The sequence below is a fragment of the Topomyia yanbarensis genome, chromosome 2, assembly GCF_030247195.1.
Source record: "Topomyia yanbarensis strain Yona2022 chromosome 2, ASM3024719v1, whole genome shotgun sequence".
Taxonomy (NCBI): Eukaryota; Metazoa; Arthropoda; class Insecta; order Diptera; family Culicidae; genus Topomyia; species Topomyia yanbarensis.
Window position 1 is genome coordinate 343282162 of NC_080671.1, and position 127937 is coordinate 343410098.

General features: G+C 38.9%; 6 protein-coding genes across 9 annotated transcripts; 3 read left to right on the plus strand and 3 right to left on the minus strand.

Moving 5' to 3' along the window:
* Window positions 1-258: 258 nt before the first annotated feature.
* Window positions 259-74174, minus strand: LOC131684116 (katanin p60 ATPase-containing subunit A-like 1). Of its 4 annotated transcripts, none has more exons than XM_058966686.1 (5): window positions 73972-74174; window positions 16518-16855; window positions 1262-2207; window positions 964-1197; window positions 259-908 (listed from the first exon to the last, which is right to left on the minus strand). In XM_058966686.1, exons 1-5 carry the CDS (start codon window positions 74043-74045, stop codon window positions 710-712), a joined length of 1791 nt encoding a protein of 596 aa, XP_058822669.1. In that variant the 5' UTR covers window positions 74046-74174; the 3' UTR covers window positions 259-709. The 4 variants fall into 4 exon arrangements, with proteins under 4 accessions (XP_058822669.1, XP_058822668.1, XP_058822666.1 ...); XM_058966685.1 differs by lacking the exon at window positions 73972-74174 and adding an exon at window positions 64680-65470; XM_058966683.1 differs by lacking the exon at window positions 73972-74174 and adding an exon at window positions 49951-50393.
* A 15879-nt stretch (window positions 74175-90053) lies between these two features.
* On the minus strand, window positions 90054-92318 carry LOC131684119 (DAP3-binding cell death enhancer 1-like). Its single transcript, XM_058966690.1, has 3 exons — window positions 91846-92318; window positions 90636-91253; window positions 90054-90571 (listed from the first exon to the last, which is right to left on the minus strand). The coding sequence occupies exons 1-3, from the start codon at window positions 92203-92205 to the stop codon at window positions 90203-90205; spliced, it is 1347 nt and encodes a 448-aa protein (XP_058822673.1). The 5' UTR covers window positions 92206-92318; the 3' UTR covers window positions 90054-90202.
* Window positions 92319-94977: 2659 nt separating this feature from the next.
* On the plus strand, window positions 94978-99364 carry LOC131680654 (uncharacterized). The gene is made up of 2 exons (XM_058961367.1): window positions 94978-95476; window positions 95523-99364. Exons 1-2 carry the CDS (start codon window positions 94978-94980, stop codon window positions 99362-99364), a joined length of 4341 nt encoding a protein of 1446 aa, XP_058817350.1.
* A 5110-nt stretch (window positions 99365-104474) lies between these two features.
* Window positions 104475-105504, plus strand: LOC131684121 (UPF0545 protein C22orf39 homolog). Its single transcript, XM_058966692.1, has 2 exons — window positions 104475-104711; window positions 104772-105504. The coding sequence occupies exons 1-2, from the start codon at window positions 104634-104636 to the stop codon at window positions 105168-105170; spliced, it is 477 nt and encodes a 158-aa protein (XP_058822675.1). The 5' UTR covers window positions 104475-104633; the 3' UTR covers window positions 105171-105504.
* LOC131684120 (another transcription unit protein) lies at window positions 105156-107577 on the minus strand. Its single transcript, XM_058966691.1, has 3 exons — window positions 107410-107577; window positions 106871-107337; window positions 105156-106810 (listed from the first exon to the last, which is right to left on the minus strand). The coding sequence occupies exons 1-3, from the start codon at window positions 107438-107440 to the stop codon at window positions 105215-105217; spliced, it is 2094 nt and encodes a 697-aa protein (XP_058822674.1). The 5' UTR covers window positions 107441-107577; the 3' UTR covers window positions 105156-105214.
* Window positions 107578-115596: 8019 nt separating this feature from the next.
* Window positions 115597-117538, plus strand: LOC131684123 (histone acetyltransferase type B catalytic subunit). Its single transcript, XM_058966693.1, has 6 exons — window positions 115597-115727; window positions 115938-116182; window positions 116248-116751; window positions 116818-117009; window positions 117073-117312; window positions 117371-117538. Exons 2-6 carry the CDS (start codon window positions 115946-115948, stop codon window positions 117425-117427), a joined length of 1230 nt encoding a protein of 409 aa, XP_058822676.1. The 5' UTR covers window positions 115597-115727; window positions 115938-115945; the 3' UTR covers window positions 117428-117538.
* The last annotated feature ends 10399 nt before the right edge of the window (window positions 117539-127937 follow it).

Sequence of the window (127937 nt, forward strand, 5' to 3'; positions counted from 1 at the left end):
GTTACAGCTAGTCTTGATAAATAAATACAAAACGAAGAAAAAAAATTCAATCTTCGCAGACCTGAATATAGGTTTGCTCTAATTACAATGAAATAGTCACCGAAGAACGTTCTATAATTTTATTCAATACACAAAGAGAAATCGGTGCATCTCGTGTGAAATAACATCGATAGAGTTTTGGAATTTTGCGTAACAACTCTAGAAATTGGATACCATAATAAAATGATTTCTCTTGCACAACACAACACAATAATTACGTAAGGATTATCTCAGCGATTTCTTTATTTGCAATATTTAAGGACAACATTATCAACATTACTTTACAATTATATTTAAATGATGGTATGAGTAAAGTGTAAAGCATATAATAATTCAAACCTCATAGTAATAAACACAAAACACTACATTTGAAATATTGCCAGCTTTGTCAGATATAATCCGAATGCTATGACCATCGACCGCCGTGGAAATCGCAGGACAATTGCACTATCACTGTCAGTTTAATCTAACAAATTTGAGATGGAGTATAACTTAACATTTGTGGTCGCTTCTGAACATTATTAATGAACACAGTGGTATTGGAGAATCATTATGTTCGCTTGAGATAGTCGATTAAGATGTTAGACAAAGTATAAATAAATTAAGTAATCAGTAGTCATCGCAGCGATCGAACAACCATGCAGATCACTAATTGAGCTTAGATGTAACACTAGCACGATCCGTACTCATCCATCCACGTTTCATAACGGGTAACGTCATTAGCAGAAACCGATTTACGGGTCTTCACCATCGCATCCTGGAAGTCCTGCGCGGTAACTGGAAGATCTACCTCTTCACGGCGGATCATTTTGATTTCCGATGGACTTAGCCCGTTGATGTGTCGTCTCATCGCCATCATGGCAGCGTCCCTAAAAGTACGATTGTTCGTTAGGTGTACCAAACTAAAATCCTAAAATTACCTACCGACAAACATTAGCAATGTCCGATCCGGTATAACCTCTTAGTTGTTCCGATATTCCCTCCATATCGAGATCCGGTGATACATTTACGCCTTTCAGACAAAGTTCCGTTAAAGCTTTTCTGGTGTTATCATTCGGAAGACCGATGTAGACTCGTTTCTCGAATCGTCGCCTGAAAGCTTCGTCGATATCCCACGGGTGATTTGTTGCTGCTAGTACCATGATGATCTTTTCGTCACTGGATAAACGACCGAAAAATATAAAGTTCCCCCACTAAGGTTACATAAATAAGAAGGACCTACCTGGAAGCATTCAAACCATCCATTTGAATCAACAATTCCGCCTTGAATCGTCGACTGGCCTCGTGTTCTGAGTCGCTTCCCCTGCAGGCGCACAACGAATCAATCTCGTCGATGAAGATCGTACTGGGCGCGTAGAAGCGAGCCATTTCGAACAGTAGCCTAACAAGCTTCTCGCTTTCTCCGCGATATTTAGAAGTTAACGTACTAGAAGACACATTGAAGAATGTGGTCCCGCATTCTGTGGCAACTGCCTTCGCCAACATCGTTTTACCCGTTCCCGGGGGACCAACCATCAAAACTCCTTTCCAGGGACGTCGAATACCGCGGAAGAAATCGGGCAAAATAACAGGAAGCACAACTGCCTCCTGCAGAATTGATTTAGCTTCATTTAATCCGGCGACATCGTTCCACTGCACGTTGGGATTCTTTTGAAGCATATCTTTCTCTAACGTATCTACCAAATGAGACTCGTACCCGAGAGAACTGAAGATTTTCGGTTTCTCAATTCGCTTCATTGGCGAATGCTGCTGCTGTGGAGAATTCTCCTCTACCGAGGTAACTTCTTGATCGTCAGATCCGCCCCCCTCCTCGGATGAAGATTTTTTCGGGCGCTCCTTTATTTTAGAAGTAGCCAGCTTCCTCGCTCTAATCCGTTCCACGGATCGACTCTTCCGGAGTGAGGACTTCTGGCCACTGTTCCGGCTACTTCGTCGCTCGCTAAGAGTGTTTGTTGAGCTGGCATATCCGACACTGTTCTGATGCGTCAACGACGAGGTACTCTGGTGATTGGAATTGTTGATTGAAGGCAGCGTAGGCTGAAGTTCTGGGTCTCGACGTCGCAGTGAAGATATCCAGCGGGAGTCGGTTGCCGTGGGTGGAGACGAAGCGTTGGAAGCCGCCATACTGGCATGCCGGGGATTTGGATGAACTTCTGGAAGTAGAGAATCTTTTGTCAGAAATGAATTTAATTTAGTTGAACAATCGTTTTAGCTACACAACTAGAAGAAAATTAATTTTGCATTTGTTGTAAACAATGTTGAGCCATATTTTTCTGTTTGACCATAAATGTAAATTTGAACTTCTAAAATAAAGTATTGTGTCTCGTTCAATGAAGCATGTTGCGGTTGCATAAACTGTGGAATTGAGAATGAACACATTTTTACATGTTCTGAAACGAAAATTCGTGTGCATTGTGATGCTTTTTTATGCATCTTTTAAGACATAGTTGTTTTCTGAGGCATTAACTATTGTTATTCGTCTAGCTTGTAAGACTTAAATTTTCACGATTTTTTCTAAGACTGTATTGCTTTTAAGCCCAAACTACAAAATGAAGGGAAGAGTAAAGGGTCCATTGTCTTATAAAACCAAGATTGTAGTGAATTTAGTCTGATTCAAACCCATCGAGATACAACATGAACAGATTGAAACGATGCTAAATGTACTATATTTTTATATTCCGAATCTATTCAAGAACATTTCAAGATGCCGAATCCAGCCAAATCTGAACGGAATACTTGTGTTCTTTGAAAAACATTTTCCTAGGCAATCCAGAACAGAGATTTTCTGTTTCCCAAGCATTCCTGAACAGAAATTTTCTGGTTGATGGTCATGGTTGCGATGTAAATGTTATTCATCAAACCACAGAAACAGGTGGCCATAGGAGATATTTCTTTGCAAGCTTTGAAAGTTTCATATTTTGCAAAAGCTCTGGTACCTTTCCTCTAGCAATCGACATATAATATTCTTATCTTTTTCGTCATTTTGTGGGGTCCAGCTTTCGATTTCCCCCTGATCCAGTCTTCCTGGCTGTCAACAAACGTTTGCCGAACACTTTTATTACGTTGGTAATAGTTGATTTGGTGATTTGTTACTAATTTCAATTTTAAGATTACTCATGTCATGTACTAAAATTCTTCCAAATATTAATATTCACTAGCATGTACTGTTATGCCATATCCAAATCTGACTCAGACATCACTTTATTAAGGTTGGACAGAGAATGGGCAAAAATCGAAAACGAAAAAAACAGTTTTTTTCCACACCGTGTGTAAGATCATTATAAAAATCAATCAGCTTATGTAGAATGTTGTTACAGTACTGCTGATTGATTTTTATGAAGATCTAACACACGGTGTGGAAAAAAAACTGCTTTTTTGGTTTTCGATTTTGGCCTTCAACCTTAAATGTTTAATAGTTTCTTCTAAGGAAGTTGGATTGATTTTCAGTCTTCGACAAAGTCATAGACCATAAAATTATATTTATTTATTTTCACTTGCGGTGTTAAACTGATCCTAGAGGTGAAAATGTAAATTAGTGCGCTTTCTCCACGTAAATTATTCTAACATCCCACACAAACCTTGAACGCGTTGGTCTGGTAGCTAAACTTGTCCGATTTAATTTAGATTTAGAGCAGACACTCCTGGTGGGACTAAGAATCGACTCAGGGATGACTCGATCGGAGATCGTTTTTTTTTTTGTTGTCACTCTGTACCCTACCAGATTTTCGAATAATTCAACTAACTCAACTAAATCATTCGTACCGTGACTCTCAAGCAGTTCGGGTATTTTCTTATCTCGGTACGGTGTGTGATTGTACGCTTTGTCTCGGTTTCGCTTTGTGTTTTATTTTTCAAGGCCATATTTCTCCGCCTTTTGTTCGCTCAATGAAGACTGAACAATAGCCACCTATATAAGCTGGATTGGTACATCGTGGGAAACAAATATAAAGATAAGTGATCTCAACCTTTCTTGACACATTTACTATTTTTTCCGGATGCTGATCCCATGCGTTGACGGTATCAATGGCTCCCTCTTCGGACTACCAAATGGAAGTCGAATCGACTCCCAAGGCTCCCTCCGATCCTAAGAGTATCCAGAGCTCGAGAGCTCTGGTTCCTTCCTTCTTCATCCGGCCTAAAACAAAATCGCTGAATCTCTTACAGATTTCGAAAGACATTACCAAACATATGCAAAATACCCAAGTGGGAAAATTTTTGGACAATGCCAAATTTTTTGTGCATAAGGATACAAGACCTTACATAAAGTATGGTTTTTTGTTTCTCCTCGTCAGTAACTAGCACCACCTGGGTGCCTAGTTAGACTATGTATCTAAACTAGTACTCAAATTAGCACTAGTTAGACACTAAAATCCAAAACACGAGTCACATGAGTCGGTATAAGCCAATGGTTTAGCGTTCACGCAAGACGTGTGACTTTTTGGAATTTAGTGTCTAACTAGTGCTAATTTGAGTACTACACAGAAAAAAAATATTTTGTAATTTTAAATGGGAATTTTGCCTACTCCCAGGCGTTTGGTACTTATACCAAAGGACAGTTTCGGTTCATATTCCTTGTCGGCAAACAGAAACTCTGTGCTTACTATCGAGACATCACTCGGTATAAGCCGGTGGTTTAGTATTCACGCAAGACGTGTGACTTTTTGGATTTTAGTGTCTAACTAGTGGTAATTTGGGTACTAGTTTAGATACATAGTCTAACTAGGCACCCAGATAGTGCTAGTTACTGACGAGGAGAATCCAAAACACTCAAACAAAAAAAACATACATTACCAAACAGTTCTCGGTTGTGACCGAAGTAACTAAGGTCCACTCAAAGCAGTGACATTGCTTGCTGCGAGCACTTTATGAGGGACTAGTATGTGTATATTCCAGCAGTGAAGGTACAGAGTGAAGGCGTCGTCAACGATGAAAGTTTGACAAGCGAAGAGCTGCTGTAGTACGGGGTTGGATGTTTTAGAAATCGCTTACTTCAGCCGGTGAAAATACTTGAGTGCGAGCGTTTGCATTCTATATTAGTAGTTTGGGGAAGGTAAGAAAATATAACCCCCATCAAATTCCTATCGGGTGACCTTCGTTGGAACCGCTTTACCGAACTACATCCTCTTGCACAAGGTCCGTTTGCCTGCCTGTCTGTTCGTACCGCGGGTCATGAATTGCTCTAAGAGAAAACAATTGGGTCACACAGCCATCCAATGTAGCAATAAGGCCCGTCTTTGGAAAATGCGACGCGAATCATGACGACATACACTCGTTGAGTAGTAAAATGGCACATATAAACTTCACACTAATGACGAATGAGATAATATCGTTTGGTACCCCGCCGCACAGTGGGACGGAATCAAAAAAAGCCGGACATTGATGTTAGCGACGAAACTATTGGTTATGGCACTTTGATGTCTTCGGAAAGGTTTCTTTATTTTTCAAGTAGTTTACTATAATTTTAATTTTAATTTAAGGGGGTATATACGCAGATAAAAAAAATAACTTTGCAAGTTGTTGCCAAAATTGATAGTCATGTATGAAAAGTTTGTAGATGAAATTATTTTATGAAACTTTGTTGAAGTAGTGAAATGGCTATCTGTTAAGCGAAAAAAGTTATTGGGTGAAATTAAAGTACAGTTTTTGGCTAACTTTAAAGGGCTATGGTTTGTAGAGTAGCAGGTAGTAGCAGCTAAATTTATTTATTTGTTGTTCAGCAAGAAATGCCCTTTTGATACATATATAAATCATGAGGCGATTTAAAGGGATCCTTGAAATAATGTGGGGTATAATGGACTAGCGTTTCAATAAATTATTTGTATTATGAAGCATGAAAAATAAACCATTATGCGAAAATAATAAACATTTGAAATATTATAGTCCATTCCATATATTCCAACATTCAAAGCTAATTTTTTTTTGTTATTAACATGCTCATAAGTCATCAGTGTCCTTCCAATCGTCTTCTTCGTCATTGAATGAACAAGGTATTTTGTTGCTTAGAATACTCGGTTGTATTAATACAAACAATTTATTGAAATGCTAGTCTACTTTATCCCACATTATTCCAAGGATCCCTCTAGATAGCCCTATGATTTATATATGTATCAATAGGACATTTCTTGCTAAACAACCATAAATAAAGCTGCTACTACCTGCTACTCTACAAAACATAGCCCCTTAAAGTTTGCCAAAAACAACCAAAAACCAGGCATACATCCTAAAAAAGAAGAGACAGCGAGGTGGTCTTTTCCGCAAAAAGGTGTGTTTTGAAATCATCTACAACTTTTTAGAACATCGAAAAACTGTAAAAAATCAAATAAAAAGGTTTCACTAAAAACTTTAAGGGGGTATTTCGACATGTACTTAAATATCACCCAATAACTTTTTTCACTTAACAGTGAACATTTTCAAAATTTTCTGACATTATATTAAACTACTTAAAACATAAAGAAACCTGTCCGAAAACATCAAAGTGCTATAACCAATAATTTCGTCGCAAATAACAATGTCCGGTTTTTTTATTCCATCCCACTGTGCGCCATCGGCATTGACGCATTTTGCTTTGTACCATTTTCCCGCTATTTATTAATATTCCGTTTGTATGTATGAGTTAGGAATTAAGCCACAAAAATCACAAAAAACATTAGCGGGTAGTATCAGGACTTGAACCGACAAACATCTGCTCGTAAAAACGCCTACTCACACCCTCAGCAATTGCAACACATGACGAGTAGCCGTGCGAATGAGCTATATAAACTTTTCATCATTGTAGCAGCGTTCACAAGTGAAACAGCATGGAGAGTTTGGTATGTGTTATTCAAACTATTTCTGCACTGTGTAACCAACAACTTGTAGCAATGGAGTACGACATTATATGGCACAAGTATGAGGATTGTTGAAAACTAACGCATCATTTAGTAACTAACAGTTCGAGAGCGAAAAAACAGATGCATTTCCGCTCCCAATGATTCGTTTTGGGTGCAGGAATTGAAGTTGTCGCTTGCGTTTCTTCCACCTATATTCCCTCTAGAGCCTCAGTTGGTCTGCGACAGCTTCGTGATATTGCAAAGCTCTTCCCGCACCGAGGCATTATATGGCACAAGTATGAGGATTGTTGAAAACAAACGCATCATTTAGGAACTAACAGTTCGAGAGCGAAAAAAACAGATGCATTTCCGCTCCCAATGATTCGTTTTGGGTGCAGGAATTGATGTTGTCGCTTGCGTTTCTTCCACCTATATTCCCTCTAGAGCCTCAGTTGGCCAGCGACAGCTTCGTGATATTGCGGAGCTCCTCCCGCACCGAGGCTAGTTTTAGGTGATTTTAACTCCCACGGGAATGCCTTCATGAAGATAATCGATCCACCTTACTCCACAAGCTTGACAACAACTTCGATATGACCATTTTGAACACGAGTGAAATCGCACGGATTACGCCTCCCGCATGACCGTCCGCTCGACATCGCTGCAGTTAGATTACACATTAAAGATAATCCCTGATCCCCACGGTAGTAATCATCCACCAACCGTCAGCTTAGGACCACCGAATATAATTCGTTTGACCTCACACGCAATATTGATTGGAAGAGCTATGCGTCCGCGATATCCCGCAATATCGAACACACAAGAGCTTCTTCCAGAGGAAGAGTACGGGTTCCATGCTGGCTTGATTCTCCACACCGCGATTCAAACTCAAGCTAAACGCTTACTAGACGCGAACTCTTGCGAACGCTCTCCCAACCCATGCACAGTGGTCGGAAACGCCAAAAACATGATTCATGGCATGGTAGGCTGCTAGCGGATTGCAAAAGTACCAGATCATGCTGTGTGGGGTGCTGTCCCGGTTAACAATGAGGCGAACTAGATATTTGCAGATACGTTATTTAGTAGGACAACTGTCAGTTTGATGGTTGAATTTAATTTGTATTTTTTTTTTTTTATTTAAAAATCAGAAAAGAATAATTAAGGTTTAAGAATCATAACAGTTTTTGCAACCGACCGAGACGGTTGTGCCTCCAGGTGGAAGGTTTTGTTCTCGAGAGAGTGACGGAGTGCGAGACGCTGTATGCGTTATTGTGGGAGAGAGAGAGACCAGTTTGTTAAGTGTGAGTCGACAGTTGATACGTCGGAGGCGTGGTCAACGGCATCCTCGACAAGTGGTGTTTTGACAGCAAACCGCGGGTAGACGAATTTGCCTACCGCGGTGGCAGAAATCGACAGTGATCGTGCCTGTACACACAGAAAAAAATATAGTGTATTGGTGTCGTCGGGCAATTCTAATCGACGAGAGGGAAGCGTCACAGGTAGACCCATTTGCTCTATTTGTCTACCGCAGAAGTGGTACGACGAATAAGGAAAACAAGTGGCACCGAAAAGTGGCGCATCGACAGTGGGATTTTCGCAGCAAGCCACAGGTAGCCACATTTGTCTACCGAGGTGGTGGAAACGGAGAGAGCGCGCTTGTGGTGGTGATACCGACGAGCAGCTTAATCGGAGAGAGTTTTGAAGTGTTGCAGGTAGGACTATTTCTCTACTGAAGAAGCAACGCGACGAAGAAGGACAGCAAGTGTCACATTGTCAAACAACGGGCACCGAGTTTACAACGTAACACATGAGGTGTGTTCTACAGGTATAACAGGTATATTTTTCATTCCTTTTTGTGATAGTTTTTCTTGCTAGGTAAAATGGATGAAGAGATGGGAGAACGAGTACCAGACCCTCCCCCTAAGCCTTATGCTGAAAATGTAAATCCGACTAGAATTAAAATTTACCCAGAGTCGTCAACGGGACCATGGATTGTATTTATTAGGCGTAAAGTAAAGGCGCTAAATATTATTCAAATTTCTAAAGATTTGACTTCGCGATTCTCGGATGTAAAAGAGATCGTCAAAGTCAATAAAGATAAAATACGCATTGTCGTTGGTAGTCTCAAACAAGCCAATGCAATTGCTTCTTGCGAGCTTTTTACGCGTGAGTATAGAGCGTATATTCCTTCAAAGGAAATTGAAATTGATGGGGTCATCACAGAATCGAGTTTGACTGTTGATGACTTAGTTAAGCATGGGGTTGGTCGTTTCAAAGACACCATACTTAAAGACGTAAAAATACTTGAATGCAAGCAATTGCATTCAGTATCACACGAAGGAGATAAAAAAGTTTATCGACTGTCTGACTCATTTCGAGTGACTTTCGCTGGGTCTGCGCTGCCCAACTATGTCATTATCGATAAGATTCGTCTCCCTGTTCGCCTTTTTATCCCTCGTGTAATGAATTGCCTTAATTGCAAACAGCTTGGCCACACAGCCACTTACTGTTCCAATAAGGCACGGTGTGGCAAATGTGGGGGTTCTCATCAAGAGGATACATGCAATGAAAATTCAGAAAAATGTTTAATGTGCGGAGAAAACTCACATGAGCTCTCTGCATGCCCCATTTATAAATTGCGTGAGGATAAAATTAAACGATCCTTGAAGGAGAGGTCTAAGCGCTCCTATGCAGAAATGTTGAAAAATGCTACCCCTAAACCCATCTTCTTAGAAAACACTTACGCATCTCTATTTTCGGAACAGTCTGACTCTGACGGAGCGTGCGAAGGTACATCATTTGTTTTACCCGGAAATTCCAGAAAAAGAAAACAGTCTTCTTTTCCCAAGCTGCCAAGAAAGGGCCTTAAAATTTCTCCACCAATAGATAAACTGCGCCCAAAACCGAAAAATTCCGATTCAAAACCGAAATCAATTCCGCCCGGTTTTGGGAACGTACAATCCAAACAGAACACCATTACTGGAAATAATAAAATTTCGACTACCTCTGAGCCTCAGCCGGGGGTAGGATTATTGAAATTTTCTGAAATTGTTGATTGGATTTTTAAAGCATTCAATATTTCTGAACCACTAAAGAGTATACTTTCAGCTTTCCTCCCAACAATTAGAACATTTTTAGAGCAGCTGATTGCTCAATGGCCCATCCTTGCAGCGATTGTATCTTTCAATGGGTAATTCACCTCCTCCAATGAAAGATTCCATCACTGTTTTACAGTGGAATTGCAGAAGTATCATACCTAAAATTGATTCCTTAAAAATTTTACTGCATAATTTAAAATGCGATGCTTTTGCTCTATGTGAAACATGGCTTACCTCAAACATTAATTTCAACTTAAATGATTTCAACATTATTCGCCTAGACCGAGACACCCCGTATGGAGGAGTGCTTCTAGGAATTAAAAAGTGCTATTCTTTCTATAGAATTAACATCCCCTTGTTTGCGGGCATTGAGGCTGTAGCTGTCCAAACGAACATTAAAGGCAAAGACATGTCTATCGCTTCTATATATATACCTCCCAAAGTTCAAATTGGACAACGTCAAATTTTTGAGGTAGTGGAATCCATGGCTGCTCCGCGTCTGATACTGGGAGACTTCAACTCGCACGGAGTATTGTGGGGTTCCCTCTACAATGATAATCGATCCTCTTTGATATACAATGTTTGTGACGAATTTAATATGACAGTTTTAAATACTGGCGAAACAACACGCATCCCCAGACCTCCTGCACGTCCAAGTGCATTAGATCTATCTCTGTGCTCGACATCACTTCGGTTAGATTGCACGTGGAAGGTTGTACCTGATCCTCACGGTAGCGATCATTTGCCAATCGTTGTTTCAATTAACAGTGAATTAGGCCTTATGAATTCAATCAATGTTCCTTATGACTTAACACGAAATATTGATTGGAAAACATACGAAACATTAATTTCCACTTCTCTTGCTTCGACAGAAGAGCTACCCCCTACCGAAGAATATGAATTCCTAGCGGGTTTAATTATTGAAGCAGCAGAACAAGCCCAAACGAAATGCAATCCTGGAATGACAATAAATAGACGGCCCCCTAATCCTTGGTGGGACAAAGAGTGCTCTGATGCATATGAAGCTAAACAAGTTGCCTACAAAGAAATTATGAAACAGAAAGGGGGTATACGTGAGAACTTTGAAAATTATTTCATTTTGCAAAACAAATTTGACAGTATACGTCGTGCCAAAAAATCTAGTTATTGGAGACACTTCGTTAATGGCTTGTCAAGAGAAACATCAATGAGTACTCTTTGGAACACAGCCAGAAGAATGAGGAATCGAAACGTGACTAATGAAAGCGAAGATTTTTCGAATCGTTGGATATTTAATTTTGCCAAGAAAATTTGTCCCGATTCTGCTCCTGCGCAGAAAATCACTCGCGATGCTCCCACAAGTAACGATTTCATAGATTCGCCTTTGACAATGATGGAATTTTCAATTGCACTCCTCTCATGCAACAATAATGCTCCGGGACTAGACAGAATTAAATTCAACTTGGTGAAGAATCTGCCTGACCTAGCAAAAAGACGCTTGTTGAATTTATTCAATAAGCTTCTTGAGCAGAACATTGTCCCGCACGACTGGAGACAAGTGAGAGTTATCGCTATTCCAAAACCGGGAAAACCAGCCTCCGATCATAACTCGTATCGACCGATTGCAATGTTATCCTGCATCAGGAAATTGTTGGAAAAAATTATCCTACGACGTCTCGACAATTGGGTTGAGGCGAACGGCTTGCTATCAGATACCCAGTTTGGTTTTCGGAGGGGAAAGGGAACGAATGATTGTCTGGCGCTACTTTCGTCAGAAATCCAACTAGCTTACGCAAAAAAAGAACAAATGGCGTCTGTGTTCTTAGACATAAAAGGAGCATTCGACTCTGTTTCCATTGATGTTCTCTCAGAGAAACTACATCAATGTGGTCTTTCACCAATATTAAATAATTATTTATACAACTTATTGTCAGAAAAGCACATGCATTTTTCATATGGCGATTTGGCAACATTCAGAATAAGTTACATGGGCCTCCCACAAGGTTCTTGTTTAAGCCCCCTTCTCTACAATTTTTACGTGAATGATATTGATAATTGTATTGTCAGCCCATGCACTCTAAGGCAACTTGCAGATGATGGCGTGGTTTCTGTTACAGGACCAAAAGCCTTAAATTTACAACAACCACTGCAAGATAGTTTGGATAATTTATCAAGTTGGGCTTTGAAGTTAGGCATCGATTTCTCTACGGAGAAAACAGAGTTGGTTGTTTTTTCAAGGAAGCGTGATCCAGCTCAGCTTCAGCTTCAGTTGGTTGGTAGAACGATAGCCCAAGTCCTGACTTTTAAATACCTTGGAATTTGGTTCGATTCTAAAGGCACATGGGGAGGCCACATTAGGTATCTAATAACGAAATGCCAACAAAGGATAAATTTTCTGCGAACAATAACTGGATCATGGTGGGGTTCTCATCCAAGTGACATGATAAGATTGTATCAAACAACAATACTTTCAGTAATGGAATATGGATGCATCTGTTTCCGTTCAGCTGCGAACACTCACATTATTAAACTGGAACGGATACAGTATCGCTGTTTACGAATTGCCTTAGGTTGCATGCAGTCGACCCATACGATGAGTCTTGAAGTACTAGCGGGAGTTCTTCCTTTAAAAGACCGATTCTGGGATCTCTCTTCTCGTTTACTTATTCGATGCGAGGTTATGAATCCACTGGTAATTGAAAATTTTGAAAGACTTGTCGAGCTTCAACCCCAAACCAGATTCATGACAGTGTATTTCAATCACATGTCACAAGAAATAACGCCTGCTAAGTATGTTCCCACATACGTCAATATACTAGATATTCCTGAATCCACTTTATTCTTCGACACGTCCATGCAAGCAGAGATTCGTGGAATTCCGGATCATCTACGCTCGCGGGAGATCCCTAAAATATTCACAAGTAAATATCAACACATAGACTGCCTTAAAATGTTTTACACTGATGGGTCACGAATCAGTGAGGCCACTGGTTTCGGTATTTTCAACAATAATTTTTCAATTTCTCTCAAACTTGCAGAACCCGCCTCTGTTTATATAGCGGAACTAGCAGCAGTTCACTATAGTTTGCAAATAATTAATACTTTACCCCCGAACCATTACTTTATCCTCACTGATAGTCTCAGCACAATTGCAGCTCTACGCTCAAAGAGGATTGATAATCACGATCCATTCTTTTTGGGGAAGATACGAGAATCTCTGAGTAACCTGACAAGAAAATGTTATAAATTTACCCTAGTGTGGCTCCCCGCCCATTGCTCTATTGCGGGCAATGAGAAAGCTGATAATTTAGCCAAGATTGGTGCACTAGATGGTGAAATATATGAAAGACCCATCGCTTACAATGAATTTTATAGCGCTTCTCGACAGAGGACACTTGCTAGTTGGCAAACATCTTGGGACAATGGAGATATGGGACGATGGCTACACTCAATTACCCCTAAAGTATCAACGAAGGCATGGTTCAAAGGATTGGATGTAAGTCGGGACTTCATCCGTGTGATGTCTAGGCTCATGTCCAATCATTATACTTTAGATGCGCATCTCCGTCGTATTGGGCTCGCTGAGGGTAATCATTGTGCTTGTGGAGAAGGTTACCATGACATTGAGCATGTTGTTTGGTCCTGCACTGAATATCGTGAAGCCAGATCACAATTAGTAGATTCTTTACAAGTCCGAGGAAGACCAATCCATGTTCCTGTTAGAGACATTCTGGCGTATCGCGATCTTCTATACATGGAACTTATCTATCATTTTCTAAAAACAGCGTCTGTCAAAATTTAATTAAATTCATCTCCTCATACTCTCATCCAAGGCTAATCATTCACCAATTAAAGGGTCCTAGAATATTTAGTTTTTAAATTTAGACAATAACAGAAAAAAAGTAAATAAATACACCCGAAAATACTAGATCAGTATGAAATACAACAATGTAAGGAAAAAAGCAAACAATAAAGTGATTTCAGTGTTAGTTTTAGACAAAGTACTAGTATAGTTAAAATTAGTCTTAAGGATTTTTGTAACGTGCTATGTAAAAAAAGAAACTGGCGTAAAAAGCTATTGCAAATGCCGTGTCAAATAAACGTATGAAAAAAAAAAAAAAAAAAGGTTTAAGAATAATATGAGTGTACTCGTAAGGACACCCGCTATCAATACATATGAAAAACTGATACAATTTTCCCAAATTAATGATCCCTATTGAAATTAGGCATGGCCTACCATGATCGAACTAAAAAAATTAATTTTTTATACTGACGAGGTAGAAAGTTGGCGTCTTCGACAAAGATTTAGAAATGCTCATAGTAAAGAATTTTGTTGGGGAACTTGAGCTTGTAGGACTAAAAAGGTTGTAGGCGTTTTCTATGGCAACCCCCTTAAATCTAGTTTTTTTTCTATAATATAACTTTATTTTATTGTGACTTTTTGTGCAAACCATGTTCTAGACAAATATGTAGGTATCAAAACTACATAATATTGTCGAAGATTGTATGTAAAAATACTCATTCATTTCAAAGTTATTGAAGATTTTTACATTTTTTTACACCAAATTCAACTACATATAAGAACGAATGGTGCAAACCAAAATACACGAACAGACACTTTTTTAACTGTCTAAACTATGCACAATAAAGCTAAGAAGGTTTGGTGCGTGGCACTCTGGAACCCTATGAATAAGGTAAGCTTACTTAATCATGTCTTTTGACTTTTTCCATACAAAAATCAGCAAAAAAGTTTTTTTTTCGTTTTTTTCCGTAAAATTTTGTAATTAATAGTATGACATCCTTTTGTAAGCATTAAATTCATTATGACATGTCTATTTGAGTATATATTAGTGTGGCATCTGCAACGATATTAAAAACTTCACATTTTTGCTCCAACGTTTATAAAATCTGAAATATTCAGGTATAAGTGAAAATAATACTTGTAATTGAATATCAAACCAAGAATTTCAAAAATTTGGGCAAAAAAACTTAAAATTTTTTTTTGTTGATTTTTGTATGGAAAAGGTAAAAAAACATGATAAAGTAAGCTTACCCTATTCATAGGGTTATAAAGTGCCACGCCCCAAACCTTCTTAGTTTTATTGTGGATAGTTTAGACAGTTAAAAAAGTGCCTGTTCGTGCATTTTGGTTTGCACCTTTCTTTCTTATACTAAAATGAAGTTGGTGTAAAAAAATGTAAAAATCTTCAATAACGTTGAAACGAATAAGTATTGTTACATACAATCTTCGACAATATTGTGTAGTTTGAATACCTACACATTTGTCTAGAACATAGTTAGCACGAAAAGACAGAATAAAAAAGTTATATTAAAAAAAACTAGATTTAAAGGGGCTGCCATAGAAAACGCCTATAACCTTTAGTTCTATAAGCTCAAGTTCTTCAACAAAATTCTTTACTATGATCATTTCTAAAACTTTGTCGAAGACACCATCTTCCTACCTCGTCAGTATAAAAAGTTATTTTTTTAGTTCGATCATAGTAAGCCATGCCTAATTTCAATTATTATCAGATTGTAGGGAATATTCATACGAACAAGTCCTCCAAAGACACCCTTTGAATAAATTCAATGGTTTGGCCTCGAGTGAATTAAGTTCACGTTTTTGGCGTTTCCGACCACTGTGCCATGGTGAGGCAGAGTACTCTGATGTATATGCAGAAAAGGCTACCGTATAAGGCCTACCGCGACAACTGGTTACCCGCTAGCTATCAACATTATGCGGTACTAGAAACGCGAATGATAAGTTTGATGAAAGCCAACAAACGTGGTTACTGGCGTCAGTTCGTTGATGGATTAACGAGAGAAACAGCAATGAGCACTAGAGTGGGACATGGTTATATGCAAAAAATAAAATATGGCTCCGAATTGTTGATCTATATTCGTTGTTGGGGTTTTTAAAACAGCTTTAAGATCTTATGAACTGCATCATCTGGCAATGTTGATGACTCTCACAATACCGATAGAAATTGTGGTGACTAACAAAATATTCAATAATGTCCAGCACGCCAAATAGTTTGAAGTCAGCTTTAGTTTCATGTTTTAAGCAAACGTTCCCTGTGAAAATAGGAATCGAGACGGGAATGAGTTGATGGACTCATTTCTTTTTTTGCCGCCCTTAAGTTTTATGCATAAACTTGTGGTGGCTACGAAGACATACACTCTGTTGAGAACATTTCAAGCGGATTGAATCCAATAGTTCCAGCTAAATTATGTACTACCTTAAGAATAGTTTCTCATAAGCAGGTGTTTATCATCATAATTTGAGTAAACTGACAAGCAACCATGAGAAAGTTTAAGTTTTCTGTCCAGTGGCTTGAAAGGACTATGCACTAATTTAGGTTAATGATACCGAAAGGTGTAAAATAAGTACAAATATCGCAATAAGAATAGCCGCCTCAGGTCACATAATATAAGTATCCAGGCCAATGGTTCCATTCATTAAATCTCGAAAGATAGACGTAATATTAGCCACCCCAATTGACCTCCTTTCTCCCATCCATTCGCAAGTTCTACGGTAAGAATCCGATTTCCCTACAACGTCGTCGTGTAAAAGAAACATAATTTCCATGCTGACCTTGTGTGGGAAGTTTATTCCTCTGCAGGTTGACACGGATCGACGAGCTGCCGACGCCTCCTCCTCCTCCTCCTCCGCCACCACCACTGCTACTGCCGCAACTGGTCGACACGTTGGATGTGCTAGTCGCCTTCTTCACTCCTCCTCCCATGCCGGGAACACCACCTATCCCGGAACCACCCGACGATACGTTCGCCGGTCCGAGGTTCGTTGCAGCGATCCTTGATGGCCGATGAGTGGTAGTAATTTTGGTGAACGCGAATGGCGCTAAATTATCCAATATCAGCGTATCCATCATCCGGGCCATATGCTGGAAACTGGACGTGGAAGGCTGTGAGCTGAAATGGAAGAAAATTGGAAACTTGCAGTCAACATGAAAAATTTGCCAACATAGTGTAACTATGTGAATGTAAAGGCATAATAAATGAGGGCAATCAGTTTTGTAGCTCACAGGCACTTAATTTCGAAAAACATGTTCCTAATTGGGCTAGCTGAGAAAACTGTCTGTGAAATGGTCGAGGCGACTCACGAATCTTCCGTAAGTGTGCGAGAATGTGTAACCGAGTTCGTGAAAATTTTCAATTAATCCTCAATCACGACAGCTACACCTAAGCGCGGATACCTTGACACCAATAGCCACCGAAGTAGTTTGGTCAGTGTGCCACTTTCTTGCGAGTGGATAAGTCTACGACCGAACATTGCCTGACTGAACCAACCACAGCTCTCTTATGTTTCTAGCAAATCAAGAAATTATTCCAACGTGAAAAATTAGACACGACACACTGGACTTAGCACCAGTTCACTGTGACATCAATGAACAAAAGGGCGCCGATCAAATTAACAATCTGATTCGGGTTGCTTGTCTTGAAATGAAAAGATATCTTTGCATTGTTGCTTTTAAAACATGAACAATAGAATTCCATTAAAGCATTTACTGAGCGGAAATAAATCAACTTAAAAATAAAATAATAAAACCGTATAAATATTAAAATGCAAATGCAGACAATCACTCGATTAATTTTAAATTCATGACTCAAACTATGCAAAAGAAATCTGGGCAGAAACTATTAACCTATCTGATGGCGGTTTTTGGAACAAAACAGGAGAAATATTTTCTAGGACATCACAGGACTAGTGATATGATTCTACTGACACTAGTTGCGGTAAGCTTCGGATATCAACTTTAGTAAAATCAGATCAACTTTTTATCCGGATTAAAATATTTGATATGCTCCAACATGGTTTACATCAGATGATGCTGTTTGTATGGCTGCGTTGTGGTCTTTTGTATATGGTCCAAAAACAACAAACTCAAATTAAGGAAAATGAGTTTATTGTACAAAGCGGTGAATTAACCCATTCATGCCCATGTTGTTTGTGGACAACAACGTTTTTAAACAGCTATAACTTTTGATTAAGGCAAAATTGGCTCACAAAAACTAGTAAGGCTAATAAATGTGACTATTGCCTTTCATTTGAGTATTAATAGTTGCAAGGACCAGTTCTAGAACTGAAGTTATTGCAATTAGTATGATTGGATTCCGATGGAGCAGTGCTGCCAGGAACAGTTTACGTTGACGACGGAAAATTTTTCATATATCATCATTATATTGCAATATTATTGAAAATTGATAAAACTTATCAATTTAGACTGTCTTTGGCTACATTTTCCACGCAATTGGACTATTGTAAATATTCTAGGAGAATTGTATTGAGCATTGGAAGATAAAAATTGAGCAGCTTCTAGCACTGCAAAGGAAGCACCTATCTTTATGAAAAAAGGCTTTTCGTGTTTCTTGACCCCACCGTTCACAAGGAAAAATAGTTTTGAAACCCTGCATGCACTAGAAAAAAGTTGGGCATGAAAGGGTTAAGCGGTGCTACAGTGATTTTGTACTTCACATCTCATCAAATTGATACTTCAGTATCTCATCAAATTGAACTGAAAATAAAGTATGAACAATGTTGTATACCCTCCAAACCTTGATTTGTTGCAAAAAAAACACTATTTTTCGGAATTTTCGGCACTAAAAAATTTGCTACGCTATCATTTTTAAGCCGATTTTCAATTCATTGAATGTTTTGGAAAGGAGAGGAATGAACTTTCCAACGGTATGCTATGTTGTGTTCGTTTGTTAAAAATACTATGCGGTTTTGTGACAACAATATGAAAACAACCATTATTTTACGATTTTTTCATGAAAATTATGAAAATTACTCAATATCCTTCTTAGAAAGTGTATTTGGTTCAATAAAAATTTAGAGAGAACATTTAATTCCTTACCTAAAGACCTATTTATCCTCAAAATTAGTTGAAGAAGTTTTTTTTTCAAATTAGAAACTTGCTTGCATGAACTCTTAATCCTCAAAAAGGCAAGCTAAAACTGCGACTTCAAGAAGCATCGCTCCTAAGCCTCAATGAAATCAATAACTTCTTTTTTGTCGTTTTATCAGTAAGAGAATCGAAAGCGCGAAAACGCTCGATCATTTGTATTTCAAATTATAGGTTCATTGAAACTAGAGAACTGTAACTAGCCGGGTTAGTAAGACACTATAAAATTCTACAAGCTCGTCACCATTATTTTTTTTTCTAATTTTAACTTCAAGGCTCACATATATACTTTTGACTGCATGCATAATCGAGTGAAAAAATCGATTTGTTGACAATTTCATATGGAACTGTCCCCTTAAAAGTTCATGCGAGCAAGTTTCTAACTTGAAAAAAAAATTAATAACTGCCATTTTTGACCGATTTTGATGATAAATAGGTCGTTGGATGGGAAAATAAATGTTCTCTTTAAAATTTCATGAAAACAAAGACGCTTTCTCATAAAAATTTTGAGCCATTTTCATATTTTTCATGACGAAATCGTGCAATAATGGTTGGTTTTCTATTGTTGTCCCAAAACCGCATTGTACTTGTAATAAAAAAACATAACCTAGCATCACTGAAAAGGCAATTTCTCCTTATTTCCAGAACACCCAAAAATTTGAAAATCGCTTGAAAAATGACAACATAGAAAATTCTTTAGCGTCGAAAATCTTGAGAAATAGTTTTTTTGCAATGAATCAAAATTTTGAGGGTACATTAAATTGATGAAACGTGGTTTGGTGCTGTATTTTACCAGACCTACAACCTTTAACAAATTCGCGGCGTTCTGTGAGTGTTTATATGTTAATGAGCATGCAACGTGCTTTATACGATGGATGAGGAAATGTCGTCCAGTTTAGTTTACGAAGTGCGTACAAAAGAAATTGTTTTTGGACTGATTCAATGGGTTGTATGGGTTCCATACTACGCTGCAAAATTCCAAAATTGGCCTGACATATATATTGTATGATGATTTAATTGTGTAGGGGTCTTCAAAATTATAGCTGAAGCGTTTAATAAAGCCCAGCATACTATTTGCTTTATTTATTATTGTATTGTAATGTTCCACAAATGTGAGCATGAAGTCTAAGATTACGCCTAAGTCTCGTGCAATTTTGCATTTTTCTACTAGTTGGTTTCCTAAGTGTATGTCTATGCGAATAGTTTTTCTGCTGAAGGTTATTGTGTTACATTTCTTTACGTTAAGTTGGAGTAGACTTTTGCTACACCATGTGTGGAATATATTGTTTTCGTTTTGGAATACTTCAGTGTCTTTGACATTTCTTATTTCCATGAAAAGTTTCATGTCGTCTGCATATATAAGCACTTTTAGATGTTTGAGTATAAAGGTAATGTCATTTACGTACAAAATAAAAAGAAGAGGGCCTAAGTGGGAACCCTGGGGTACGCCAGAGGTAGCTGGTGCAATGATTGTCGTTTTAAACTTTGACTAAAAAGAAACGAATTTCTCCAACTGAAATTTAATATAAACTGTCAAGGAGATGAGAAAATATTCATATTTGTTATAAATCAGATGGAAGACTACAAATCCTCATCTTGAATTTTCATTCTTTTCTTTAATATTCACTATGGGTTTTGTTCTACCTATTCCAACGCTGTTGCTGTTGCCGCGTTGGAATACATAGAACAAAATCTATGGTGGAGTGTGTTTTGTCGCCTCGTGTGCGTACAGCTTTAATATTTGACCAAACTTGGCGAATTCGGATCGGCAAGGCTTAGTTAAAAAGATAGCAAAGGATAAGCAAAAGAGTGCAACATTGACAATGCGCTACGTCTTATGTAGTATATTCAGATGCATTTTAGATAGATTTCATACTTTTGTTGGTAGGTATTGTGCAAATTCGAAGGGCAAGACAGCTTTATACTACGTTCACACTACAGAGTTAAACACGTTATAATAATTAACAACAAGAAAAATGTCATCAAGATAGCGTTAAAACACGTTTTAACTCGTAGTGTGAACATGATATTGTACTACGTTCACACTACGAGTTAAAACGTGTTTTAACGCTATCTTGATGACATTTTTCGTGTTGCTAATTATTATGACATGTTTTAACTCTGTAGTGTGAACATGGTATTAATGTGAGATAATCTTTATCTTCAGAGTGGCAATTGAAAACAAGGTGAAAGCGATGTTATTGAAAAATAATATTATCAGCCTGCTTGATTGGAAATACTGTTTGACAGTCTGGTCTGACGACTGCAGAAAATAAATTTGGTTCCAGTACCCAGTCCGGAATAAAGAAAGAAATGCAAGACTATGCCGACAAATTATATACGACAAAGCTAGGTAAACCGAATACCGAGGAGTCGGAAATGCAGGTTGTTTGAGTGTTTATTTGAGGCTGCCAGACTTCCTGCAACATTTGTTAACGACAAAATGTGCTTCGCCCGTTGGAGCGATTTTAGTGAATTTTAAGTGAGTGCTCACGAAGTTTTGTGGTACGATGATCACATCACACCAGAAAGTTGAGAAGTTTGGCGGGAGACAATAAAACAGGAGTTTTTGAAACGAGTATAAAAGATGGTAAGATTCAATAGGCTTATACTACGTTCACACTACGAGTAATAACGTGTTTTAACGCTATCTTGATGATATTTTTCTTGTTGCTAATTATTATAACATGTTTTAACTCTGTAGTGTGAACATGGTATTAGCTTTCATGATAATATATTTATTGGTGTTGCTTGCAGGTTCCAAAGTATATCCAATCCTTCAGCAGGGCTGACGGATGACGTGGGTAGTATGGGTAGAGCTATCCAATCGAAAATATTCGATGGGGTAATTACCCACTCGAATCTTTGGAACAAAGCTAAAATTTAAAATCTGCCATGTGGATGGGCATAACGTAGTTGGTAAATCGGTTGCCTTGTACGCAGCTCACCTGGTTTCGAATCCCAACCCCCCATAGGGTTAGAAATTATTCAAAAGAGATTTTTCTAGCACGAAGAGGCGAATGACCATAAGGTCATAATCAAAATAAAAATAAAAAATCTGCTACATATGTATTTTCCTAGAATTCTAATGAAATGCTCCCAGCATTTTGACGGGATAATGTTTAGGATTGTCATACAATTCTTCCCAGGATTCTGCTTTACTAGTTTTCAGAATTATGATTGGGATTTCGATAGAATCCTTCTTAGCATTCCGATGGAATCTACCTCAATTTTTTCTGTTCAGAATTTCGATGAATATGCCTATAAATTTCCGAAAGAGGAAAATCCAAGAGTTGAGTCGCTTATAACAATGTACCATACACACTGTATCACCTACGATACCATGATATAAGATTACGATTCACAGTAATACACGATCATTTCACTCGTTACCACAATGTGTGGCACAATGAGGTACACTTCTGACAACTCAAAAACTGTCAACAAAGTGTAGTTAAATAATCATAGGAACCACTGCTTTTGTTTTACTGAACACCATGGCACATTGCGGCACAAGCTACCACGCTGTTTATTTGTGAGCACAATTCGATTTGTGCTAAGCGACTCACCCCTTGGTAAAATCAGTTTTCCCTCCTATGCTTCTTCGTAAAAGCCTGAGAGTGTCCCTTGAAGGGTGCTGTTACAGAACCGAAGTAAGTGGTTCCTGGTCTCGGTAATCTTAGAAACCAGCAGGAATTTCCACAAGTGTCCTTCTATTTCCCTATATTTTCCCCCAGGTTTTACACTACGCATTTGCACTACGATTAAAGGTCTGACGAAACGAGGACCCGACGCGAACAACCGTGTACTATCTCCTACTTCGTGGTGGGCAGAGATTGCTTAGAATTATACGCAAAAGGGACTTTTGAACGTCCGAATTTAACCCAATATACGCGACACTACAAATGCAAATGAAAGCTGAAAATGCGATTATTGGCACCGGTCCGTCGACGGATTAACGGACGGATCATCAGAGAAACAATGTTTCGTCTAGTAGCTAGGGCCTACGTTGTGTATTCGATTCGCTCTGTGATTGGAGTGCACGGAACGTTCGTCATATGATTACAGCTATGCATCGCTTTTATGCTAATTAGTATGACAGTAGTGGTGAGTGCAATCATAAAAGAGACTGTGCTGCCAACATTCTCCCACAAAACTGATGGTTTTATATTTATCTATCAACGACCATACCCGGATCGTTTCAGTTACAGGAGGCTCTCTGTTTAATGGAGCATGGAAAGCACTCTTTATATTTCCTGGAAAAAACATGGGAGTTTTTGAGTACTTTATCTGAAAAATTATAGCATATTACCTTAGTTTGAGTTCTTTTGCAGTGCTCCATTCTGGGTAATGAGAAGGCGGACAATTGGATTAGAATGATAATGAGGAAGATGGACAGTTAGGCATTAGAAGGTGATACTTATGAAATATCGCATAGCTTCAACGAGTTTATAAATATTTCTACTCAGAGGACGCTCGAAATTTGACAAATTACGTGGATCGATGGATGTTCAGGGACCCCAAAAATATCAACAAACCTTGGTCCAAGAGAATGGATGAGAGTCGTGACTTCATTCGGGTGATATCTCGGGTCATGTACAATCATTATACGTAGAATGCCCATCTCCGGAGTATTGGTGTCGTGCAGAGCGGTCTCTGCGCTTGTGGTGGCGGTTATCGTGACATTAAACATGTTGTCTGGTCGTGCGCTAAGTGTTCTTGTACCAGATCTCCGTTAAACGAACCCTTCGGCCTCGTTCCAGTACAGTCCGCGATGCTATACCAAATTCGTTACTAATAATTTTTGGATGTATCAGGTAACTAGCAGTTGAGAAATTGGATACTGAGATGATTATGATTTTCATTGGTGTAGTTTTTAATCAAAATACACTGTAAAAAATTCAGTTTGTACAAGGAAAAGTTTTTTTGCAAATAACTCTTTTTCTTTGGAAGTTCCTAATTTAAATTTTTGACGGTAGGTAGGGAACGTAATTACCTATCTTGGAACAAAATTTCATCCAAATCAAAGACGGGCTTTGTGTACATCGACTTGAAATTTTGAAAATCAATTTTTTTTTTCAGTGTATTTGTCGAAAAAAATTTTTTTCAACATTTATATTAAAAAATTTGACTAATTTTGTGAGAACACTCCTACAATATTTTTTGTAGGATTTGTCATTTTTAGACGTCTTTTTTTAAAAAAAAATTGGTAAAAAAAGTTTGCCCCTTTTCAAAAGACAGACTAGATCATTTTTGGAAAAACAAAGTATGCAAAGTGCCTTTTTATGACAAAGTCCTCATGTACAGCAAGTTTCATAAAAATCTGAGAAAATGCAGTCAATAGAAGATTTCAAAAAGCTATTCTTCGACTGAAAAGTTCAATAAATTTGAAGCCGTTATGCATTTTTGCCATACAAATAATATCGAACGCACAAAACTCTAAAAAAATATAGGGGAACCGGAGGAAAGTCGGACACCTTAACAACAATCTAATTTTTCTAAAATTCCACATAGCTCCCAAAATTGTATATTCTGTGTATAATCCTTGTTTAGATTAGATTCTTAACAAGATACAATTTTTTCAGCGTTTCAAAAAATTGGATTTATTATTGGACACCCTTTTAATTTTCTTTTTGTCCAATTCTCTTCAATAAATGTGTGTTGTGTAATTATGTGTGACGCTAATGCATGCTTTCTGGAGTTTCATCGCGTAGCAAGAGGAAGAGCATTCGGAATGCGTGGTGTTATGAATAAATAATGTTTAGGGCTTGGTTTATATTATGGTAGATGGTTCAGCAAGCAGAATATATCCCCTGTGACTAGGATCATTCACTTAGAAGTAACGTACGCTTCGTTGTAAGCTATCCGGTTCGTGTCGATTTTTTTTCGGAACTTTGTCGATCAACAATCCGCGGTCGATAAAAACTGTTCTTCAATATCAGTTTAGAATTTTATATTAGAAATAACTGTAGTATTAATATCCTGTCATTATTGTATGATTTAAAATTTTATATCTGGGAAAAGTCGTGGGGTGTCGAGCTTACTACCAGTCCCCCTACGGAATGCACTATGATGTCATCGTATGAATACTTTTCAATGAATGTATGCAACAGGTGACTGCAGCCAGCAGTGTAGCAGGTTGCTGTACTTTATTTATATGTGACAATGCAGTATACCGGAAATTTTGCAGCGTTTTATGACCTTGTCAGTTGGAATAACTGTCGGCTGGCATACAGGCCCGCCTTTACACCTTGGGTAGAATAAAACGAAAAGCACTGTCAGCGATTCATAGCGAAGAAAGAATGATTCAACTGTTAGTGTTAGAAGTTTTGAAGATTAAAATATGTGGGAAGTTAATAGACAAATTTCCCTTTGTCCCCACGCATGGTGGAACAGGATGCTTCGTCGCTGTTGTGCTATCTTATGGCAAGCGCCATTTAGCACATTTCGAGAAAAACGATTTTTAAAGTTTGAGATTGAATATCTTGAAATTTATAAATGGTATAAACAATCCAAAGAAGACAATTGATGCTTGTATTTATTCTGCATTAATCTCTCAAATATTACCAAGATCGGTTGACTATGTTGCGAGTTTTTACTATGAATGTAAACAAAAGTCACACTCACACGTGTCATAGGCGTGTAATGATGACAAAATTTGTATGACGTGTCATTATCGTGCATGGAAAATTTTCCATGGAAAAAAAATCAACAATTTTTAATTTTTATTCATATCTTTGCGTTCATATGGTCTATAAACAATCGGTGAAATGTATTTTGAAGGAAATGAGTCAGGGAGTCTAGAAAAAAATATTGTTTTTGGTTACAGTGTTGCCAAATATCCTTTATTTCCAGTTTATAACTAAAACTGTGTTTTTCTCACAACTCGTGTAATTTTCTTTTGAAAATGTTTATACCATTTTGTTCTTCAGACATTTTCACACATAAAAACATCTAAAACTTCAATACAACTTGAGAAAATCTCTAGATATAGTGGTTTGAAGCAAAAAACTCACAATTTCTCATCATGTTTCTCGCTATATCTAAGTAACCAAGTAGAATTTCAAAATTCTGAAACGCCACTTTGTAGAGATTTTTCAAACAAGTAATGTGGCATATCTAACTCAGTAATTCCATCGATAAATCTTAAACGAAATTTATATTTATAGGATAACATTCAACATCAAAGTAGTACAATGCATTGGAAAGAGGTTACATTTAACCAACGTAACCGACAGACCAATTGAATATTCAATATAAATTTTCACAAGAGAAATCACAATTGAACTCATAAATCGATTTCAAGAATCAAGCATAGAAACCGTCCGATTCACTAGTAAATGCCAGTTGCCTCATTTCTCCTTTGTTTCTAATACTTCACTTCCAGCTAAACTGAAATGACACCTATGTACATATGGAAAAGTAAAAAATATCCTTATATGCTACGTAAAATACACGATACTGCAAATTAAGTTTGTAACTTTCTACGCAATTAATTCCTTCAAGCCATTTTGTTAAAAATATGTTTAAATAATAGCAATAAAGTTGTCCAATCTCTAGCACAGCTCCATATTCAATCAAAACGTCTATAAATAATATTACGTTCGCTTCCTAGTCAAAAGGATTTAATCATCCCATTCCCGTGCATGGACGGTGCATACACGATTCAGAAATATAACTCGGACTACACCACACACTACCACTCGGCTTGTCCTGCACTATAACCGGCGTTATTGTTTGATTTCTACACCCACTATAGTAATAATGGAGTATACATACGTATGCGACTTGTAACCATAACTCAGAGGGCAACGACCTCGTCGAGTGTGGAAAAAAGCGGTTTTCATTATTGTCCAGTTCCGTTGATCAATTATTTAGCATAAAAGAATGTCTTTGGATTGAGGTGAATGGAAAAACTAATAAATAAGTGACAACCGAAAGTAGGGCAGGAGTTTGTCGTTCTAGCATGCATCTATCGTACGCGGATTCGAACAGTGATGGTCGATGAGAAACTTGAAGGGACGAAAATTACAATTTTTGTCGCGCTTCCGTTTCATAGTTATTTCCTTCCTGTGTAATGTTGTACACGTAACTACCGACTTGTAAAAGCATTTTCTCACGTTGTTCTGAAGCACAAGGCACAATAAATATACCTTCATTAAGGGATCTCATCAATTGCGTATTTAAGCCACACACACATATACAGCCCCTTTCAACATTTTTGTAAAACTGGAAGGAATATATTGAAACAAGTCAGTTTTCTTTCATTCCAGCCTTTAAGCATATTAGAGAACAACATTTGAACAACATTTTATCCAATGTTTAGACGTTGCTATAACTTTTTAACTGCCACTTCGATTATTATTGTTATTGAAAAATCTGTGTATTTTGATATTCAACCAAGCGACTCCGGTATAAGTTGGCGGTACGCTAATAAATAAGCAACGAAATGAAAATAAAATTGCTTCATAAGTCCTTATATGGATTATATAGATGTCCTTTCGATAAAACTGTATATCAATCAATACTTACCATTGTCCTCTTCATGCCCATGTTGTTTATAAACAATAGAGCATTGCCAAAAACCACTCGTTTTTGAATTATCAAAGTCCCCCTTTCATATTGTGACAAATGTTAAAGTGAGCTTAGATGCCAATTTTCACATCATTTGGACAATTTCAGACCCCGCCCACTTCGCTTGAAGTTTTTGAAATTGGTGCTATGGGAAAATACATTAAATACTATAACTTTTTAAGTAGCACTCAAAAAATTACAATACATGCCTTGTTTAAAAAAAATAACCTTGGTATTTAAATGGAGATATTTTCGTTTCTCGAAAAATGCAGGAAAGTTGGGTACTGGATCATTTTGACCCGAAAATCTCCCATTTTTCAGCTTCGTGTCGCGAATAATACATATTAAGCAGTTTTCCCAATGCAAAAAATCTCATAAATCGAACGGAATTGATTCGTTACCGGTAAAATTCAGAAACATTAAATTTTTTGACATAAACTCTACAAACCACATTTATTTCATTAAATGTCCCAATACCCCAACTTCCCGTATTTTTCCAGATATGAAACTTTTCTCATGTGTTCCCCAAGCATATTTCACGCTAGAAATCGTAAATTAAATAATCATTTATTGTTAAATGGAGTTGATATGTGCAATTTAATGATAAAAATGTGGAATAGAAACTAAATGTCAAAAATATGATAAGGATTTTCAACGTTCAACAAGTTACATTTTATTAAAATTAATTGAAAAATAATTCAGATATATGCACGATGATAAAATTTAATACGAATGACAAAAGGCTCTATAACTCTAACTTCTCGTATTTGGATAAAGGTCGCAAATGTTCCGTTCGATTTCTGAAATTCTTTCACATTAGAAAAACTGCAAAATATGTATGATTTGCAGCACAGAGTAGAAAAAATATGAAAAATAGGGGATTTTGGTGACAAAATGACCCAGTATCCCACTTTCCCGTAATTTTCGAGAATTATCCCTAGTCAAATACTGTGGTTATTTCCTTTAAAAAGAGGTACGAATTGTAATTTTCTGAATGTTATATCCCCTTCATTTGAGCACTAATAGTTTCAAGTATCAGCTCTAGAACTAAATAAATTGCAATAATCTGATTGGATTCCTATGGAGCAGTGCTACCAGGGACAATTTACGTTGACAATGAAAACTGAAATTTTCACATATCTTTGTTATTTTGCAATATCATTGAAAACTGATAAAACCTATCAATTTAGACTGTCTTCGACTACGTATTGTACTGAGCATTGGAAGGTGAAAATTGAGCGACTTCTAGCACTGCGGGGGACGTCGAAAAAGTGAAAAAGTCGATTCGAAATGGTTCCCTGATGTCGCCTAAGGTTTTATGTATTTCTTGTCCCCACCGTTTTCACGAAAAAATAGTTTGAAATCCCTACATGCACTAGAAAAAAAGTTATTTATCAGGCAGAATACCCCGGCATTTTTAGATTAATGCGTACTGCATATACAAAAGCAAATTTTCTAAGTTCTTCGAAAGTTCGTAAATGTCCGCTGCATTGACGAAAAACACAATATTCTTGGATATTACTAAATGCTCTGACACGCTTTTCAAAGGGAAATCATTCGATCGTGCTGAAACCTAGATTTTTCGACGAAATATTTGACCATAATACATCTAATTGGGGTACTATCTAAAGAATCTAAAGAACTTGAAAATGATAGAATGAAAAACGAGTTGGAAAGAAACGCTGAAATAAACGTATAATCCTAACTTTACTCTAAAATTCCTTAATGCGAATCTATCCTCAATTATGTTTTTACAAAAAGCTGTAAAATAAAATCCATTTTTTGTACCGATTATAAAACGAAAGAAATCGACGCCAGAGGTTGAAAGGTAAGCGTGACCACCACTAACTTCAGTGGGTCTGGGTTCAATCCCAACCGCGGTAATTGAAATTTTCTGAGATGAACAATCTACGATAAAGTCGTCGTTCGGAAGGGAAGTACAGCCGTTAGTCGCAGTTTATGTTTTGAAGGGCTGATACCTTGTGTCAGAATGGTGCAGTCACCTGTCTGGCGTCCGCGATAGAAAATCAGTGCGGACAGAGGCCGACTGAAAAGAAACAAACAAACCGAAAAACTATTTTAAACCCTTCCCGAAACTTTTTCAGAAGGAAAAACTAAGCAGAATCACATATAATCAAGTAAAACGAGACTTGGAAAGATTTTGAAATTGAATTCATTTCTTCGGACCAATTTTTAATGTAATATTTGACCAAAGTCCGTCCCAGTCATGCACTAAAAATCGCTGATCTTTTTTGTCAGAATCGGAGAACGATACGAATCAATACGACCGGCGACAAAATTTTGAAAAACTGCCATTCGATGTAAATTTTGTTCGTAACAGCTGTATCATCACTGGAACTATAAAAGCAGAAACAATTTCTCAGATCTCTGGACAAAATTCCAAATAATGTTGATTTTTTTTGAGTATTCGAAAATACATGATAGAACATCATCAAAACTGACAAAAGATTGGTAACCAAATCGCCGAGGTACCTCGATTTTGTAAAAAATCTATTGTAAAAGTTAAGCATAAGTATAAGCATAAGAGATCGCCCGTAGTTGTTACACCGTTATTGACCAGAACCAAATTAGGTTGCAAAATGTTCATTGGAACAACATGCTTGGGAATAACATGATGAGCCACATTGTACAATCTATATTGATCCCTGCATACTGATCAATATCGTCGCCGGCCACGTCCGAATGCAGATGTTCTGCGAAAGGAAGGAATGTTAGTCCGATACATGCTGCTACTAAAGACCGAGGAATCCTCTGCATCTCCACATGTATCACGGGAAGGGTAGAGTTGTTAGTAAGTCTGCCAATAGCGTTATCATGTAATAATTGCTCTGGGCAGCCGGCTGCCGAGATTTTGGGAAAATTATCATTTGTTGTATTAATATGATTAACAAAATAAGTAACTTGAACTCTGGATAGCCGGCTATAAGGAGCACTGCTTACATTTTTTAACAATATTCAATCACGCGACGATTTTTTTGTGGTTTCTATCGTGTCGGTGCAGATTTTACCCGGAGATCGTTTGAATAAAATGCGGAATCTTATACAGAAGGTATAAAGGTGGTACTATAACAAACATATTGAATTATTTATATAATATCTAAACATGCATTAATTATAACATTTAGGTTTATTCTGTAATCCCAAATATTCTTGCTAATCGATTTTGATATTATGACAATATTCTAAAAGGGTGTTGAATTATGTCATATTTTTCGTCTTTTGCCAACTGGATCGAATCATTCCCTAGTCGTGCGTATCTAGACACTGCGAAACAAAAACATACACAGTCAGCACACCCTTCCTCCCCGTCTCCCCTCCTCCGATGTGACTTTTATGCATTTTAATGTATAGGAGAGCCCGGGGCTATTCGGACCTACCTAAGCAAATCGTCCTTTTTGGTGGATAGATGTGAAAAAATTAATCGGTCAAAAGTTCTAATTGTTAGTTTGAAACCTAAGCTACATTTTGGTGCCATAAACGGTCATTTGCACCACTCCATGGCAGCGCTAGGTGGCCATTTGCAAAACTCTACGTTTTTCCATCCTTTTACAATGTAGGGGTAATTCGGACCTCCCTACGGGTAATTCAGACCGTCAATTTTTTTTTTTTAGTTTTTTTACAATGTAACTATATATACCTATGAAATATTTATTAGAGAAACTCCTTAAGAAAAAAAAAATTCCGATGCAAAAACTTAATCTGGTTAGTCACAGCTGTCGATTGGCGCATCATGTATTTTCATTGCTATGCCGTGTGCAATCGCTTCCGAAGCCGCTAAACGGTGTTTGATAGAATAGGGGGTCCGAATAGCTCCGTACGCTCATTTCGCACAAAAGTGGTTAGCGTCTTGAAAATATCTGTGTTTTCATCCAAACAAAAATCATTCCATAGAATAAGTGCCTCAAGCTTTCTTAAATACATACCTTTCATTTTTTCAATTTTATTTGTTACTTTAATTACGGTTTTTGTGTTATAGTGATTTTTGTTTTGAAGGTGGCAAAAAATGAAACACGTTGTATCGCCTTTCTAAACAAAACCAATAATTAGATTCTACTGTTAAAATTAATGTTTTAGAATAGCGGTTCCACGAATATGCACGACAGTCAAAAAGTCTTACGATTTTTTGAGAAATCGAGGGGGTCGGAATTACTCCCACTGTCTTAATAACCCCGGGTTCCCCTTTGCTTCTAGTAAGCATTCAATGAGTGGATAGACCGAATTAAATTTAAAGTTTACATGGGATTTTGTATGGGAAAATTAACTTTTACAAAATAATTCCTCCAGGAGTCACCCATTACTTCCTAAAAATAAATCGTTATGTGGCTTTTATAGGAAATTTAACAAAGAAACAAAGTCTCGAAAACCACGAAGCGATTTGACGCTTGGGAAAAAAGTTATTAAGCAGAAACCGATTGATGCTCTGACGATTGATGAAATATTCATTTTTTCTAGCACCACTGCACAGTGGTCGCAATGGTACCGAAACGTGCGTTTAATTCATTGCACTCTAGGAGTTGATTTTAGTGATTTGGTGTGTTAGGAACACTTTTTTGGAATGTAAGCCCTCTTCTTTTGATATACACTGAATTGTGATTAATTCACCTAAAAGTGAGATTTGGAACCGTGTGTGCGGAACTAAAAAATCAATAAGTAGTTCAATCACAATAGGATCGGTGCGACACCGATAGCTTGGTGTCGATTGAATGCATACGTCAAGGGGAAAGAGAGAAGAATGATCGCATGGTCGTTCTAGGCGAGGATTTGTGAAGAAATTTTTGCCGGCGTCGGCGGTAAAACATGATGATGACTTATATTCTACCATAGACCATGCGGTAGACTTGGGTGTAACGCCCAACTCCTACTTAGCAGAAGGCAAAAAATTCTTCACATTTCCTTTCGATCATGTCCATATGAGCCTGCCTAGTCCTAGTTTTTCGTTCTAAGTATATAACTGATTCGCTCTAGAATACCTATCCGTCTTTCAATTTCATTGCTTTCGTTTCTCTTAGTCTCAAATTTGCCGAAAATAGCCAACAAAATCGATACAGTAGAACCTTGCGGCAATTAAAACATAGTAACACGTAATTTTTACATACAGGCCAGTTGATGCCCGTCGTGACTAGAGTTTTTTCTTATAGTACTTTTCATTGTCTTTCTCATAAAATTGAAATGTCTTCCACATATTTCCACATCTTCTGGTAATTGACATTCAAAATGACGGTATTTTTAAACTACTTTATTCAATAACTCTTAAGTTTTCAAATGAAAAATGTTGACGTCTTCGATAAATATTTGAATTTTCTCAATTTCAACAACTTCTTAGAACTTTTAAAGAATTGAAAAAATCTCAGAAAAAAGTTATAATGAAAAAATGATTTTTTGGGCGCCTTCCACGAACAACGCGCTTTATCTCAACATCGTTACATTTTGGAGAGTTTGCATGTTTAGTAAGTTTTCTCGTAGTAAAATTTTCTACAACTTTGTCATTGACATCATGACTCTATCTCGAAAGTTAGCAGAAATAAATTTTCTATCTCACTTTTATGTGGATTAGTCACAATTAGGAATATATCAAAAGAAGGGGGCTTACATTTCAAAAAAGTTTTCTTAACACACCAAATCACTAAAATCAACTCCTAGAGCACAATGAATTAAACGCACGTTTTGGTACCATTGCGACCACTGTACACTGCTGTTGATTGTCCAATTATACGCAATTTTGTTTTAATCCTCTCTTAATGTGTCTAAATCGTTTATCTATACAATTTGGCCACTTCGCAAGGTCTTGAGGGATAAATTTAGGCTTCTTTTGTACATAATAAGAGAAAGTTAAAAATTTTGTATATAATTAGACCTGAGAAGCAGTGATGCTACGAAAAGTGAAATTTTCATCAATCTTCAGGGCATCAATCGGTTTTTGCTTAATAACTTTTCCACAAGCATCAGATCGTTTTGCAGTCTTCTAGTCTTTATTTCCTTGATAAATTTCCTATAAAAATCAGACATCTATTTATTTTTAGGAGATAACGGGCGACTCTTGGAAGAATTAATTTGCAAAAGACAATTTTCCCATACGAAATCCCATGTAAACTTTAAACCGTGGGCGCAAAAATATAGTTTCACCGATTGAGCTAAAATTTGCATAGTTATTCTGAGAGCTAAATGGGACCCAAAAAGTTACTCGGAGCCAAATTTTATTTTTTTCATATAACCATGTCCCACTCTAATGAACATGCCTACAGAGTGAACGAGGAAAAGTAAGATAGAAGAGACACGCACACATTTAGAGGATGATATTTAGGAGGCCTGTGGGAATATAATATATATATGTTTTTCTTCATATGGTTGGATGTTGCACTTTATATACAAACTAAGCTACTTATCTGCAATTGAAGATTTTTCGCTACATAAAATGCACTCATTTTCGTACATCTATGTTCCTCCAGAACGCAATACCTTTTATCCATCCTTCCAAATTTGTTTTATTCTCATTTTTACCATTTTTTGCATCATCTTTTTTGTGATCGCCGCACAAGACTAGAGACGCTAAATGTATACTCCTATTCACATCAATCTCCCACATAGCTTCGATTTGAGCACCACTAACACATTTTGCTTCGCCATTGCGGTCACTGCGAATAATATAACACAGCAATCATAATATGCTTAATTTTATAAAACGCTTCGGATATCACTTTCAAGATCCTTACACAATTAAAACTCTTTACGTAGCATATGTTCGGTCTAGCCGATCAGAAGGGCATAACTGATTTATCACACCTGGAGTTATTTATTTCAAAAATATTTTCAAACAGAACATGTTATAAATCGGGCTGGTTAGTTGTTAAAATAACAAAAAATAAAACAAAAACCTGGCTAATGGTAACAAATTTGTAACAAAATTTGATAAGATTTTATCAAAGTTAAAACTAAATGAGATATGATTTTTTTCCAAAAGTTTATACACCCGATCAGAATGAAATAACAAGATTATAACAGAATGCAATTTTCGTAACATATCGTGTTATAAATTTGGTCTCGTTAGTAGTTAAAATAACAGAAAATTATAACAAGTAACAACGGGAGATATAGTTTTGAAATATTCTTGTTATGTGTTTCTGATCGGGCATCCTCTGTGAGAGAACTGTATTAGATATAATCATCTAATGACAGTGACCTAGTAACAAACGATAAATTCATAAATTGATGGTGTTCGCGAGGAAGAATACCCCTAGCCTACAACCCTGGATAATAATCCTCTCAACATGTGATGATCATCTCTCCTGTACCATCAGCATGTGGACACCGATCATCATGATAATCCGAAACAGAACGAGAGACTGGAGTGAGAGATTACTGCACATCACGCGAAGGAAGATCACCGTCAGCACCATCTGTATCGTTGCCCGTGCTACTACCCCGGTGGGGTGATAAGGAAGGCTGATAAGAGCGTGATCGATACTCAACCCGAGATAAAACATCGCAGGAGAGCGATCCCGATCGTGCTACACTGGTCTGCTGATGACGTGCTCGGATCAGTAGCGGCAGTTGGAATTAAACCAGGTCACGGACTACCACGGGTCGAAGCCCGCTCGTCGGAATTTTAAATTGTATAGTCTTAAGTGTAATTTAGTCATAAGAATAAATTGCATGGAGTTTGTGTTCGTATAAATATATTGTTATTAAGAATAAAAGTGTTGTTCGGAAAGTAATCCGGTGGCCGTTTTAAAAGTGCGTTTGGTGTGGTTCCTGCGGAGAAACCCTTGTCCCTTTGGAAGGATTTGGCACTTGGAGTGACACAATTGGTTTTGCATGCTGGATGCATGCCCCTTTCCCCATCCACCTGAAGCTTCACCCGCTCGATGTTGGTTTTGGTGATTGCCTGCGCACCCGCTATCGAAGACCCTGCCAGGTAAAGGACTAGAACCCAACATTTTGGTCCTTCGAGCCGGATGCTGGACCATATTCGCATTCCGGTATTCCCAATCGTTAGCACAGGGCTGACGCTACTGGGTGGCCCGACGCTTCAGGACGCCATCGCACTTTCAACAATAGGCTATTGAAATACTCCATCGCGCTTTGGGTTAGGCGTCGCTTGGGTTTGATACGCCATCGCGGTAGAGGTTGGCTTGGACTTTGCCACCTGCTGCTCGGAATTTGGTCGTCATTTCTGCATGCTAAATCGCCAGTAGGTTATTGCATGATACCTACTGCATCGCCAGGACTACCTTTTGATCATCAATAGTCGGATTTTCCTGGAACTGGAAAGGACCTTTCTCATCATTTCCCTGGATCGCTGGACCGGCGCAACATTTTCCTTCTGAGGTAAATATTAAAAGTTCAGTGTATGTCCAGTCGAAGCAACCCTCCAATATACTAACGCAAACATTCCGACGTTTCTCTGGCTACGTGACCAACATTTAAACGGCAAGGGAAGCCGATTCGCTAATCCTGGTTTGGCGCCATTGTCATCTGCTTTCGCCATTGTGCTGGTGGCAACCGAGGATCATCGAATTTCACGGAGATAATTCGGTGTTACACCATACTGCCCTGCTGATGTGCTGAAGGAATTTTTCGCTTGCATATCGTTTCCCCAAGGATCATCACAGCACTTAGTGACTTTCGACGCATTACGCTGCTGTATCAGCTGCAGTTTGCTGAACAAACCATTCATCGGATGATTGCTGGCACGAAGAGGGAGCTTCACAACAGTTTTGCTTTGGTGAGTGAACATTTTAGTATACTGCCGAAGCTAGAATTACAGAAAATACACATTTTAATTGGAATTCCATCCTCTTCGACTTTGCCACCAATTTTACTGAGCCCTGATTGCCCGTTGGGCTATTCATATCTTCGATTGATTTCGGTTATTGGATCGATTGTCGGCGCCGGGTCTTTGGTGCCGCTGCTGGTTTCTCTGGGTGAGTTGCCACAGTATATGCCCGGCCGAAGTCGACCATATTTGGTTATTACACCACATCCTTTTCCTCTTCGCTGTTTTATATTTTGTCGTTCGAGCCTTTCCTGCATTTGGATCATTTTGCTGAGCTTATATCGCCAGTTAAGCAACAATTATCATTATTCTGAGAATTTTGAGGTGTCTTCGCTGGGATTTCTCGCCGCTGCTGGTTTCTCTGGGTGAGTTGCCACAGTATATGCCCGGCCGAAGCCGACATTTTTTGGATATTACACCAATCGCTTTCCTCTTTGCTTGCTGCCTAAACTTTCGATCGAGCTTACCAGCTTTGGACTTTGCTGGACACCGCGAGGATTAATTACTGTACTGGAGTACAGTTACCTTCTTGTCGGGTAAAATAATACAGTATATGCCTAGCGAAGCTAGGTCACCTTGCAGAGCACTACACCGCCTCTCTTTCTTCCAATTTACTGTGACGAAATACCATGCCTGCTGCCGGCACTACAACTTCCAAGAAGCCACCGTCGATGAGGGCATTGACGGCCCGGATGAAGGAGATCCAATTGTCCTTCAATGACATCTGGCGGTTTGTGCAGGTGTTTAAGGAATCCCATACCGCTACTGATGTCGATGTACGCCTGTGTAAGTTAGACGAGCTTTGGGAAGGTTTCAGTGAAACTTTGGTTGAAATCTTTTCCCATGACGACTACAATGCTGAAGGGAACTCTTGGGAAAAGGAGCGTATGGAGTTCAGTGACCGGTACTACGAGGTCAAGTCCTTCCTTATGGACAAGGCCAAGGAGCTGCAGGAGCCGAATCTGCTGGAGCAGTCCCTCCGAGCTGGCGATTCGTCAATGCGGGGCGGTATCGATCATGTCCGTCTACCACAGATTAAGCTGCAGACATTTAACGGCGACATAGACGAATGGCTGAGTTTTCGGGACCTGTTTACCTCGCTCATCCACTGGAAGCCGGATCTTCCCGAAGTGGAGAAGTTCCACTACTTGAAGGGATGCTTACAAGGAGAACCCAAGAGTCTGATCGATCCGCTTCAGATTACTAAGGCCAACTATCAGGTGGCATGGGACTTGCTGTTGAAGCGGTACAACAACAGTAAGCAGCTGAAGAAACGGCAGGTGCAAGCCCTCTTCAACCTTCCCACCCTTCCTAAGGAATCCGTTACCGATCTGCACGTTCTCATTGAAGGTTTTGAAAGAATTGTGCAGACTCTTGACCAGATCATTCAGTCAGCCGACTATAAAGATCTTCTACTGGTCAACATCCTCACTACACGATTGGATCCGGTCACTCGGAGGGGTTGGGAAGAGTTCTCAGCTATGAAGGAGACAGATACACTTGCAGATCTGTTTGACTTCTTGCGGCGTAGACTCCAGGTTTTGGATTGCTTGCCAACCAAGTCTGCTGACACTAGGGGTGCTCAGCAGCAGCAGCAAATTCATTCGAAGCAAAGGCTTCCACCAGTGAAGACAAGTTACAGTTCAACCCATATGTCTGGAGGACGCTGTGTAGCTTGCTCATCAAATCATCCGCTTTACCAGTGCAGTGCATTCCAGCGCATGGAAGTTACGGAGAGGGACGGCCTTCTGAAAACTCATTCCCTCTGCCGGAATTGCTTCAGAACGGGACACCAAGCCAAAGAGTGCCAATCCAAATACTCTTGCCGGAGCTGCAAGGGTCGGCATCATACTCTTGTGTGCTTCAAGTCAGAAAGGGATACGGATAAGGACACGAAGGTTGCGGCAGTTGCTAGGGGCAACAAGCCTTCTGTTCCCACTGAATCATCAAAAACTTCATCCCAAGTGGCTAACGTGGCAGCCACAGAAGTTTTGGTTGCTGGTGCGGCTCACCAGTATTCATCCCAGGTTCTTCTGGCTACAGCAGTCGTCGTGATCGAGGACGACGATGGCAATCGGTTCCCGGCGCGTGCGCTGTTAGATTCGGGATCGGAAAGCAACTTCGTGACTGAGCGATTAAATCAGCGCATGAAGGTAACTCGAAATCGAGTGGATATTTCTGTCGTCGGAATTGGACAAGCAGCTACCAAGGTCAAACACAGGATACAAGCGGTTTTACGGTCCCGGGTTTCTCAATACTCAAGAGAGTTGAGCTTCCTAGTCCTCCCAAAGGTAACGGTCAACCTTCCGACCACCACTATTAACACCGATAAGTGGGCAATTCCGGACAATATCCAGTTGGCAGATCCTGCATTTTTCGAATCTAAGGTGGTGGATCTTGTACTCGGAATCGAAGCGTTTTTCGGTTTCTTCGAAACCGGAAGGAGAATTTCCCTGGGGGAACAATTACCGACTCTTAATGATTCCGTATTCGGCTGGGTCGTATGCGGAGGATTTTCGGTTCCTAGTCGATCACTGCACATCAACTGCAATATGTCGACAACGGAGAATTTGGACGCATTGATGTCTCGATTTTGGTCATGTGAGGAAGTCGAGTCTGGCAACATATTTTCGCCGGAAGAGAAACGCTGCGAAGAGTTGTTTCTGAACACGGTTAAAAGGGATGAATCCGGTCGGTACACAGTCTCCCTACCTAAGGATGAAGACGTTATCTCAAGGTTGGGCGAGTCAAGGGACATCGCACTCCGACGCCTTCAAGGAACTGAGCGTAGGTTGGCTAGGGACGGAAATCTACGGAAGCAGTATACTGAATTCATGGAGGAGTATCTGCATCTGGGTCATATGCGGAAGGTCGAAGAAGTTGCTACTGATTCAGTTAAACGGTGCTATTTGCCACACCATCCAGTGGTAAAGGATTCCAGTACCACTACCAAGGTACGGGTGGTATTCGACGCTTCCTGCAAGACTTCTTCCGGACTATCACTAAACGACGTGTTACTGGTGGGGCCGGTAATACAGGAGGACCTCCGTTCCATTATCCTACGCAGTCGGACAAAACAAATCATGCTCGTGTCCGACGTGGAAAAGATGTTCCGACAAATCAACGTTTGCCCAGAAGATCGACCGTTGCAGTGTATTCTCTGGCGCAACTCGCCTGCCGAGGAGATATCCACCTACGAGCTCAACACGGTAACATACGGTACTAAACCAGCGCCATTTTTGGCCACCAGAACACTAAAACAATTAGCACTGGATGAGGAGGAGCGGTGTCCACTAGCGGCCAAGGCAGCCATCGAGGATACCTATATGGATGACGTCATCACAGGAGCAGACGAGGTAAAAACAGCAATTGATTTGCGAGTGCAGTTAGAAGCAATGACGTCAAGCGGAGGATTTCGTCTACGGAAGTGGGCGTCGAACTGTCCCGATGTACTGAACGGAATCGAGGAGGAAGAGCTTGCCATCCGATCACCTGAAGGCATTGTTTTGGATCCAGACCCTTCGATAAAAACCTTGGGACTGACCTGGATGCCAGTAACCGACACACTTAGGTTCCAGTTTACCATCCCTAATTTGAACACAGAAGTTCCTCTTACCAAACGGTGCGTGCTTTCGGTGATTGCTACACTGTTCGACCCATTAGGCCTGTTGGGCGCTGCTATCACTACAGCGAAGATCTTCATGCAGCTGCTGTGGACGTTGCGAGACGAAAATGACCAACGACTAGATTGGGACCAGCCGTTACCTCCAACGGTGGGTGAGGCCTGGAAAAAGTATCACGAGCAACTTCCACTGTTGAATGAAATCCGTATCGACCGCTGTGTTATCATCACAGACGCGGAATCTGTGGAGATCCATTGTTTTTCGGATACCTCGGAGAAGGCATACGGAGCATGTCTGTATCTCAGGAGTGAGAATGCAGTCGGGGAGGTAAAGGTTAGGCTTTTGACCTCAAAATCAAAGGTTGCCCCCTTAAAATGTCAGACGATTCCTCGGCTGGAGTTGTGTGGAGCACTTTTGGCAGCACAACTCTACGAAAAGGTGGACAAGTCAATAAAAATCACGGTAAAATCCTATTTCTGGACGGATTTAACCTGTGTCCTGCGTTGGCTTGCGGCTAATCCAACGACCTGGACCACCTTCGTCGCCAACCGAGTGGCAAAAATACAGTCCATTACACAAGGATCAAGATGGAGTCACGTACCTGGTATCCAGAATCCGGCAGATCTTATTTCGAGAGGGATTTCACCAAACGACATCGTTCTGAATACGTTTTGGTGGCAAGGACCGAGCTGGTTAGAGAAGACGCAAGAGCATAGGCCTCTCTTACCAGATAATCTCCTAACAGACGAGGGAGACGAGGAGAAGCGACACACGGTGATAGCTGGAACGGTTTCAACAATCGCTGAATTCAACCAATTATACATTGGCAAATTTTCGTCGTACAGTGACCTTCTTCGTCGAACTGCCTACTGGCTGCGTCTGATTAAACTTCTACGAACCCCGCGGAAGGATAGAAAAGCCCCTACGTTTCTGTCTACTGAAGAGTTAACGAAGGCGGAAAACACTCTGGTTCGATTGGTTCAGAGGGAGGTGTTCGTTGAGGAATGGAAGGCGCTCTCCAAGGAAAATGCGGTTTCCAAGAGCTCGCCGCTTCGATGGTTTAATCCGTTTGTCTCCCATGACCAATTGATCAGACTTGGCGGTCGTTTAAAGCATTCGATGGAGTCTGAAAACACCAAACATCCGGCCGTTTTACCCACTCGGCATATATTTACACGCTTGCTGTTACGGTATTACCATGAACGACTTCTGCACGCTGGACCACAGTTGCTGTTGGGAGTTGTTAGGCTTCGATTTTGGCCACTGGGAGGCAGGAGTGTAGTTCGACACATTATCCATCAGTGTCAGATATGCTTCCGATCGAAACCATCGACCGTACAGCAGTTCATGGGGGATCTACCAGCTTCACGGGTCACCGTATCCCGTCCATTTTCTCGCACAGGTGTCGACTACTTTGGACCCCTCTATGTGAGACCAGCTCCTAGGCGAACGGCAGTTAAGGCTTACGTTGCTATATTCGTGTGTCTGTGTACCAAGGCAGTGCACCTCGAATTGGTCACAGATTTATCCACAGATCGGTTTCTACAGGCTCTACGGCGTTTTGTTGCCAGAAGAGGACGGTGTACAGATATATACTCCGACAATGGCACTAACTTTGTCGGTGCTCGTTATAAACTACAAGATTTCCTACGATTGCTTAAAGACAGCCATCATAATGACGTTGTGTCCAAGCAATTAGCCAAGGAAGGGATTCAGTGGCACTTTAACCCACCGAGTGCCCCACATTTTGGCGGTATTTGGGAGGCCGCAGTCCGATCTGCAAAAAATCATCTACTAAAGGTGGTAGGCGAAACTCCAGTATCCCCAGAGGACATGAACACGCTACTAGTCCAAGTTGAAGGATGCCTGAATTCTCGCCCGCTTACACCCATGTCTGATGACCCGAACGATCTGCAGCCATTAACCCCTGCACATTTTCTGGTTGGAGAATCTCTTCAGGCTGTCCTTGATCCAGATTTAACAGTAGTTCCCATGAACCGTCTCACCCAATGGCAGTTAACCCAGCAGAGACTGCAGAATTTCTGGAAAAGGTGGCGCAGAGAATATCTGTGTCAACTTCAAAGCAGAACCAAACGATGGAAACCGGCTGTTCGTATCGAGATTGGAAAACTAGTCGTCATTCAAGATGAAAATCAACCTCCAATGCGATGGAAGATGGGTAGAATCGTGCAAACTCACCCTGGTGACGATGGAACCGTTCGAGTAGTCACACTGAAAACCGCTACTGGAATGCTAACTCGTCCGGTCGAAAAACTTTGCCTGCTACCCACTTCGGATGACAACGATGACACACAGCCAACAGAAGTTGACAATCAGCAATCCTAGCTCCCTTCCCAATCCCTATCTTACCGAAGAGGATTTTCTTTTATTTTCAGAAATATACGGTATTTCTGGGTGGGTGAGGATGTTCGCGAGGAAGAATACCCCTAGCCTACAACCCTGGATAATAATCCTCTCAACATGTGATGATCATCTCTCCTGTACCATCAGCATGTGGACACCGATCATCATGATAATCCGAAACAGAACGAGAGACTGGAGTGAGAGATTACTGCACATCACGCGAAGGAAGATCACCGTCAGCACCATCTGTATCGTTGCCCGTGCTACTACCCCGGTGGGGTGATAAGGAAGGCTGATAAGAGCGTGATCGATACTCAACCCGAGATAAAACATCGCAGGAGAGCGATCCCGATCGTGCTACACTGGTCTGCTGATGACGTGCTCGGATCAGTTGCGGCAGTTGGAATTAAACCAGGTCACGGACTACCACGGGTCGAAGCCCGCTCGTCGGAATTTTAAATTGTATAGTCTTAAGTGTAATTTAGTCATAAGAATAAATTGCATGGAGTTTGTGTTCGTATAAATATATTGTTATTAAGAATAAAAGTGTTGTTCGGAAAGTAATCCGGTGGCCGTTTTAAAAGTGCGTTTGGTGTGATTCCTGCGGAGAAACCCTTGTCCCTTTGGAAGGATTTGGCACTTGGAGTGACACAATTGGTTTTGCATGCTGGATGCATGCCCCTTTCCCCATTCACCTGAAGCTTCACCCGCTCGATGTTGGTTTTGGTGATTGCCTGCGCACCCGCTATCGAAGACCCTGCCAGGTAAAGGACTAGAACCCAACAGATGGTCTCATAATAGATTATGTTATAATATTGATAGTAAAAAAATTGTCCGCAATCCACTTTCAATTCCGTTATCTAAATATAACTCCAGTTGTTGTAAATATCAACCATAGTTATAATAGTGTTATTGTTTTGTTATGCTCTTCTGATCCGGTATTTTAGAATATTGTAGTATTGTTTGGTCACCATTCATAAAAACACGAAGTGAGAATTGAGTCAATCCAAAAACAGTTTCTATTATATGCACTACGCAAGTTAAGATGGACAGTATTCCCTCTTCCATCTTATGAAGCACGTTGTATGTTGATAGATATTCAAACATTAAAAGAACGTCGGGACTATGCTATGATCTCGTTTCTAAACGATATCGTCATGCAGCGTATTGACTCATCTTACATATTGTCAAAATTAAATTTATATGCTCCTACTCGTCAATTATGAAATAGAAATTTGTTCGCGATAGGTCATCACCGTACAGACTATGCTAAATTCGGACCACTAAACCAGATGATAGCTGTGTATAACGAGCATTGTGAAAGTATTGACCTTACCATGCCCCGAACAAGTTTGAAACATTTTTTCAACTATTTACGGCATCGTAGTACATAGAAATAGTATACAGGATAGTATATGGGCAATTAATATTTGTATAATGTAGTCTACAATTGATTGACGAATAAATAAATAAAAATAGACACTGATACTCCAACGCACTCTTTCCTTCTAAATCAGATTCATAACACTCAGACTGGGCTTGACAATAAATAAACAACACCAGCGCTACACCACCTGGTTAGCTTAGCTGCTAAAACAAAAGGCACAGGATAAAATAAAAACCACTACCAATGCGCTTGACTTTCCGATTCAAACTCTGTAAAAAGTCTATTGTAAAAGTTATACACAAATTCAAAAAGTGTGGGTGACTTACCCCGACAACGTATAAGGTTTGGCCAAATATTGGAAATCCAAAGATTGACTAGCCTATTTTGAAAACAAATAAATATAATCATGTCTTGTAAGCTCCTACGTTCGTAAAGCAGTTCGATAATAAACTTGAAATGCAGTTGACATCGCAAACAATTCGGAATTGGATGATTCAATACGGTTTTCAAGGGTAGCGTTGCAATTAAATATCAAATGTTTTACTAGATGAATTTGATGAATAAGACTAACATATCGTATTTGTATTTGTATTTATCATATATACACCAACAGGTAATTCAAATCCCCAATGATGTCTTAATGCTAAACTTATTGCTAACAGTCGAATCGTAAAAAAATTTGGTAAAAATAATAACAATACAGTGAAAAAAACAACAATGAAGGAATCCGAAATTGAGCTAGAGATCAAATTTCATGGACCACAGACATCTGGGAAAGGAAAATTTCATCGAACATGACTAAAACAATGCTTTTGGGCTTGATTATGATGGTAGACAAAATTAAAGAGCATACAGAAACTGTAAATGATTGCTTAAGGTTGGACAGAGAAAGCGCGAAAATTGAAAACGAAAAAAGCAGTTTTTTTCCACACCGTGTGTTAGATCTTCATAAAAATCAATCAGCTTATGTAGAATGTTGGTACAGTACTGCTGATTGATTTTTATGAAGATCTAACACACGGTGTGGAAAAAAACTGCTTTTTTCGTTTTCAATTTTTGCGCTTTCTCTGTTCAACCTTAAGGCTTGCGTTTGAACATATCGTAGATTTCCTATTTTATACTTTTAACGACATTTCATTAGCTTGAGATTAGTTAGTAGGAAATGTTATGAAAATTTACTCAAGTGGAGCAAAGATGTGAAAAGTACAGATCGGAAAACTAGAAATAGCAGGGTCATTAGAAACAGGCTTAAAATGTTGCGGACTAATCTTTTGTCTTCAGCTGGCAGGAGTCGAATTTAGTAAATGTTACTACGAATGACTCAAGTCTACCAACATGTCTCACGGCAAAGACAGACTTGTCTCTCTTTACCATGACAACTGACAAAAGAGAAGTCGCGTAAGAGCACCACCCAAAACCTGTCGGCGATTAACAACATCAATGAAAATGCATATGTTCCTCTCTGTATGTCTTTCAAATATGTACCGGAGTAGGCTTTTGCCATTGCTCTTACAGTGGTAGCGGGTCTGATATTACATATGTGTAAGTTTTTTTTTCAATTTGTTTATTTGATAAGGCACGTATGCGTTAGCTTAAAGGTGCCATTTTTTATTGTTTTACATTTTGAATTTCTTAAAACTAGGGGGTTACACATTTCAATATTATTTTGTTTTATATAATGAAACTAAAAAAAACTTCACAGCTAACTTATACATATAAAAGAGGGTATAATATAATATTCGTAAGATTTGGGGGACGGGTCATTTTGTGTGTTCTTTGTATAGTAATTCACTTTATGATTTTTAGAAGGGAGATTGTAGGAGAAATTAATTATTAACTAAGCGGAACATTTTACAAGCTTATTAACTAGAAATAACTAGAGAGAGTGGTTCAAGATTAGGGGGAAATAATTAGGGCTATTTTAAAGTAGTGGTACTGTTGTGCATTTCTTAACGAGATTAAATATTGATCAACTAAAACTAGATGATAAGGGGGCACATAAGTTTTGGGAAGATATTCAAGGGGAGAAGGGGGTGAAGTCATACATCTGTGTATCAGAGACATGAGAGGGAGGGTGGACAAGGCTGATCGGGGGGGAGGGGGGGTAGATATAAACTTTCAGTTTCCGGCATCAGGAATCAACGGCCAGGATTACAGATTCAAACGGATGCATCAAGTATTGGGACGCCGGGCGGTTTTCCTCGAGTCGGCAGGGGTTCCTCCAGACGATTTCGTAGTACGGCTCAGATACGGATATATGTGTAAGTTGATAACGGTGTCTACAGCGTTTACCTCTTCCAACTCTGGCCTCCAAATAACTCTACATATTTTTACATTTTATTTAGAAATATACAAAAAAATTAGCCAATTGTAGCAAGTTATTTGTGGTATCAAGTGAATTTCATACTCATTATCCATTATCTTAGCCATCATAGTTACTTATAAACATAATTTTGCTTTGTTGTATTCAAAATAGTTTAACCAGTATCTGGATTTTTAATATTTGGTCCACCTTTATGCTGTGTTGATATAAGTAAACAACACATTTTGAGCATGTGCATAACTTTTGCAATGTAATTCTCACGAATTAGAAGCATCTCGGGAATTGCGTTGTCATTTTCCAGTTTTGATGATGTCTCATTATGTATTTTCAAATACCTCAAAAAATTCAACATTATTTGGAGTTTGGTCTAGAAATCTGAATAAAGTTTTGTGCTTATACAACTTCAGTGATAATATAGTTATTATGTACGATGTTTACATTAAATGAAATGACAGTAACTTGTTTGTGTAAGCTAATATGTAACTAGGCTCATTAGGGTGGATAAACTTTTTTTGCATATTTTTATTACCTACGACTATTTTCAATAATGAAAAATGAATCTTGTAATGAATTTGATGATCTAGTGCACAAACAATAAAACATGCAAATAAAAATCTTCCTTTGAACGATTTTGTCAGAAATCTTGAACAGAAAAAAAAACAGAAGGCGGTGGTCAGCTATTTTCGATCGCGTCCCTTATCACCTATTTTATAAGGTAATTCATCAACAGTGCTATCTTTGAAAATGAACTATCTTGGTTATGTAACTAATTTCCCTGATCTTATTTTATTGCAGATGATTAAGTAGGCTTTATTCCAGAATTGCACATATTTTATCGCATGTTATTTTAAATGTTCTTTGATTTGATGGCATTGTGAGGCAACACGTATCCGCCGGTTGATGCTAATCAAGCTGGCATTTCTTTGGACTGATAGAACTAATTTCTTTGTTTGTTTAGTGTTTATTTGGCCAACTAGGAAACTAATCCACGGGGAATTTAATGTGCGCGGGGAATACGCATGGTCTTGTCTGAGTGAAATGATGAGTGTTTATTCATATATTAGGGTTTGAGAATTGACAGTTCATGAGAAGAATCAGAAGCTATTTACCAATTTGCGGCAGTTATATCAGCACGAAGACTTTTAGCTGATTTGAAATATGTAACAATAAGCAAGAAATTTAGCAAAAATTAATTTCAAATTATAATGTAAAGGATGCTGCGATTCAAACTTTAAACTCGTTTTTCTCGAAATCAATACAATGTCACTTAGTTCGGTCTGACTTAATACCGACCATTTGTTTTATTGACATATTCATTGACTTGCTTTTAGTCTCATGAAATAGTTTAATGAAATCAAATTAATTAATTGTTCTCATTGTATTGAATACTTTCAACTTGTCATGGTAACTATATTTCTTCATGAGTATAAAAATTTTCTAGCTTGATTATTGACGTAAAAGATGACAGGTTACTTTTCGTTCTTATTGTCTTCAATCTTGTTCTAGTAATTAGTGTGAAAATTAGCGTCATCGGTTGCATATTCGATATACAAAGCTAGTCGCTTCAAATATATCGGTGGTGCTTGTTTTATGCCGTTTAAAATGCGCTTTAATTTGCTTAACAACGCGCGCGAATAATGATAACATAACAATCGGCACCTTATTCAATTGTTCGCGGAGAAAGAAGCCAATATATCATTGTAATTTCTATTTCGACGAATGTCTAGAAACACTAAGGTAATCTGTTTACGTGGTGTTTTATTGTTTTTAGAATGTCGTGATTCGCCGGAATAAAGAAACACGGAATAATGAAATTGTAAACATACCGTTAGATTCAATTAAACATGGGCAACACACCCGACTGTCGGCAGTCCGGAGCTGAATTAGTTTTTTACAAACCGAGAATTTCCAAATTAATTCAACAAACGATAAATCTATCATAAACTCTCGGCTGCCGGTCGCCCAGAGCGAGAGTTGCTGCAGATTGTATCACTTATCAATGTGAATCCAGATTTGTGTGACTCTTTAACCCATCCTACTAACAAAAATCCTTCCCGTGGCAAACTTGGAGATGCAGAGGTATACATGGTCTCCATATCAATGTTTGCTGCACTAACATTCCTTTCCTTCCTCCATGACTGTAACGACGTGGCCGGCACCGTTATTGACATTGCAAAGTATAGAACTCTCGAAACGTGCACATTTAGAATGGATAGCTACTCCCTGGCCCCATTTGTTGATTCTCTATGAAATTTCGCTTGTTCTGGTCAATCACGGAGTAGCAACTACGAATTGTTCGGTCATCATGCTCATGCTTAATCTTGAACACAAGAAAACAGATGCATTTACGCTCCCGAGGATATATTTTGGGTGTCGCTTTTCTTGTAACTGGGAACTGTTTCGTTGTTTATGATCTTCCAAAATAATTTCATTAAGAATTTTTCAAAATTTCATTCAATTTTTAATGATTATTTCATGTCATCAAGATTAATAAATACACAACGGCCTGACGACCCAATATGAAGATTATTTTGGGTGTTGTACCCTAATTCACAACCAAAAATTAAATCGTGATAAAAATTTGATGAAACATGAATCGGTTCCACACGTATAGTCGAACCGCAAACAATATTTCAAAATTTATGTATAAAACTTCGCATAATCTTTTCGATTATGAGTAATGTTCATAAAGTTATGAAACTAGTTCACGGGCAGAAAAACGAATTGGTAATAACATAGCTGAAATTAACTAAAGTGCAGACTAAAAAACAATACCATCTGAAATAAAAGCATTATTCAGGCGTTACAAAATAAATGTTCAACACAATTACAAAACACACGATTTTTTAGCACGGTCTTTTTTTCCTAACGGAAAAACGTGATTATTACTATATTGTACACTTGTATACTATTATTATGTGATATAGCGATAGTAGCGTTAACAATTTATTTTTTCCGTTCGAGTTGTCCTAGAAAATATCATTCTCGTCGTCAACCACCATGTATCAAAATATACTACTTGACCAAGGATGCTTTTGTTTGAAATGATAATAATTCATGTCGTCTGTCCAGACATTTCAACTGACAAGAAATCGTTTTATTTATTCAATCTCTTAGAAACAGAAGCGAAAATAGTATTAAGTATACAAAACGTACGAAGGGCATTTCCAAAAGATTACTAGAAATACCGGAGATATTTGCGAAATATCAGCACTTCCTTCTGTATATATGGGAGCACATGCTACCTATCTCTAGATCCGCCAGCACCAACAGACGAAACACTATTTACATACACTACTGGTAGCAAAATTAAAGAGTTGAATACGGGCAATATAACAACGCGAAGAAACTTGTTTAGCCTGCAAATTGCCAATAAAGTCCAATTATAAAGCCAAAACAAAAAACATTTCTCTCTCCCGTAAACGAACAGACCGCCAAGTAGCACACACATGCAGTGGTCAGTCTAACTTACAGGGACTTGCAAAATACTGCTAGAAGCAATCGTCCAGTCAATTCAAAGGGTCATCAAACTCCGTCCCTTGCTTGATACAAAGAGAGGGAGACCACCTTTGACCCACACCACTCGCGGACCCAAGCTAGAAACAATCTAGCGTGCTTGAGTTCATTTTGTTGTAAGAAGTTCGTCCACTCGGAGTAAATATATATTCGATTCTTTTTTGTTGAAACTTTTTTCTAGTATCACTGTCGTGATGCGGGTTGAATTTTTTGCATGCCATTTTTGCGAGATTAATGGTGTTTGCACCCTGCAACTTACAAAAGATCGGTTGTCTTCATTATCTAATACAAACGACTATGCGTCCCCTTTGAAAGCAGTACACCCTACAAAACGAATACATTAGTTGTAGCTTGCGAGCACTCTAGCTTTCTTCATATTTCTTTTAGCACACTTCACGACAGGGACCGTTGCTCTATAATTACGGTATCGATTTGAATATGAAGTAGCCGTGCCTGCTACTGGGTGGCCAACTGCCTTACGGCACCACACTTTAAAAAAAAACTGGATCAAATCCCTTACCACTCGTGCAAATTCCAGAGCGAATGATACGGCGTATGCCGTATTGACTCAATACTATGGATCGGAACGGCCACTTCGTACTCCACATGGACATCTGAACGCTCCAGCGCCGGATGCGAGTTGGACACATTGCGTGACATTTTGAACGCACTGCTAGAATTGTTGTTGTAATGTTCTATCAGATTGCTACTTCCGGTGGTTCCACCGACACTTTCGTACTGCTGGTTGTAGCAGCCGTAACTGTTCATTGCACTATTACGCGATGCGAGCTGTAACATTTGCTGTTTCCTACTATTCAAACTGGTCCGGCACTCTTTGTTCGTTCCACCATCACCCTTATGCTGACTCACAAAAAATCACCAAAAAGATCTTCTACCCTCTCGCCAGGTGACCAGTGCAACGAAAGAAGGCACAACATTCAACGACCGCGAGCAAACTTAAACTGACCGACGCCGAGACGGTCACCAATGGAACCGTGGTCGAAACAAAACTGCCTAGCGCATGCCACCCTCCGGTGCTGAATAAACTATACTCTAGAAATTCTCATCCCTTCGCGGGGACCACGGATTGTTTGACCAGAGTGTGTGGTGCGGTCACATCACGCAAACACAGACGTTCGCTCCCCTATCATTACTATACCGGTGCTCCACTGGGAGGAGAGTTTTTTTCTATTTACCACCCCACTCAGTAATTCACCTTCCGGCTTCGAAGCCCGCAACGACATCAAATGTTGACCAAATTTATATATAAAACTAACACTCCATCGGTAGTGTACTGCACGCACCGCACGGCTCGAGGTTCCCAACTGGTCCACCAGCAAGAACTTCAGATCGAACCAGATTAGTATAAGAACATGCAAAGGAAAAAGTCTTGCGGTTGGTGGCGCTAAGGAAATCGAAAGTAAGTCAAGATGGCTGACACTCTCCACCACTTTTCGGATGGTTGAAAGCAGTGGAGTCTTTGAGTGTTTCACACATTCTTGAACTCAATAGGCACACGTAGTATAGGATAGTGCACATATTAGTTTTTTGGTTTTTTGTACAATATTATAATACGTACTATTCGAATTTATCATGAAGCTTTCTTGAGTATATGAAAATTTCGTTGCACGGTTGCAACATATTTTCACCATACTCGAAAGCATGATTCGGAATTCTACAACTTTAAACTAACGATAAAACTTCGTTTTATAGCGCACAACTTTGTTTCTATGGAGTCCATCAAACATTTATAAATCGATTTAAAAAGTTCATGTCGTAAATCGCAGAGTTCCCGATTTATTCGAGGTTATGCTAACAAAAATCAGAACAATCATTTGTATAGAAACAACGCAATTTGAATAGCTCAAATTGTGAACCACCTTAACGGGTGGGAAATAATGAAGTAACAGTTGTATTTGTATGCATAGGTATATGTATTTACTTAACCAGGTCATTCAACGCGTCAAATTGCCACTTAAACATATACCGTAAACCGGGGTGACATTGATCACTTTTCGAAGTAATCATTGCATATTTTTAGACGTAACACATTTTTTTCAAGTTTAATATTTTTAAACCATGTACTGATGTAAGGAGAACAAGATTGGATGGTTTTACCTAAAATTGTCCGCTTACAGCTATTTTTCCAAAAATAATTTCAAGTTGATGTCCGTTTTCGTATTCCGGGGTGACTTTGATAACCTGCATGTTCACCCACATTAAGTTATTGATGTCAATGTTTTTCATTCAAATGTTTGTTTAAACTAATTCTGGAAAGATACTCATTTTTAAATAGAAGTTAATTGGTATTATACAAAGTATTCAATGTACTGTAAAATTCGAGTAACCAAAATTCGTATAATTTGTGTCCAACTAGAATATAAGATTCTGAAAACATTTAAAACTGCTAAAATTGTTTTATTTCAGTGCTTTATCAATGTACAAAATGTTTCATCTATTTTAACACGTTGGAATATTGAACAATAAAAAAAAGTTGCGAGTTTTAGCTTAAAAAAAATTGAAATAATTGCCAACTAGTTTCACAAAAATTGTATTTAAAATAAACAAACTCTTAAGTAAATTTGGTACATCCCACTCTAAAGGAAAATAAAATCTCCCTTTTAATTTATTACTCTTGCTCAAATCTGAGATTTATTTGTTTTATAAAAAATAGACACTTTATGAAGCTTCGTAAAAATAAGGTAAAGTCAAATTTCGGTTTTTTGTAGTTTTTGTACCCAAAAACCGAACAAAATACTCAAAAAGTATAACAAACCAGTATTTCATAAGTTTAGAGTAAAAATCATTTCAAACTAAAATGATTCGGTAGGCTATTCTGGTTTGATAAGCGATCTACGAAAAAAGTTTCGAGTGATCAAAGTCGCCCCGATGATCAAAGTCACCCCGGTTTACGGTAGTCAGTAAACATCCACTAGAACGCAAAAAGTTCGCATTGCTCTCGTTTGATGACAAAACAAATAGTTTTTGGCACAAGGTTCCGGTTTGATTTTATGGCGCTATTGTTATTCCGAAGTTCGGAGGGCTGGATCACGTCAATGAATCGTACCAATATAAAATATCTATTATAGAAACAAAAATGAAATGAGACTTGCTAGAGTAAAAAAATAAATGGTTTGATTAGTAATCGTGAGGTTGTCTTCATATTTCGCCAATATGAAATCGATATTTTTGATTTATTGGATTTAATGTCATCGCAACAGCTGCATTATTATCGAAAAAAGGAAAACTTCTCAACCTTTTGTTTGTGGTTGCAACACTGGTTTTTGGAGGCGATCTCCTGGTCGTCTTTCAGGAAATTCTGATTTCACGCAGAAGAATCCATGCAAATTATTATGCAAGTTTGCAAATTTTCGTTGTCCTTTTCTACAACTTTTCTGCAATCATCATAAAAATCATCCTCAGGCCCTAATTGATAAGGAAGGCCCGTCTTGGTGTTGGCCAATATATGTATGTAAAAAGTATTTACCACCATTTGGGTTCAGATTTACTTTACCCCAACGGACATTCGCTTCAATGAATCAACGGATTATATGTTCCCCAGGATGATTCTCCAAAGACACTGAAGTGTGCGTTTACGCTCCTTGTTACTGTGGAGCATAGCAAAGCTTGCTCGGGTTATCCTTCACAGCGAGGGTAGCTGGTGCTTTTGGGTTCTTTGTGGATATCCGAGGAAGCGAAACAACTAAATCAACAAAACTGTTCACAAATGCAAAAAATAAACCTGAATGTGAATCGCATAGAAAAGGTGTGCTTTATTATTACAACATTACATTCTATGGTGAATGTGAAGAAAATATGATATTTTTTTCTCCTAGTGCTACGAGCACATTTATTTGTTTTTAAGCTTTTATATAATAAACAGCAAAGGAACCGTTCCAAAACTCTGTCGAGTAATCACTTTAATTCGAAATTCTAATAGATTTCAGCGCATGTGTCTCTTGAGGTCTATCCAGGCACGTAGCTAGAGGGGGGGGGGGGGGGGGGTAGGGGGCTAAAGCCCCTCACGAAATGTTTTAAAAATAAATTTAAAAATCATTGTTATCAGTCAGCGACTTTTAACAGCTCGTTTGGTGTGATCAAATAATTGAGAAAAAATTGAGGAAGATTGCTGTTTCCAAAAACCAAAAACAATGGTCACGAAAATCAGTGTGGTTTATGCTTCTGCCCGAGCCAGTGCGAAGCGAGCGACAAACATAGTTATCTTTATATTGTCAGCCTTGTCTGAAGAACAAAAAAAAATGCTACTAAACTTCTTGCCCTAGTAATCTGTCGAGATGGGTGAGCCGAAGAAGTAAGAAGTGGTGCGCCGGTCAAATACTGTGATTAGTGATGATTCCCATAAGACCGAGTATTTGTGATGAGGAACATTTTCGAAAGGTGAAAATAGAGGTAAGACTTAGACGATCGGGTTTACCATTTCAAGTATTCAGCGCTCATAGCGTTCAACAAATTAGCCCAAGCGAAATCATTCATTTTGAATAATTTAAAACACATGGTTGTATATGACAATGCTATAATAAAGAGCTTCATATATATGGACGGGGAGAAAATCAATGTTGAGTTACAACATCGGATACCGCTTACTTGCCGATACATGTAACATTTGGGAGAAATGCAGTACAAAACATAATGCGAAAGAATAATTACACATTGTATTCTTTGCACTTTCCTTATTTTTTCCTGATCAGAAACCGCTGAACACAAACAATTACCAAATCTGTGGTACCTGTTCGGGAATATTGAGAACGGCTGAAGCTGCGCCAAGTATCTCAAAATCTACAGCCAGCGCAATCATTGAGGAAATTCACACCAATAAAGACAACAAGCAAGAAAGAAATCAAATGTCGCGAACATAAAGGCAGCAACCACGATGATGACACGGATGTGTTCAATAGCGAGAGAGATATGAACGACCCCCTATACGAAGTTGGCGAGAAAACAATATTTCCCCGCCTCGTAAAGAGGTATGGTGCAATGTGCAATGACTGTGAGCTTGCGCGAGATCTGCTGGACAATGTTTGTTATTTTTATTGTTGCAAATAGATATACTGATCCGATTGACTAAAGCACTGAACCGAGTTCCCTAAACGAATCATTTAAAAAAAGAAGAAAGTTTATGTACGACTGAGTACTAAAACTTTCTAAAAGTGAACGCTGACGTTTAACAAAACTCAGATGTAACTCGATATTGGCGACTCTTTTTAAATTTAAAAGTTTTTGAATCGGTCCCAATTTGAATTTTTGTATTAGGTCTATGCGCTCTGTATTTTTAGTATAAAACTAGGCATTGCATTCAAGCGTACTAGGTAAAAGGTATATTTTAAATTACTGAGAACGATATAACCAAGACTACAGTTTCTGTTTTCGCGTCATTTTAACGCAATATTTTCATTGGCACTTCATTTCATTTAAATGCGAGGAATTCTTTCCGTATTAAAACAATGTAACAACTAAAATGTTGTGACTGATTGAATCTATAAGTCCAATAATTTCGAACTCATGTCTTCAGTATATGGCAGTCACTTGGTCTGTTTTTGTTCGTTTTGAAGTAAAATGAGAGAGAGATGATCAGTAATCACTGAGGAGGAAAAAAGAATCAGCTAATCTAAGTCGCCTCAAGAGCATCTCTTCTATCTTTTCGACCATTTTCGAAAGAACCCTAATATCTTTATTACCCGTACAACGTTCAACGTTAGGCACAACAACTTAAATTGAAATTGTCTCCCAAATAATGGTAAAACAAATCTATAAACAAAAAGCGCTTCAAGAAGTTATGCCTCTCTTGTAACCTTGATGATGATTATAAAAAAACTTGAACAAATTAAAAACGAACCAATTACTGAGCACATTAGTGCCATCATGTTCGAAATAATTTATAAAGTGTAACTGCAAGCATCCAAATCCAACTACCAGAAGGAACTAGACAGTAGGCCATGTACACTGCCGCTGACAAAAATTTTGCAAATGATTCGTAGGAATCGGATAAATTACAATAATTTAAAAACAGAGAAATTTAAAAGAAAGTCCATTCGGCACGAGAGAAGCAAGTGCGATGTGTTTTCTTTGATTTGTTGGAAGCAAGTGTGATGCTAAAATTAGAGTACTCATCCAATTATTTTCGCAAATTAGAAGATAACAGAAATCAGTACTAAGGGATTTCTTTTCGATTAGTGAAGAGTCCTTTAATTGATAAAATTCTCGTTTGTTTAGGAGATTAATTTATTTAAACATATCTTTTGCATTGTTCAAACATCCATAAGTTTAGAAATAAAACCTATAAGCTTCGTGTGCTTAAATATAATATTTACTTAATCTAAGTAATCTCATCGAGTCCAACAGTTTTTCAAGATTTTGAGTCAATAGAGCTAATGTTCTTTTTTATGTTAAAATTAGCCTGTCTAATGATATCAATTTCATAAAAAATAGGATCTGTAAAAAATCTAAATACTTAAATAGATAAATAATTAGTTGTTCTCTCTTGACCGATAATATTGCCAACAATAGTCTTTAATGTATAATCATTAAAAATATTATAAATTTGAGTTGAATATAAGTTCAACCGTTTCTCCGCACCTACAAATTGCCTGCCTGATCAGAAATTTTGTAGCGAACTTCGACATTATCTTGTTTTTGTATTTAACCCTCCGGAAGTCGCGCAAATGGCCCACTTAACGCGCAGCCACTGGCGCGCTAAGACGATTTCGCTAGATTTTCAGAGCAGCGTGCACTAGCGCGACTTCCGGATGGTCAAATAATCGAAGTCTAACTGACACTGAGTCTAAATGAACTAAACTAAAAAGAAATGACCTAAAGTGGCAAAAAAGGTTACGAAACTGTGTAGAACTTATGACGAAGTCGAAGCTGTCGCTATAATTGTTGAAGTGACTGATCATTTCTAATATGGCTCTGTTGACAGCGTGGTTAGTGTTGCGCACTTCAGTCTGCAGAAGCGTTCGAGGACGATGGATACGGGTTGGTGCGTAGAGCTTATACTATGTTCACACTACAGAGTTAAAACTTGTTATAATAATAAGCAACAAGAAAAATGGCATCACGATAGCAATAAAACACGTTTTAACTCGTAGTGTGAACGTAATATTAATGTGTGATAGGAGATCGGGAACATCATATACAGTAAGAAGAAGCTTAGACATGAAAGTAGCTTGCGACGCGATCTTCTAAAGTGTGTAGTCCTAATAATCGACAACGGTTTTCATATAGTGGCAGGTTCAGCAGGTCGTTCCAAGGCAATTGACGTTACGCATATTGTATGAATCTGCGCTGGACAGCTTAAATTCTTTGGCTCCAAGTTGCATGATAGAGGCCTCCGCCAGACGACGTTTGCAAATTCCAATGGTGAAAATTGTAGCTTGAAATTATTAATAAAAATCAAATTCAAATTCAAAATCAAATTAAGCAATAATTCGTCGATGCACTATAGCCTCTTTTATATCAGATAACGTGTTGTCTATTGCCTTAGCTTTGGAACTATTTTCTTTAAGAACTTTTCAACATTACATTCATTTTCCAGTAACTATCTCAATTCACCAGAAATAACACATTTATACACCAAGTTTAAAGCCCCTCCCGAAACAAAATCCTGGCTTACGGGCCTGGGTCTATACCCTGGTCAGTAAAATTATCCTGGCCAAAGTAGCACTAGATGCGGTAACCCTACCTCTATTTGAGAGCCCAGTTGGTCAAATGAATCATCCAAAAATCTTGATATACTAAATTAATTCGATATAACTCCAAAAATTTAAAGAAAATTAAAATCCATGGTTTGCCGTTCATTGTTACAAAATCCTTAAAAAATCAGATTCAGATACGAGATGATACCGAAACTTTTTTGTCAACTAATGGAACATACATATTAACCAATGCATTGAACTCTAAGTGATTTGCCCAATTCCTATTTCTTATCTCGCTATGATTTTTCTATGCATACCCATGGAAGACGAAAATAAAAAAAATCTAGAACCGGATTTATTTTTTCGCTTTTCACATCGTTTGTTTTTCGATTGGTTTTCCAATAAAACAAATCATAACTTTGATATTTGCCAATGGTTTACCATTAATAAATGCTTACTTTATGAACGTTGAGCTTAATATAACTGAATGATTTGAACAGTTATGATATCATCTTTCACCAAAATCCTAAATTTATCAACTTTTGATGAGCATTCTTGGATTAATATATCGATCACAAATTGAATATTTCTGAGCTGGTGATTTCAGGTTTGGTTAAACCAGTTTAATGTCAAACGCAAAGACAAATTACGGCGACAGGCACTTCAACAACGAAAGAATTGTTATTCCCTATTTTGCAGCAAGAAACGCCAAGCTTTGAAAATAAATCATCCTGATTCTAAATCATCTGAAGCGGACTCACCAAGGCAATATCAATTGATTTCACAGCCTTCTGTTAGCGTAGTGGTATATTTATTGAAAAAACAAAATGTGGCTTTTCCGAAGCCATATTATGCCCAGTTTCATCACATCAGAAACGTGGTACTGCTCACATTCAATATATTATGAACTTTTATAAGCTCCTTAATTAAAAAATAAGGATTTGTTTTGAAATTCATTAGTTTAAAGACATATTTGTGTTGAGATCGTATATTTTTTTAAATTGAATGTTACTGGTATATTGTTACTTGGTTTTCGGCGATTGTTATTGTTTATGTCAGCCTTATTGTCGTGCATGGTCAATTGGAACAGACAAATGAATCCTCGGCACATGCACTTCTCTCTCAGCTTTCTTTTACTCTCATTACATTTTCATTTAATTTTTAACTACATCTGATTTTTTAGCGGCAGCTTCGTAATTGCCCAGTATCTTTCTGTTGACTGAAGTTCCGGGCAGTTTGACGTATTGCAGTCTTTGAGCACAAAATTTATCTTGATGACTCTATACAACTCTAAAATTGATTTTTCATAATTGCACGATGTAAAATCAGACAAAAAAAACAAGAACCACAGTCTTGTCTAAAAGAGATAGTCGATGTATTAGCAGGCACTCTTTGTGATAAGTTCCCTTCCCTGGTTCATATTCCCGATTGTGACAAAAATCTAACTTCGTTTGCCGCAGCTGCAGATTGCTTGCCAGACCAAAAAATCTTGAACGATTTCGATATATTGTTTGTATTTTGCTGCAATATTGAATTAACGGTAAAATATCAGGTACTCTCGAAGCCGTGGCGTTCTCTGCCCCGAATCCTTTCGAAGCTTGCAATGGGATAATTTCGAATTCTTGCGATATGCGAGCTGAATTTCCTTACGCTTGCTTAGCTATATATACATTTTCTGGTTATGTTAATTTATAGTCAGAAATCTCTTGAAGTGAAATACGATATACTGGTTTTATCTCTGTGATGTGACGCTGTTCAACTATGAAATACATAACCCGATTTGGAATTTCAGTAGCTGGAGGAGCCTTCTGCCTTTTCATCTATTTCCATTGTTACCATACTTTTATTTTATCCATCTTTTCATGTTCTTCATTTTTGCATTTTTGTCCATTTTGATCACGACCACTTATTTAATTTATCGTCATTTCTCTGTTATTCCAGTTTATTTGCAATTTTTCGAAGTAATTCCACTTTCTTTATTTGATTTTTTATATTGTTTCATATTTTAATACCGTGCTTTTTATTTGCTTCTTTTGTCAACCCATCTAATTTTTAAAATTTGTCTATTTGTTCCATTTATTCTTATCATACCATTTTTTATTTTCTACTTGCCTTTCTCCTACAGAAAGGCGATGCAATCACTTTGAAAACCGAATGTTTAACCGAGGCCCGGAGGGATGAATCTCTTATACCATTCAACTCAGTTCGTCGAGTTAGACAAATGTCTGTGCATGTGTGCGTATGTGTGTGTGTGCGTGTGTGTATGTATGTGACCAAAAAAGCACATCGGTTACTCAGGAATGGCTGAACCGATTTTTTCAAACTTAGTCTCAAATGAAAGGTACAACGTTCCCATAGGCTGCTATTGAATTTCATTTAATTCCGACTTCCGGCAGGTTGAAGAGTGGGGTCACGCATGAAATTCCCATATAAATCGGAATCAGCATGGTATCTAAATGATGCAAAACTTCATAAAATGTGTTCGAAAATGTTTGGATTTATAGTTTCAGCTCACTGATGCTACCCAATCAAATCCACGTTGAAGACATTGGACAACTTCGGCAGAACCGGAAGCATTGGGAAAGTAGTTATGTTCCTGAGTTGAACTCACATCTGCTTCTCAGAAATGCCTGACTCGATTTTCACAAAATCAGTCTCAAATGAAAGCTAGGATATTCTTATTGAATGCTATTAAATTTCTTTTGAAGTGGAGTTCTGGTTCCTGTGTTACGGGATGAAGTATGCGCCCACATGCGAAATTTCCATATAAACCGGTAATATGTGTATGAATGATGCAAAAATAATTAAAATGAGTTACAAATTGCTTGAAATTGTTGGCCGACACTCTTATACCATTCGGCTCATTTCGTTAAGTTCGGAAAACGTGTGACCAACAATTGCGCATCGGTTACTCGGAGATGACCGAAACGATTTTCTGAAAATAAGTCTGAAATGGAAGGTATAATATGCAGTTTGGTGTAGTATCGCCCCCCACTTACCCTAACACCCCCACCTTTCATCAAGCGTCCTCCCCCCATTGGCCACCCTCGCGCCCGCATTAGGGCATTGATAAAAACCACTCATTTTTGACATCTCAAAGGCCCCCTATTGTGACAAATAGCAAAGTAAATTCAGATGTCAAATTTCATATCATTTGGACAATTTTACACCTCCGCCCACTTTGCTTTGCTTTGACATTGGTTCCATGGGAAAATACAGTGTGTACCACATCTATACGTTCACCCAAATTTTTCAGAATAACTTTTTTCTATTGAAACAAACTGCACCATTTTTTAGCGCTTGTTTTGAAGCTTAATCAACGATGTTTCTCGAAATTTTGAAGTCCTGGTGCGTTTTGTTCGTTTGTTATGGTAGTTTAAATGAAAAAAGTGATGTCCAATATTTATAAGTTCACCTTACTTTTTTGCCTTTCTTATATAGAAAGGTTTACTATCGCATTTTTCTGTCAGATTAACGGGGTTAAAATTCATGATTTCAGGATCTTTATCGCGATTTTTGTAATTTCTATTCACGTTATCGTGATACTTTAGTTATGAGTAGAAGGTTTCATGTTCATGATTTCAGGATCTTAGTCACGATTTTAGATATTTTTGTCGCGAGTTGTGTGATATGTGTTCATGATTTCAGAATCTAAGCCACGATATTTGTAACTGCTGTTCATGTTGTCGTAATATTTTAGTCATAAATAGAGGAATTAATTTTCATAATTTCAGGATCTTAGTCATGATTTTCGTAATGTTATTGTAATGTTTTATTTTAGAACTTACTTCCAAATTTGACACGAAAAGTAATATGACTAATGTTCATGATATCAGCAGTTTTACCATGGTATTTGTAAATTCTTTTCGCCTAATTGTGTTCTATTACTTTTTGGTTACTATCGGTTTTTTTATTCGGAATATCGTGACAATATGAACTGGATCACAAAAATGTGACTGATTCGCGATATCTTGTTCTGTGAATTATATCACGCACACTATTTGGGATTCTTAGCGCAGTATTCGTTTTCTATCCAGACATCACCATTAACCGTATCAAACGAATAACGATGTTCGAGGTTCCTAATAGTTTTTTTATATCTAATACTCGCGTCTATTACTATGGTCACTAGTAGCTGGACATTTCATAAAACAGTGCATGGAATTAAAATGATTCCTCGAATAATTCTCCAAAGTTTTGTAAAAGAGATCACGTGAAAATTTCATTATCATGTTGCATGAAATTGTAAATGATTAGCGATATCTTCTAAATATCACCAGCACACAAAATAGATTGTAAATCATGTACTTGGAATCACGAACCAGCTCGCGAATACATGAATAATATTTAATGATTTCGTGAAGTATTTCACAAAAATGAACGTGAGTTGTGACTTATACTAGATATCATGAACCAGTTCACGAATACATGATTTTGAATTTCGCGAAATAGTTCACGAAAACATATCCAGAATATTTGGATTTTGTGAACTAAGGCTCCTATATCTATGAATATCGTCATGCCAACCTTTGGATTTATGTTTTAATGTTCATAAAGTTGTGAAATAGTTCGCGTACTGAAAATCGCATTAGAAATGACTTGGCGGAACCCGTGACTGAAGTGGAACAAATAGTTCCACTAAAATAAGCGATATGCGGGCGTTATTGAGGAGAAATTGAACATAATTGTAAACCACATGCTTTTTGTTCATGGTCCTGTTTTCATAACGTAAAAACGTGATTGTTCCTGGATTCATGGCACTTTATTCACGATTTTAAGAACATTTTTTTCGTGTAATTTGGATTAATGAGAAAGCCACAATTGCACCGCTAGGTGGATTAAAACAGGTTTTTTTCATATTTTTTGCATTTATACAAGCATTTTATTTGTTTTTTTTAATTTATCCTAATTTGTTTTATTGTCCCATTGTCCCTTTCTCGTATTTTGTTCCATGTTTTCTAGTTTTTAGGCTTGCGTTTTCCATATTTTTCCATTGGTAATTTAATATAATTTTGTTTATTTTTTACATATTTTCCTGAATCTTTCATTTCGTTCATTATTGTTATTTCTTCATTTTATCAATTTAACCTATTTTAAAATTACCTTTTCTGTAGACCATTTTCCTATACGCTTACTTATCTTTTTTGTATTTTTTTTATTGTCCTAAAAGACATTTAATTTATCATTTTTCCCATTATGCGCACTTTTTATTCATTTTATATTCAGTCTGTTGTTTGAATTTGTATCAAAATTTATTTGTACTGTTTTTCTTTCATTCTTTAAATAATTTAATCCATTTTTTGAATTTCTTCATGTTTTTCTCAATTTTTTGTGTTTCTATGGTATAACATTTTAGTTTTTCTGCTTAATTTTGCTTTCTATTTTGATTGTTTGGAATAGCAATCCTTTTAACTTTTTTTCAATAATTGGTTCACACCAAACGAGCTACAAAAATGTTGAAACTCGTAACAATCATGTTTTTAAAATTTATTTTAAAATATTTCGGGGGACTACGTGCCTTCTCAGGGTGGCGCTCTCTCACCTTTGCTATGGAACCTGGTTACCAACGGCTTGTTGAAGAAACGAAATGAGTTTGGATTTCCAACCTACCGATTTGGCGACGATTATCAAATACTAATTACTGGACTTTGTATCGGAACAATCTTTGATTTAATGCAACAAGCATTAAGAGCTGTCGAACAGTGCTGTCGACAAGTTAAATTATCAGTTAACCCAAACCAAACTGCAGTGGTTCTTTTCACGAAGAAGCGAATAACAACCGGGGTTCGTCCCTTGCAGTTCTTTGATTCTGAGCTACAGTGTGTAGATCAAGTCAAACACGTTGGAGTTATATTGGATTCCAAACTAAATATATCTGCTCACATTGAGTTGAGAGTCATGAAAGCGTGCATGGCCTTCGGGCAGTGTAGACAAGCTTTTGGAATATTGTCTATGTTACCGACAGTCGAAATAACTCTGGCTGCACAGATAAATAACTCTGACTGCACAGACCTCCGATATAAGGCACGCGTCAATAACTTTATTGGCAGGAATACATGCACGAGGCATTTTACGTGGATTAGTCATGCCTGTGTTATTGTAAACAATGATGGCAATGTTAAAAAACTTTCCAATATAGAAGTTTCCTTTTTCAAAATACGGTTCTCGAACCAATACTATGGAAGCTTTACTTGCCGTGTTAAGTAGCAAACTGTATATTTCATTTCCAAAATATATTGCCTAAAAACTAGAGAATACCAAGCATGTTGGGATGTAAACGCATGTAGAAGCCATATCAAGTTTAAATGAGACGCGATCATGATAAGATTCCCACGATTAGCGAAGACAAAAAACGGTCCACTGTGACAGAGATTCGAATAACAAAGTAAGGGCAAAACCCACAATGCTCCGTACGCGACTGGAATATTGTTGGCCCTCTATTAAGTCCTCGGCACGAAACTACACCTTGACTTAAGAACTCCTGCCTCCCTGTCGCCTCCTACGACATGGGAGTAGGAACCCAGTGGTTCAATTCTTGGCTTGAAACCACACGGACTCTGGGCAGGTTCGTCTGTACATATCGAAATTTGATAATCGAAACCCATGAAACTTTACCGAACTACCATCAACCGAAAGTCTCACCAAACCAACCAACAAAAATTCGGCAAATGATGTCGAACATCGGCGAAAAAACTTCGGTGGATAAAGTGAACATTCCGCTGCGTAATGCAGCATACTGGTGCGTTCGGCCAGCTCTTCCCAGGCTCCGTACGCCATTGAGAATATTTTAAACACCCTCAACAATTTTACCCATAGAACGGGTCGCATGACACTATGGAATTGGGGTTCCCTGTTTGGTGGGTTTTCAACCACCGGAACAGGTAGTCCGTATTGTAATTCTTAGCCGGGTGAAATACTCACTACCGATACGCGGATAATGAAGCAGGCATCGATGGCCGAACAGTCGTGAAAATGGAATAAAATTATTAAAGCCCTCTCTACTGGCCAGAATTCGAACCTTAGGGGCACACTTCCGAATTTAACATCTGAGATCCAATACCTACAGTACTCATACGCAGTCACAGTTGCGAAGTTCGGTTCGGTTCCAATCCCAGCTAGTAAAACAGAATGTTTTTTCCGGGTTTAAATCTATGTTATTCCTGCACAAACTTCCTTTTATTGTCGCATTTTCCTTTTGTTCTACAGTCTTCTAGGATGCAACATATGTAGTTATTATGCCATCTGTGCGCCAGTTTACCTTACGATTCGAGCACTAAACTGTAAGGTGTGTAGATCCTGTAGAGAACTCGGGCGAGAGAAACGAAATGAAATAAATAATGCAAACTTCTTGGAGTATTTGCAAAATATACTTGTTCCAATGTATAAGTAAGTAAGAACATGTAATAGGAAAACTGGCTTGCAGAGAAAGCATAGAACTATAGACGAAAATGTAACTTATAAGTTTTGAAGGTACTTTAAATTTCACTTTAAAGAGGTACCAGCGATAATAATCAATGTATCAAAATAATTTGATCCTTTCAAAAAATAATTTTAATGACATTGAAAACGTGTATAATGCTGAATCGTAAATACTTACGTGTCTACTATAGGCAGAAAGGATACGGTAGAATCAAGCGTCCGAATAGTGGTATTACCTCTTACCACCACCTTTTCCCGAGTAATTCGCCTATAGCTTTCGTCTCGCCGCATATTTAATTAGATGTTGCACTTTACCTTGATTCAGCACTAATCAAATTAAAATAACAGTGACGATTGTGGGATACTGATATTATTTTACACACTGTTATTGAAACTAGTTATTTGGCACTTAATATTAAATATTACTTTATGCTTATTGATTGAACATAAATACATTGCTTGAATATTATTTAATCCAACTGTAACACCATGAGCAGTGAACTCTAACAATATTCCATGACTCCGGCTGCACAGGTTCTGAACTTGACAGTGAAATCCACTTGTTTAAAAAAAATCCTATCCAATATTGTCAATAAACAATTTTGGCTTTTTAGCTGGATTCAGAAGTAATCACTCCTGCATCCACAAGCAGATAACAATCTTTAATCAGTGCCAAAACTGCTGGCGTCTCACACTGAAATTAATTGACTCTCCACACTACATATATACGCTATGCTCAAATAAAACCAAACTATCCAATATTTTGACGGAAAAGAACTGGCGGTGTTCCTATCTGGCGTCTCGAATTGAGGTCACCCGTATGTACAAAAAGGACATATGTCGGATGCTACACTGACAGACTGGAGCCTGAGATTCATCTTCTGATCACGGATGAATGTCTGTAAAGGTACCATGTAGGAACAGCAACAACCTATACAGGATGGCAAATATGGGACATGCGCAGAGATATCGTGCCGTTCTTGCCGGAGTGTAATGTACCGACTGATGACAATTTCGCCAATCGACTCGGGGTGTTCTGCCTAGAGTCTTTCAATTTTCAACCTATAGTCTCCTAATCCTAGTACTGAATTTAAATTATTTCAGTTAGGGATTTAGCATAGAATCTAACAGTAGAGTGAACATTAGGCCATTACTCGAATGTTTGTACAATAGGTAATGCTTTGATACCTCATAGTCACGTTGAATGAGTTAGAAATAAGTTCAGAGCCCTATTGCTACGAAGAACACGCTATGTGCATCTAACTTCGTACATTTGAAGCTTCCTTATTAGAGGCACTAGACCGGCCAATGAAAAAAATGTTATTCAAAAATAGCGTTAATGAAAAAAATGCTTCGAATGCATACGTCGATAGAGTAAACAATTATAAATCTAATTAAACATTTTCAACCCTGAAACTTTCAAACTATTTTTGATCATTTTCGTATGGAAATATAAACAGCCCTTGTTAGGCGGTCCTACTTGTCAACGGTTTCAGTCAGAGCATCTTCAACAAATAATCCAGCAAAAATATATAAATTAACAGGGTTAAATCAATTACATTTTATTTTTTAAAATTTCTATTAAAAGGTTTTAAGGCCTCTTTTTCGGGTTAAAAAAATCTATAACCTTATGTGCGTGGTTGGGAATCGACCCCAGGTGAGCTGAGTACAAGGCAATCGATTTACCAACTACGCTATGACAGCCCCTATTTTAAAATTTTATTAATAACTGAGCGTTCAACGTAAATGAATAAAACAGCACAAGGTTCAAATGATCATATTTTAGAGGTAATTTTTTTGCAAGCTATTCGTTTTTTTTCTTTTTATGTAGAAAAATTGGAGCTTTGGCCGCTTTGATTAAAATTAAATTCCATATGAGCGCTTTGTACATTGTAAATAAAAATACAACCGTCAAAGTCGAAAGCCCTATATTTTTCTGACCAGTCTAGTCGACATGCATATTTAATGAATGAAGTTTACGACAGTTACGCTGCATGAAAAAGTAGAAGAATGCAATATGAAAATAATACTAGTTGATGGTGGGAATATTGAACAGGACGTCAATTGAAAATTGCAGTTATGAGAGTACCAGGAATCAAAATGTATAATGTAGCACCTTATTATCTCGTATCTTCATTTTCTGCTTTCCTAATTCATCATACCCCCACTATTGATTTATTTCAACGTATTAGTTATTTCAGCGTCTGCTATTTATATTCAGGATATTTATCTTCGCTCTGACACGAGTGTTATACAATAATTAATATACATGTTTCAAATCAGTTTGGTTATTATACATACTTCTTCATCGGGGCGGTTCAAATATACTAACCCATTCCCCGTAAGAGAGAAACGAAAAAAGCATGGCTTTTTCTCAGTTTTTTTTGGATTACGAAATGACAGAACGAATTGTAATGCATTATACATCAAAAATATCATTATCTATGCTCAGTTCATAAAATACAGGAACCAGTTCGAATATATTCAAGTGAGCTATTACGATAAACGGTGACGACGGCCAAGGCGTTAGCTTCACGGAGCCGTGAGTATTCTATATGTTCACACCTAGAAAAAATCGTGTAAATTTACGTCTTCTGACACTGACATATACGAGCATCAAATTTATGTTATTTCGTATGTAAAGTATATATTTTATGTAAAATTAAACGGAACACGGTTATGTTTCGTCATTTCGTGAATTACGAGTTGTTAAATTGCGTCATGTTTGCAATTACGTCAGCAATAAAATTCAGATTTTTTTGGTGTATTTACAAGATGTAAAAAAAACTATTATTAGCGAGATTCCGCCCAATCCTATGCGCGCGATTCCCCATTGCGTGCAGAGATCATTGGTCGCGGCGGGTAACTATTGGTTTCCTCGCCAGTTGTGCCTTAGGGGTATTTCATACATGCTCGTATCATCAGCATGGTTACTGTCTTGATGTTCGCGATCAGGTGTTCTTCCAAATTTCTTTCCCTTACGGGTTACCAACCCGGTGTCATTGGCTGTAGCTTTCTCACTGATGGCACTGCTGACTTTAGAAGTTGATCATATTGTTTGAGAGCCATAATACTCAAGGAAGAGCAAGGATGTAAAACAAGAAAGTTTAGAAAAGCGTGGAATGAGGTCATATGAACAAGCTCAGAGACTTCTGACGACTTAACCCTTTGTCTTCTACCGCAGGAGTCACGTTGCAAAGTGCGTAAAGTGACTTAGCACTTTATGCTGTCGGAACCAATTAAAAGTTAAGACATGGGAAGCTTCCAAATAAGCATTTTACGACGTTGAAACACTTGAATGAGCTAGTTTTCGTCCCTCACATATTTTTTTTCCTTTTTCATATCGACTATGTTAGTCACATTTTCTTTTTTACATTTTAACGACATTCAATTAGCTACAGATTTCTGGGTAGGGAAAGTTATGAAAATTAGAGCCATAGTATTCAAGTGAGAACAAGGATGTGAAGTATACAGATCGGAAAACTAGAAGTGGCAGATTAGAACAGGCTTAATATCGTACGGGCTTAACTTTTGTCTGCTGATGAGTGTCAAGCTTAGGCAGCATAACTACGAATCACTCGAGTTCGCCAGCATATCCCTTGATATAGACAGACTTGTCCATCTTTACCGTGAGAACCGACAAAAGAAAAGCCACGCAAGATCACCATTGAAAACCTGTCGACGATTAGCATCAATCAATGATGATTGCTGCTGTTCATCTCTGTTTGCCTTTCGAATGACGGGATAGATATTTAGCCTGTTCTAATGACCCTGCCACTTCTAGTTTTCCGATCTGTATACTTCACATCCTTGCTCTCACTTGAGTACTATGGCTCTAATTTTCATAACTTTCCCTACCCAGTAATCTCTAGTCCCTCACATATTGCATGCCGGAGTGTTTTATTTGATCGACTATTGTGTTTGTCTCAGCGGCAGATTGAAATTATGAGTTTGGTATCTTTCCCAATTCGCTTTGTGATAATTAAACGCCAACCTAATGGGATTGGAATCTGCTTCTTGAGAAAGTGAAAAGGTTACTGTAAGGTAAGGGATCATTCATAAATTACGTAACGCAAAAATTGCCCAAAATTGACTCCCCCCTCCCCCCATGTAACAAATTGTCACAAATTTAGTTATCCCCCCCTCCCCTATTACGTAACAAATTCCTTGAAAAAAAAATTTTTTCTTCGATGAAAACATGTTACGTAACGATCTAGCTTACTCCCCCTCCCCCTATGTCACAATAGGTAACAACTTCTCGAACCCCCTCCCCCCTAAAAGCGTTACGTAATTTATGAATGGTCCCTAATCAGACTGAAAGCCAGCATATGTATAGCTACAAATGTGACTTTGAAATTAAATTTTTGATGGATTCCTTACAGACGAATAGCGCATAGGTCCATTTGGAGACAAAACTGAATAATAATCAGCAGATCAATCATTCAAAAGTAGTTCACCGTTGGAATTGCTCTCATTTCAAAACATCAGTTTACTCCCAATAAAAACGACACCGAGATGGTTTCAACTTCAATACCCAAACTCTTGATCAGCTTAGTGCTAAAACAGCGTAACCAACCATCCGAGTTACTCTTCAATTTAATATTTGTCTTTTAAAGAGTTTCGATCACAACGATTATATGCACATTATATATCATCAAGAAGCTCGAAAAATTCGTCTTTGCACGTTTTTAACAAAGGAAGATTCCAATTTAAATGCTTATTTAAAGTCATTATTAAACTTTAAACTCTTTACAATGTTGTTATCAAATTTGCACTCAATTTGAAATGCTTCAAACATTGAAGTAGAATTTAGCAATGTAGTCATCAATTGAAACATTGATTGCTGCAAAAAAATCAATGTTTCTTTCGTAATGTTACTTAGATTGGATGAAGCAAAGGAAGCATTGTGTGGAGATGAAATTGGAGGTGTGGTAGTGATCGTTCTTTCATCCGTGTTACCTGCAACTGAAGCATTAGATGACGCAACATTGTAGGATGGTGTGCCGGAGATAGAAGATCCTTATATAGATAGAGAAGTTGTAATTCTATTTTGAAGCGAATTAACACATTTACACTTATTTTTGAAGTGTACCTGCAGAAGTAATTTTTTATTTGTTGTTTTTGTTTCTTTGACCGAGAGTTTATAATTTTTTCTCGAATGGGACGTGCTCAGATATTCCATTTATGCTTTTCGTTACAATTAGCGCATTTGAAGCTTTCTGCGGTTTCCTTTACCGGACAAGCGTCCTTAATGTGCGATTTATCACCACAGATCATACATTTTAAATGCAAATGACAATTTTTGTGCCGTGCCCAATGCCTTGGCATCTACGACACTGGGTCAAATTTTGAATTCTGCCCCCTTGTCGTCTATAATGTTCCCACTTTACTCGTACGTGGAACATAAAACGTGCTTTTTCTAATACTTTCAAATTATTAACCTCATTACGGTTAAAATGAATTAAATAGAGCTCCTGAATAATTCCAGAGCATGCTGGCGTGTTAGCACCGCTAACCTTTCTCTTCATAAGAATAATTTGTGAATGAAGAAGCGAAGTATATTTTACAATTCGTTGGAAATTTTATCCGCAGACTTAGATGGTCTATCTGTCTTGAACTCATATTAATAAAATTTATATAACTTCTCTGTAAGATACTGGACTAGTCGTTTTGATTATTTTTAGTATTTGGCACAGAGCCTTTCTGGGAGGACCCAGACATGTTGCAAGAATTAAATATTTCTTTGGGCTGAATTATTTGTGAAAAATGTTTAAGTCTTGAAAAAGACTAATTGAGTAGAAAAAATAGGTCGTCTTGAGAAAGAGTGGTTGTCGAAAGAATGTAGGTAGTCTTGAGGAAGACTTGTTGTCGAAAGAATATAGGTAGTCTTGAGAAAGAATGCTCCTGTTGAAAAACTCTAGGTAAACCAGGAGGTCTCAAGATTTGTGTCCGGATCGAACGAAGCTTCAAGCCGGATTGATGTAAAATTGTTCATTATTTAAACCGGAAGTCATTGTAATATACATTACTTCGTTGAGCGTTGATAAATGTCACAAATTTCAACAATTTTTTCACCTGCGTAGGTCCGTAGCATACAGTTGGCTTGGTTGGCAATCATCAAGGACACCACACTGATAATATAAACTCGTAAATATAATGAAATTGATTGTGCAATGCACGAATTCATTCGTCGTTTTCTGCAACGAAGTATTTTCGTGCATTGTAAATAGTAGGTTTCGTTCATTTTATGAACAAGAGTAGCCGCTTGCTGAACGAAAGCTTTCGTAAATTTTACACATTTAATGTACACTGCACAGATATTATTTTTCGTGAATGAAACGAAAGGTTTTGCTTATTTTATCAAACGTTTGTGTATATTGCGAACGATTTCGTTGGTCGCACGAATTCATTTCGTTTATCTTAGAAAAGTTTGCGTATTTATTTGCCCCTTGTTTTCAGTCGATCTTTGGGGATCGATGTTTGACAACATCGATTTTTTTAATTTAAAAAATAGATGTGGCCAAATCGATTTTATTGTGGTACGAAGAAATGACCGCTTGATGAACGAAAGTTTTCGTAAATTTTACTTATTTAGTTTACATTTCACGAATGTTATCGTTGATAACGACATTATTTTTTGTGAATGAAACGAAATATTTCGTCTATTTTAATAAACGTTTATGTATATTACGAACGATTTCATTGCTCACACGAATTTATTTCGTTCATCTTAGGAAAGTTTTCGTATTAATTAACATATTATTTTTTCAATCGATTCAGTTAAGATCGATGTTTAACAACAACGATTTTTTAACTAACTAAAAGGATCGATCTGGCAAAATCGATTTTATTTCGACCTGCTCACCTCTATTGGGAACTAGAAAGACTCTGGTGTGAAGTAATGGCCGCTTGATGAACAAAAGTTTTCGCAAATTTTACATATTTAGTGTACATTGCAGGAATGTTATAGATGATAACGACATTATTTTTCGTGAAGTAAACGAAATGATTCGTTTATTTCCATAAATGTTTATGTATATGATGAACGATTTCGTTGGTCGCGTTTATCTTAGAAATGTTTTCGTATTTATTAGCCTCTTATTGCTTCAGTCGATCTTTTTGGATCGATGTTTGATAACATCATTTTTTTTTAATTTAAAGAATCGATGTGTCCAAATTGATTTTATTGTGGTACGAAGAAATTGCCGCTGGATGAACGAAAGTTTTCGTTAATTTTACTTATTTAGTGTACATTGCATGAATGTCGTCGTTGAAAACGACATTATTTTTCGTGAATGAAAAGAAATGTTTTGTTTATTTTAGTAAACGTTTGTGTATATTACGAACAATCTCCCTGGTCGCACGAATTCATTTCGTTCATCTAAGAGAATTTTTCGTATTTAATAGCATATTATTTTGACATTGTTCCTGTAGAGAAAAATTCAAACTTATTCATACAAAGCCAACGAGCAGTTCGCGATGGCTCAACTGAATCCGTACTGCTCCGGATTCTGGATCAACAGGAAGCGGAAGAGGTTCAGAAAATTTTGTTGAAACCGGCGGGTACGGCTACTAAATAGTCAGACCGAGACCGTCATGATGATCGACAATTATCTGACATATAGCAACAATGACTCCATATTCTAACTTTATTGAAGCTCTTTCGACGTTCACGGTTTCACAAATGGTGCTCGTAAATATAATAAAGGTAATCGTATATAACAGCGAACAATTCGTTTGCCGAACGAAGCTGTTTCGTAATAAGCCAACGAAAGTCGTTTCGTGGTTTTCACGAAAAACTCGTAATAAAAAATAAAAGTGTTTCAATAGAACTACGAACGATTCATTATATGTACGAAAAATTCGTATATTTCACGAAAATTTTCTGTACGAAACTAATTATAAGCGATTTACGAATATATTCTATCAGTGCAGCCTAAGTAGAGTGCTGAAATCTTATTCTGCTTTATAAACTTGATAAGGATATGTCATAAAAGAAGTAATAATAAGTGCACAATTTCCATGTACACACCAAATTATTGTTCTAAAGTCGAACTGAAGAGGAGCTAAAGTAAATACCAACTGGACGGAAATCTGATACCCCGCCAAGGGCGCCAGAAGACCACGTTACGGCCCTGTATACAGCGAAAGTAAGCTACCAGCAGTAAAGCGCAATTCAGCGAAAATTGTTACAGGAAACAAATAAAAAGGATAATTTGTACGTAAGTAACCCTTCCGAGTTCAGACAATTATGAACCTTGGCTCGGTTCCCTCAACTCTACCAGCGAGTCACGGTATTAAAGTGTTTTTCCCTCGATGATACTGGCGGGACCTTGACATACATTTTATTTTATTTTGGAAAGCACCGCACTTCACCGTGTGATATGGGAAAGAGGCTCCGTCTAAACACGCGTATAAAAATATGTTACCACCCATCGTTAGACAATCGAATTGAGGAACGACCTTCAATAGAGGCACGGTGGGTCATCATCATCAAACACCGTACTGATCGTCTATAGCCATAAGTAAAGTGTTGCCGCATTTTTTTTCTGTGCCTGGTGTGAAAAAAATCTTTTCTATCCACCTTATTTTAGAGAAAGTATGTACCAAAAACTGGACCAATAAAAAGAGTAATATGTTAGTTTTAATAGTTGCATAATATTTAATTAGTTTGGCCGTTTGATACCCCTTTCAGAACTCACTTTATTCTTCCATCATTAATAACTACAGAATTAAATGCAAAATAAAAATAAGGACATTAGTTCCATATCAATAATCGATGGATTTGTTTGAATTCCTTTTGCCTAAAGTTTTTTTTTGGAGCAAAAACCATTTGTTTTTATTGTTAAGGCATGAACAAAAACTTCATTCGCCTAGTAAGCCATTTGTTTGGAATTTAATGTTTTACACTCAATTAAATCGAATTTTGACAAAATTTTTGACAGTTCCCTTGTACTATTTACACGGACTTAGGGAAATTCATTGCGGCTTGCTTAGAGCGAATCTAATCGTGCAGAACATTTTTCTAATCGCGTTTTCGTTTTTACCTGGTGCTACACCTGTGCAGGGCAAAAAAAGAGACAGACTGATTACATCCAAGAGTGTAGCACCGATTACCCCGCACTCTCAAATACGAAAACGACATAAGTCTATGTAAACAGTACTAGTGAATTATCAAGAAATGTTAACTGTGTCAATAAAGAACCCAACAGTCAAATTATATAATCCGATAGAAAAAAATTGTTTCTGATCATTACTATACACACTTTCTCGATGATACTTATTACGAGACTTTCTATTAGAAATATCAAACAAAAATTCCGTTTTACAAATCTGTGCCGTTTTACACTGTTCCACCAAAAACAGTGATCTGTACCGAACAGAATCTGTACCGATAAAATACGGAAAAACTGCACTTTTGTAGATAGATCTGTACTTGTGGTAACACTGCCTAGGTCATTGGTACTTACAAGCATGTCCTTCCTATCATGACGGAATCGTCGTTCAATATAGATGGTAGAGATGGTATTGCCGAAATGAACATGTTTTGACTTGCTAAAATACTACCTATTACAGTTTTAACTTTTAACAGAGGCTTTTAACCATAAACTTGAACAAATTTATCAATACACGACGAATTCATATTTCTATTTAATGGTATCGCTATCGTAGGACATGTTACTCTGTGCGGATGTTGATTTCTACTAAAATCAGTATCGAAAAGTGCGTGGTGCGAGCTGACATGGAAACTGTTTTTAAACGTTCAACAAGTTACCATGGCGCATGAATTGCATTACCGTAAATGCGCGGAATGTTGTCGAGTATAGAATTAGTTGCAAGTATTTCAAAGAACTACAGCTGATTAAGGGGGGGTGTTAAGGGGTTTCAACGTAAAAAAACACTTTCTTGCGAATTTTTTAGAACTTTGTGTGAAGCGAATTGATCAAATCTTTTGTACATTATAGTGAATTATTTCAATAACATGCTGTAATTTTTCTATATAATAATATCGACAAACGATTCGGTGACGAAGCTTTTTGTAGAACGTCTCTGGAAAAAAAAACATGATTTGCGGTGTTACCTGCCATTAAAAAACTACTTAACCGATTTCTTTCAAACTTTTCATAGACATTCTATGTTAAAAATACCTAACCCTTACGTTGAGTTTTTGGTCTAACAATTGTTGTGTAGATGCACTGAATGTACTCGGATTTGAGTCTCTAAGATTTGTCAAAAACCCGTCGACATTGGTCGAAGTCCACGCAAGCTTTCTTGAATCTGAACTTGATGTGAGCTGTCCAATTAAGTTTTGAGTGAAGAATTACCCAAACTTACTTAACTTAACCTGCGATAACAGTATCCAAAAGATTGCAACGGACAAGCTCCGGTTGTAGTCCTTCGTTGTGTTAAAAGCACCAACGGGAGCTCCACCGTGCTTCTCTTCACGACCGCTCAGCGTTCTGTACAGAAATTGTCGTTCTGGTTCTGTACCAGGATGTTCCAATAGGACCTGTCGATGCTGTCGGGAAATACCCGATGTAAAGCGCGTTTTGGAATCTGAGTCACTTCAACGGGTTCCAATCAAGTTTCCTTACCATGGCTTGATCGGAGCTGTGGCACCCTGCAACCACTTAGCTGTATCTTTGTCTGCACAGGCGATCCCGAAGTATTCCTGTGTGTATGTGCACTTCCTAAACTTGGGTCTTGTATTGCTTGAGCTCTGCTCCATGACGCTATCGAACAGCACGCATCGAGTAGTATTCAGCTGTTCTTGGCTGAGAGTATTCGCAGGGTATTCAACCGGAATGATGGCCATTGAGTTCGACCTGACCATTTGGTTGAAGGTTAGGCTCTGCTCAGTTTTTTGTGTCGGTCTTGGATCCTGCCCCTTGATCATTTTATTTTTTTTATCACTATTATTCGGCGACTACCCTATTGGGGTTTTTGCCAATTCTAGCGCTTTAGTGGGTTTTTGGCCGTTTCCCAGCAGCCACCTTTAGCATTTCTTCGTCGCTCCGCTAAAGTAACGAGTTCCTCGTATTCCTGTTTTATTCTTAGGACCCTTCGACCCACCAGTTTCTCCACCGGCCTGATCTGTGTCCTTGACCACTGTCCGATCCTTATCTCTACCTGGAGAGTTTGGAATGGACATAACACCCACCAACGAGCCACTATTCAGCAACTCCACAAGTTTGCTTTCCGCGCAATCCTTCTCGTGTCTTTTGAAATCCTGTGCAAACATTTTGAAAAAGATTTGTGTCTACGCAAATTGTCACACAACGGCAAAAAGGAGATAAAGGGCCGTACACAAACGACGTATCTGTTTTCGGCGACTTTCGACCCCTCTAGAGTTGCCACCCCTCCGGAAACTCCGGTTTTCGGGAGCAATCGCCGGGCCTCCGGGTTTTATATCAATTTCTCCGGGTTTGGTGCGAAGAAGCATAATTTCATTTTATTTGGAATTAATTGACCATTAAAAAATGTTTAAAAAGTAAGTTAACTTGTAACCCGTCAGGGTAACAATTTAACACTGGGTGGAAATATACCTATTTGTACGCATTCTCTCTGTAGAGTGCATTGTTTATGTAACATAATGCTCACCGCTGTTCCTTATGATCGTTCACTTTTTCTCGTAAATTTTGTTTGTTTTAGCTTTTGTGAACGATTTTATTGGTCTAGATAGGTGTAGAAAATTTTGTTTCATATTTCTGTATAAATAACATAGGGCTTAGGTAGGTCACCGCTCACCTCTTGCTGTTTAATTGGTTGCTGGTTATGCTGCAAGGGAGATGACAGCTAGGCATCGAGGCGGTGTGTCGTTTTGTTTTGGTCGTGCAGAAGACGGCCATCGTGAAAAGGTTAGTTAGTATCAGACCACGTTGCAGTTCGGTTTGTTTTCGGTAGTGACCGGTTTGTTGTTGGAAAATCCAACCCGCCGAATAACGCGTGTGTGCGGAAGTAAATTCCCGCAAAAGTAACGGCTCGTGGTTCGAGAACTCTGGTCTGGTGTCGGGTCGCCGATTAGGAAAGCTAATCATTAAGGAGCCACTCGCTTCCCCGGTTAACCATAAAGGACCCAGAAGACACCTTTCCGCTCTCGCTGTGAAGGATCAGCCGAACGATCCTAGCTCTCCTTCACAGCTAAGCGTCAAGGAGAGCGAAGCAGGGTGGTCAAAGGTGCTCCCTGGGAAGTACACTGCGGTGACTTCTAGGATCCGGCGATAATTCGCCATCGTCTCTAGGGAGGTTCCAACAAAGGAGCTAAGCTCACCTCCCTAGCTAATTGTCAAGGACCGCTGCCGGAGCAGTCAACCCAAATCGGGAGAACTCGGCCGTAGCTGTCCCGGCCGGTCGGACGGGACCACCCGCCTTTCCGCCCAGCAGTAGCAGATCAGCAGCAGTGGAGATAGTTGGAGGAAATAAACACGGTAAAATTAAATTTATTTGTTTTTTTACCTTTTTTTGTTGTTACGAAAATCCGAAATTCTGTAGAGGCACCTAGGCCGCCCTGAAAAGAAGGGTACCCGGGCAAATAAGAACCCGAGTAGCGAGCAAACCCCTACTTACAAACTATTGCTCTGGTGCAGATTTATTTTGCCCGACTAACCTTTCGTTTCAATGTGGAGAAGATGAGTTCACCAAATTGCTGAGTTCTTTCACAAAGCAATGAAAATGCAAAACAAATCAAATTTACTACAAATTAAAGAAAGTAATATTTCGCTATATGTTACAATTAAAATGTTGCATCCCACTAAATGCCTCAAAATGGTGTAAACAGTTATTTTGCTGCAATTTTACCAAATTACTTCACTGTTAGCTGATGCTTATCACCAGCTGCACCAAGGTGTGGCAGATTTGTTCTAATCCAACTGACTAGGTCAATATCAAACAAGTTCTTCCGGTGTTGTTGCTACTCCTGCAGTGAGCCTTAACTGTTGGCTAGGGAGGTGAGTTTTGCCACTTTGTTCCGACCTCTGGTGATGAATAACCTACACCACATAGTGCTTCCCATGTGATACCGCAGCACTGCCTCCTTTGCTCTCCTTTTCCTGTTAGTTGTGGAGGAGAGGAATGCTCGTTTGACTTATCCTCCACAGCGAGAGTAGCTGGTGCTTTTGTATTCTTGGCACTTAGTCGGGGAAGTGAAATGCTACACCAGATCAAACCGATAAAACCGTTCTCAAACGTGAAAAGTTTACAGTTTTACTTTACCGCAGTAATAAAATAACTGCTCTAAAATGCCGAGAAATCGCTTTGATTTCAATTTCAAATTCCACTTAAAATCCACCACCCCCAGGTCAATTAAAATCAGAGGTGGGAAAATACCGGTTGAGTACCGGTACGGTAAACCAAATTTTCACAAGTGTTCATGTTTCCTTTACATTCTATGCGGTCTTATCGCTGGTTGTGTTTATACGAGACACGAAAACCAAACCGAGTTTCGTTTACACAGCACCGCGGTTTGGTTTTGATTTTCGTTTACCGGTACACGAGTATGGGAAGGAAGCACCTGAACAACGAAACCAAACTTCGGTTGTGTTGCGGTTGTGTATTCGGGTTGATGTTTTTCGGCTATGCTAGTGCTGCTAGTATTTTTATTAAGAATTCTAAAAAAATTCTTTTGGGTATAATATAAGGTATTTTTCCGGTAATTGAAAAAATGTCTTCAGACATATTTCTGTTCAAATAAATTATGTTCGTGGTCATAAATGGCGTTCCTTAACTCAATATTGCGACATTTTCATAATGATTTATCATCAGGAAGTTTACAATATGGGTGTGTTTGGTATGGGAAACTGCCCAAAAATCGAAAGTAAAAGGAATTTTAATAGCCTCCGCTATTTTTATACCTATTATAGCAGATCAATATTTAAGATGACGGTATATTCAAGATATTCTGTCATCTAGAATCACGCGACATGGACATTTTAAATATAAGAAATATGTCAAAAGATCGCAAATTGATGCCTGCCCTCATTTAAAATCTGAAATAGCGAGCTATATTCAATACTACTGGTATTCAATAACGTTTTAATGGTAAGAAATATCATGAAACAAGGGTATTTTTGAAATCGAAAACTTGTGTAGAGATTAAAAATTGTTATTCGTCGTCATTTTGCATGCCAATATGGTGTTATTTTCACGACTATTTAGAATTTAAAATCATGCATATTTATATAAGCATATATTTCCAAGGAAACGAAACTTGAATTGCGTCGTAAATTAGAAATTCAAAATGGCGGCCTATTCATGATGATTTAACAACTAGCATGGTTACATTGTGGATCAATATCCACATTAATGATTGAAGGTTGTTTTACATGTTTTGTTGTAATAAGACAGACAACTTCGTGATTGGACACAATGTGAACAATTTTTTTATTCAAATTATTGCGCAGCATTTTCTAAAAATTTAATTGCTCTGCAGTAGTTTTACATACACACATCGACTGGTATCGCCGGAAATATTTATTACCTAAAGAAAATTAGTTTTTAATTATAAAATGAAAGTGTTTTTGCTATTCGTTAGTTGGTTACTGTTCTCAATGAAATATTTTTTTGTAATTGAATAATTTAGTGGTAGTTTTCTCTAAACTCGAATGTTCGCGAGCAAACCTTCTAGATGTTTCAAAACGATGTACAGTAACAGCAAAAATAACAGAAATACGTATTACCAGCACTCAGTAAATAAGGACCTAATCGTGAGTTTCCCCCCACTTGCCAATGAAGTATATATAGGTGTGGCAGAACACACGATTTGCTAGTGTTGGCAACCAAAAATATGTAAACAATCCAGAAGCACAACGGGTCGACGTCATAGCGTTCACACGATTCAATGGGAGCGGAACGACCGGTATGACGAAAGCACCCTCTTCGCCTGTATATGTACCTGTATATACGACATTGCCCACTTGTGTCTGAGTTCCCACTGGGACGTCCAAAAAATTGTTTCAAAATCGTTCAACACGGGTCCAACGATGGGCGTTTGTTAAACGGTTATTTGGACGTTGTCCAAATTGGTCCAACGAACGTCCTTCATTGGACGATTTTGCAACCAACCGTTCTTAGAGGGTTGCTTACCATATGTGAATAACACACACATACACGCAATTGCCTCTGTGCAAGGCTAAATGTATCAATAGATGTATACAAAATGCGAGTGTGTGCTTGAGATTATTCGAGAATCGCCTAACCAGCGGAACCAGACGTGGATTAGATCTCATTGATACGACTATTGGCGATATAAATACAGGCCACTTTGAATGCATTGAGTGTTAATGTGAAGTTTCAAGTGATTCAAGTCATGTTTAATTGATTTTATTAATTTGTTTTCCTTAATTTCAATTTAAACATTTTGACATTAACATCAATTTGTATGCTCTAGACAACTTTGCCAAATCAAGCATATCTACATTTCATGGTTCAGCATTGAAACAAACATCAATTGTTGAACTTTTAACAACTGCTCAGAACCAGCCATTTCGATATTACCCCATTGACTCTCAACAACTAATTGAACTCAATTCAGTTGTCTATTTGGCAGAACTGCAGACGAATTTACTGATTCTTCTTTCAACCGAAGCACCGTGTACAGAAAAAAACCGGGCTCGGTTTTCTAAAACCAAACCGAAACCGCTGCTGAGAATCCATCAACACAAGTTGAAATCCGTACACACATGTAAACGGTGCTGAGTGGCTCGGTTTGGTTTTAGAAACAGACTCGGTGGAGGTTTTTCTTTCGTTTACCGTGTGAACGAAATCCAAAGCGAATACGATGTGCATCACTCGTTTACACGTGTTGAGATTTTGGGACCATACCAGTGAATGTACGTACCGGTTGGTTTTCTTACCCACCTCTGATTAAAATCTCCGGGTCAAAGCCTCTCCCTCGTAGTATTTTGTCACAAAATTCTAACCTCCTTCCTTTGTAACTAACGTAGCTACTTCACCCCCTCCCGCAACACGGCCGGTGATGAAAGAAATCAAATGTTTTACAATTATTTTAAATTCAAGTGTTGATGATGATATGATCGACCAAAAATAAAAGTCGCATGGACAGAACATGCTTCGTACAACTCGTTTCAAGGTACAGCGCAAATTCGTTAGTTGGGTCACGACTGCGCCCCAACTAGCGAATCGTATCCGTTAATTGGGGCAACTGACAGCTGATAAAAATTACCCAAGGGAAACGCAGATTTTTTGTTTTCTTTCATAAAAAATAAACAGAAATATTTTACAATTCACAAAAGTTGGCTGTTTCCTTCCAGTTTAAAGTTGTTTTTTTTGTGACAAAGTATATCATTAGTGTTCTTTTTGCCATCAATTATTTGTTGATAAATTCCTTCACATAAAACAGGAAATGGATACACCGTCGGGAAAAAGCCGATAAAGCACAAACATACTACGTTGTTACTAGCTAAAAAGATTGGATAATGTGATTGAATACATCAGAGATGACCTTCAAACTAATTGATGTTGAATGGAAGAAGCGAAATATTTAACACATTTATTTCACTAAAGTCATTCCGAAATATGAATTTAAAAAATAAAATTCCATTGAATTTCAAAGTATGATTTTTTCTGGATCGCCACAGAAATCAACCAATGAACCCCTTGAAATCAATGACATTCAAACGTCAATCAGTTTTTGACTTTCAGTTTTGACATAAGAGTGTCTTTTAGTTGGGGCATGCCCCAACTAGCGAACACCCAACTAACGAACAGCCCAACTAGCGAACACCCAACTAACGAATTTGCGCTGTATTACAATATAAAAAATCGAAAATAAACTTCAAGCTTACAAATCTGACAGAGATCCTGCAGCATAAGAATCGCCTAAAAATGTTCACTCGTAAAACTCAGTAAGAATCCTCCAGTATAAAAACCGGTTAAAAAATCGTTCGCAGAAGCATCCGTATATCGTGATGTTCAAGATTAAAAGTCGGCTAAAAACTACTTTGTAAGAATCGGATGTATTTTTTCCGGTATATATATATATATATATATATATATATATATATATATATATATATATATATATATATATATATATATATATATATATATATATATATATATATATATATATATATATATATATATATATATATATATATATATATATATATATATATATATATATATATATATATATATATATATATATATATATATATATATATATATATACTTAAGGTTTTTTTATTCGACACTTACAAAGGAAAGTCCAAGGCCGATTATTATGCTTGAAGTTTATATCCGGATTTTATATTATAATATACTACCCATGAACCCATATTTGTCCCATTTTCTACGGGATTTCCTATCTTTATGGGACTGATTTGCGATCATGAGCAGTATATTTGAAGCGGGTTTTGCGAAGCATGTTCTGCCCTTGCGACTTTTATTTTCGGTCGCTCACTATAGTAACCTACCATCAGTGCATGGAATACTCCGGTGGCTACAGATGCTTTTCACAGCGAATGTAAAAATTATGTTATCAAATGATATTCACATTAACGCTGTAAGAAGAGCCTAAAAGGAGTGGATCCATAAACAGAGTCATTTATGCGCAATCCGAAGGGGAAGAGAATCTCCTTCCAATGATAAGATTCAGCCATTGGAATAATACAATTTACAGTACTTGTTAAGGCACTGCCTGAAAGCAATTCTTTTAAATGCATGCCTCTACAAAAGATTAGCTAACTAATGTAGCAAGTTAAATTCGCATACAAAATCTTTTCGTTTTTTTTGCTAGCTTGCATTTCCGCAAATCGAAAAACTTACCACATGAAAACCGCGAGAAAAGTAACTTGTGTGGATTTAAATTCATTTCTCATAGGAATGGAAGAACATTAAATTGTCTCTAATCAATGGGTTTTGATGCCTTCCAAAAAAATTAAACTTAATGCTACGTCGCACAACTTCTGACCCTGTCCTCCCCCCATCAACCTTTGTCACAAATATGGTATACCCTACCCCCCAAATGCTGCGTCATTTATGCATGGGCGCCTGATTTGATGTAAACCCGGTAATATTCTGGATTTTCAAATCATTTCTTTTAAAAAAATCCGCAACTTTTGGTGTATATATTGTTATACTTTTCCAGTGACATCCAATTAAATACCTTTATGATTGGATTTCTTGCACTGTGCAGTGGCGACGAGAAGCTGAGCTGGTGGGTGCTTGTACCACAGAGCAGACTAGCTTATATAGCTAGAACAAGCTTTCCCTAAAAACCTGTGTAAACATTCAAATAAAAATACGTTGAAAATCACCATCGCATACAGGTTCGCACGCGTGAGTCACCATTGTATCCAAGTTTGCACACAAGTCCCGTATAGCGATTAGCGATTTCTGGCCGATCGAAGCACCGGCCAGTGACAAGTTGCTACTTACTGTTGTCATTTCAAAGCGACAGTTTTATTTCTTACACAAGTCGAAAACTTTACTTGTATGTCAGTTATCAGTGCTTGTACTGACGTCTGTATCGGCCAAACTTCTGAACGTTAGCAGTAGGAAACGGTGGAGAGTTGTGAACACCGTCAATTCACGCTAAGCTATAGATGATAAAAATGTGGTAACTACTGTTAAATATTTCTACCACTGAGAACTGACATACAAGTAAAGTTTTCAACTTGTGTAAGAAATAAAACCGTCACCACAGAGAACAGACTTATAAGCTAGAACAAACTTTCCCGAAAAACCTGTGTAAACATATAAATGAAAATACGGAGAAAATCACCATCTCGTACAGGTTTGCATACGTGAGTCACCATTGTATCCAAGTTTGCACACAAGTCCCGTATAGCGTTTGCTGGCCGATCGAAGCGCCGAACAGTGGCAAGTTACTACTTGCTGTTGTCATTTCAAAGTGACGGCACTGAGAACTGACATACAAGTAAAGTTTTCAACTTGTGTAAGAAATAAAACCGTCGCTTTGAAATGACAAAAGCAAGTAGCAACTTGCCACTGTTCGGCGCTTCGATCGGCCAGCAAACGCTATACGGGACTTGTGTGCAAACTTGGATACAATGGTGACTCACGTATGCAAACCTGTATGTGATGGTGATTTTAATCGTATTTTCATTTATATGTTTACACAGGTTTTTCGGGAAAGTTTGTTCTAGCTTATAAGTCTGTTCTCTGTGGTATTATGGACTAACATCCTCAAGTGGATGATAAATCAAGGTTCAAAGTTCGTCAGGAATCTTCTTGTACTAAATATTAATTCAACGTTTTTTTGTGAAAAGGGCGATACTTACAAATGTAAACATAAGGCTTTTTTCATACATGCGAATGAGGGCTTTAAAACGCAACAAATTAACCTAAAAATTTGGATTCTACGATATTGCTTTCTTAAACTACAGCAAAAAATACATCGGGCGAAACTGTATTTTTGTTTATTTAAAGTTTCGCCCTCCACGCTCCATGCAAACAAGAAGGGCGATACTTATTTTGCTAGCAGTTTAGAGGCGAAACTGTTTTTTCGAATTTTTTTGGATAATCAAGCTGATACCAGCTGTAAATAGTAACAATGATCGCTCTTGAAAAAACCCGGACGAAATCGGTGGTGTAATACGGTAGTTATTGTAAAAAAACATAAGGGCGATACTTCAATGCTGATAGGTGGGACCGAAAAAGTAAACAATCGCCAAAGGGGCGATACTATCATTTTGTCGATTTAAATAGCAAAAACAAATTTTAATCTAATAATTTCAAATACTTTATGCAGTTTTGGGTTTCGATCACTGAATCATGCAATCTGGGATGTAAAAAACACAATAGTTCTTAAATAGGAAATAAAACCAAGCCTTGAAATATTCACTGTTGATTTTCTGCGAATGGTGTCACTGCTAGTATCGCCCTTTTCAAGAAAAAGCGTTGAATTTTTAATTCTTTTGTTTACGAGGTTTCTTGTTATTCTTTCAAAGCTCAGTTTTTCTTTGTTTCTCTTCCTTTACTTTCCTTTTTCTTCAGTTTTCGCCTTGGGGTTTTCAACTGTTCGGCGCCATCTTAAAACAGCAGGACTAATCGCTTGAATCGTGATGTTCCTGTTCGTGTGAGTGTTTCAGGCGATTCTAGGAATTCAGCAAGCACACTCTTATTATCATTATTTAGCTGTGATATGTCTCTTAGATTTGTTAACATATAGCTCGTCGAATTCCACAAATTCGAACTACAAATGTTCTTCAACATGGATTTCAGAAGTCCCCTCTTTGGTCATATTATGGTCTTCAATGAAATGTTTCTCAATCGTTTGATTTTCGACATCCATTGGTTTGAACATTTTTAAATAATTTGCCCAAAAAGAGCAGGCGACCTACCGTTACGAAATTTTTCACTTTTTGATTATTCTAACTCGATAAACAAATAGCTGTCAAGAAAGAAAATCGAGGGGTGTCCAAAATAAGTTGATATAAATTTTTAAGACATATTTTGGACACCATTTATTTAAGATTTTTTAGATAAAACATTACGAAGAAACCTTTTCAAGCACGTAACATACATAATACCAAATCAGACAAAGTAATTAAATCGATAAAAAATATTATAATTGTACATTTAAATCCAATTTGAAAATGTATCATTTCCACCGGTTCCTCTTGGCTATCGTTGAAACATGAAACGTTTTCGGTGATATTTTTGAAAACTGTGAATTCTGTTTAATTTTAAACAATTAGAGATGAACTAATGCTATTGAAACTTAATAGGAATGTAATTGCTGCATCAAACCAAACAAATGCAGAGAAACTTGGCAATATAGGAGGCAAATACATTAACAGGGTCCAAAATATGTAGGGGTCCAAATTAGGTTGGTTACCCTATACCAAACAGAAAGTTTTTTTTACTCAATTGTATATGTGGTATGTGGGGTCCCTTCATGTAGCTGATTTCAAAGTAAATTAGTGCTAGGGTGATCATATGAGGCGAGTAAAAAACCAGGACAGACGAAAGAGGACTCCCTCCCCTCGTTACCTATCAATCGACTGTGTTATCTCCACAGGTTTTCGGCAGTTACAAAGATCTTGGGTCGGGCAGGCAGAGCTTCGGCAATAAAAAAGCTCTACCAGATTTTTTTTCGTGGGAATTCGATCACCGTGCTTTTTAGGATTTACACACACACGAAGTTCTTGCTACACCACCGCCAGCGAAAGTTTCATGCTGTTGTTGGAGAAATTCTGAATTGAGCAAATGAGACGAATTATTATGAGATCGTCTGTGCAGGAACAGGCGAGGAGTTTCCAGCACTAAATACACGTCATTGAAGCAAAGCAGAAACATAAACAGTCCCAAGTAGCCATGCCCATGCGCGAAGCCATGTAAATCACTTAGTCCGCTTTCACTCGGTTTATCGTCCATGCTGTCCTCTTGATGTTGTATGGGTTTTCACGATTACCTTGTTTGAATCGTTTGTGGGACCAACGGGTCCCGATCGTGTATCCGTATTTTTTCTCATTTACTTTATTATCAGATGTAGTATGTAGCATCACAATGATCGGACACGCTGTGTGTAGATTCTGTTGTTCCAGCATTCGTTGGTGGCTGAGTTGTAACTCCGGTTGTTGGTGATTTTGTTAATGTTGTTAGGTTTGCTCGCAGTTGATCTTGTTTCATTAGAGGCTTTCGCACATGACTTGACACGTAGGGATCTGTCCTTCATATGAGCACAGCGTGATTTAAGATTTGCTTACACCTTCTATTTCGTATTGAATGTTCAGGTATGAAGGAATTGGTTACATAACTCGCATTCCCACGATACGAACACCATTGGATATACCTAGAAAAAAGTTTCTCCAGGTTTCAAACTTTCACCGTTACGTACTTCGACATCAATAGTGAATTTTTTGGTTGTACGCGGGGATTGATCGTGCAGACGCACACCAGTCTTATCATCGTCAATCTTAATGGGTATCTTGATTCTAACATTGTCATGTGCAACGACGTGTTGCATGTTGTTTCCTTTAGCCAAACTTTTCACCATGGCCAAAGTTTTAAATGCTACCAGTACCGCATTACGAGCACCAATAACAATAAATAACAAAAATATTCCATCTCTTCTACTTTTTGCGATGGTTCACAACTCCCCACCAAACAAAAATGCCGATTCCACGCATTATGTCATATCTCAAACAAGACAATGATTATTTTGAATTCTTTCATGCCCAACTTTTTTATAGTGCATGCAGGGTTTCAAAACTATTTTTCCTTGTAAACGGTGGGGTCAAGAAACACGAAAAGCCTTTTTTCATAAAGATAGGTGCTTCCTTCGCTGTGCTAGAAGCTACTCAATTTTTATCTTCCAATCCTCAATACAATTCTTCTAGAATATTTACAATAGACCAATTGCGTGAAAAATGTAGCCAAAGACAGTGTAAATTGCTAAGTTTTATCAATTTTCCATAATATTGCAACATAACGAAAATATATGAAAAATTCATTTTCCGTCGTCAACGTAAACTGTTCCTGACAGCACTGCTCCATCGGAATCTAATCAGACTAATTGCAATAACTTCAGTTCTAGAGCTGGTCCTTGGAACTATTGATACTCAAATGAAAGGCAATGGTCACATTTATTAGCCTTACTTGTTTTTGTGAACAAATTTTGCCTCAATCAAAAGTTATACCTGTCTAAAAACGTTGTTTATCACAAACAACATGGGCATGAATGGGTTAAGGTGTCCTTAGCAAATACCAGGTCTAACATTGAAAATCGGCCAATATTTATGGTAGTTATGCCACAGACTAACAGACATAACACTATGAGGAAATTCCTTAAACTAATATCGATCCGCTAATTTTACTAGAACACTAGCTCCACCTTTTATACACGGTCCCAACCACTCATTTGCAAAAGGGTCGGGCTCGGGAACAATTTTTCACTAGTGGTCTATCCCCCTTACACTTGCGCATATGTCAGTAGCGCCATAATCTCAAATGCGGCCACAGTCCCAACTAAAATGGCCGTTGAAACGGACGAAGAATTGTTTTCGAGTGTTATGTCTGTTAGTCTGTGGTTATGCCCCGAAAACAAAACTATATTCACAACTCCCCACCGTCCCCTACCATATTGCACACACGATGTTACTGTCTAGGGGCCACCTTTACCAATTGTTCCACCTCATGCACTGTACTCCCCTGCCGCTATACGCATAACTGTAACATGTTCTATGGGATTCCCTATACACATGGGGCAATTATGCGTAGAGTAGTATAAGTTTGGTATAAGGAACTACACCACTGTAGAACACGAAAAAATAGGCCTATTTCGGGATTTTTTCTAGACGCAATAAAGAGATGAATCGGAATCCTGTCCCATTTTACATTTTAATAATACTAGTTGTGAAGCACAAAAATATTTTTTTGAGTGATTTTGTCACAAGATGGCGGTTCTGCAGCATTTTCCTATTGGCGATTTGCGGCAAAACCAAAATTAGTCATGCGACACCTATGATTCAGCTCATGAACTGGCAAAGTGATACAGTTTGCTTTTTTTCACTCGCAAGTGAGTCGTAGCTTACTACTAAAACTTCATTTTCTTTTCGGAAAAAGCTTACCCCTGCCAAAATATGAATGAAACGAGTAAGAAATTTAGTTTTATTTGCAACTATTCTGAAATAACAGCCATTTGCAACTATTTGGCTCATACATTTCTTCGAAATGTAATCGGGGTATTATTGTGGTTATAAAAAATCGTTCTGTAAATAGAATTCCAACTCGAAACCGAGACCCAATCAGTTCCAATGCCAAACTCCTTCATATTTTGGACTACGTAGGAGATTCATTGAAGATTATCAGAGAGAAGGATCGGCTGTGTATGATACAAAGCTCCTATTAGCCGGATATATTTTTCCTCGCGTGATCTGGAGAGTTTCATGAATTTACACCATCTCATAAAGGTTTAGCTTAACTTAAGAGGAACGGGAAATGATGTTGCGGCGGCTACGGTGCTCAACAAATTACATTTCGGAATAGCACACATATAGCTTTGTGAATAATATTAGAAATCACCATGTTTTACACTCTTTTCGCAAGATGTTTACTCTTCATCTTATAAAATGATGGTTTTCCTTCATTTTCATAAACAATTATCAACAAATTGTTCGGTGATTTGGTGTTTAAAAGTTATTTTTTACCAATGTTCACAGAAAATATATGCACTATGACAGAACAGAATGAAATCAGCAACACTTTGCTTCCTGCGCTATCTGTGAGCTGTTTCATCGTAGAATCGCCAATAGACACCTCATTTTGGAAAGGGTCCACGGCGAGAAACCTATCTCCCGCTATTTTTAATCTAGAGCTTAAAACTAAAGTTTTTGCGATTTCTTATAGTAGCAAGCGACGTACGTAGACTTTTTTCGATATTTTGATTTTTCAAGAAATGGCGCTTTTAAGTAAAAATAAACGCTAAAAATGTCATGAAAATCGACACAAAATTGCTGGTTGAAACAAAACTAGCGATTAAAAAATAAAATCTTAGGTACGTCACTGGAGAAATCAATTCTTAATATACTGTAAAAATTTAGAATCGATAGAAAATCATTTGTTCGAATTACGTTTCCGGCCAGTTCCAAAAATTTGGTTTCGAAAAAAACGCTGTCAAAGTTTTCTGTGCGCTCGGGATATACATAAGAGGCGTGCGGCAGAATTGAAAATTAGAACATTTAGCAATTATTGTTGCCTGCGGTTTTTTGTTATATCATTTTCAAGACCATAAATCACATTTTGGACCAATAAAAAAATAGATTCTTTTAAAATGCTACAGTGGTGTATCACCTTAAGTCAATCGCAACAGTTTTTTCCGTAGTATGCACACTTTTGCCTTCTGTGAAACCTCACACAGCTCACTTGGGAGGCAATGATACTATACTGTTTGTAGAGTGGATAAGCAACACTACGACTTACTTTACAGAGAGCTAGAAGGGAAATTTTTAACTTCTGCTCTAGGTGAGCTGAGAAGATAGAATCGTATTGGATCAAAGAGTGACTTCGAGGGTACAGAAACCCCGATAGGACAGAAAACTTTTATACGTATTTTTCTCAAACCACTTCATTTGAGCTCACTTGTAATGTACCACGAGCGAGGTTCGCAGAATTTTTTTTAATTGCAGTTTTCTGATCAAAAAATGCATGTGTAATGTTTTTTGTAAGGCGCAACTTTGCAAAAATCAAAATATCAAGAAAACAATCTTACGTGTGTCGCTGCTCGAAAATGCTTTGATTGTTGGTTCTATATCAAAAATTACGAGAGAAAAATTTTCAGTCGTGGACCATTCCCAAAACATCACGTGGAGTTGTGATAAAATTACTCGACAAAAATATTTGTTATTCACAATTCCCATTTGACAAAATCTCAGTTCATCTCTTCATTGAGGTCAAGAAGGTGCATGTTCTTAGTGATCAGCACTGGTTTAACTCCATAAAGTGTTAGTCAATTCTTAAAATTCATGCGGATAGTCTTATTACCATCAAAATTATTTGCGCCGCATTGAACACTTGGCATACGTTATGCAACCCCCCCGAAAATGTTTCGGATCAATAAAACATGTTATAAACGAAATTAAGCAAATTATTTACTTTCACCAAAACGATTAAATAATTCATATCAATAAGGCCTAATTACAGTTTCAGCAAATATAAGATTTGATAGAAGAACTTACATTATGCAGTTCAACAAATATTTAAAAAAAATTAAACTCAAGCCATCGCTGAAACCAAACGCAACTCAACCTGGTCCAATTGCTCGGTGGTTCTCAACCCGCTTTTCCCGAACCCATACTGTCCCAGATCATCATAGTTGAATTTAAACTCAAATGGCGCCACGGTTGGTGATGAGCTCGCCGAAGAACCGGCGCCAGACCACACCGAATCCCGTCTAGCTTGATACTTGGATCCCAATACATCGATGGCTTCCTTCAATCCCAGATCAGCAGCAGCAGTGAAGTATTTTCTGGCCATCTGCCGGCTACGACGAAGTCCGCCGAGACCGCGGGCATAGTAAACGCCGAGATTGTACATAGCCTGCGGGTGACCGAGAGTAGATGCCAGATGATAGCATTCCATTGCCTAAAATAGTGAAAGGACACTTTAAAATTTCTTGATCACAGTAGCAAAAAATCTAGACCATTACCATTCGGGCACTTTTCTTCACGCCGAAGCCTTGCTCATAGCAGATACCTAAATTGAACGCGGCACCAGAATGTTGGTGACTAGTTCCCAGCTTTAGGTGAGAAACAGCTGTATTGTAATCACCTATCTCTAAATTCTGCACACCAAGTTGGTACTCAATTTCGCCGATAACTGAAAGCAAATTTTCAACTGCGGACTCCACAGTCGGAGACTTCGATTCTACCTTTTGAACCACTGGTCTCTCATTGGCCGTCGACGAAATTTTAGTCTGTTCCAGTTTCTCATTATTGACCGGAGAAAGAAATTTCTTCTTTGTCTCTGAGAAATTCTCAAAGTCAAACTCCTCAAGCTTGCTTGGCTTACCCGAAGGGATGGGAACGCCGAAGAAAGTTACTTGTTGAGAAGACAGCTGATCCTGTTTGGATGCGCGCTCAATTGGTGGCGAGGGAGGTGCCGAAAATGGGTAAGCATTCTGAGAATGCGAATTACGATACTTGCAAGGAATTCTATGGGTGGAAGAAATTATGAAGGGGAGGCATTTTGGACCTTCCCAGTTGTGGTTGCGGCGATACAGACAGATTAATTGGCTAGTGTACCAGCCACAGATAATGGCACTCGACTGAAATGGAAAAACGAGCGTGATTAGTGGATCATAACAATGATGGTACATATTGTTCGTGTGCTAGTTTGATAACGGAACGAACGATGTCGAATACACCTACATAAGATTAGGCGGCGGCAAGATTAACTGTGACGTAGCACCACAGACACCATTTGTTTGATAACAAGTGTCTCATCAATCAAGCGGACAGTCACTTGATTCGCGACAGTGCGGTCATTGTCGGAGAGGACTTAATGGTTACTTATTGCATTCGTGATAACAAATGATAAAATTGGATGATTAGTGGAATTTCGTTGTAAATAGCTAATGGTAGATAAGCGTTAAAACAAAGAAAATATTGACATATTTTTGCAGTATCTGACCACCCCGTTTCGAAGAGGAAACTTTTGACACAACCGGTTTTATCTGCCCCACGTTGATAAAACTAATACCCATAAACAAACAACAACCGTGATTCAGAAGTGTCGAAAATCAGCAACCGAAACGCTGGTACGCCATGCGTTTCTTCAATGCAGACGACTCCTCGACATCCTTCGCTGTTCAAAGTAGAACATGATTTGCACATTTTGAGAGGACTAAAAATACTTACCCAAGTAATTGCTCCAATCCAGCTGCGCTGGAATGAACAATACTCTTTCCGGCTGAAGCCTTCGCGATCGGAACTATTCGATCCGGTGTCATAGTTGTGCGCTCTATTTGGATAGACCACAACATGTCGTTTCCCTACATTCAGTAGACAGTAAGAACCCTTGATAAGCTCGTTCCGCAAATTGATGTTACACTCGTTGTCCTGCTGGGGATGCTTCTGCTGTTGCTGAGAATCTGCGGCGGAGTAGTTGTTCTCGACGCAAAAACGCTCACCACCGTACTGGCACGGTCGGCGAACGTCTAGTACGTTGTAGGTACGGTCACACACATCGCGGATACGGCGGGAAACATACTTCCACATTTATTTGCGGTTTTTGAAGAACCACTGGTCGGAATTTTTACGATATTTGAACCGAGCAAAACAGTTGCGAACTTTCGTTGCGACCATTTGCAGTTTTTGTTGTGATTTTTGCACACTGGTTCGCAATTTGACACAAAGGCGTTACAACTGTTACGAAATACTTAACCCTCTGCTGCCCAAACCCGGCGTTGTCTGATGGTTTCATATAATATCGGTATAACTTTGAACAATCGGCATTTATCGGTATGAACCAGCCTCCTAGCAATGCTATACCCCCGGATAGAATTATACATTAGCATTTACCCTACAAACAATCATAAAACAATAAATATTATAGTTATTACTGTTTCAACATTGTTCGATGCCAAGTTCTCACAGTAGATTTACAATAAAATTTCATGTAACAATAAATTTCACTGTTCAGCAAAAAACTGATACAGGGCTTTCACATCAAATTTTACTGTTTTCGAGAAAAAAATGTATGGAGAAAAATTGATTTTTTTAATGTTAAGATACATAACCACCCCCCTTTTTCACTGTAAAAGTCTATTTTACATTGAAATTTACTGTAAAAACGTTAAAGTTTATTGTTTTTGTATTGTAGTATAACACTAAAACTTACTGTAAATGATTGTAAAACTACTGTACTGTCACAGTGAAAATCATGGTTTTGTTACTGTACATTTCAATACGGGCCTTCATATGGAGTTTGACAGCGACCAACATATATGGGGCATTATAGCTATGAAGTCCCAAACAAAGAATTATGCTCGGCTCTTTACATGATATTCAAGCATTCCACAGGACGTTTTGCATCTTGTGGTATAATTTGATACCATATTATTCAGAAAATCAACATTTAGTAACTAATTACAGCTTTTAATCATTCCATTCAAAATTAATGTTTTGATTTTCATGGCAGTGATGCTAGCTGTACAGAGACGTCGTCCTTAACAGGAGGCTGTTATGAACCTATTGAGATATCTGACGTTTAAAATACGCACGCTGAAATCTCGCATTTTTATACTACCGCCCTCCCCTCAGGCCCAGAAGCTGTTTTTTGCCTCCCAATTCGTCGTGTAAAAGTTTTGTTTTCCTCCCAATTTAAACGTCGAAGCAGCACAATACCAACCCAGCTGGATAAGCCTATAGGGGCAGATCACTCGACGAATGTAGAACGAACTTGCATCCAATTAGAACAAATGCATTTATTTTCCATTTTTTGCACTCCCTCGCAGAAAAGTTTTATCACAGATAACAGACGTTTAAGTTATAACAAAATTTCTTTAAAAACCTGTGTAAACTTTCAAATTGATAAACGTTGGAAATCCGTGTTTCACTATTGCCATCTGCGCAACTGTTTGCTTCCCATGTTCGACAGCTGCACTCTAACTGCATTGTATAAATCACTGCGACATCTACAAACGTTTGCCAAACGTGTTTCAGGCGTCTTATTTATTCGGAATTTCAGTAGCGGGTATTTACACACGATTAAAATCGAGCCTGAAAATCTGTTATCTGTCGTTTTATTTATCAAACGACCTACGCTGATCCGTGACTTAGTACTACAAATCGAAGCAGTTGTGGTCACATTTTGAAAAAAATTTCACCATCGCAGAATTTTAATAAAATCGACATTTTCTACGTGATCGTACTCACCACCCTGTAATTCCGGAACCGGAATTCGGATCCATTAGAAATTCAATAGCAGCCTATGGGAACGTTGCACCTTTCATTTGAGACTAAGTTTGTCAAAATCGGTTCAGCCATCTCTGAGAAAAATGAGTAACATTTTGGTCACATACACACACACAGACGCACATACACACACATACATACATACACACGCACAGACATTTGCCGAACTCGACGAACTGAATCGAATGGTATATGTCGCTCGGCCCTCCGGGCCTCCGTTAAAAAGTCGGTTTACAGAGCAATTGCAATACCTTTCTATTGAGAAAGGCAAAAATGTAATATAAAACACAAGGCTAGAGTTGTGGCTCAGGCTAGGGGCAGATCACTCTAAGAATGTATAACAAATTTGCATCAAATTGAAAAAAATGCATTTAATTTCCATTTTTGCATCAGCTTTGCACTGCCTCGCAGAAAAGTTTGTTTAACAAACGTCCTACGCTGATCCACTTTGTTCGACGTTTTGTTAAATGTAGGTGTTAACACCGCTGGGTAGTGGATAAACACAAGTGGGGTTTCCCTCGGTCTACTTTGATTGACATGAGCAACGACAGTAGTGTTGGAAAACGAAGGTGAAGAAAAAATAGAAAACAAATAAAATATAGACGACAGGCGGTGGAAGATTATAATTTCGGATTGTTTAGAAGGAAAGTATTACGGATAGAAAAGTGTGAAATATTTCAGAAGTTAAATTAATTAAGATATTCAGAGCACTGTGAGTCAAATTTAAATGAATTCTTATTCGATTGATTAAAAATAAGGCATTTACAATAATACTTACCTGCAGCACCGTGATTCTAACCTAAAAATAGAAGAAGCTGTTGAAGGTTCGGACAAAACAGCACCGCAGTGAAAGACTAGATCTGTAGTCCGTCAAGGGTGTGCAAGAGCAGGGTTTAAACCACTTATTGTAAGTTTAGTCGGGTAGGAGACTGATGTTGGAAAATATTAATCGTGAAATATATTTACAGTTTGAGCTGCACGTAAGTGGCTGCTACAGAAATTTGGAAAAAATTCGATCCGAACATTCTCAAAAATAAGTGATTGCTTCGGATTGAACCCTGAACTCAAAACACCATGGCTGAACTAGATTTAACACAAACCCCTTGTGATACGTGTGGACAAATATCCGCGGAGAATGAGGGAATGGTTGGCTGTGAAGGGTGCAAAAGCTGGCATCATTTTCGATGCGTCGGAGTAACAGCAGCTGTAAGAAAAGAGAAGAAGTGGTTTTGTTCAGAGACCGCTTGCCAAGAAGCGGCGCAAGAGTTCCAGAAGAACAAGGAACCGAAGAAAACGGGTCGTTCGAAGAAGAACGCGGATGATTCTGATCGGTCTAGCGTTAAGTCAGATCGTTCAAACGTTCTCACCGTGGAGCAAAGAATGCAGGCCATGGAGGAAAAACAGAAGCAGATGGAGCAAGAACTTCTAGCCGAATGGGCATTAAAGGAGAAGGAAAGAGCGTTCAAACGCTCTCTCGAGGAAAAGAGAAATTTGCTCGAGAAACAGCTGCGTGAGAAGGAAGAAGAAGATCAGAAATATCTTCAAAAGGAACGTCTACGGGAAAAACAAGAGCGTGTGGATAGAATGAAAGCAATTTGCATTGCTGTCATTCCAAAAAGCAATGAAAGGTCTCGACGAAGAGTTGGACGAAGTGAAAGGTGCAGTCGGTCAGCTCACCAAAGGGAACGTGAAGTTGCTCCCCAAGACTAACGAGTCGGATGATGACGAAGATGAAGAAGAGCAGTCACAGAGTGAAGATGAAAAGGTTACCGACAGCGAATCCAGTAATGATCAGGGCGAATCGGTTAGAAAAGATAACTGCGAATCGGTTAGAAAAGATAACGTCAAAGAGCAGAAAAAATCTGGGCCAACCAAATCGCAGATGGCTGCTAGGAATGGAATAACACGAAAACTCCCCACGTTTACCGGCGCACCGGAAGAATGGCCGTTGTTCTATGGAGCTTATCAAGCATCGAATGAAGCATGCGGGTTTTCCGACGTCGAGAACTTGGTTCGTTTGCAGGAAAACTTAAAAGGTCCAGCTCTTGAGTTAGTTCGTGGACAGTTGCTGCTTCCGAAATCAGTTCCGAGAGTTATTGCAAAACTCCGTCAACTGTATGGTCGACCAGAACAGTTGCTCCAAAGTCACTTGGAGAAAGTTCGCAGATTGGAATCACCCAAAGCTGAAAAATTGGCCAGCTATATACCCTTTGGCAATGTGGTGGAACAGCTGTGCGAACACATTGAAGCGGCGGACCTTTCACAACACTTGATAAATCCGCTACTCATCCAAGATTTAGTTGACAAGCTTCCAGATGTCGACAAACGCGAGTGGGTCCGTTTCAAACGCAGTAAAAAGGAAGTTACTCTGAGGACATTCACTGATTTCCTTGCAGAAATTGTTGCGGACGCCTGCGAAGCAAACGTCGACGTGCAATATAAAGCGAAATCGCCTACTAGTCACTCTGTGAGAGGAAAGCTGAGGGAAGGCGGAGCGCTATTCAATCACAGTGTTGTGGATACTTTGGGCTCGAGCATATTCGATCAGAGACAGCCTAAAGCTTGCAAGGTGTGTCAGCGTACTGATCACCGCCTACGATTCTGCCAAGATTTCAAGAATTTGGACTACCCTGACCGACTAAAAGTCGTCATACGCTGGAAGCTGTGCAATGTTTGCCTCAACGAGCATGGTGGTACACAATGCAAATTTAAAATACGCTGCAATGTTGGGGAATGCAGAGAATCTCACAACCCGTTGCTGCATCCGACGGAAGATGTCGTCGGTACGAGCGCACATATTCATGCCAGTAATCCGGTATTGTTCCGAATGATTCCAGTGAAGCTGCACTACGGTGATAAGTCAGTAACTTTACAAGCATTTCTGGATGAAGGTGCCTCTGTTACCTTGATGGAGAAGCAGTTGGCGGATCGGTTAGGTGTCGTTGGTGTCCAAGAAAAACTAATCATAAAGTGGACAGCTGATGTTACACGAATCGAAAGGGATTCACGTCGATTAAATTTATGGGCATCAGCAGTAGGATCAGGTGAAAAGATGTTGTTGAAAACAGTTCGCACAATTGATAAACTCATGCTACCACAACAGTCTTTGAATGGGGAGGAATTATCGGAGCAGTATATGCACATGCGCGGCGTGCCGATATCATCGTACGACGGCCGTCCAGAAATGCTCATCGGGCTAAATAACATCCATTCTTTTGCCCCAACGGAAGTTAGAGTAGGCGAAACAGTAGAACCCATAGCAGTTCGATGCAAGCTAGGATGGACGGTCTATGGTCCGAAGCCAACAGCTGCTCAGTGGGAGAATGGTTACCTGGGGTACCACCAGGATGTCACTAACGAAGACCTGCATGACTTGTTGAAAAGCCATTACGCTCTGGAAGAGTCGGTGGTGACAGTCCCACAAGAATCAGTGGAGGAGAAGAGAGCACGAGAAATTCTAGAGCGCACCACTCATCGAGTTGGCAACCGTTTCGAAACCGGTCTTCTGTGGAAAACAGATGATCCGCGTTTCCCGGAAAGCTTCCCCATGGCATTGCGAAGGCTTAAACAGTTGGAGAAAAGGCTGGAAAAGAACCCTGAGCTATTCAATATAGTTTGCCAACAAATAGAAGAATATCAAGAAAAAGGATATGCTCATCTAGCTACTTGCGACGAATTATTGAAAACGGAGCCTGATAAAACTTGGTATCTTCCAATAAACGTCGTCTTGAATCCCAAGAAACCAGGGAAAGTGCGTCTGGTGTGGGACGCTGCCGCCTCTGTTCGAGGGATTTCGCTAAACTCGCACCTACTAAAGGGGCCGGATATGCTAATCCCACTAGTAGCGGTTATTGTTGGATTCAGAGAGTATAGAATAGCTCTCGGTGGAGATCTTCGTGAAATGCATCACCAGCTGAAAATACTTGACGCAGACAAACAAGCTCAAAGATTTCTTTTCCGAAAGAACGCCATGGAACCACCAAGCATATTCGTCATGGACGTCGCAACATTCGGGTCAACGAGCTCACCGTGCTCGGCTCAGTTTGTGAAAAACCGGAACGCAGCAGAGTATTCATCCCAATATCCGGAAGCAGCAGCGGCGATCATCAATCGACACTATGTCGATGATTACTTTGACAGCGTCGATACCGTCGAAGATGCCATTCGACGTGCAAAGGAGGTGAGCTTTGTACATTCTAAAGCGGGTTTCGAAATACGAAACTGGGTTTCGAACTCATCTGAAGTACTTCGTGGTCTTGGAGAAAAAAACCCAGCTAGAGAAATCCATTTCAATGAGAACAAAGAAACCGCGAATGAACGTGTCTTGGGAATTATTTGGAACCCAGCACAAGACGAATTTTCCTTTTCTACTCAGCACGGCGAAGAACTCAAACCGTATTTCCAAGAAGGGAAAAGGCCGACAAAAAGAATCGTTTTGAGCAGTGTTATGGGATTCTTTGATCCATTCGGGCTATTATCACCCTTCACGATCCACGGTAAGATAATAATCCAGCATTTGTGGCGTTCCGGTTGCAAATGGGATGACGAAATTGGCGATGAAGGCTGGCTAATGTGGAAGCGCTGGATTTGTCTACTTCCGGACGTTGAAAAAATTCGCATTCCTCGTTGTTATCTCGGAGATGCAATGTCTTCGTTAGTCAAGTCGCTGGAGGTTCACATTTTCACGGATGCGAGTGAACACGCCTACGGCTACGTTGCATATTTGCGAGCTGACATTGGCGGAACAATTAGGTGTACTTTGATCATGTCGCGTTCGAAAGTAGCTCCTTTGAAACGCCAGTCCATCCCCCGTCTCGAATTGATGGCTGCTGTTCTTGGAGCCCGTATGAAGCAAACGATTCTTACAACACACACCCTGAGCATTAACCGTTGTGTGCTGTGGACTGATTCTCGTACCGTATGTAGCTGGATACAGACTGATCAACACAAGTACAAGCAATTTGTGGCTTTCCGTGTTGGGGACATTTTAGAAGCGACCAAAGTCACAGACTGGCGATGGCTTCCATCGAAGTTGAACATGGCTGATGTCTTGACGAAGCGGGGCAGTGGCCCACCACTAGATAGTAATGGAGCGTGGTTTAATGGTAATTCGTTATTGTATCAACATGAAGACCAGTGGCCAACGCAAGAAACTCATATTGAAGAAACCGACGAGGAGGCGAGAGGTATTGTATTGCTCCATCACTTCATCGACGTTCAAACAACCTCTCGGTGGACAAAGCTGATCAGGGTGACAGCAAACGTTATGCGCTTCATTGACAACTGCAGACGCAAGAAGAAAGGGTTGCCAATACGAGTTACAAGAGCAACGGAGAACCAGCGGAGGTTGATTAAAACTCAGCTTCTGCAGTGCAACAGCCGTTTCAAAGGGAGGAACTGCAATCAGCGGAAACCATCATTTGGAAACAGGTGCAATTCGAATGTTTTCCGGACGAAATGAGTGCGCTTACAAACAACTTAACTCGGATGCCTGGCCAATCTTTGGAAAAGGTGGGTAGGTCGATTTGCCTATTCAAACTGACTCCGTTATTGGATGAGAATGGCGTGCTCAGAGTAGGTGGCAGGTTGGAAGAATGTGTTGACTTTCCCTTTGACAAAAGGTTTCCGATCATCCTACCTCGTAAACACGAGGTAACAAGGAAATTAATTCAGTTTTATCATGAAAAATATGGGCACGGTAATCGGGAAACAGTATTCAACGAAATGCGACAGAGATTCTGGATCCCTCAGCTGAGAACTGCGATTCTACGCGTAATGCGTGAATGCATGTGGTGTAAGGTACATCGGTGCCACCCGCGCACCCCCATAATGTCGCCGCTACCGATCCAGCGTGTAACATCTCATTTGCGCCCCTTTAGTTCAGTAGGAGTTGACTATTTAGGACCTTTGGAAGTGACAATTGGTCGCAGGAAAGAAAAAAGATGCGTGGCTATATTCACCTGTTTAGTCGTACGTGCGGTGCATCTGGAAGTTGTATATAGTCTGACGACTCAATCCTGTGTAATGGCTATCAGAAGATTTGCCTGCAAGCGCGGAATGCCAAACGAGTTCTTCTCAGATAACGCAACATGTTTCAAGGGTGCAGATAACGAGATGCAAAGGACGAAAGCAAAAATTGGAAGCGAGTTTTCAGATAAAATCATTAGTTCGACTACAAGCTGGAAATTCATCCCTCCTGCCACGCCTCATATGGGTGGCATCTGGGAAAGAATGGTAAGATCTGTGAAAGAAGCTTTGAAAACACTGGATGATGGAAGAACGCTGACGGACGAGATATTGACTACATCCTTGGCCGAAGCGGAAGATATGATAAATACACGCCCACTGACGTACGTGCCGCAGGAGTCAGCAGAAAATGAATCATTGACTCCGAATCATTTCCTTCGGGGCTCTGTGACGAGTGCTGATTTGCAGATCGATGAGTCGGTAGACTTCGCAGAAGCACTGAGAGATGTGTATAAACGATCGCAGTATCTAGCTGACCGGATGTGGGACAGATGGTACAAAGAATACCTGCCGACGATAAATCGTAGGACGAAGTGGTACGAAGATCAAAAGCCAATCGAAGTCGGTGATCTCGTGTTCATAGTTGACGGAAAAAATCGGAAGAGCTGGATCAGAGGAATCATAGAGGAGGTGTTTCCAGGGTCCGACGGCAGAACGAGGCAAGCGAATGTAAGAACAGCAACTGGGGTGTTCAGACGTGCTGTGGCAAATCTTGCGGTGTTGGAGGTTCAAGACAGTAAACCCGATACTTCCGCAGGAGCTACCGGATGTTACGGGCAGGGGTGTTAACACCGCTGGGTAGTGGATAAACACAAGTGGGGTTTCCCTCGGTCTACTTTAATTGACATGAGCAACGACAGTAGTGTTGGAAAACGAAGGTGAAGAAAAAATAGAAAACAAATAAAATATAGACGACAGGTGGTGGAAGATGATAATTTCGGATTGTTTAGAAGGAAAGTATTACGGATAGAAAAGTGTGAAATATTTCAGAAGTTAAATTAATTAAGATATTCAGAGCACTGTGAGTAAAATTTAAATGAATTCTTATTCGATTAATTAAAAATAAGGCATTTACAATAATACTTACCTGCAGCACCGTGTTTCTAACCTAAAAATAGAAGAAGCTGTTGTAGGTTCGGACAAAACAGCACCGCAGTGAAAGACTAGATTTGTAGTCCGTCAAGGGTGTGCAAGAGCAGGGTTTAAACCACTTATTGTAAGTTTAGTCGGGTAGGAGACTGATGTTGGAAAATATTAATCGTGAAATATATTTACAGTTTGAGCTGCACGTAAGTGGCTGCTACAGAAATTTGGAAAAAATTCGATCCGAACAGTAGGGTTAAATGTTAAATGTTTTCTGTGCACGGATACGAAAAACTACCAAAAGTTGAGCTCTTTTGACTCAATCTCGGGGTAGCGTGGAATAAGGTAAAATTAGGTAAACCGTGTTGAAGGTAGTTTCCCTTTAACCACGGCAAAAACCACAACTCATTGACAGGTTTTTTATACTCAACCTTGAGTTAAATATGCCTAAATTTATGTTGAATCTACCTAATTTTGAGTGTACCTCAAACAACTCAAAAGTACCTTATTCCATGGAAGGCCTCGACTGAGTCGAATCTCTCTCTTTGTTTTTGACAACACCAATAAGTGCGAAAGCGACACAAGACTCAAAACTACCTACACACTTAATTTAAATTACTGGGTACAGTAAAATTTTACTGGGTTTTTGAACAGCAAACCGTTCGGTAATCAATTCAGTAAAACAATTCGGTTACCGAACTCTCCGCAATCCGTTCTATCCAAACGTCAAAAAATACTGGTCAGTCAGTGTTTCCTCTGAAAATGGCGATTTGACAGATGATTTGCTGTACCTGTTTTGTAAGTTTTTGACGAGGTTCGGTAATGTTGGTACAATTTTGCCGAACAATCAGCCAGTTTTTTACTGGATAATGTTCATGTACCGAAAAAAACAGAAGTGCCGATAAATTCAGTGAAAAATATTGCGGGTTTCAGCAAATTATTCGAAAAATTACTGAAAATCGTTAAAAAATGAAAACTTTACCGCAATTTTTTAAATAATTTGCTGACAGCTCCTTAAAAATATCACTTTACTGTGGTAGTCGTCAAAAGAAATTACCGAACAACTTTTGGCTGGCTTAGTGTGTAAATTTAAGTTAAAAGAACTTATTCGGCGGGTTGTTTTATTTTTCCGTGTAGGGTTTTGACGTCTTACACTTAATTTCGCTGATTTTTAAAAATGCATCACAAGTGATCTGCCCCTAGGTCTCAGGGCTACTTGCAAAGACCTGGTGAAGATTTCGAGGAGGTTTACAATCCTGTTATCCATTACCTAGGGGCAGATGACTTGTGATGCATTTTTAAAAATCAGCTAAATTAAATGCATTTCTTTCCATCAAAATCGAAATTCATAATGTATTTTGCGTTGCGTGTAAGACGTTAAAACCCTACAAAAAATTAACCCTACACACAAAAAAAATATTGGTAAAAGTAAGAGTGTTCGTCTCTTAGCGAAAAACAACCAACGCCTACTATTAGGTTGAAAGTAAAACTTTTAAATTATTCAAGAATAATAATCAAAATAAAAGTTTTCCTTTTAAGCTAATAAAGAATAGTAATCAGAATAAAAGTTTTATTTTCAAACTAAGAGTATGCGTTGGTTGTTTTTTGCTAAGAGTGAAAAACTTTTATTTTTACCAACTTTTTTTTCTGTGTGTACATTCAACAAAACGTCGAACAAAGTGAATCAGCGTAGGACGTTTGTTAAACAAACTTTTCTGCGAGGGAGTGCAAAGTTGATGCAAAAATGGAAATTAAATGCATTTTTTCTAATTTGATGCAAATTTGTTATACATTTCTAGAGTGATCTGCCCCTAGTCCGTTACGCATCGTTCTGGACGTTTTTGACAATAGCGGCTAAACGCAAGATGCTCGTAACACATTTGGACATACAAACAGCTTACCTTTACGGATTACTTGATGAAGTAGCTTAACGCAACAACCATCAGGATACGAAAAAAGGAGAAGGAGAAGCTAATATGTACACTCCAGAAAAGCATATGTGGACATCGCCAATCAGCGCGCTGTTCAACCAAGCGCCCAAACGATACACTAACTAAACTTGGATTCAAGCTATCAAACGCTGATCCTTGTATGTACTTGAAGCACTGTGGAAATACCAGTGTCTTTTTATTAGTATACGTGGACGATATGCTTGTTTCTTCTACTGATGGCAACGAACTGCCGAAAGTATTTTAGCTAAAAAATTTGGATGATGTGCGCCACTTTCTTGGAATGGAAGTTTCTCTAAAAGAGAGTGTATACATGATACGTCGCCGTCAAACGTGTTATGCGTAACCTCAAGCAGACGAAAGGCTACGGTTTACGCACAGATAACAGACGTATAGACTAGAACAAAATTTCTTCAAAAACCTGTGTAAACTTTAAAATTGATAAACGTTGGAAATCCGTGTTTTACTATTGCCATCTGCGCAACTGTTTGCTACACGTGTTTGACAGCTGTACTCTAACTGCATTGTATCGATCACTGCGCCATCTACAAACGTTTGCCAAACGTGTTTCAGACGTCTGATAATTTATTCGAAATTTCAGTAGTGGGTATTTACACACGATTCAAATCGAGCCTAAACGTCTGTTATCTGTAGTTTACGTTTAGGTGGTACATTCGATGAGCCGCTATCAAGCTACTCGGACGCTGATTGGGCTGGTGATCTACAGAGTTGCAGATCAGCATCTGGTTTCGCGTTCATGTTCAGTCTTGCCTTGTCCTCCATGGAGGCCGAATACGTAGCGCTCAGTGATGCTTGCCATCTGGCTGAGGCAACTTCTAGCTGATTTTAGAGAACGTCAAAAAAACTATGATACGAGAGGATAATCAAGGATGTCTCGCTTTTATAAGATTTTATGGTCACCGCAACATATTTATTTCGTGGACTTGTTGATTTTTCTCGGTGAAAATGAAACAGTCAATTTTCTCTTTTTTACACGTAACGTTTCGGCTTACTGTTCTTCAGCCATCGTCGGACACATACAAACATTTATTTAGCATTAACATTAATATCAATTTGTTCACAAAAAATTGCAAAGCTAGCATTCACAAAACATTTACAACCATAACCATTAGGCCAAATAGGTACCGAGAAAATCTATTTCAAAACCACCAGTCTGATGCATGCTGTTTGTTTACATTTTTCTACTTTTTCTCTAAACATTTTATGGTGGCGCCAGTAAACATGGAAAGGTCCAAATTTTTCAGTGCATGAACCAGTACACGGTGCGTTACATAGCGGTACTTTCCGAGCCCCTGCTCGACCGGAATGACATTTGGTGCGCACTTTGTTTACTTGGCTGATCAGCTGTTCACAGGCTTTCTAAAGAACAGCTGATCAGCCAAGTAAACAAAGAGAGCGCAGCAAATGTCATTCCGGTCGAGCTGGGGCTCTGAACGTAACGCTTGTAACACAGCGTATTTTGATTGATGAGGAGATGAAGCCGCGGTGTGTTACAGAACGTTACTTCCGAGCCCCAGCAAATGTCATTCGGATCGAACTGGGCCTCGGAAAGTAACGTTTTGTGTGTTCTGCTTCGTAGACCTGAACGTTTCAGATACAGAACCTGTTTACATAATTTTCAAAACCCGACTCACCAACTTGCTTTTTGGGATGACTCTTCACGCACACAATCTCCCTTCGCAGCCGAAAACTCCAGAGCAAGAGGAAGTTTTCCGAAACTTATGGTCGGTAAGTAATAACAAATATGCCACTAAATAATATAGAATTTCCAAAACAGGCTGTTTCTAGATACGACCTTGCTTCTTCTATAGTGAAGAGTACGATGATTGTACCAGTATCAAAGCCCGCTTCAACCAGTATTTTATCCACGGCGAGAGTATCGATTGTACCCAATGGAAACGGGACTTTGACAATTGTGTACGATTCGAACGAAATCAACAGGACACTAAAAGCGCCCTTCAGTTGATTGAAAGTGAACGAGAACGGCGAATGAACAGGTTAGGAGCTCACTACCGAAACGACGTGTGGAAAAAGCGTGAGCAGGCACCGAAAGATTGGTCCAAACCATTACCGGAAAAAATGCAAAAGGAATACGAGCAATCCTATCTAGCACTGAAAGCGCAGGAGATACAAGGAGGAAAACATACTTCGACGAGTGATCAAAGGACAATGTGCGTAGTAATGTAGTATTTATTAGTTTTGTTACAGTTAGATATTAAAAATGAAACAAATTACTCGTCACTTTCATCGCCACCGCCACCCTCGTCAGCAGACTTTCCTTTTGCTGTGCTTTTTTCGCTGCCAGATCCAGCCTCTGAACCAGAAGCAGATCCTGGCTCCGAACCTGAACCGGAACCAGAGCCTGAATGCTCAGAACCATCATCGTCACTATCATCAGAATTTTCTAGTGCCTTAAGAACTCTTTTTTTGTTTGGGTTCTTTTTCTTTCTGCCCATCTCCATATCGGAGCCATCTTCATCCGACGAATAAATAGCCGCGCCTTGCTTCGGCTTCGAGCGATCATCCTTGTACTTGTTCTTAATAGCTGCAATGGAAATGCCACCCTCTTCGTCGGAACCATCGTCTTGCTGGTAGGAACTGTTGGCATTGGCTCCGGAATCCTTTTTGCGACCACTCGATTTTGACTGGGTCGGTTTTGCTCGCATCGCCATTTTGAGTTTTTCTTCTTCTTTTTTGATGTTCTGCTTTCGATTCGCATCCGGATCAAACCCGACCTGGGTAAGGATTTTGATACCGGATGTCTTTGTAGATCGATCGGCTAGCGACATCGTCATCTTCTTGTGAGTAAACGATTCTGTAGAATGTGGTCGGAAGGTCAGCTTAGTACGGAATACAGATTGCCCTTGAAGACCAGTACCCTGACGAATGAATAAATGGTTATGATCGCCTTGCAAAGGTTGCTTATAAACGTCGAAGATTTCAGATCCCAAATGCAGACTCATGCTTCCATCTGACCATCGAACCATGCGGGCATTTGTTTCTCGAACTCCATTTCCTTCCTCGTCGATATTGTTTCGCCAGCGGATGGTATTTCCGACCTTCAACTTCAAACGCTGTCGACCTTCCTCATCCAGAGTTTCCTCCTCGTCAATCTCGTCCTCGTAGGTTTCAACATCAAAAGGTCGTGTTTCAACCGAAAGGAAATTAGGAAGCTTGACAAAGTGCAAATCACGCCCCAAATCAGTGACAATCCGGGGAATTTCCACATCAATTCTTGTTTCCGGAATTGGCTCTGGCTCCACTTCTGTCTCCTTCGGTTCTTCAAAACGAGCCAACCCTTCCCCACGCTCATCGTCCGAAGACCGACGATCACTGCCACGACTTCTCGACCTGGATCTGGATCTAGACCGCGATCGAGATCTACTTTTGCTTCGGGATCGCTCCCTATCGCTTTGCTCCTTCTTTCTTTGCTCATCTTCCAAATCATCCAACTCATCTCGTTCCCGTTCCGAAGCTTCATCCGAGCTTATATCATCTGCATCTCCGAACAACGTATCAGCAGTAACATTGTCCTTTTCTTTTACTGTTTGTTCCGGTTCGGACGGCTCATCCGAATCAGAATCAATCAGCTTATTTTTCTTTTTCTTTTGAATCTTATCCGCATCAGAACCAGAATCACTGGAAACAATCGTCCGTTTTCGTTTGTCACCCACTTCGGATCCTACCGAACCAGATCGGTTTGAATCGGCGCTTCTAGACCGCGAACGAGATCCCGACTTAGAACGTTGTGACTTTGCTTGCGATGGAGAACGACTGCCGGATTTTCTCGATCTGGACCGCGATCTCCGACTCGATTGAGATTTAGCCTGAAAAATCAAGCTTTAATCAAACATTTTCGAAAAAAAATCATTTCATTAAAAACATACCGGAGAAACGGAGCGTGAGCGGGATCCACTTCTGGATCGTGGCGCCGGACTTCTGCTTTGGGATCTATTCACCGGCGTGCCACTCTTTGAACGATGTGCCGGTGTTCCACTTCGAGAGCGAGAACCGGATCTAGAGCGCTGTGAGCCGGTAGGACTGCCAGATCCAGATCGGGATCGCTGCGACCCGGAATGAGACCTTGGCGTTCCCGAGCGCGACCGTTGGGAACCAGCCGGAGAACCACTTCGAGATCGTTGACCGGACCCGGATCTCGCCGATCCGGAACGAGAACGGTGCGAACCAGCAGGCGTATTCGAGCGACTACGGTTTTGTGGAGTTCCTGAGCCGGAACGATTCACCGGTGAGTGGGATCTGGAATCATGATGTTCCAACGAGTGACCTGGGGTCGGTGCTAGCTGAGGAGTACCACTTCGACTGCGGCTACCACGGCTAGAATCAGAGTCTGAACCTGTTGTGAAACCAAACAAGAGTAAAAAAACTATCTACATTTGCAACTAAAACGTAAAAATTCTATGTTTACCTGATCCTTCGCTGTCCTTATTTCGTCCCATTGTGTGGCAAGCCGTGAAATATCAGATAATTATCAACTTTTCACATCAAAAGCTTCAAAAATTTCAAGAACAAACCAATATTTTCGACGCGAGTATTTCGCAGTTGTCAATTCACATGCCAGTTGTCACCAAGCTACGTTATAGTCGTTATAGCGGTTATGAATTATCTGTCAAGTAACATCCATTCCAATGGGGTAATTTCAACCTAAAGAAAATCATGAAAAAGAAACTGGCCCCACTGGTCATTCCAATGATAAATCTAGCCAAACATATGAAAAGGGCCTGTCGGCCAAGAAAATTGGAAAATAAATTTCAGTCAAATGTATTAAAATCCTATTTAAAAATTGATACTACCCCATAGAAAATTTGACAGTTCATAAATTTCCCAGTCGACCGACGAAATCGGGTGGTTCGATGTCGACAGATTAATTAACCGTTTGTTTGGGTTTTGTCGGTGAACAATTTTCGTCACCATATTAATCGCCAGATTTAATCTGTGAGATTTTGGTTCCAGTTTTAAAGAACTAACCGATCGATTATAATTGGTTGAAAAAGAACCGATTACAACAGATTTCGTGGATCATATTTAATCGGTTGTCGCGTCGGCAGATGTCCATGTTAAACCCCCAAGGCGGTACAACAATCGACCGATTAATTGGTTGCATAGTGGGCCGATTGCGCCGACGCAAGCCGATTTAGTCGGTGGAAAAATCGGTACTGGAGGATTTTCTACGGGGTATTTTGTTTCGTATGATTGCGCATATTACAGTCGTGATTCGTTGTTTGGCCCACAGCCTATGTCCAACTAACGAATTTAATTCACTAGTTGGAACGACTGACAAATGTCAAAAACTCTCCAAAGAAGACATTAATAGTGTAAAATATTGTTAGATAGATTGTCAAAGTCAATTTGACATGAGATTTTGACGTTCAGATGATTTTTAGTTGGACAATGGTCCAACTAGCGAAGGTCCAACTAAAAAGCGGTCCAGTTAAAAAGTGTAGTTTTATAACACTTTTCGAATCCTGGAAAGTTCAAAAAACTATTTCGAATATCTGTTAGCCGAAGGGTATAAATCCTTATCAAGTCATGGGTGCGTTTCAACTGCGTCTCATCAGAAACCGATGCTAATTTTTTGTCCGAATAGATTAGCGCCGGCTTGACGCAAAACCCCTAAAACTAAAACACACTTTAAGTTTCAATCAAACGACTGGTCAAATGTGGTGTCCCGTCCGAGCAGAAGTTCTGTTTATGCCGATAAGATACAGTGAAGCCGGAACTTGTCTTGGCTTAGAAGGCCTATTCGAAAGCACTATGCTATATTTCCTCCTAAGGAGAAAAATTGGGTAAACACTAAAATTTCTCACAAGGGTGAAAATTTTTGGTGAAACCAGTCTTTGGACATGAAGGGCACAAATCCTAACTTAATAATCATGGGTGTATTTCGATTTCGTCTGATCAGAAACCGACACTAGCTTTTTGTCGGAATAGATTAGCGCCTGCTTGAGGCAAAATCCCGAAAACTAAAACACACTTTACGTTTCAGTCAAACGTCTGGTCAAACTTGATGTCCCGTCCGAGCAGAAGTTCCGATCGATATCAATAACTTTCAAACGAAGTCACAGGATTTGACACTGATTCAACAACCGCAACTAGTGCAAGTGATCCAAGCTAATCAGGTTCAAACCCAAATGACCATTCCCTAATACACATCGATGATTTAAGAGCCTAACGACCTGTTCAGGGTATCTTCCAAACAATATGTGGAGTCATTGCAGTATATGGGTTAAAGTTCGCGTATATTTTTTTGTTAGGCTTAGCCAACAGCCGTGCTCAGCACATTGCAATGTAATAATCCTATTCTTTGAAAAAAAAGTCCGCGCTAAAAAAATTCACATCGAATTTTACACAAATCGCTCAACCTAGGATCTGCCCCTATAGCTTTAGAACCAATATTTTTGCGACACCCTCGCATAGCCTAGCACCATCAATATATTAAATCATCAATACGCATGCTGTATCTAGTCTCATCCGCTGGTGATGCCATAAGAAAAAATAAAAATAGTACAGTACAGTGCTATCGGCACGCAGTTAAGAGCCGACACTCTACTTTCTGTTCTCGGCGAGCACCCGTTCTTCTAACATTAACGAGACCGCGTTCTTCGAGCACGCGGTACACTACCCGTATAGAATTTTACAATAGCATTTACCCTACAAACAATCATAAAACAATAAATATTATAGTTATTACTGTTTCAACATTTTACGATGCCAAGTTCTCACAGTAGATTTACAATAAAATTTCATGTAACAATAAATTTCACTGTTCGGCAAAAAACTGATACAGTGCATTCACATTAAACTTTACTGCTTTCGAAAAAAAATGTTTGGAGAAAAATTGATTTTTTTAATGTTAAGATACATAACCACCCCCCTTTTTCACTGTAAAAGTCTATTTTACATTGAAATTTACTGTAAAAATGTTAAAGTTTATTGTTTTTGAATTGTAGCATAACACTAAAACTTACTATAAATTATTGTAAAATTACTGTACTGTCACAGTAAAAATCATGGTTTTGTTACTGTACATTTCTATTCGGGTAGTCTTTGAAGAAGAGGCACACTTGCATGCTTGTACAAAGGATAGCACAAATGTGCTTAGCGAGAACAGAAACTCGTTCTAGAACGTGTGCTAGGACATCACTGGATTAAATGGCGCATTCAGTGAGCGAATTGGCATCGATTTGAGGGCGGGTAGGGCGGCAGGGTGACAGTGGCAAATCGCCCAAATCTCGAAATCTTATCTACATATTTGCTCTATTCAGCAAAGTTGTTCCTTAAGCCAAGGGAGTTGTTCCTTAAGCCAGAACATTTCAGATTGGATGTCTGTCACAACATGGCTCTAGTGTATATTTGAAATTGTGCAATTCAACTTGTTTCATATCGTTTTGCTAACGGTCTAGAAGTTTCGTATTTTCTGAAATATTGTTCAAATAATCATGACCATGCGCATGACAATCGTTTTAATTTGAAACTTGATCACTACATGGCGTTAGTGTGTATGTGAAACATCTCATTTTTGGACTTGTTTTATCTGGTGATCCTGATTTCCTAGGAAAGAGCCCTCAGCAATGCTGTGGAGAAGGACAAAATCTAATTCGGAACTCTAACATGCAGCAATCGGTGTTCCAGCCTTGCGTGCAAGGTACGAAGATTTATGAGCTGCAGTGCTTCTCCATAAGGGTATAAAGCAAAACACGCCGTGTCACACGGCGTTACTTTCCGAGCGTCAGCTTGACCAGACCAGTTGATCTTCTTATTCTAGCTTTTTTTGTCAGCCTATTTCATCATTTAGCCAACGACACGACCTGACACTTCATGAAAAATTCCGAAAAAAAAGTGTTCACGAAATTAATCGCCAGTTACCAGTACATTGAGCGACCCCTCGGTAATGATAAAATATGAATTTCTTGCGCAACACTGTCTCAATTTTCTTAACGTTTATTTGCATACCCTAGCAACCAAAATCCGTAACAGCTAGGAAAGAAAATATTCTGTTTTGTTTGCAGCAAGAATCAAACGCGAACTCGGACAAGGGAAGCTTTTGTTGGATTTCGGCAAAATTTGTTTTTTGTATAAACAGTGTATAAAACGTAAAGTGATAGTTCCAATTATGAGTCAAGAAAAATGTCTCGCAATCCTCTTAACGTTTTGTTTATGTTTATGTTGGAAAGCTAGGAAACAACGCCAGCAAGCAAGATATTGAGGATGACTTTTTTATTGCGGCCCGCTAAGAAACGTTGGGTTGCTCGCTATCCATCCGGGTTTGCATTTGTAAAATTGAAAGATGCCCATGAGGCAGATGATTCGATGCGTGGTCTTGACGGAAGAACAATCTGCGGTCGTCGTGCTCGTGTCGAACTGTCTACCGGTAAGGGCGTGGCAAAGGAGATCGTGGTAACTTCCATCCGGACGACAGATATAACGAGTGTGTATGACGAGGTCATTATGCCCGGGATTGTACTAAGGGACGCAAGAGATCTCGTAGCCGCATTCCACTTTCGCGCTCTCATGAGCTCTGAACTCGTTCGAATAGCTACAGCCGTACCCGATCCAAAACACCAAGAAAGACAACCATTATGCCTGAAAATTGTGTTGTTCATTCAAAAGAACGATGACTTTTTTTGCTAGAACGAATGAGTTTTTCCCCAGGGTTAGGGAAACCATCAGATGGTAAACTGACAAGGTAACATTAGCGGGCTCCGTTGAATTTTTTTCGTTTACTTAATTTTCTGCTCTAGGGCTCGAAAATTTACCGATTTGTATCACCAAAACTTTCATATAATTGATCGGGGATGCTAGCGCTAAGAATGCGATGAAGGACTTCAAATTAGTCATCAACGATATTTACCTATCAGCCGGTGCTGGAGTTATCGTACCGATGTGCGGAAAGATCACCACAATGCCTAGACTGCCTACTAGACCTACATCCGGGAGTCCAAAAAATAGGGACATCATCTAAAAACTGAAAACTTCCGCATCCAACGTGGCACTGTAGATAAACAATTTGAAGCCCACCCACCGAATGTGACTGCCACTAAGCCTACTATAGTAACGGTTGTTCGAATTTATTTTTCGAACTTTCAACTATTCGAATACAGTTATAACTTTTATAGACAATTATTAGTAAATATAAGAAGATATAAAAAATATAAAACTAGCTGAAATACTTTTATAAAAGAGTGTCACGCCCTCGTATACACTGCTTCAGAAAAAAGTATTAAAAAAAGCGCAATAGAAATAATGTATTTATTCGAATAAGTTCTGGTTTAAATCTTGCCACACCACCCACAAATACTAACAGTACTGCTGAAATTACATGAAACGAAAGGTCCGTGCTCTAAGCAAGCAAATGTTTCGCTTCGTTGTTCAGATCTTCGTAGGTCCAATTCGATTCGTTAACAAATCAGGTCCACTGGCTGAAGTAGGCAAGCAGGCGTTACCGATTCAAACATTCCAGGAAAAATCTCCGAGTGGGAGAATCGATCAGTGAAGGGCGGTAGAATTTCAATACGCAAAAAAGGATTTATTGAATTTTATTAACATTATTATGGACTACGAATACAGATTGGCATTCTGTTTAACGAAAAAGTACTCACTTGGAATTAAAATTGAAGGAAATAAATTCTAATTTGTTTATTGCAAGAGAGCCCTATTATGCCTGGTAAATAAATTTACGGGGTGGGTTTGGTTTAGGGAGTAACAACAATATCAAGCACAGTGGTGAGAGGGCGGGCAACGATGACCGGGGAGAGTAGAACATAAAACTTGCAGCTTTATGGTATCTGGAAGATAATGAATTGAATTCTCGGACTGTCTGATAGCACGTACCGGGACGCAAGGTTACTTTTATCAATCTCGCAAGTAAAATTGACTCGACCTCCAGGGAACTCTGTTTTAAATTTCCAACGCTACAGCTTCGGATACCCACGGCCCGTTAATTCAGGGTAAGGTGAGGGTACTACGATCATCAGTTGGACTCTGGTGCATGTTAGCAGGATTTTGGAAGCTGTGAATATCCAATCCAACCCGGTCAAACCATTCGGAATTTGATTCGGACTCCTGAATAGAGTCAGTATGGATTCAGTTGTTGCATTTGAATAGGAATCAATACTGACTCCATTCATAATTCCGAACCAGTTCGGAATGGGTTTAACTGAGAAGATGAAGGAAAATTTCATCAGCCCTACACCAACTTGAGTCTCTGGTTGAAACATGGATACACTTGAGGAATTCCATGTCCCGGGATCTGTGCAAGAAAATGTAGCAATAAATTGTGATTAGTGGCGAAACTCTTTTTAGCATTTCTTTCAAAAGAAGCTAGGAGCGTTACTGGAGGGAGACGAACTTTGTCGAAGGGAACGTTGTTCAGCAAAGTGATCCCGATCTGGCCCAATCAACTGGAATTATCCATGAGTAGTATCTTGATGGCTGGAAATAGTAGTAATATTAACGCACTAATCAGACTATCGCACTATTATTACATATTTAAATTTTCAAGATTTGTATTGTTGTCGTGTATTTGCGTAACCAAGGAATGAAAGAGTTTATTTGGAAAAAATAACAGACTTTTCAGTGTTGCTTGTTTCATGCATTTTCTAACCAAAAGTCATATTTGACATTACCAGTTACCTGAGTCACTGAGGGGTAGTCAGATTTGCGATACAGTTTTGGAATTCCAGTGTCTAGTCGTGTCGTTGATTTAGCTGCAATGTCTGTGTTGTGGCAACCTACAGCATGATCTGATATCGTTGCCAGTTTATTTTTTTTCTTCTGGCGAGTCAAGGTTGTCAAAACGAAACGAACAAATTGGGTAGCGTAATTTGATCGTTCCGTAAGCCGAACATTGAATACCCTTTTGTATAGGACCTTGGCGTATGTAATTTGTATTTGGTACGAGTTACCGATTTTTACGTCAACTCTAATGATCTCTAACCAAATCTAAAAATAGAGTGTCATGTCAGATTGTCGGTGCTAAATCACTATTGCAATTTACCAAATGATTACATTTGGCACATAGGCCCATTTCAAATGTTTGGCTTAAATTCATAGTTTAATTATGTGGTTTTCGTTTGAGGCGAAACTGAGTCAGTTCCTAACCCCAACTGCTGTCAAAATGTATGAACTGACAGCGGTTGGGGTTAGAACCTGACTCAGTTTCAGGTTCAAGCGAAATTGCCATTAATTTCGGACGACCGTGTAAGCGTTACGTTTACACCCACACTGCAAATAATCTACACATTTTTTCAAAGAGATTTGACACATGTGTTTCAAGTTTCAAGCCACACTGAGAATTCAAGAACTTTTCCCTTTCTCTTTAATAAAATTACACATAAAATTTAAGTGTGTCTCCCGCTGATATAATCGACTGTCATCACATTTAAATTTTAAGTGTCAACGTATTAAATCATAAACGTTTTGCCCATGGAATCCATGGTTTTAACAAATGCGGCAACATTAAGTGTCATCGTAATTAGATTTTGATTGTCAAAGCATTGAATCATAAATGTTTTGCCTATGACTATAAATAATGTGCATTTTTTTTCGAAGAGTTTCAAACCACACTGAAAAATCAATATTTTTTCTTTTGGTCTTTAATAAAATATTACACCTGAAATATAGGTGTGCAACCCGATGGCATGATCAACTGTCATCACATTCAAATTTAAAGTGTCGGCGTATTAAATCATAAATGTTTTGCCCATAGAATCCATGGTTTTGACAAATACGGCAAAATAAAGCGTAATATCAATTCAATACAATTTCACTATTCCACAATCGGCCTCAAAACATGCGAAAGATTTATTTACAAGTTTTCACGACATATTTGGAAGATTTTAAATGGTAAGTAAATACTTGAAAATATTTTTTTGCATGATTTATTTATAACCCTGTGTTTGCAGGTAAAGACATCGATGGTCCATGATTTTGCAGAACATGATTTTTGTAACTTGAAAGAAGCGACGGGTTAGGTTTTAAAAAGTTGATTAATTTTAGTATAAGTAAGACTAATATATTATTAACACACATATTCGTTCTTTTTACAGAATATATTTTGTTATATTCAAATAAAAAATATACAATGAATCAAACATATATTTAAATAATTTAGATATCAATGCTCTCCCACTTAAAAACCAACATTTTTTCACATGACTTTTATAGGAAATGATATAATTTTCAAGTTAATGCAAACTTGAATTCTATACAAATAACATTTAACAACTATTTACCAAATACTTAATTTGAATATGTCATACATATGAAACTTAAGTGTGGCATCTATTGGAATTAACGTGTTTTCCAATAAGTGCGTTATTAAGTGTCTGACACATGAGATCTAAGTGCCAAAACAGATGCGGCAAAATTAAGTGTAAAACACTTGAGTTTAATGTGTGGATTATTTGCAGTGCAGTAAAGTTCAGCCGGAACTGAACTGGAATTGTGGCTGGTTCCAGTTCGCATTCCGGCTCCAGTGACACAACCGATTCTAACTAGAATCGGTTGTGTCACTGGAGCCGGAATGCGAACTGGAACCAGCCGGAATTCCAGTTCATTTCCGGCTGAGCTTAACTGGGCATTTTGGACGCGATATCAGCCCACTGACGTTTAATCAAGCGGGTAGATTAATGGTACGGCAACACTGGCCATTCTGACATTACAGCAACGCCGCGGTTTCCATTGTTATTGTCGCACATATTTCAGGAAAACTATTAAAAAAACCAGGTATTTATCATAAAATAGTTAATTGGTGTACCATGTTTTGATGTCTTATTATTGTTATGAATAAAGCATAATTTTATATTGTAACGAACGGTTGTTATAATTTAATAAAACCAATTGCGTTGAGGTTACGGCGACAACAAAGATTTGGCGCAATTTTTTTGTCACGGATTTCGGATCTAATATACGGTGTTTATTCTGTGCCATTTCCAGCTCCTAAAATGACTGCAATCGCAAAACTACAGAATTTTGTTTCCAATGCTGTTGAAAGTACCCGGTTCCGGTTGATCCGGAACGAAAAAGATTTCGACGATGAATCAGTGGCTTTCCACCCAGAAATGGCTCATCAAATATTTGGCGAACAAGAATGCATTTTTGGCTATCGGGATCTAGCGATCGATATCTGTTTCGCTGCTGGTCCTATGGATATTTATTTCAATGTAAAGTATTCGATGAAGGTGAGTGCAACTGCATCCATGCATCTAGAGGTTAGAGTTTACAAACTATTGCTTGCTTCGCACAGGTCGATGATGTCGGTTCGGATGGCGTCAAAGCAGACGATGTAGAAAAAGCTCTCGCTGAATTGGTGGAAGATGGTTGTTACTACACTAACTTGGAGGAATACAAGAAAGTGATCACCGCCAAAATGAAGACCTTCACACCATTTGGAGAGAAAGTCGATGAGTTTCAGGTTAATTCGGGGTTTTCTGGTCTTCAGGCACGAACATTTCAGGTGTACATGACCGACATTAACGACAAAGATTTTTTGAATTTTCATTCGCGACTGGAAACGCTCTCATTCTGGTTTATCGATGCATTCAGCAGAGTCGAGCACGATCCCTTGTGGATGTTTTTCACCGTTTATGAAAAGTACGAGGAAGACGGCGAGGTTCGCTATGCCACTGCTGGATATTTCACCGTATATCAGTATTACTCGTATCCGCAAAATATCAGGCCCCGCGTTAGTCAGATTTTGATTCTGCCTCCCTTCCAAAAGCTTGGCATTGCTTCTTGGTTAATTGAGACTGTAAGAAAATATTCAAGAAATTTTTAATCTGGACTCGTGATAACACGCAGCTAATTTCAATTATAGACTATCCACAACTATTTCGTTCCAAAAGACAACGTCGCGGATATAACGTATGAGGAGCCAACAGAAGTTATCCAGCACATCCGTTCGATCGCAGATGCAAAGCGCTGCATGACACTCCCATCATTTTCGAAGGAACATCTTTTAACCGGCTTCAGTAAGGACATGCTGCGTGAGGCAAAGGAGAAATTTAAGGTAGCACTACACTATTACAGAATCATTCGTGGCTTTCAGTCATCAAATTTTCTATTTTTGTAGATAAATCCCAAGCAGTGCAGAGTGGTCTACGAAATCTTGCGGCTGTCAGTGACGAATACTAAAAATGATGCCGACTATCGAAACTATCGAGTGGAGGTGAAAAAACGGTTGAATTTGAACAACAGCAAACACCAGCGAGATTTATTGCGACTGCAAAAGCGAGGAGTTGACGTCAGTGCGGCACTCAGCATTCTGCCTAGCTTGGAGGATCGAATCGAGCAGTTGAATGCGGAGTATTTGGTTAGTTTGTTACAGTTATGAATATGATTTTTTGCAACAGTTTCCTTTATATTTACAGCAAGTGGAAAAATTCTACCATCAAGTCCTGAAGAAACTCAAACTGGTTCACGTTTAACGGTGTTCCACTATTACATCGTTTCGTCCGTTTCCTTATTTTTTGTTCAAATGTCATCTAGTTCTAAGATCCGGTACTTTCCAGTTGAATGAATAAATACTCCAAAAATGACTTTTTTTTTCTTCTAAATGTTGTGATCCGAAAACTTCGACAAAAGTAATACTGCACTGTACACTAAAAGTACCATTGTTAATTAGATTAAGGGAGTGGTAATAGGGAATTCAAAACAAGAATTACCACTTGTTCAGCGAAGAAAATCTGCATGTTTCCGCCCTTGTGGCTGGAAAAAGACCGCTTAAGTAGGGACATTCGATGTTGTTTTCAGTATCCACACTAGCAATGCGCAGTTACGGTTCTATGTCCAGAGCTCTACTGTAGTAGAGGGTATCGTCATTAGTTTAAAAAGACATACATATACTAAAACATCAGACCCTCCTCCACTCACCCATCGTGTCTTTTTTATAGCAAGATTTAAAAATCTTCGAAAGCCCGGCCTGTAGTGTATTGGCACTGTGTGGGACTCACGGCTCTTTAAAAACTAAAAACATTTGGTGATCAAATCACCAAATGTTTCCAAAAACCACGAGATACAGCCTACTGATGCAATTCCAAGAATGTTGATACCCATATTGCTAGTATTCCATTGAAGTTCGCAAATAATATCCCTGCACTGGAACCTGCTTGCAGAAACCCGGATTCCCGGGAAGAATGAAGTAACCCGATTCATTTTTACCAAGTCCAAAAGTGGATGAGTTCCTGAATCCGAAACACCCAAAAGTATCAAAATCGGTTGGATATTACCTTAGTTATGGGCATTTCAGTTTTGTGGGTACCCACGTCGGCCTGTAACGTAGTAAAAAAATTTAGGAGCCCCTCCTCACTCCCCCCTTACTATATCAACAATATTATTAACCCAAAAGCTTAACTTAGTGAAGTTCTAAGATGTCACAAAGTTTCAATTTCCAGCTGTGGATAAAACATGGGAATTTCATTATTTGGAACTTAAAAAGGTCTCCCTTCTGTCACCAAACAGGGCACCCGTATGGCAGTATTGATCTAAAAATTGTTGTGTAGATCCACTGAATGTACTTGGGTTTGAGTCCCCAAGATTTGCCAAAAGCCCGTCTACATTGGCAGAAGGCCATGCAAGCTTTCTTGATCCTGAAATCGATGTGAGCTGTCCAAATTTTGGATCATAAACTACCCCAACGTACTTAACTTGATCTGCGACAATAATTTCAGAGTCAATGAACTGCAACAAACGAGCTCCGGTTGTAATCCTTTGTTGCGTGAAAAGCACCATTGATGTTTTATTTGGATTAACTGATAATCCAACATAAAGACACTAGTGTTAATGCAAATACCGGTGATCATTATATGGTAATCATCGGCGAAACCATATGTCGGAAACCCAAACTCGTTAAGTTTCTTCTACAAGCCATCGGCGACAAAGTTCCGTAGAAGTGGTAACAGCACACCACCTTGAGGAAATCCGTAGACACTGAGTTTCTTACCTTTACTTGTCTTAACGATGAGCACAGATTATGTTGCTAAGCATTGCGTGTATCCAGTTCGTAATATATGAAGGTAATCCATGACCCCGTGCTGCTGTCAAAAGCACTTCCTCCGCTGATATGCAAGTTGCATTGCATGCAGTGGGTACTCGCTCAAGCTAACATCCCGAATGTAGAGGTCGATTAAACGGTTAGCAGGTTAGACTGATCGGTCTAAATCTAAAGCGCGGCCACCTTTGGGAAGGAATTTTACGGTTATTTCCCCGCACGCTAATGGAATGTATCGTGTTGCAAGACTACAAGTCAGTTCGGTTTCTCATATCGCTCAGTTCAGATGCTAGCAATTGCTCCGCTGCTGTAGCAGGGCAAGTAATCAAATTTACCCGCGCGTTGCTTGTTCTATTTGCAAATTCAAAAACATTAGTCAAGCAGAATCATTCGCTTCCCAGAACAACATGAAACATGTCATCGAATGTAATGACATTTTATACAACCCAACAAACAACGAAAGCTGAATAAGCCTTTGATACAAGAGAATAAGCTGAACAAAAGCTGTTTAAGCAATTATTCAGCTAAATTGTTTGTTGGGAATATCCCAACGTATATAGATGGTGACAGTATTGAAATAAAGATGCATGACCTGGCACCACGTACTAGTTCCTCCGTTATCAAAAAAAACCATGTCAAAATACGGAGAAGCGAATAGTATTACGGAAGATACTTGGAGGAACTTCTTCCCAGGACTCCGCAACGGCGTTCGTGTGGTGAGAATGCGTCTGACAAAACCTATTCCTTCTTACTTGAGCTTCTCAGGCAAATGCCCTCAAGGTATTACACATTCTCAACGATCACTAGTCACGTATCCAGGGCAGATACCTACGTGCCAATATTACGATCAGCCGCTACACCAGAGCCGTAGCAACCTAAGGGGCAAGAGGGGGCTTTGCCCCCCCACGCGTTTTGCGCCGAGCGAAATTATAGATTAATCAAATAAAAAGCAAGAGGACTATTTGTATATTGTATTCTGGGTTAAATAGTATCGACCCGAAATTTCATTGCCGCAAATGGCCGCGCTTCATGAAACACCGCGCCTAGACGATCTGTCATAATATAGCAAATTGCACAATGAAGGGCCGAATGAGAACACAAATTCTTCAAAAATTAGATGCAGTCTTGTCGATGTACGGTTGCTCCAACTGGTGTGGATGGGCACCTTGCACAGCTAGCCACTTCCACTCTGCACAGTGTTTTAAAACGTCGTTTTCGTGCTCAAAATTAATAGCGTCTAAACTCTTTAACTTTAGAAGTATAGATTGTTCGGAGAAGTTTTTGCCCTTATGATTGCGCATCTCCAGAAGTATATCGTTTAGTTAATTCACCTAAAAGTAATATAATGGAACGTTATTTCGGAGCTTAAGCCAAATGTCGGTGTGGCGAATCCCGAGGAGCTGCCGGAATCCGATATACTGATATGATTCGCCTCGAATCGTGTGCCGAATCATCTCACCATCGTCGATCTCGCAGTCTCCAGTCTCGACCAATCGCCCTGATAGTAGCGGAGCAGATCGGCATTTCTCTAGGTCAAACGCTATGCTGATATCGCCACCAATTCTTTCGGCTAGTTTGATGACTACACCCAGTCGTTCTGTCGAGTCAGCATAGATCTTGATGTCGTCCACGTAGAAAGTATGGGACGTCTCTTCCGGTGAGCTTTCTTTATACCTTATCTGATAGTCATTGAGGTGTCCTACTGTGCGGGATAAAAGAATCGTCTTGGAAGGTCCCCCTCAAGACGCGAAGCATTCTAGACCGCAACACGTCTTTTCCACTTCTGAGCTGAGCAGTTTTATCGTTCCTCTCTCCATCACCTGCCGTAGGAACCTTAGACTACAGGATCAGCTTTATACATCTTTAATACCTTGATGAGGAGCGAGTGCGATATGGAGTTGTATGTCTTCTTGTAATCGGTATACTAATGTTTCGTTGGTTACACACTACTTCTCCAACAACATCGCAGACCTCTTCTCCATTCTCGATTGGCTAAATTTTCTGGACCCCGAAGATGTTGATACAGCAGTTCAAACATTTTCCAACGTTTTGGGTTATATTATTGACAGGCACGTCCCGAAATTCATCATCAACAAATTGGCCATCCTTGGCAAACGAGCACGATGCGACGGCTGAAGTCCATTAGGAGAGCTGCTCTACGGAGGTTGACCAAGTATCGCACAATTCCACTCAGAAACTATTACGTCAGTCTCAACCATGCTTATAAACGAGCTAGCCAGGATTGTTTCTTTCGATATCAGCAAAACATTCAGCGTATTCTCAAGTTGCACCCAAAACGTTTCTGGAAATTTGTGAGTGAGCAGCGCAAGGAATCCGGACTGCCGTCGTCTATGACTTTCAACGGCCGCACAGCTATCACATCCCAAGATATGTGCAGAATTTTTTCGGAGAAATTCGCGAATGTGTTCACATATGAGGCCTTAACAGTTGATCAAATTGAACTCGCTGTTAGTCAAGTTCCGGTTGTGAGCCAAACTCTAAGCGCTATTGATGTCAATGAAAGATGAATACCAGAGCTTGTTCTCGGTTAAAATCGTCTTTCAATCCGGGACCCGATGGTTTCCCTTCAGTACTTTAAAAAAGGCACATCGACGTTTTAGCACTTCCCCTTCTTCGCATCTTTAGAGCATCTATTGCCATTAGGCAATCCATGAGGCATTTCTGATCAGATGATTTTTTCTTCTGACGTAACTCGGGTGGGTGCGATGTCTGACAAAATCGCCGATTTGATCCAACATCAAACGAATCGGGCTAACGAAGTATGGTCGTCGGACGGGTTTTTCTGTTCGCTGGAGAAAACTTGTTGACAAAACCACTCGCTGAATTGTCAATCAAACGTCGTGGTGGATTGCCTAATTGGCATCTTTCCATCCTGCTGGAAGTCCGCGAACATGTTCCCAGTCCATAAAAAGGGTAATAAGCGAGACGTCGATAATTACCGGGGAATTACTTCATTGAGTGCTGTCTCGAAGTTGTTCGAGAGTTGGTGATTATGGAACCTCTTCAGGCTCACTGCAGGCAGTACCTAAGTGACGATCAACATGGCTTCATGTCTGGCCGTTCGACAACGACTAACCTGCTTTGCCTAACATCATACATAACAGAGAGTATGGAACGTCGCGCTCAAACCGATGTTATCTATACAGACCTATCTGCCGCTTTTGACAAAGTGAACTATGAAATAACAATCGCTAAAATGGAGAGATTTGGAATTAACGATAGTCTGTTGCAGTTGTTTCGATCCTACCTTTTAGGTCGAGAAATAGTGGTTGTCATTGGAGATTATCAGGCACCCACATTTATTTCTACGTCAGGAGTACCCCAGGGAAGTCACTTGGAACCGCTGATGTTTCTGCTTTACTTCAACGACGTTCATCTAGTTCTGAAGATTCCACGCCTGTCCTTCGCAGACGATGTTTCTTCTCATCAGCTCTACTGAAGATTGCAGATTACTCCAACCACAGTATGAAACCTTCGCTGACTGGTGTAACACGAACCGTATGTGTGTAAATCCAAAAAAGTGCTAGGTGACATCGTTCTCACGAAAAAAGACCCGATTTGTTTAAACTACTGTCTACCTGATACTGAAATTGAACGCGTTAGTCAGGTGAAGGATCTAGGAGTGTCTAGGAGACTCGCAACTTGCGTTTAAACAGCACGTCTCTTATACAGTTAGCAAAGCATATCGAATGCTGGGATGCATCTTCAGGATAGCGAAAAATTTTACTGACATGTATTGTCTCAAAGCGCTGTACTGCTCTTTGTCGTACTCAATCCTGAAGTACTGCTGCGAAGTTTGGAGCCCAAACTATAACAACGGTATTGAGAGAATTGAGTCCGTGCAACGGCGCTTTTTACGTTTTGCGCTTCGTAGTTTACCGTAGAGAGATCCCGTCCGTCTGCCAAGTTACGAAAGCCGGTGCCAGCTGATTAGTTTGGAACCCCTGATTGTTCAATGGAATACAGCAAGGGCTTTGTTTGATGCTGATACTTTGTGAGGTCATCTGGATTGCTCAGCCACCTTGGAAAAAATTAACATAAATGTTGCACCTCGAACAACGCGTAACAACCTCATGCTCCGATTGCCATTTCAACGCACTAATTATGCACGGGGCCATTACGGGCCTACAAAGGATCGTCAACCGAGTCTCATCAGCTTTCGACTTTAATTTGCCTCGCCCAACGCCAATGATTTTACCTAGCCTTCAACGGACCCGTAATGTCGGCTGATTCCTTCATTGTTGATTTTTTCACTGTATTGTTATTATTTTTATCAAAGTTTGTAACGATTTGACTGTTAGCAATAAGTTTAGCATTAAGACATCATTGTGGCTTTGAATTGCCTGTTGGTGTATATATGATAAATACAAATACAAATACAAATACAAACAATGATTGCATGGAGGATAACTTGATCTTTTCAGTCTTGTGTATTTTTTTACACCCTTCTGCTCCTCTGGTCCTTCTAGTGCTATTCTTCTCATAGTGGGCTGTATGTAGTGATGAAGGTGCTCATGATCTTGTGCAGACTTCTTAGACAGGTAATTGGTATGTCCTTGGGGATGAGAATTGTGGTACCACGGGTGATGAAATCCGGCGATAAATGGGGTTCGCGTAACGCCCAATTTCTAAGATACTGTGTACCCTCGCATACATCATTGGTTTCGACGGAGACAGCTGACATCTCGTCGATTTCTTCGCCTGGTCATTTCTCCACGCGCCTAAACCACTGTTGTCCTTCGCGATATTGTACGGGGACCTCCCAAATACTGATTCAAAGCTATAACATCGCTGATATCCGGTAGACCTTCGCTGAAATTGGGCTTCTTGTGGCTGATTTGGTCATAGAAGTGTAACGCCTTAGCCATTTCGATAAAACACTCCATTACTGAATTAGTGTGTTGTGTTTTTTCGTCAGCTGGCGAGCTCCTAGCATGCGAAGCTCAGTATGTGAAATGATAGCGGCAGAGTTGTTCCAGATCCGACTCTCCAATCTCCGCTACCGTAAACATCTTACGGTTGCCACTGTAGTAAGTTCTGCACAAATTCCAGGTGAATTGGGAGCACGTTACCATTCATGACCTGAAGTTCACAGGTTAACTTAAAAGAATACTTCAGCTTCGGGATCCTGGGGCGTGACATTGGATCCGTGTCGCGACATTGCGCAATTGCTTCATCCACATTAAACACTAAATCGTCTTGAGTACTGTGGTTCTAAATATTAAAAATATTTTTTCTTCCAGTCCCTTGCTTTAAATATACGTTAAGTTTAATAAAAAAAATTGCCCCCTCACGCAAAACAGGATTGCTACGGCTCTGCGCTACACCACGGAAAACCTTGCGCAGAGACTGCTAAGGAAATTCCACGTGATACGACCAAAGCCGGTATTCAGTCTTCGTATGCTAAACCACAACCGGTTGGTAAACCAACGACTGCGGCCGGGCATGCACAAACACCAACTCAACAACGATCGAGCCCAGTACCTCTAAACCAACTGCCATTACCAACATCGAAGTAACAACAATTACAACAAATGTTTCCAAACCAACATAATCAATAAAGAATCACACAGCGATGAAGAAGGATTTACAACAGCGTCAACAAGACCCTATGGATAGTTGAGAGTACATTTTAATTTTAAAATTTTTAAAAGACCCACGGCTCAGTTATGCTAACGCATTGAGTCGTGTCAAATAAACAGGAACAAAAAAGAATACAAGTAAGAACCTTTTTCAAAATATGCTTGAAGTGTTCATATTATCTTTGTAGTAGAACCACAGACTGACAGACATAACAATCGAAAACAATGCTTCGCCCGCTTTAAAGGTAATTTCAAATATATTTGTAGTTACGCAATTATGACGCCACTGGCATATGAGCAAGCATATGGGGGATAGACCACTAGTGAAAAATTGTTCCCAAGCCTGAGGGGTAATCCACCAGCAAATGAGTGTTTGGGACCGTGAATAAAAGGTGCATCTAGTGTTCTGGAAAAATTGCCAGATCGATGTTTTTTTAGGGAATTTCCTCATAGTGTTATGTCTGTTAATCTGTGGTAGAACTGTAATGGTTCCATATTTTCCCGGAGACGCAACGGAGCAAAACTCTCAATCGCCCATTGATTCGGCTGTCACAATACTACGAGCTCAGAATCCGAAATACCTAAAAAGAACTCAGGGGCAGACGTACAGCCTGGAAAGTGACTATTAAAAAGACAGCTGAGTACTACATCGAGACCAGTATTCGCCATTAGCAGTTCTAATCGAACTGACGTGAAAGACTTACGATTTAAGACATTTGTGCAGAGGCTTTTCCAACCACTTCGCTCAGAGGATCGAAGAGCATTTCTGTAGGCTTTGCGAGCCAACGTAAAAGCCTCCGGCCGTCTCTGTGTCTGCGATTCCAAGCTCTTCTACATAGCTTTTTAAGAAGAACAAGTTTGGTATTCCACCAAAGTGTTCCTCTAGAAGCACGCATAACCCGAAGCGGACAAGCCTCGTGTATATGTGTGTGCATCACTATGGGAAGTATGACCTTTACCCGCAAGTGGCGTTGCTGTTACTGTCTCCAGATTCTGGACAGAGTTGCCAGTCTTTTTGATGAGCAGTCTTCGGTGGGGCAAAATGATCGGTTTTTCTGCACAGTTTTTTGTTCCCTTTGGGGTCCTCAATAACTGTGTAAAATTTGGGGTCGATTGGTTATGACGCGGCGTAGCGCATTGCGATAGAAATTTGTATGGGAAATTGTATTTTTTATGCAACGAATTAAACAGTATAGTTCAGGATTTGCCCAACAACTTTGCCGAAGGGAGCATGGTACTAATATTTCTCGGAACAAAGTTATAGCTGTTCAAAGTTCGATGGTTCGAATTAAATGGCTGAATTTTTACATTTCTTACAAAAGAAATGTATAGGATTCGCTCAAACTTTGAAAACTTTTTCCGAGGCCCGGAGGGCCGAGTCTCATATACCAATCGACTCAGCTCGACAAATTGAGACAATGTCTGTATGTGTGTGTGTGTGTATGTGTGTATGTATGTATGTACAAAGTGTCATGTAATTATCTCAGCAATGGCTGAACCGATCTTTATGAAATTAGTTTCAAGTGAAAGGCCTAACGTTGCCATTTGACACTATTATTTTTGATTTTCGATATGTTGTTTACTCTCTGAGATGTGGGCGATTTTGTCAAAACACAGCAGGTTTTTGGCGAATAACTTTTGAACATTACAATATTGTCCAACAAACTGCACATAAAAAGAAAGCTTGTTACCTTTCTAACAAGCTATAGATTGTCTAAATCCGTGCACGAGCGGCGGAGATATTAAACATCTTGTATTTTTATTCCTCGCTTACCAATTTCCACTAACTAAAAATGAGATTGTTTCATACAGAGTATTGCTTTACTGGTGTTTTAGGGGCAAAACTAAACCGATTTTGAATATCGGGGTATAAAAACACATCTACGTGATTCAAGGAATTCGATGTTGAGAACATTTTGTGAATTACCTTTATAATAAATTAACTATTTCTCCAAAATCAATATATATAAGTTCACTTCAAAAACAAAATAATGTGTTGATAAAGAAACAGTGAGTTCTAATATTTATCCCTTGGATTAGGCATTGCGTTCAATCATGAGGTAAATATTGGATGTTATATCAATACACAGATCAACAAGTAATTCACCTAGTAGTGAGATAAGATTTTTCATATAATTATACTCGTGGCGTCACCGAAAGCAACTGTATGTTTGAAGCCCAAAAATCTAGCGAAAATTTAGCTCTTTTCCAAGATTTAGGTTATACTGGTTATGGCGCAAAAATTACTACTCACATTAATTATGACAAGAATGAAAGGAATCAATATATCATAATAATATACCTATAAAAATAATGTCACTGCATTAACCATCATTTGCCATTCCTCACACGCCCCCCCCCCCCCCATCTCTCTCTCTCTCTGTCTCTCTTCTATCGCATCTATCTAGCTATTTATGTATCCATTTCTAAGTTGTGTGATAATCTGCCAATCTGAAATATTTATTAATTGTAATTGCGAAGGTTTGAGAAAACAAAACTATTTTTTGTCTGCTGCTACATCAACTCAATTTTAATTCAATTGTATTCAAAGCCTGTATCTACACTATAATTAAGGAAATTCATGGCTTTATCCGAAAAATATATGGCTTAACTGGGTAATATGAAAGTTTGACGATGAAAATTTTCAAAAGAGACATTCCACGTGCGATATTTAAACTATTCGTATCTCTATTGAATTTTGAATGAAATATATGCTCAAAGACTGAAAGCTAAATCCAACAGGATTGGACTTGCCATCAACGTTTCGAAGACAAAATACATGAGAGGAAGAGGTTCTAGAGACGACAATGTGAACCTCTCACCCGAGTTCGGATTGACGGTGACGAAATCGAGATGGTCGACGAACTCATGTATTCGGGCTGGTAACCGACGACAATGATAACAGCAGAGAAATTCAGAGAGGGATCTTGGCGGGAAATCGTGCCTACTTTGGACTCCGGAGGACGCTCCGGTCGAACAAAATTCGCCGCCGCACGAAGTTGATTATCTTCAAGACGCTGCACAGAGGAGTAATTGGGGTCGAATCCTGGCCAAAATTATTTGCTGCTGCAATTGTTGTTATTATGCCTTAATATGAACTAAAAATAGACAATTACTAGTTTTTGGAACAATTTGGCATCTACCCACCTACCAGTGCAGAGGCCAATTTTCTATATCCTTTCAAATACTAGTAATTTCTAGGTGATCTTTGTGAATACATTTATTTTTCCAGTTGCATAAACATTTGATCAGTGGGAAAGGGAGAAGAAAAGGGACGCCTGTGCATATTTTCATAGAGATACATGTTGGCAAACATAATATTTGGCCCTACAGCATTTCGGTGTA

Excerpts from the sequence above, each read along its gene's own strand:
- LOC131684116 (XM_058966683.1), bottom strand. The coding sequence starts at position 50,228 with ATGTTACAGCTCGCATCGCGTAATAGTGCAATGAACAGTTACGGCTGC. Across the intron at positions 16,856-49,950 it reads CTCTGGAATTTGCACGAGTG|CTCACAGCCTTCCACGTCCA; the intron begins GTAAGGGATTTG and ends CTTCCATTTCAG. Across the intron at positions 1,198-1,261 it reads GATGGTTTGAATGCTTCCAG|TGACGAAAAGATCATCATGG; the intron begins GTAGGTCCTTCT and ends TCGTTTATCCAG.
- LOC131684119 (XM_058966690.1), bottom strand. The coding sequence starts at position 92,205 with ATGTGGAAGTATGTTTCCCGCCGTATCCGCGATGTGTGTGACCGTACC. Across the intron at positions 91,254-91,845 it reads GGATTGGAGCAATTACTTGG|TCGAGTGCCATTATCTGTGG; the intron begins GTAAGTATTTTT and ends TTTCCATTTCAG. Across the intron at positions 90,572-90,635 it reads TGAAGAAAAGTGCCCGAATG|GCAATGGAATGCTATCATCT; the intron begins GTAATGGTCTAG and ends TCACTATTTTAG.
- LOC131680654 (XM_058961367.1), top strand. The coding sequence starts at position 94,978 with ATGGCTGAACTAGATTTAACACAAACCCCTTGTGATACGTGTGGACAA. Across the intron at positions 95,477-95,522 it reads TCTACGGGAAAAACAAGAGC|CAATGAAAGGTCTCGACGAA; the intron begins GTGTGGATAGAA and ends CATTCCAAAAAG.
- LOC131684121 (XM_058966692.1), top strand. The coding sequence starts at position 104,634 with ATGACTCTTCACGCACACAATCTCCCTTCGCAGCCGAAAACTCCAGAG. Across the intron at positions 104,712-104,771 it reads TTTTCCGAAACTTATGGTCG|ATACGACCTTGCTTCTTCTA; the intron begins GTAAGTAATAAC and ends GGCTGTTTCTAG.
- LOC131684120 (XM_058966691.1), bottom strand. The coding sequence starts at position 107,440 with ATGGGACGAAATAAGGACAGCGAAGGATCAG. Across the intron at positions 107,338-107,409 it reads TAAGGACAGCGAAGGATCAG|GTTCAGACTCTGATTCTAGC; the intron begins GTAAACATAGAA and ends GTTTCACAACAG. Across the intron at positions 106,811-106,870 it reads GCTCACGCTCCGTTTCTCCG|GCTAAATCTCAATCGAGTCG; the intron begins GTATGTTTTTAA and ends TTGATTTTTCAG.
- LOC131684123 (XM_058966693.1), top strand. The coding sequence starts at position 115,946 with ATGACTGCAATCGCAAAACTACAGAATTTTGTTTCCAATGCTGTTGAA. Across the intron at positions 116,752-116,817 it reads CTTCTTGGTTAATTGAGACT|ACTATCCACAACTATTTCGT; the intron begins GTAAGAAAATAT and ends TTTCAATTATAG. Across the intron at positions 117,313-117,370 it reads AGTTGAATGCGGAGTATTTG|CAAGTGGAAAAATTCTACCA; the intron begins GTTAGTTTGTTA and ends TTATATTTACAG.